The following is a 121760-nucleotide window of genomic DNA, read 5'->3' as shown; positions in this document are numbered from 1 at the left end:
TTTGTTCTCATCCTCAATATTTGGAATTCGGGACAGTTTCTTGGTGACCCTGACATGATTTAAACACGCAACCTTCTGATCTGGAGTAAATACTTCTATCTCACACATGTGCTAAATTCTCCAGGAGAACCCATTAAGGCACAAATCATTTTAAGCAGAAGTCTTCCCAAAATGTTAATAAATATATTTTTAAATGTCTCCTTTCCCATTGATGTGGAAACCGACCAATTAACAAGCAAATATCAAAATATTGAGATGTTCATAAGTGTGTCGATGACAGTGGTTAACACAGATCTTGTCTTTTATGAGCCTGACACTATTTCCTGTCCATGTATGTGACATCTCCAGTAATCCCGTATTTATTTCCTCGCTCTCACTCTGATCTCGTCTCTTCCGATGTTGATGTAGGCTTGTCCTCAATCCTCTGGACCTAATAGTGCTTCCCATTGTTTACTACATTCCCAATATAGAAATGTGCCTTGCAAAACAGTCTACAGAATGAGTGTAAGAAGTCTCTTAAAGTTTGGGCTCTGAGACCAAAATGTGAAGATGCAGACATAGATCTAGAGGGAAGGACTCTCTTAGAACTGTACAGTTCCTAAAATAGGTGTGGCAGGAATGGTTTCAGGGAAAGAAAACAACATCAGTAACCAAACAGAGATTAATAAAATGATCCCACAAGAGAATCCAAAAGGAATTCAAAGAAAAACAGAGAAGGGATCAACAGAAAAAGACCCAACATGTAGACACGAAAAATGCTGATTAAAAAAAAAAGATTGCTTTCTTTCTTATCCAGCAACAAATCTATCTGTCCGTCCGTCTATCTGTCCATCTATCTTATTTTAAAAAGGTTAAGATGGTTATCAGATTAATGCCAAAGCTGCTAGACATCTCTGTAAACAACATGTTTCACTAACCGGGTGTACAAAAAAGCAAATTACTAGCTTTGTTGGGGCAGGATTTAGAGATTGCAATTAAGTCAGTTTTCCCATAAGAGAAGCCAAAAAGATGACAAAGCGGGGTGGGAAAGTATAAAAGGAGAAAAATGCTACTGGTGTGGTTTAGAAGCAATTAAGATGAGGCACAGTTACTGTAAGAATCTAGGAAGAACACTCTACTCCCATGTCCTTCAAAGCCAAACTACTATCAAAATCATTCATTCTACATAATTACAGTAATTTATCATTTAAACCATTATGTGGTTTAAATTATAAACCACATAATGGTTTATAATTCAAACCAGAGAAGACAGTTTTAGAAACAGCTGGAAAATGTTCATTGAGGCTGAATTCCATTTATCTGTTTCAATATTTGGTATTGTACTGGGTTTCTGAAATGGAACTAGGACGAAACATTTGCAAAACACACGTTAACAATGATGAACACAATGGGAGAGAACATACACTGACATAAGTAAAATAACGTTATGTTAGTTGTGTGGCACATGCTGCCTTTGGCTGAAAGTTTTTAGTACTATTAAAATAACTGCAATCATAACCACAGTAACCTTCTGGTCACTACTATTGTAATCACACCGAAAGACCAAATGTGTAATTTTTCACCTGATGATTGGTTCATGCAGAAGACTTTGTTTTAGAGCAAACTTTGAGAAAGGAGAGAGCACATTCTTCCTCTTCAAAGAAAAGACCTATGCAACAACCTCTAAACAAGCTTGTGGCACATAGATTAAATAGATTAAATGTAATAGTTTATAAAAAAATATCTGTGACCATGCCGCTGTTAGACATGATACCAAAACATGTGGCCCTTTTGCTCACATTAATCAAATTAGAATTGGGCTTCACACATGTAGAAACAGCAAAACAAAAATAAGTTTCATGTTGCTACCTGTCCGCACATTTTTTAGTTGAGGTTGTGGTTTACCGTGTAGCCTAACTCCTCTTGTCTCTGTCCCTGGGAGAATTAGAAAATGATAACTTTTGAGTCACATGCACGCCTAAATTCACACTGTTAGCATCATTGTGGCATCTCATATGTTAGGTTCCGTTGAGGCATAGATTTAGGGACTGTAACATATTTGGGGCTTCATCCAGGATTTGAACCTGGGCCCTCTTGCACCCCATCCTTCCTGCATCTTTTGCACTATTAAAAGGAGGCACACACAGTAATTTTAGACATGAAGCACTTTAAAGTTTCTCTCAGCTCCTCCCACAGTCCAGTTATAGTTTACACGGATCATAACCCACTGGTTTCTGTTAATCAGATCAGTAACTCAAACCAGTGGCTGATGCATTGGGTTTATTAACCTTCTAAGGCCCGAACTCTTCCACGGCATGCATTTTTAATTTCTCTTTGATATTTGGGCTGATTGGGACCTGATGAATGTAAAAACAAAGAATTAGCAGATTTTTTTTTTTTTTTTTTTTTTTTTTTGTTTCTAAGAAAAATGAAAGTCACATATGAGGATATTCATTTAAAATTTCAATAGAACAGTAGCAGTATAATGTCCTCGTAAGTGGATATCAGGCCCTTGTAGAGCAAAATTGAGTATTTTGGTCTAAATAACCCAAAATGTGATGTCCACATATGTGGACGCCAGCTCCTAGGAGGTTAATTAACAGGCTGACTGGGAGTTACCGGCAGTACTATTTTTTGGTTATTTTTGATTTTCCTGGGCTCTGACAGTTCCTCATTTGTTAATTTTAGCTAAAGCTTACCTCTCTTTTTTTCTGTCTGTTCTTTTGTGAGTAACTACATTCCTGTTAGTAAACGCTTGATGACAGGCAACAGCATTGTGGCATCTCATATGTTGGGTTCCTTTGAGCTATAGATTTAGGCACTGTAAAATACATATAGAGGATGCTCATTTTGATCCATCTGTGTCAACCACAGCTATATTGTTAACTAAGTAATACACAGTGTGTAGTGTATACAAACAGTATACACACAATACACAACACAGTGACTTTTGTTCCTGTGTACAGTTCCTCTTATACAGTGAACAGCTAGTCATATACCAGACTCAGCTATCATTGTTGTAGTTCAATATTTCTCAGTCCAAGATTGTTCAAATATCTACAAATAGAAATTCCTGAGCACCGAGGAACAAAGAAATACGAACTTTGTGACTTTGATGAGTACTTTCTGCATATCTCTGAATGCGCTGCAAATTATTGTTATGTAATTCCTTCATTATGTTTTTGTTTAGTGGCATTTACTGTTTCACTGCTGAATTCTCGTGCTAAACATGGTCAAAGTTTGCAATAATGAGTTTGGCATAAATATGAGTTATCCCTGTAAGCCATTAGCTCAGTTTCCAGGCCACTCTAAATGACTACTTTTGCTGACTTCCTTTGGTTTGACTCATGAACAACCATTGTGCAACGTTTTCCTTTTCCTTTTCTGGTCACCCATGAATTCCTGGGTTATCTGCCAAAATTGACAGGAAGGACAGGGAGTTTTTAAAATGTTTGAGGTCAGGTTTTCATAATATGATTAGTCACATAATTCACTCGACATAGTGAATAAAAGTGTTATTTCTTCGTATGGGAGGATCTCCTACCTGTTGACATCTTTTCTTAAGAATCCATTTATTTCAAGAAACAGTGTTAAGCAAGCCACAACAAAAGTACTGCCAGAGGCACAACTGAAATGAGGCATGATGCTAATCTGTTTTCTCAGTTGTGAAACTTTCATCTTCATTGCTAGAGATTCCCAGTTACATTTTTTCAATCTAGTTTTAATCATTTTCTTAGTTTTGGCCAAATTGACCTGCACTGTTAATCTGCTGCACTAATCCACTGTTGTAACAGGAAAGGGACAGTTAAAAAGATGCTTGACCTGCTGAACTCTTTAAAGGCCCTTCACTTCTGCCTTCGCTGCTCAGCCATGCGTCGCAGAAGATTAAAGGGATTGCTGCTAAAACAGTTCGATTTAGAGAAAGAATGAAGCGAGAAGCTGTATAAACTGTGAATCATGCACATTGACTCCAGCAGAATACAAGAAAAACAAAAAGAATGGAGCAGGAATGCACCAGCTTTAAAGCTGAAAGAGCCTTTCTGGGAGTTAACATTAAACATTAACATTAAAAAAGTGATACTACTAGTGCTACAGTGCACTAGATTTTAAAGTTGGAGGTAATAATAAGGTTGGTAAGTACATATTGTATTTACTCGACCTTGGAAATCCAAAAGTTGCAGAGCAGTATTTGGAAATACTTTTATTAGTCCTACAGTGACATGATTGTGTTAATGATCCAGTTCAGCAGTAATAAACCAGTTATCAACTTTTAAGACTTTGACCCATGTTTGACCTTAATTCTGGATAATGACAAAGAAACACAGAAAGAAGATTACAAAAAATTCTTCCTTTAAAATGAAATTCATAAAAGTAAATGAAATTCAGTTGCAATTATATGTAGTGTAATACAGGAAATGGCGTCTTTCCAGCATTGACAAACACACACACGCCTGATCTTGCACTTAGATATATTCTGCAGAGGCAAAACAAAAAGAGAAGGAGGAGCGCGAACTTTTAGAAGTATCCTCGACCACAGTTGAAGTCTGACACAAACAAAAAGCCTTTGTGTCAGGAGTTTCTCTGTAACCCTAAAAAACCCCAGATGACTCATTCTTCTATGCAGGGGTAAGTAAAATACTTCCACTTCTCCAGCTTTAAGTGATCTTTTATTGGAATGTATAATACAATACATGCATGTATGTTTGCATGTATAAATCAGTAAGCATGTATAAATCATAATGCACCTGTTCTTTCGCATTGTGTCAACGTGTTTGTAAATATTGACATTCTGGGGATTTGGGAGTATTTACTTAGTTTGTATCTTATACCAAATTTACATTTTTTCCGTCAACATTTGCACTAACCAAGCACATTATTTAAGTACCAACAGCAGCGTTTCAAAAATACTCTGCTACATTTAACCATTTAAAACCAAGTGCATCATGTTTGAATCATGAGTTTCTATGAGCTTTTGAGACTGCTACATCTTTAGTGTTACTTTTTCTCCCTGAAAACCAAAATAAGCTGCATTTAAAAAAAACAAAACAATCCATTTTCAAAGTATTTGAATTTCATGACAGTTATTTCATGGTTCAGGCTTTAAGGACTTGATTGGTTGATTGATGATTAGTACTGCAAAACAATGAACTGTGAAACAATTATTAAAGTAAAATTATCAGAAGGCCCACATGACTGATAGATTTCTAACTTGTGGCATTGTTAGATGTGATTCTTCAGTTTGTAGGGAGCATGTTATTGATACAGCTGGTTGATGTGGAGGTACACAACAACAATTTTTACATATCTTCAATACTGGGTAAATTAGAATATATTTCTTACTTTTGTCTTCAAACAGTTATTGAAACTTGAAACATTTATGTAACTACGTAACATTTAAAGGAAAAATGCTCTTAACAATTTGATTTGAAGTTCTTGGTAGCATTTAAAATATGACAGCTAGACACTCCTCACATTGTAAAGGGCCAAAAAAGGCATATAAGTTGGAAATTGCTAGTTTAACGCTTAGGAATACTTTGATGAACACTTTGTTATACATCCAATCATCTGCTTTCAATTACTGAGGGGCAATGCTTTATCTCCCCAACCTGTCTGGGCTGCAGAGGACCACTAGCTCCCCTCTGAGCCCTTCCCAAATGATTGAGCTCTTCACCTTATCCCCAAGGCTGAGGCAGGGTTGTATAGACATATGTATAGACAGTTTGTACCTTTATCACTAATGTGCACATAGGCATACACTTAAGTACATGATAGTCATGGGAAATTCACTGTGATAAACCTCAGCTTTGCTTAATTCTCTACGCAGCATCTGTCAGCTCTAGCAGTGCATTAAATACTTTAAAGCAATACTTAACCTCACCATACTCTTTTTCATCCTTTTCTTTTTTCAGATTTTTATATAATCTCTCTGACGATATCATTTGCAGCATATTATGCTGTGAGTGTTCTCACTGTTGGCCTGCTGGTTCATTGTCTCTAGTTGAGTGTCAGTACCCTTTAATCTTTATTACTTCTATATCTTTCATCTTTAGATTCACATCTCTTCATTTTGAGAATTACTGAGAATTATTGAGAATTTAAAGAGATACTCAGACCATAAAGATTACCCCCTCCATCCACTGAACACTCGATCACTTAGATGGAATATGAAATTTAATTTGTTAGCACAGTAGTGGATTAAATGCTAGGATATACAGTTTTTGTGAAAATATCACTAACTCAGGGTTATTGATGCTTTCTTCAGATTTTTATCTTGACAATTACCAAAAAAAACAAAAGCAAACCCAAAACACACTTTTTGGCTAACAATAAAATAAAATTTTATGTAAAATAATCAAATATACAAATTATTATCAAATAAGAAGAATGTAAAAATTGGGCTGGCAATAAATAAAGAAATAAATGATAATAAAAAAATTACTTAATAGACAGAATACAGAAGAAACTACTTCCCCTCATGCTATACAATTTTTACAACACTATGTTATGCAACCCTGTGTATTGTAAAACTATTAAATGAAATGCCAGGCTGAGGCAACCCTTTTCCTTCCCTTTGTGAGTCTTCCCTTTTTTTGAATTTCTTTTCTTTTTTCTATGTCTTTGGTTAACTGTGATCTTTTTATTTTACTATATCGTTTACAAAGCAAAATAAATCATTGCTGGAAATCAATGCAAACATACAATCAGAAACAGATGATTACTGAAGGGGGAAAAGGGAGTGAGTTATAAGCAGAGGTGGAGAAAGAATGATAATCTGTTCACAGTGAAAAGCTGAGGGGAAAGAGGAATTTTTTTATGCTTGCCTGACCTGTTTAATCCTGCTCTGTCTTTATATTCTGGCTCTGCACTGTCTAATATTCTCTTCAAATTACAACTACCTCTATGGTAATCCCACCCTGCTGTGGCCTACATTGTACGTTAGTCTGTGTTCAACTCAGTGTGATGAAAGCAGACAATTGCTATTGCAGTGATGAGATAGTCAATCAAAATGGGTATCAGATATGATCAAATCCAATCACTTAGATAGGTGGTTGGGCGATCAGCAGTTTAGATTTAAAGGGTTCCTGGATGACAGGACCTGAAAAGCATAATCCTGCATTATGGATTCATGGCTCCTGTTTAAAATCAGTGCTATCCTGCCCTCTGGTGTCTAAAAGCAGTACAGTATGAATTGACAGTAGGGACCTTTTTTATTTTCACTGTTTTTTGCAATAGTAATTCATTCTCTCTCTATCTCTATCTATCTCTCTATCTCTCTATCTCTCTATCTCTCTATCTCTCTATCTCTCTATCTCTCTCTCTCTCTCTCTCTCTCTCTCTCTCTCTCTCTCTCTCTCTCTCTCTCTCTCTCTCTCTCTCTCTCTCTCTCTATCTCTCTATCTATCTCAAAAAGGTTGATTGAAAAGACAGACAAGCTAAATTCCACTCTAAATTCAACCAGTCATTTAAATGGTCATGAGTTTAATACCAAAGTTCTATCAAAGTGATACAAACAATTATAGCTTTTTATTTAAACATTAGCTGCTATACATCGTTATAAAAAGATAAGTATAAAAATACTTGAAATTCTACTACTGACACATGAATGCTAAGGTTTAGAACTTTCACATTACATAGAGTAGGCAACTGTATTTTCTACTGTACAAACTGGATTTGACCTCAAGATAGTGCTCGGGAAAGTTAACTACAGATCAACACGGTCTTGCACTAAATCAGAAGGATATACATTTCCCAGTTTTCAGTCACATGCACAAGGTGATGTATTGATCTTTTCAGGTTCACCATTCAGGGGTAGTAGTGACAATGTAGTACAATTTTAAAAGGCTATATAAAAACATTTGAAATGTAACTTCAGTGATTACTGACAAAACTATATAGTTGTTGATGATATATCGTTTCCCATATCCAAATGTTAATTTAGAATCCGCAAATATTGTGATAATAGTTTGTTTTTGTTTTTTTTTTATAAAATATGTTCTTGAACTACTCTTCTTACAATCCTACATCAAAACACTGATTGGTGGAACAATCAATGATGTCACTGTTAACATGGAAATGTTTGGTTTCAGGTCTCGAAACTTCAGCAACAGTGCGAGCAGTGATTTCAGTCAGGAACAAAGCACCGTACCATATGGATAACTATAGTTTCCTGCACAAACACAACACAAACCATACATTTACACATTGTTATTTAATTCTATGAAAAGGGAGTTTTTCTTTCTCACAGTCACCAAAGCACTTACTCATAGGGGTCATATGATTGTTGGGCTTTTCTTTGTATTATTGGAAGGGCCTTAACACAACTGTTGTTGGGATTTGGTGCTACATAAATTAAATTGAATTGATTTGAGTTGAACTATATTGCCAAAAGTATTGATTGCCTGCCTTCAGACCCACATGAACTTAAGTTAATGTGGGTTTAATATGATGTTGGTCCACCCTTTGCAACTATAACAGCTTCAACTCTTCCACAAGGTTTAGCAGTGTGTCAATAACTTGGATAGTAGAATGAATACTTTTAATAATATAGTGTATGTCTTACAGTACCTATATGGCACGTGTGCTTGATTAAATGTAATTCATGCACTTCCCTAGGCACAAAGCCAAAAATCAATTGATGTCTCAGCTATGCTCCACTTTATTGTCCTGCAAAGCTGATGAGAAGGTGGGCTGGGTGCCTTGTGACTGACAGGGTGACGCTGGGATTCCTAGGCCAACATCTCGACTGCTCCTCCTCCTAATGTGATTTATTAAGCTCTTTCCTGGGGTCATCAGTAACACCCCTCTTTCTTCTACCAGTCCATCAAACACTGCTCCCAGACTCTGCCGTATTCTTACACAGAAACGTGGGCAACTGAAGACATAGAGAATAGGGTTCAGTACTGGATTTAAGAATGCCAGTGTTGTAGCTAGAGGTAGACCTACCTCCACTAGTTTGAGACGTTCTATATTATATTGGGCTGCCACTTCGATCATACAAAAGATGTGATAAGGAGCCCAGCACAGTGCAAATGCTGTAATCACAGATGTCACCATTTTGGTGAAACTCTGGGATAGCTGGCTCTGACTCGTCAGATTAGGGGTAGTAGGGGTCAAGGGGCCTTCTTTAGTGGATAATGATGGACCAGGGATTAGAAATTTGAGAGATAATTTATTTGTGGCTGCAGTTCTTCCATGTGTAGTTCTTGAGTCTTGATTTCTGTTTAACGTAATCAGATCATCAGTTAGTCTAGTGGCACTCTGCTTCCTCCTCCTGTTCCTGCTCCTCAGACTGAGACCAATTTTGATGTAGCTTCCTGCAATCACTGCCAGTGGCAATATGAATGCCAGCAGCAGCTTGGAGATAGCTGTGGCCCACTGCCTCATGCTACAGTCTCTCTCAAGTGTGGCATATGAGGAATACATGGCAAAATTGTGATAGCACAACTTTCTTTTATGCTCCGTTTCAGTCACTGAGCGGAAAACATAATATGGCAATGCATTAGCTGCTGCCCATAGCCAACCCAATATGCACACTTTCCACGCTCCCGCTACTGATCGATGATTTTGGCTCCACACTGGCTTGGTGACCAGAAGTAAGCGGTCCAGTGAAATGGCTGCCAAAAGGAAGGCTGATACGAACATGTTGAAGAAAAAGATGAATGTCTGCACTTTGCAAAGTGGGTTGCCGAGCTCCCAGCTGTGACGAGAGTTTAGGTATAAAGTGAACAGGGGAAGCGTCAGGGTAGCCAGGAAGTCAGACAGGGCCAGGTTGAGCACCCAGATGGAGGCCACCGTGCGTTGTCTCAGGCGGAAGCCCACCACCCAGATGATCAAGGCATTCTCCAAAATCCCCAGGCCAGAAACCAGTCCATGGATGCAAACCACAGTCAGATTGACCTGTGTGTTGTTATTAAGTTCATGGCTCCTCATCATCTCAAGCTGGGAACAGAAAACCTGGTCCCCTGAGTCATTTGTCTTGTTGGACATGTTTGAGATGATTTTTTCTGAAAAGTGAAACAAGACACAGACACGAAGCTTATGAATAACCAGTTAAAGTCAGATTTAGGAATATAGTGCGCAGGTACCATTTGTTACGAGGTATTTTACTTTCCTGATCTCATATCCATCTTTGTGAGAATGTAATAAGTAATCTATGTGTTTAAATGCCCCCGTGGGCAAGCTTACACTTAACAAGCAAAGAGATACTCAAACAACAGATTTCAAAGCACAAAACAGCAATTTGGACTGGGAACATGGAGTTTTTCATAGCTAAACACCCGGCTGCCACATACTCCACATATGTTATAGCCAAACATACATGGAGTATCTATCAAAGTTGCTGTCTCTGAGAGAGAAGTATTGGATCTCAGCACTTGCTATAGTGACACCTGCTGGACTGAATTATGGTTTCACTTTTAAATGTTTGTTTTGAACAAGTAAAGGTAAATTAAAAACAACATATATTCACAAGAGGTTGAATAAATATATATATATATATAAAAGTTCTGGTGAAGGCAAAAAAAATTAGCATGTTTGTTGGAATGGAGAAAAATAAGCTGAGATTTGTCAGCTGCCCCTGTGGTTTGGCGTTAGTGATTCCTATTTCCCTTTTGATACTCATGATTTTGATTTGGCACAACAGATAAATGTGCTGGGGAGGTTCATCCTCTTGATATAATGTTATGAAACATTTATGTGATTGTGCTTACCACTGACACTCCTCCCACACCCTAAGGTGCATTGATTCCAATTTTCTTGCCTGTTTGTCTTTTTGTTTTTATTGAGCAATTACATACTTTGCTTTCAGCATTATGACTAATATGAATATTGGTGAATAGTAAATCACCTGGCAGTAATATTTTTGGAAATAAAAGCATAATTTTCTGACTAGAGTTACCTTTCACCACAACTGTCAAGGAAGTTCGTTGTGAGAAAAAAATAAGAAAAACACCAACACAGTCTCTTTGAAACATGTCAAAGCTTGTTTTTGTGGACTAGCTACATACCATCTATTGGGCAACTACACATGCTTAGTTAAAGACAATCCTTAGGAGAGAACAGAGATACCAACAATCTGTGAGGATGCCTGTCGTTATCAGCCCATAATATCGCCAGTGAAATATACACTTTGCACTAAAGACATAAGGGTAGCCAAAACTTAAATGTACGTGCACTTTTCAGTTTTAAAACATTATCATACTGTGTACACAATGCAAAACACCTATTTTTAAGGTTTCACGTGATTGTTGTTAATGTTATTATAAATCATTATAAAAGTCATTTTAAAATTGTAAAAGACAAAGGAAGACATCAAATAATCACATTTTCATTTTTTCCTGATATTACTACTATCAACATAATTAAGGGTCATTTCTTAAAATGGACATGATTATGAAGTTGCTAGATCATGACTGATGTGGCAGACTGCATAATTTACAGTGCGTAATTTACAGGGCGATCGTGGCTCAAGAGTTGGGAGTTCGCCTTGTAATCGGAAGGTTGCCGGTTCGAGCCCCAGCTTGGACAGTCTCGGTCGTTGTGTCCTTGGGCAAGGCACTTCACCCGCTGCCTACTGGTGGTGGTCAGAGGGCCCGGTGGCGCCAGTGTCCGGCAGCCTCGCCTCTGTCAGTGCGCCCCAGGGTGGCTGTGGCTACTATGTAGCTTGCCATCACCAGTGTGTGAATGGGTGGATGTCTGGATATGTAAAGCGCTTTGGGGTCCTTAGGGACTAGTAAAGCGCTATATAAATACAGGCCATTTACCATTTATGATGTTCATATTAGAGAAATAGACACTCGTTATCACTTCACTCCTCACAAAGATTATTTGTGGCTTATATGCTGGTCTCATCAGAGATTTGACTTTAACGTTGTAAGCCTCTCCTGTAAGTGTGAACGGTTAGGAACTATTTAAAGTCATGACTGAAGACACGACCTGCACCTTGGGCACAAAACCTACTAATGACAGTTACCTGGCACGTTAACACCAGGACCACTGTACTTACGCAAGTAGGAAGTAAATGAGGTAGTGAATGGAATCAAGATAACTGCGTCTTAAACGAAGAGTCATTTCCCCCCCTGATTACCACATGCCAGATTGATTCAAGAACTATGGATTTCCAATTCCAAGACACCTAGCTCCAAAGAAAAAAAAAATCCTAGGGCCGATACATTTGAATAATTTGTGGCTCCGCTTTAACACAATTATTTATTGTTAGATTACGGGGTGTAACACAAAGCAGTAAGGCCCTAGCAACAGAGACAGTGTAGGTAATAAAAAATTATCTGATTACTACAGTAGCTTTTTAGTAGTGCTAGTATTGAACATTAAGGGAGGTAAAATAGAGAAATACACTATTAATATGAACTTTAAGTTTCTGCCTGGTCTAAGTGTTCTCCACTGTTACTATTTCTCACTTATTTTCCAAAAGATTCCAGACATTTTACTGGCATTGAAATATGGGTTGAGATTTTTATAATAAAAACATTTGACTATTCACTTATAAAATTCAAAGCAACATTGTTCTCCTTCAGCTATGGTTACATTCTTAGTCACATCCCTGCACACATGATGTAGATGAGGTAAACAAAGCACCAAGTCTGCACATGAATACAGAAGGATGAGTTGATAAAAACGAGACACAATGCTGACGTGAATGCATGAGTGATTCTTTCTTTCTCGGATTACTAATGCAGGGGTTGTTTTAGCTTCGGGAGAACTTTTTAAATATCTCGGGTGAACTTAGTCTTTGAATACCTACATTACGAGAGGCTCATCCAGTACAGGACAGAACAACTTCACCGGGCAACTCTGCATGCTTTCGCACCAGCTGTAGTGATTTTGAAGATAGAGATTTGTGCTTTTATGAACACTTTCTTTTTTGAGGGTTATACTTTCATGAACATTGAGTCTATTTGTGTCAAAGCATATTGTCAGTGTGGTATTATTTCTATCTTAACTACCTTGACAGCTGCTACACATTATGCTTTTATGTGAATTCTATTGATTCTTATGCGTTATCTTTGCTCTATGTAGTCAGGTCCCATTTTATTAAGTAACAGGGCAATTCAATTCAACAGCAACATAATATACAGCCTCTATATTGGCCATAAAACTGTGTTACACCTTTGTCTCAGTGAATTAAATTACATTGAAGTGTAGCCTTTAAAAGAAAAACAACCAAAAAACCTGCTAACTAAATGTACAATAATCCATATATCTGATTTACTGTCCATTGCTAAAATTAAATGTATAAAGAGACAGGTGACAAGTGCAGATATGAGCTCTGATCTTGGAACAGTTGTTTCTCATTTGATGATCTCCATTCATAGAAAAAATAACCCTGCTAGCTACTTACTGCATATGATTAGATGTTATATAATCAGGTATAAGTTATATAATTCATAACTAAACAAACAGCTACTGTTGGATTGTTAGAAATGACAAAGAAATGCTTTTTAAGAAATGAAAACTTAATTATGCTCAAAACCAAACATAACTATTGCTTAACAACAGCAAGAAGTAGAGCAAAACCATGATGACTGCATATATAGCTTGTACTCAACTAAACTTTAGTATTGTAGAAAACACTCACCTGTATAGTTGGTCAGATTCACAGAAGAAATAGAAAGTTGAAACTTTTCAAAAATTTCTGTTGTGCATTTCTTGTGAGCCTATTTTTCTTACTCAGCACTTCAGTTCTCTCAGTTTATAGTACTTTCCAGTCCTGGAGACACCTACCGAATCCCAGACACACAGAGATGAATGCTGACATACCTCCCTTTGCTCCACCCTAGACACTGAAAACATTTCTAATGACACAGTGGGTGTAACAGCAGGAACTCATGTTTTGCTAAAATTGAAAATAGGTACACAAAAGCATAGAAAAATATTCAAATGAAAAACAAGAAGATAAGAGGATGTTACAGAAACAGAAAAGTGATACCTGTGGCATGGTTTCGGCTGTGGTACGTGATGATAACCCTTGATAGGGCTGGACTTGCGGAAACTAGTTCCTGCAACACTTAAACGGTGAGACAGTTTGCATGGTGAAACACTGCACTACGTGCGTTTCACCACCACTGGTATATTTTCATGTATGAGTTAAATTTAGCTGTGTAAAAAGATATTATTCAGTAGTAAAATCATTTATGGAATAGCTGACATTTCATTACCTGGAATTCAACCAAAAACTGCACTAATAAAAAATAACTAAATAAACTGATTAGCGTTTTGATAAAGTTTAAAATGAATTCACTATCACTCACTATCCCACACTGAGCACTTCACCAGTGGTGTACAACAGTGGTCCTCAACCCCTGGGCCACGGACCGGTACCAGTCCGTGGCCCGAGAGTTGAGGCTCAGGTGTGAAATTCAAGGTTTCTTTATTGTTAGTTTTTTTAATCATTTTTATCATTAACTCATTTTTTCCTGTGTGTTATTCTTTTGGTACTGGTTTTATTTGTTGTATTTATCCATGACACCTTGAAGGCCGGTCCGTGAAAATATTGTCAGACATTAACTCGTCCATGGCGCAAAAAGGTTGGGGACCGCTGGTGTAAAACAACTGTATATTCCTTCATTAGTACCAAATGGCAGACTGCCATCTATTACAGCATTTTTTTTAGTGCCAGTCATTTTCACTGAAAATGTATGGAATCTGAATTAGATTGGGCATCGCCCTCAGTACTAATATTGTGTTTGCTAGAAAGCTGTCCAGGCAACCTGAGCCATTTTCACTCTAACAGAACTCTACTGGTCTTGTGCTGCAATCCAAAAAAGTAACCATCTCAGCAGCACTGTACATCTTTCTATTGTAGTAACATGTAGACATTTATGTTATACATTTAATCATTAGTTATTATTATCTCTGACTATATTCTACAGTGTGTCTTTTGTTCTGTCTTCTTCTTTCTTTCTTTCTTTCTTTCTTTCTTTCTTTCTTTCTTTCTTTCTTTCTTTCTTCTTTCAACAGGTTTCTTCCTGTTAAAAGGGAGTTTTTCCTCCCCACAGTTGCCAAAATGCTTGCTCATGAAGGGTTATCTGATTGTTGGGGTTTTCTCTGTATCTTTATAGGGTCATTACCTTACAACAGGGCTGCTCGATTATGGCAAAAATGATAATCACGATTATTTTCACTGAAATTGAGATCTCGATTATTTGACGATATTTATTTAACAATAACAATGTATTGAATAATGGCTTTAAAGATTGTCAAAAATAATATAAAATAGTGTGCAAATACTGATTACAGTGCAAATGTTTGCAATATAAAAATAAATGAAAAATGTAAACATCTATGGTTAGTGAACTTCAAAATACTGCACAATATTTGATCCACGTCTGACTCCATGAACCCATAATGTTTCCACCAATGTTCCTCTAATTTTTCATGTGTCTGAGCGAACACACAAACTCCCTGAGCGATCCCTTGGACCACTGTGAGCGACATCAGGTGTGCACTGTGGTCACACCAGCATCTAATCCATCCAAGTTACATGGTTTATTAAAATAATCAAATTACAGCATTTACATTTATGTTAGACTACTTTTAATTAACTGCTTTAGCCCACTTACAATGAAAATTAAAAAATCCTGTTCATGACCTGTGTAGTATGTTAACACTATTGGAAGTAAAAATAACTTGAACTCCAATTTTGAAAACACAACTTTCTTTCTTTTTTTTTTTTTTTTTTCATAAAGCTCTGACTTGTATTATGAGTATGAGTAGGGATGCACCGATACCGATACTGGTATCGGGTATCGGGCCGATACTGTAAAATGTGTGCGTCTCGTACTGTAAAAGTTAACCGATACCATGAACCGATACTAATGTAGCCCGGATGGGAATACTCATAATTCCCATGGACTTAAACGCCACGGTAACATAAGGTGTTTACAGTTGATGTTATGTGATGTAACTCTACCCTAAATGTAATTTGCCCTGTAATATGTCACAAGGTAAATACAGGTAATTAGAGCAATCAAACTGTTATGTTAATCATAAAAGTATTATTTTATGGTATGTAACTCTGAAGGAGTTAAAATATTTTCAGAGTTCTAATTTTCTGGAGGCCCGTGAAGGTAGCATAAAACGGGACCTGTGTATCTGTTGCAATGGAGGAGGAGAAGAGAAGGGCATGGAGAGATGCACGAGGTTAGCTGAACCAAAGTGAGAGACTCAAGTTTTACTGAGGTTAACCAGCACAAAAGAGTGTGTGACTAGAAAGCTGACCGTGTGAGAGCTTCACAACAGAGTGTGGGTGAAGTGACTTTTTGTTTCAATGGTCGCACCACCGTGCTGTGTTTCCAGCTACGACCGCCGAGGCTAAAGGCTAGCTCGGACTGCTTGGCTTTCGCCAAGGAGGCAGCCGCTATGGACTGTCGGAGAGCTGGACAGTGACTCGCTAACGTGCTGTAGCAGAGACAGCATCGGGTCCGCAGGGAGTGGATTTAGTGTGGGACTGGTGAACGGCGATCTACCGGGCAACGGAACTGTAAGTCAGACTTTTGTGCTCTTACTGGGAGAAGAGGATTTTTCTCCATCGTCCGCCGTGAGCAGCAAACAGGCCTGCAACAAGTGTGAATGTGAGTGTGGGGGGCCCATGTGTGAATATTGTGTGTTAAGTGGATTTATATAACGTGTTTTGGAGTGTATATTAGTGAGTCACTTACCAAAAGGTGATAACATAAGTTGGGTTGTTTAATATAATTTGAAAGGGAATTATGTCATTTATACAGTGTATTTCATTTGGTTAAGGAATTGGAATATCATTTGAGTTTAAAAAGGGATGTGTTGTACAGTATTTGTCTCTGCCCTTACGTTCAGTGAACGCTTCGCTTGGGTTAAAGAGTTGTCTGGGGTCGTTTCTTTACTACTGGTTAAGTTTAACTTGTGTGTGGTAGAAGTATCGGTTTTTGTACTCGGTATCGGCAAGTACTCAGATCCAAGTATCGGTATCGGATCGGTTTGAAAAAATTGGTATCGTTGCATCCCTAAGTATGAGTCTGTGGTCTGGGAGAGAGTCCTGTAACTCTCTGTCTGCCAAATACAGTATATAATGACCAATGTTGGGCAATTAATTATTTAGGTACTACTTCAAAAAAGTAACTCAGTTTGGCAAACAAAGTTTTTTGCAGCTATTTATTTTTTTTAATGCAGCCAAGGCGTTTTTTTAAATAAACATTTCAAACTATTTACAAAACAATCAGCTGTTCTGCATCAAATCTGATGCCACACAAATTATTTGTGCCACTCCAAAAAATAATTTCTGTCCACTATGAGATAAAGGAGAACAACAGCCTGATGCCTGCAGGCCTGACAACAGGAGATGTATCACTAGACGCCACGTTGCCATATCATTTTTTGATTGGTCGACACGGTACTTTTTTCGACCAATAGGAAAGGGTTGGGATTTTTGGTGTCGTTTTTGCTCACAGGCGGAGAGTGCTTTCAAGCGTTTTCCTTATAAAACGCCGTTTTTACCGTTTCTTCCCACAGTAAATATAAACAACGATAGTATTCAGGAAGAAAACCAAACATTGCAGATATTTTTATCATAACTCTGGTTTTACGTGGCCTATCAACACAATTTAAAAACTGGTATAAAGTCCACACTTTTTCCATCTGTCCTGCTCACATCTCCAATGGTTGTACATGTTGTCATTAATGTGGCTTCACTGCACATCAGCCACGCCGCTTTGCTAGCTAAAACACCGGTGTCGGCACATAAGGACGCTGTCATAGCCTGTCAACAACGTTGATTGGCTGCGTATATACGAATGGGAATCGCATTATTGTCTGGACTATAGGATAAGGTGGCATCGTTCTAATCCCATACAGGAGCAGCCAGTCACTTACTGACTAACACTGCAAAACAGAATTGTTAAAGTTTTAATTTTAATTTCAATTCAGGTTAGATTTTTTTTGTGCGCAACGCAGATTTTCTGTGCGCAGAGACCGTGCCAGCAGTGCGCAATTGCGCACGTGCGCAGCTTAGAGGGAACATTGGTTTCCACACCACTGAAGTCGTTTGACCTCTCTTTTCAACCAACGGCATTCTTTCTTCAGCAGCCATTATCCCCTCCTCTCCAAATAACTTCTGCTTAGCTTTCCGAGCTTCCCTCGGGTCCTCTTAATTGTTGTGAAGCGTGTTCGAAACGCAGAGAGGTGCGCTCGATTTGCCACACGGAGCAGCGCGAGAGTAAAGCACGAGGGAGGTGCTAATAATCGGCTCAGTCATTTTTAATGATCGTTGAAAACCCAGATCGTAATCGAGATTAAAATTCGATTAATTGAGCAGCCCTACCTTACAATATAAAGCACTTTGAGGCAACTCTAGTATTGATTTGATGCTATATAAATAAAACTGAATTGAATTGAACTGAACTGAATTAAAACCACTGTACTCTCCCCTCACTGGTGAACAAGACTCTGAGATACTTAAACTCCTCCATATGGGGTTACTTTTCCCTCACTTTAAGTGCATTAAATCATTTTTACATTTTCAGACAGAAAATTTTCATTTTTTTTTTACACTTTGCAAATTTCCCAAGTGTGACCTCAAGGTCAACAAAAAGCAACATGGTTTGCAAAAAGTGTAGACATAAACCTCAGGCCACCAAATCACCACTGGGCTGTGCCTAGAAATTCTTCTCCATATAAGTTATGAACAACATGAGGAAGGGATGACTGCTTTCAAATAAAAAGAGGTAAAACCTGCAGTAGTGTGCCTGCAACTTCAGGCTTGCAAAATGGCTCAAATTACAGTTCAGCATTGACCCAAAGCGGTCAGACGAGAGAGAGCGTAATTTTTCTGTATGTTATGTCCTCTTTTTTCTGTGGCTGGCTCACAGCCCAACAATAGCACAAGGAAGCACACTACCTCTGCTTAAGCATGAAAGACCATGGGGTGGGCTGGGTTTGAAGATGGTAGTTTAGAAACACCTCGGATTCACTCCGAAGCATTTCAAAATGATCTGCCAAAAAGTGTTCAGACTAACTGTTTCTAACTAAGAGTAATTCAGACTAATCCTGTTTGCCCCTGTCTCCACTTTTTGTGCCTTTGCATTGAGCACACAGAAATGAATTCAGTAAACACTTTTTTTTGCTTTTTAATACAGTAAGAAAAGGAGAATATGGCAGTTTTCTGCATGACTAAGACTGCCATTTCTACTTCCACTCCCTTTTTCGACTTATAAAGTCAGGTTGGTCAGAACATGACTTTCATGTTTTTCTTGTTTTTGTTTTCTTGGCCTCTTTAGGTTTTCCCAATGGCTTAGAACAGGAGGATAAAGTAAGTAGGATTTAGTTGGTTGATATGTGTAACCACACCTCTTGTTGCCACTTATCCAATGCACTTTTAGTATTTTTTTTAACAGAATGTCCAATTGTAAAAATAATCTAAAACCCCAAAGATAATAGGTACAACGTAAGAATCAGACAGTGATCTATCAGTAAGAATGTGCCAACTGAAGGGAGACATGTTAATCATTAGTTATTATTGGTGTCTGCCCCCCCCAGTCATGGTATATGGCCGCCCATCCATGGGTCATGTTCTGCTGGAGGTTTTTGCCTGTTCAAAGGGATTTTTCTTCCCACTGTCACAATATGGGGTGTTGTGATTTCGTGCTATATAAATAAAATTGAGTTGAAATGAATTGAACTGAGTGGAAATAAATTTAATATTGCTTTATCACACAAAACCCTATCACACAAAATTTTGCTTGTCCAGGGGCTGGTCTTAAGGGCGGTCTAAGAGTCTAAGCAGAGACCTCTTCCTCCTCACTGCCTCTTGTTCTTCTTGGGAGACATTAAGGCTTCGCCAAATTATCCATTATTTGAGCATTTGCACAACTAACAAACGTTTGATGATATTTATGAATACGTTGTAATGACAGTACTTTAAAAATAAAATATGCATAAACCTTTTGGCAACATAGCGAAATGGCCCATTGAGTAACCCTGACCATTTTCAGTAAAATAAAAGATGAGTACATGCTGCGCATAATGGTAATATAATATTTATTTCTTATTTTATAAACTAAAATTGTCACTTATGTTGCCATGAATTTCAGTTGATGGAATATGCGTGACAGAGGTTCTAGAAAGGAGAAAAAGCTTTGGGAACATTTTATCAGGGTGCCATGAATTGAATGGGAAATGGATATAAAGGGGAAGAAGAAAATTTAAAACCAAAAACAATGTTGTGTTTGTACTTAAAACTGACCTCATAAAGTAAATGCAGGTCAAAAATAATCTCCATTGGAGTTATTATACTTGTCCATAAAGACATACTGAGATAATTGAACTATTTGCCGTATTGCTCAATTGCCCAACCTTTATTTGAACCTTTGCAGGCAAACTTTTTTGTTATAATGTGGTAATTGCTTGCTAATCAACCAGTACGTATTTTATAGCGTCAAGCTTTATATTTCATTTTAGTATGGCAAGTATTACAGTAAAAAAAACGTGTTCCTCAAGGTGTGGCCGAATGGATTTATTGTGGTGATGCACGCTTTGAAATATATTGCCTTCCAGTTAACTTAGATTACAGCTTTTTATGTCATGTTCAAGTTTCCACCCTTAAAGTTCAGTATATATTCAGTGACAGGGCAGCAGACTTTAAAGCCCACTGGAGTCGTCATAGGTTGGAAACATCAAGGTATGATTGTATTTTATAGTTTAAGTTTATTTATGTAACTGAAATTACATTTTCTCCCAGTATTGCATGTACGGTAGCTTTTAAATTATGTTTTCTTTAACTTAATTTGAAAATGTTTATTATTTTTCATTGGCTTTTTATTCATTACTACATAATAACTTTTACTCTGAAATCTGTGTAAATATAAATCATAGGATGAAATAGCAAAAGTAAAGTAGAGTTTTATTGTCAACCCAACAATATACACTCAAGTATGTGGGATGAAATATCGTCCTCTGGATTAAAGGTGAAAACTGTAAAAATAAAAATTCAAATATACATATATACAACTATAAAGAAATAAGATAAAATAAGAACAGTATTGTACTTGAATGTAACGCATTGGAAACATCTGCATATTTTTTGTAAAGTAGAGTTTTTGTTAAAGATTCCAATGAATATTTCAATTATTAACATATTTTATATCCATCCATCCATCCATTCGCTTCCGCTTATCCTTTTCAGGGTTGCGGGGGGCGCTGGAGCCTATCCCAGCTGTCATAGGGCGAGAGGCGGGGTACACCCTGGACAGGTCGCCAGTCTGTCGCAGGGCCAACACACAGGGACAGACAACCATTCACACTCACATTCACTCGCACATTCACACCTAGTGACAATTTCGATTATCCAATTAACCTATCCCCTTTTATATATATATAAAAAAACCTTTTAAAATCCTTATAAATGATTGAACCTGTTCTGAAAAAAAAAACTACTTAATTACTTACTTTGTAATTTTCTCAAACCACACAGTTTTAGCGTGTTTGTAGTATTCTAATCAAAATTAACTGAACCAGCTAAATTAACAAATGCTGTTCCTTTTTTTCTTTTTTTCTTAGATTTGTCATGAATTCATTGCTGGTCATAGCGCTGCTGCCTTTGGCTCTTTTAGGGCCAGGTATGGCCTTTGTCTCTATTGGGGGTGGAGCATCCACTCATGTCAGCATTACAGGAACGGCTCTATTGCAGAAAGTGCAAGAGACGTGTCGGGCGGTGGCTGAGAAAAATGGTTATGAGTTCAACCCCACGGTAGGTATACAAAATGTACAAAATAGCATAAACTTAGTCGCCTGCCACAGTTAAAAGCATTGACACTTAAATAAATAGAAAGTCAGATCCATTTTAATGTGGATGTTTGTCTGGATAAGCTTTAAAAGTAAAAAAGAAACCCACAGAATAAATGTACCCATTTATTGTCCTTTTTATGACTGTATTAAACTTAATACCAAGGCTTGTGTGTGTGTGTGTGTGTGTGTGTGTGTGTGTTTAATAGAACTTATAGGCTTTTTAACAATTTGAGCTTGCTTTTTCTGACAAATGCAGTTCCCCTCATAAAGTAAAATGTATTTTGAACTCACCTGTTCATTTTTAACAGGAATATTTTTTTGAACTTCTTAACTTTACCCTTTAGGGTTCCTCTCCTGAAGAGCTCGTGCAAGCCTGTCTAGGTCCCACAGCAAAAGGAGAGGTGTCTGGTGCCAAATTTCATTCTGCTCTTCAAGAGATCTACACCCAGAACGGGTTGGTAGACCGCGACTTTGTCAACAGGTAAAGCAATAATTAAATACATAATTAAATTAAATAATTAAATTACATTTTTACAAATGGTAAGGTAAGGTAAGGATCTCACTTATATGTTAAAAAATCCTTTAGTGCTCCACATCACTTCAACTCTGAGGCTTTCTTGGAGGGGCGGAGCCTAATCACACAGGGCATGGTGACCATTAAAATTAACATTCACAATGAGAACTTTCAGGCTGCAAGGACAACACTGGGCAGAGTCCTTCACACACTACAGGTAAGAGGGGTGCAACAAAACACCAGGGCATAAATGAATTCACTTAAAAAGGTATTGGAACAGCCATACAATCAAAAATATAAGCATGGAGGTTATAGGAGGTTTGCATAACATGTTTCTCTGCACTCTCAGGACTTTTACAGTCACAGTAACTGGGTTGAGCTGGGGTACACAAAGCCATATAGCAACCTCATAAACCCAGGCCTCCCTCTGGATAACTTGGCAGGTAAGTGCGTATTATCACCATCCATCATGAACCCAACCCATTCCCTTGGGCTGGGTAAAGTGCCATAAAAAGATAACATCCATGCTTTTTTCTTTCCTTGAGAGAATATGTATAGACCAAATATCAGAGACTGAAGTCTTGTTAAGGACATGACCACTGGTCATTATGTTTCATTTTCAGACCACTGCATCTATAAAACAACTCCAAATAATAAATAATAAATTAAAGAGATGAGTTGCTTAGAGTCTCACTAGTTGTTAAAAGATAACTGAATATTTATCAAGCAATCGTCTCCTACAGTAATCCTGTTTTGTGTGTGTGTGTGTGTGTGTGTGTGTGTGTGTGTGTGTGTGTGTGTGTGTGTGTGTGTGTGTGTGTGTGTGTGTGTGTGTGTGTGTGTGTGTGTGTGTGTGTGTGTGTAGATGTGAACACCCCCACCTGCAGTGACTGTGCCAGTGGAACATGCCCCAATCAGCTGCTCCCCAACATCCTAAAAGACAAAAAACTCACATCTGGCTATATGGGAGTCTTTTCTTCTTTCAAGCCTAAAGGTATCATTTCACACACACATACATAAATTAGATTCAAGGTGTGAAGGCAGTCCTTACTGGCAGCAGTTAACACTACATTCTGAGCATTTAGCAGATGCCCAAACAATGTCTACAATGTCTGTAAAGTTTCTCAGTCATCAAGGCCATGGTAGTCTAAGAAGCTTGGAAAGAAAATGATTGGACCTCACTTCACATCCAAGGGCTTCAGTTTTCAAGTTTTCAGATTTCACTTACCGTAGCTTAAAATGTTAAATGAGCTTCTTATATAGTTCTAGCACTCGCGCTTTAAACAACATGCCTCATTCACCAATTCATATCCATTCATACAAACAGTTTGCTATGCTTAAGTGCTTTTTATCTAACATTCACACACATGCACACTCTGATGGACGTTTAAATCGCATTATACTAATATTATTTATATTTTTTGTTTAACCTGTGCTTTTACATAATACTTTAGTTCTCTATAAAAATAATAAACAGAATATGTCAGTGAGCTTTAGATGTACTAACAGGATAGACTATTTTGTTTTTTTACCTCTGAGTAGTGCCATGTTTATGCTGAGCCAAGCTAACTTGTTTTTGGCTGTGACTTTGTATTAATCAGACATGTATGAGAATTTTCTGATATGAATCAGCCGGGAACCAAAATTTCCCAAAATGTTAAACCAATCCTTTGATTACCTTTAAATGACCTGTGCCACTGATAAAGCCTGAACTGAACCAAACTAACACACACATCAGTTTGATTGCACTATTTTTTTATTTTATTTTTTTTACTATTATTACATGCTTTTAGGGTTTTTTTTAGGAGTACTTAAACACACATGCAAGATAAGAAACATAATTAAACTGTTCCTGGAATTTAAACTGGGACATCTCCTATCTACCGGTATATCTAATCAAGATATGGATAAAACGATCTCTTCCTTCTGTAAGGTAAATGCAGCCATGGAGGTGCAGCTGATCTTACGAGCAAAATCAATCCTCGAGGAGGTATCAGCAAAGATGAGCGTCGTCAAGACAACTTGGCTTTTTACAACGCTGCTGTTAAAGCAGCAACAGATGCCAGCCTTGAGTTATTGCAGGACCTTCGCTTAGCTGTAGGAGACGAAGACTTTTTGAGGTACTATAGTGACATGTGAACAAAGTATTCCAGAGTATACTATGAAGTATTTTACTTCATTATTTCAGTACTCTGGTATTGAAATGAAAACGGAATTTTCTTTTCTCACAGAATGATGGGGATTGCTCGCTCATCTGTATTGTGCTTCGTAATTGACACGACTGGGAGTATGTCAGATGACATTGAAGAAGCAAGATCAGTTGTTTATCAAATCATTGACAAATACAAAGGAACACAAGACGAGCCCTCCGAGTACATCCTGGTGCCCTTCAATGACCCTGGTATGAACTCCTCTATCCCGTTAATAATATTAGCATTTACTGGTATTTAAACTACCTGTACTAGTTGTATTTATTTTCTGTTTCATAAACATAAAGTGCATTTGTGGTGCAAATCTGCATATTGTCCCAACCAGCTATAATTAGTCCACAGGTCAGTCTACATGCTTAGCTCTTTCTTTTTCTTGTCTGTAGAGTTTGGACCTATGATCAGGACAACACACGCGGATAAGATGAAAGAAGAAATCTCGAAGCTTAAAGCAAGTGGTGGAGATGATGCCCCTGAGATGTGCCTGTCAGGGCTTCAGGTACTACAATCAGTTGTGACATTTTCACATGTAACTGGAATTTTGATTGGATCGGACAAGATTTTTTCAGAAAGATGAAGTTGTGGATGTATTAAAGATTTTATTTATTCTTTATTTCTCCAGCTTGCTCTGACAGGTGCTCCTTCCTCTTCTGACATCTATGTTTTCACTGACGCTACAGCAAAGACATTGAGCTCAAAGACACTATCGAAGCTCTCATTAGTAGCACCAAGTCAAAGGTAAATGCAAAACGACACTTAATGATAATCAGTATTCATTCAGCCTACTTAGGCATGGCAGCTGCGGGTATAACTGTGACATTAACTGATCTCCACAGGTGTCGTTCTTCATTACTGCACCATTTGGCAGACGCCGTCGTTCCCTCAGAGCTGCTTCCTTTGACGACTACAAAGACATAGCTCTGCTCTCTGGAGGCCAGGCCATCCAGGTTTCCAAATCAGAGCTTTCTCAAGCCACAGATATTATCCTTGACACCTCAACTTCAGCTTTGGTATGATTCTACAATTCAGTGAATATAATGAGTCTTGTATAAGGTCTTAAATGACTGGACTATTGTTTAAAGAATAGAGATCGCTGAGTAAGTCGCTCGTGTTTTCCCCCCTTTCCCTCAATTCTGTCAGGTGACAGTTCTTCAGCGAGCAAGAAATCCTGGAACGCAAGAGACCTTCCCCGTCACACTGGATGAGTCATTGAAAAACATCACTATCTACATTACAGGAACATCCATTACTTTCACGCTGACAAACCCTGCTGGTACCTCTCATTTCCAAACATTTCACACAATCAATCCAAAACAATTCAAATTTCAACAATAAAAATAAAAATGTAAATAAAAGAATACAAAGTTTTCATTGTTGTTGCAAATGTAATTGCAAAATATCCATGAGTGATAATGGAAGTTAAACATTTTCAGGTGTAACCCAGAGTCAAAGTGAGGCCAGTGGTAAACTGGGCACCATTCAGACTGTGGGCAACTTGCACAGGATTCGCCTCAACTCTGACAAGCAGGCAGGAACCTGGCAGATCAACATCAACTCCAACCAACCCTACACACTCAAAATCACAGGTAGAATAGAGTATGTTTATTTACTACAAGTCTTTATTATACAAGTGTCAGAAGTGATTCAGGTTCAATGAGTTTTTGCTGTGTATGTGCATTTCCTGTAAGTCTGTATTTACTGTAAGCACTTCCTTTTCCAGGCCAGAATACAATTACCTTTATCTATGACTTTGTGGAAAGCTTTGCTGGACCTCACCCAGGTTACGCAGTGCTCAGTGGGCGTCCACAAGCAGGTACAGCACCTACAATAAAGCAGTTTTATTGTTTTACAGTTGAAGGTAGCTACATTAACCTGACCTTATTTTGCTTTAAGAGATTTATTTTCAGTAAAAAATCGTGCTCCACACCCACACCCACACCCCACCAATAGAGTAATTTTTGACATTTTAACAGCATTGCACATAAAGTATTTATATTACAACGCAAGTAAAAAGTTTCTGTATTACAAGAGCATCATCTAGTGGTGAAATGTGTGAATACGTCACCAGTGGTACCTTGCTTAGCTCAGCTAGACAGAGGATTTTTAAAGCTCTTGTAATAATATTTTTCTTTTTAATATAATTTTGTTTTCCATTTGCCTTTCCTCACACTTTGATTCTTTTCTTCTTAAATCTGAAAATCCAGGCCAGTCAGCCACATTAATGCTGACAGTTATGGGTAGAAGAGGTCCGTCTTCGATGACTGCTGAACAAGTTGGCCTGGCAAAAGTCTCAGGTCCTGAGAGTGTTAGCAACGGTGTACTAACTCAGATGGACAATGGAGAAATCCTGGTGACTGTTGATGCTGTCCCCGAAGGGGAGTTTGTGGTCATTGTGAAAGGAACTGACAAAGTGTCCAACAGTCAATTTCAGAGGCAGTCAAACACCCAAATGTCTCTCTCCAAAGTGAAGATCCAGGTTTGTCTTTTCAGTTTCCCCTTCAATGTAAATGGGTTTTGTTTGACTATAATATCAGATACAATGAGTCTAATTCAAATCAAATTCCCATAAATAGATACACAATAATTAAACATTCACAGAGTACAAGAACGATACCAGTCCTTTTAACTTGTTGCTTCTCCTTGTCCACTCTAGGCTGTGGTGGACAGCAGTGTGGAGCCAGGACAGGCCTTTAAGCTTCCTTTCAGTGTGATGACTCAGAGCTCTGATGGAAAGTATTCCATCAGTGCCAGAAATGACAGAAACTTCCCCATGTCTTTCCCAAATGAGTAAGAGGTTCACTGCTAAAATAATACCTTAAATGCTGAATGTTGTAAAGACTGGCACTGATAGTCTGCTAATATCTATAGCATGTTTATATCTTTGAAGCTTAGTTAGCTTAACTTAGACCAAAACACAAAATTGGGTTCACAGCTAGCTTGTGACCTGTTTGAGTCTAATTTGTTAGGTCCTCTAAAATTACAAAAGGGTGGAGCAACCTGTGTCACCCCAATAATCAGTTGGTATAGAAGGTAAGGGTAAGCAATAGCTGTTATTGCTCCACCCAAATGTGCTATCCAGCATTAGGTTTCTGTCACATCTTTAATGCATATTACAAATGTAGCCCTGTGGTATTAGTATATTTTACTCTTGTCTTGACAGACTTACCCTGGTAACTGGGCAATATGCCAATGCTACATTGACCATAACACCACCTGCCAGCACGGAGTCGGGCACTGATGTCACACTGACTATTGACGCAAAGTCATCCAATGGCGTTGACTCAAATTATGCTGTTTTGAGATTGTCTGTTGTTACCAAGGTAAGTCAGTGAAATAAGCAAAAGAGCTTCTGAACATATTTACACAAATTGCTGGTACAGACATGTCCTACTGATCAAAAGCTGAATGTTGACAGTCCTTTAACACATGTTAAACACATCTTTCCTCTTTTCTATGTCCAGATTACAGATTTTATTCAGCCATTATGTAAAGTGGTTAGCGTGCAGGCTAACAAATGCCCTCATGATCTGTCCCAGTGTGGACCTTTCCGGTGGGAGCTCTCAGCTAACATTACAGATGGAAACGGCACCGGGATAGAGAGCATTTCCCTCCATCAGGGTAATGGAACCCTCACATACACCTCACTGAGCGCTCCTATCATCGTGGCAAACTACAATGCCTCCTGCTGCTCACAGATTGTTGAAATAATAGCTGTAGATAAAGTTGGCAATGTGGGAAAATGCTACCAATCAATTGCTCAGTCTGGTGTCCCTCCTGCTCTAACTCTGTCGCTGCCACTGTGGATATGCCTGTTGGTATCTGCCTTCTTAGTAAGGCCTTGAAAGACTCAGGTTACATTATGCTAATCTTGTGTCTTTAATCTGCGCCAAATTTAAATAATTTAAAATAATGCACTTCTGCTATAATGTCTATTGTGCTTAGTGGTGTTCAGCTTAAATAAAGCTTCTCTCAGCTTTTCCCTTATTTAAAACGGGCCAACATAACAGATAGCCACTTGGTGGATTTAGCACAGATTTATGTCAGATAACCTTCTTGACACAACGTTTCCAGGTATTTGTGTCTCCTTACAGTATTAAATGTTAACGACTGAACTCTGGTGAATACAGAAACTCAGTTTAAATAAAACACTGAAATAAAATTATGAATCTATACTTAACTTATGTGAAAATAAAAAGTCAGTTGTTTCTGAGTGTTTTGAGTAATATTGAATACCTTGAAATCTGTGGGTGGAGACTGTTCTTTTTTTAGTGCTTTTAAAATGCAGCATTAAAATGTTCAGTGATTTTTGTGTCCCAATGCTTTCAGAATAAGCAGGCATAATATTGGTTAAAAAACAGGTATTATTTTTAGTTAAATTTAAAACATCAGTGAAATATGCTTCACAATGCCTTACAGAAGTCATGCATCAGGTTATAATTGCTTGGGCTAAAAGCTAAAGACTGTACATTGTCCAAATAAATACAATAAACACGTGTTTCCGAAAATTAGATTGGCGGTGTTACTTTTTCATCTAAATGTTCCTACTTTCTAGGTTTCTGAAGTATTAGCGGTGGCCTAGTGCAGTGTGGCTCTTTGAAAAGTTGTGGTCATAATGTGAAGAACAAACAGTGCAAGTGCAAGATCTTCTGTGTATTACTCCCACTGGAGAATATTGGTTTGCATTAGTCGATTTGAAACTGTACAGCATAATAAAGTCAAAGTCATCATTAAACTCTAGGACTGCAAAGCTATTACTTGTGCTACACGTTTTTAAATGATCACAAAATAATTTTATAAACAAAATGTTTATTCACATTTCTTTCATTTTTACAGCCAGTACGAACAAACTATGCAACTTGACAAAATTCAAATCGATGTACAGGGTGGGCCATTTATATGGATACACCGTAATAACATGGGAATGGTTGGTGATATTAAAGTCCTGTTTGTGGCACACAGAGGTGGGTAGTAACGAGCTACATTTACTCCGTTACATTTACTTGAGTAAGTTTTGAAAAAAATGTACTTTTTAAGTACCTTTTTGCACGATACTTTTACTTTTACTTGAGTACATTTATGAAGAAGAACGGTACTTTTACTCCGCTACATTTGCAAAATTCGACTAGTTACTTTTAAAAAAAAAATAGTTTAACACATTAGATAACATGCCGTCAGTGGAGTTTCCGGTAACTTTTTACCAATGAGACGTGGCCATACAGTCACATGACCAGTTTGAAACCGTGGCGGGCAGAGCGCCCAAGCGTTTCAAAGTAGCGACACGGAAAGAAGAAATATGATGGCAGAGTCTACGCTAGAGCTGAAGAGGATGAACACCTTTGGCCTCACATACAAAGAATGTTTCGCATAAAAGCAGCACAAAAGAACAGCTATGTCTGCAGTGTCGGTGTCTTCAATGAGAGCCAAAACAAACCAACTTTTCAGTGTGAAACAACTCAACTCGTGTGACCTGAGGAAACGGTAAGTTTTCTCTAAATATCTTTTTAGCTGTGGTTAGCTGGATGTCGGTCTTATGTTACAGCAGTTGTGTCGAGCTCGAGCTGCGAGTCATATTTCCGGCGCTACGTTGTAGTGAGATAAGTTTGTGGGTATTTTGTGCAGCTTCAGCTGTCTTTTTAACTGCTCGCTGGTTAGCTAGCGTGAGCTATAAGCTAACAGCTAGCCTGGTTAATGACGCTGGAGTTCAACGCACATGTAAACAGCTCGTCTCTACTGCTTTAACTCTTAAAACAGAAGGCAATACTGCGGCTGACAGGGTTTATTATGTGAAACAGCAGCTTGTTTAGTTTAAACAGTCTGCATTAAGCTGGGCAAACACTGTGCGATTTTTTCAGTCGCGTTATTCCGCTCCTGCTCAAACTTTACAATTACATCGCAGGGGTTAGAAGTTCATAGGTCACGATGCAGGGTCTCACACTATACGGCCTGATGCTCTGATGCGACCTGAGTGCTCAAACTGTGCGTCCATAACATGAAGCTTAACATACAAAATCTGTCCCTCGCTCTCCTCTCTGTCTTTCACTCACACAGACACACACCATCAACTTTGCTAAATTACTAATGAAAACATTGACCAGACAGCTTTGATTGAGCAGCAATGTCCATCCAACTCTTCATGGTTGTTGTAGTCGTGATAATTTTGTGAGGCCACATTGAAAAGCCTCAGATACGGAAGCGTAGAGCTGCCACCCAGGCAAAAGAAAAATAGAGCTATGTCACGTTATAACATGAAAGGTTTATTGTTCTAACAATATACTTTTAATGTTTGTACAATATAATATCACGTTATTACAATATACATAATTATCACGTTAGGTACAATGTAAATATTATATTGTTCAAACGTGAAAGGTATATTGTTAGAACAATAAACTTTTACGTTATAACGTGATAAAGCTCTATTTTCATTTGCCTGGGTGGCAGCTCTCCACGCCACGTACTGGATGAGCTTGCCTCTTCCTACAAGTTGTGCCTCCATCTCTTGTGTCCAGATCACACGCTGCACTGCCGCTTGCTCCACCTTTCTCTTTCATTTCTGTGTTTGTGCGTGCGCAGTGTGAGAGGCGACAGGATTTCAAACTGGTTTGATTATCATGCGACCATACGATTGATTGATGATTGGGAGCTGGTCGTGAGGTGTTAACTGCTTTTCGTTACCCCATGTATACTACACGATGCACACACGATTAAGGCAAAAACACGACCGATCCCCAAAACTGTTGCGAGATTGAGAAATCGTCTCAAAATGGGCCAAAAATCGCACAGTGTATGGGCAGCTTTTGGAGGCTAGCTCCAAACAAACATCTGCAGCTTGGCAGTGTATACAGCACTATAATGACCAGACCGAATTCTTTTGAAAACCTTACATCTTTCAACAGGTCTCCACTTCATCAGACATCACCTAGACACAGAGCTGGATGAGACCAGCACAAACAGCAGCCTAACCGACGAAGATGATGGATCCATGGGGTCAGGAAAGCCAGAAGCAGGGGAACGAGAGGTACCTTTCATGTCCATTCACTGGAGGTGTGGATCTATTGCATGGCTTTCCTCAGATCAAGAAGCTGTCGATCAAAGTCAATACAGCTCTTCCTGCATCTGCAGCCTGTGAGAGACTTTATAGTCATGCAGGACTCCTGTTCACTGCCAAACGGTCACAGCTTCACAGTAAGAACCTTGAGAGCCAACTGCTGTCTGATTTGATGTTACAATTAAAAATGTTTGTGTTTTTATCTGAAGAGTTTATGAATATCTGGTTTCCACTGTATATTTGATGAATGTCAGCACAAAGAGGGAGAGAGAGGAACAAGAGCAGGTGAGACACACATGTTAGTCAAATGGTTGTTTACCAAAAGTATCACCGTATCATAGGTACTCATGTATCTCGTACCTAGTGTTTCTTTTAGGTTTGTTATTTTTCAAATTCTATATTTATTAAGTTATGCAGGCTTGTTTGCACAACAAGGCTAAATAATTATATAAACTTTTCTGAATCTAAATAGTGGACTTTGGTAGAATTAAAAATAAGTGTAGTGCAGGTCTATGATGGTTTTAGTGCTACTATCATCTAGTCCTGGTTCTAGTTCTGTCTTGGTTAAATCCTAAGTAGTCCTGATTTTGAACTGTTGTAGTCCTGTTTTAATTCCAGATCAGTTCTGGGTCTGGTTGAATTGGGGTTTAGTCCTGTGTCTTGATACAGCCCCGACTTTGTTCTTCCTTGCTGCTTAATTTAAAAACTAGTTTAAGGTGTCCTGCATATGTGATATATATTTTTCCCTATATGAAGTAATTCTTTTTTTGAACAAAACTGAAAACAGAGGCAATTAATCTTTCAGCTGAAGCTGAACCACCATTTCACTGAAGAAACAATTTATGGTAAAGTGAGCCATACACATACGAACATCCACATAGTGGAAATTTGTATTTGTCTTTTATAATTAGTTTTACTCTGATTTCAGTGTTTATTTGTGAGTGTAGTTTTACATTTTACATATTACATTGTGTTAATCCACTGTCTATACTTCAGGGTATTTTAGTATACAGAATAAGTTTTGTTAGAATGTCTATTCTTATGGAATTTTAGCACAGATGTGTTTTTTTTGTTTGTTTGTTTTTTTTTTATTCCTGCTGCCTGCCTTGGGAATAAACTTTTCCTGATTATACCATTGCATCTCTTTGTCATTTGTTTCTGATTTACTTAATCCTCCTTGTATTTAAAAAGAACCACCCCTAGTATGACATTCTGGCGCATCAGCTGCAGTCTGTTATGTTGAAGTTGCCTCGTTCTAATGTTTTCTCTGAGGCTGCTGTAAATGCGAATATATTCACTGTGGGTTTTGCTTGAAAAAGCTTTACGTTGTGAAAAACTGAAATCTTGAAATTAGAATTGTTGTGCCTTATTTTGTGGATCTTTTACATATATTCCTTTTGAAAATACTAAAATTTGTATATTTATTTATTTTTGATTGTCTGATAGCATTTATTTATAAAATCGGACATTTCAAACAGTTACTCGCTAGATACTCTTACTTGAGTAGCCTTTTCACCAAGTACTTTTTTACTCTTACTCGAGTAACTTTTTTGACAACTACTTTTTACTTTTACTTGAGTAATAATATTTTAAAGTAATGATACTCTTACTTGAGTACAATTTTTGGATACTCGACCCACCTCTGGTGGCACATTAGTATATGTGAGGGTGCAAACTCCTCAAGATGGGTGCTGACCATGGTGGCCATTTAGAAGTCGGCCATCTTGGATACAACTTTTGTTTTTTCAATAGGAAGAGGGCCATGTGACACATCAAACTTATTGGTAATGTCACAAGAAAAACAATGGTGTGCTTGGTTTCAACGTAACTTTATTCTTTCATGAGTTATTTACAAGTTTCTGACCACTTATAAAATGTGTTCAATGTGCTGCCCATTGTGTTGGATTGTCAATGCAACCCTCTTCTCCCACTCTTCACACAGTGATAGCAACACCACAGGAGAAATGCCAGCACAGGCATCCAGTATCCGTAGTTTCAGGTGCTGCACATCTCGTATCTTCACACCATAGACAATTGCCTTCAGATGACCCCAAAGATAAAAGTCTAAGGGGGTCAGATCGGGAGACCTTGGGGGCCATTCAACTGGCCCACGATGACCAATCCACTTTCCAGGAAACTGTTCATCTAGGAATGCTCGGACCTGGCACCCATAATGTGGTGGTGCACCATCTTGCTGGAAAAACTCAGGGAACGTGCCAGCTTCAGTGCATAAAGAGGGAAACACATCATCATGTAGCAATTTCAAGTATCCAGTGGCCTTGAGGTTTCCATTGATGAAGAATGGACCCACTATCATTGTACCCCATACACCACACCAAACCATCACTTTTGTTGTTCCAACAGTCTTGGAGGGATCCATCCAATGTGGGTTAGTGTCAGACCAATAGCGGTGGTTTTGTTTGCTAACTTCACCATTCACATAAAAGTTTGCCTCATCACTGAACAAAATCTTCTGCGTGAACTGAGGGTCCTGTTCCAATTTTTGTTTTGCCCATTCTGCAAATTCTGTGCGCCGATCTGGGTCATCCTCGTTGAGATCCTGCAGTAGCTGGAGTTTGTAAGGGTGCCATATGTGAGTAGCTAATATCCGCCGAAGGGATGTTCGACTAATGCCACGCTCCAGTGACATGCGGCGAGTGCTACGCTGTGGGCTCTTGCTGAATGAAGCTAGGACAGCCACTGATGTTTCTTCATTAGTGACAGTTTTCTTGCGTCCACATTTTGGCAAATCCAACACTGGACCAGTTTCACGAAACTTAGCAAGCAGTTTGCTAACTGTAGCATTGGAGATGGGTGGTCTCGTAGGGTGTCTTGCATTGAAATCTGCTGCAATGACCCGGTTACTGCGTTCACCAGATATCAACACAATTTCGATCCTCTCCTCACGTGTTAACCTCTTCGACATGTCAATGGCTGTGAACAAAGAGAAACTTGTAAATAACTCATGAAAGAATAAAGTTACGTTGAAACCAAGCACACCATTGTTTTTCTTGTGACATTACCAATAACTTTGATGTGTCACATGGCCCTCTTCCTATTGAAAAAACAAAAGTTGTATCCAAGATGGCCGACTTCTAAATGGCAACCATGGTCACCACCCATCTTGAGGAGTTTGCCCCCTCACATATACTAATGTGCCACAAACAGGACTTTAATATCACCAACCATTCCCATGTTATTACGGTGTATCCATATAAATGGCCCACCCTGTATATTCACAGTACAATGTACAATGAGGTTTAGGGCTGTAAAAGAATGTGTTAACTTTCCCAAAAATATCAAAAATAATATTTTGATATTTTTGGGAAAGTTAGCTTTTCAAACATATCTGAGAAAAATAAGACATTTATACCAAAGCAAAGACATTTTAAAAAAAAATACAGCACAACGTTAAACAGAATGAAAATATGTTTTAAAAAAAAAGATTCACTTTTAGTCCTCCCTGAATGAGGTGGTTAATTACTGTGCAAGTAATACAATTAGATGCCATTGCCATTTAGACAGCAGCAATGACATGTGACATACTGACAGAAATTGATAGAAATTGACTGAAAATATGATCAAATTTCCATTACCGTACTGACACATTAGTTTTGGAAGTAGTTTCATCTTCTGCCAAGCTGTTTTTTAATTCTTCACAAATAACTTCTTTGTTGACCAATATGGACCCTGCTAACTGTTCATCTGCACAGTGCATATGTGCAGATGTACAGTAGCAGCTGTACAGTAATAGCAGTTTGTTCATTTTCTACTGTTTCACCATCTCTTTGACATTGCTGAGGAACCTGTGTCTCTACTTCTGATGTCTCCTGATCAACTTCAGACTCTTCTTTGATATTGTCCGTCATTGCAGCAAGTGAAATAACTATTGAATGTTCTGGATCAGTGGTCTGGCTCTGTGCTCCCTCTGAATGGCTACTCTCTCCTATACAGGATACCTCCCGGACCATTCTGGTCTCTTCATCTTTTTGAGCTGGTGTAGTTTCTTCTGTTGAATCTTCCTGGTTAATAAGCGTCCCTTCATTTTCAGTTCCATTTAAAGAGACGTGTAAAGAACCTAGGCACCGCAGTGATAAAGATGTCAGAAGAAACGTAAGAGGAAAAAGTTACTAAGGCAGGTAAAACTCTTGAACAATGAAACTTTAGTTGGACATTTTCTCTTTTCCCCTTAACATTACATGGCCCGTACAATTCTTTTAAAGGGAACCGTTTTCTTTTTTTTTGGGGGGGGGGGGGCGGTTAAAGATGTGCTAAATACTGTTTTGATTCGGCACTCATCATATAATACCACTGGGAAATGCTGCACACACAACCTGTTTACTGGTGAATAATCTTCCACTGTTATTTTTGATGTTTAAACTCTGCCAACCATTTAGCCTCAACCCTTTCTACCTTATGCTTTTCCTACTGACTGCTATTGTGTTGTTGTCAAGCTGCTTCCCAAATAAGGTTTCATCTCCTGGCTAGACATACACAAAAATTAAACTGTAGCTAGTGATGGCAGTTGTTGTTCTGCTCTAACACAAACTGCAGCAGGTGGGGAAGACCTGGGGTCCGTTCTTCGTACCTCGCTTACTACATCCAAGATCAAATGACACATCCAAGATCAAATCATCGCGCTAACCTTGAGCTCGCTAATCCGGTTCTCCGAACACACCTGTTGTTGACGATTAGTATAGCTGGATGAAGTAATGCAAGATCACTGGGTGGCTTAAAAGAGGCTACGCATTGATAGTAGAAACATTGATCGGCAACCCTTTGATTGGTCGGCGAAGATGTCGGCGCCAGTAGTATTTTACGGCAGCAGAGCAAGAACTCTTGATTGAGGGATATCAGGAGTTTCAGAGTTTAATTAAAACGCAGGGGAACACTGCAAAGGCTGCGAAAGCAAGGAGAGAGGGCTGGCAGAAAGTTGCTGACAAATTGAACTCGTAAATAATTTACTATATCATATTCCATTATATCCTCTTTCACATTAGAGCCACAACAGGACCCACTAGAACATGGGGACAAGTAAAAGTGAAATATAAGAATATTCTACAGAATGGTAATAGTTATCACTTATATTGCTTTTAGTCTCTTGAAAAGAGACCCTGAAATAATCTGTTTGTTTGTTTATAACAGCAACCAAGAAAAGGGCAGAGCAAATAAAGACAGGTGGTGGTCCTGCACCCCCTCGTGTGTGTGTGTGTGTGTGTGTGTGTATATATATATATATATATATATATATATATATATATATATATATATATATATATATATATATACATATATATATATATGAGGAGGAGGAAGGACAGGAAGGATCCTGTCTATCCCGCAATATACGCTGAATTCTGGAAACTCTCCTTATCAATCTTGCACCTTCCGCAATGGGTTGCTCGCGATATCTGAACAGACAGGACATGGCTGCGACAGACTTCCCAAATCCACCTTCGCTTTTATAGCCGTGGTCTCTCATCTTGATTACACGTAAGTAATTTACTATTACTACTCTAAAATATGAATTACATCTGAAATAATCAAATACATGTAATAGAATGATTAATAGTACATTTCCTTTTTTTAGGAAATGACCTGTATGTATCTGTATGCAATCAATAAAAGAATCAAATACTGCATTATCTTTAGTTACATTGATAATATTTATTTATGGAGAAACAGTGGAGAAATATCGCTGTTGCTTTCAGTAAAATGAAGCGGACATACCTGAGTGGCCGCGATCTAATCCTGTTTACATAAAGTAAGCCTGCTCCCGAGCAGGTTTACGCTTACGGATCTGTTGCTATGACAGTAAGTCCCGGATGAGCTTCGGAGAACCGAATGATCCAAGATCACGCGAAATCGTCAACATTCAAATCCAGCTAACTTACTTAGCGAGGTACGAAGAACGGGCCCCTGCACTACTGTTTCCAACAGCTCTCTCAGACAATGGAGCTAGGGTTCATACACAGAGGCAGAATCTCACTGAAGTAGCAGTTGATTATGACATTCAGTTAACTAAACACATTTGACCGTCACAAGATATTTGGGAAATAATAAATTTGCTGATGAGCAAATTCAAAATGCCATTACTTAATTCTTACAACTCTTTCTTTATTCCAAAACCGTCAGTTTAAAGTCATTAGTACCAAATATCGCCACTTTTCTATCCCGTCTGGTTAAGAAAAAACGCTGTTTAATTATTAAAACGCCGTAAAAAAAAAAATGGCGTTTGTTCCAACAGAACGCCGTTTTTTCCGCCACTCAGATGGCGCCTTGAACGCCCCGTCTGAGTGGCAGAAAAAACGCTGTTTTTATCTGTCTTTGAACGCCGCTTTTTACATCACTCGGCAGAAAATGCCGTTCAGAGTGTCCCAAAACGTCGGCTGCATCCTTCGGAGGACCCGGCCTTCACGGTCTACGTGGGCCGGGTCCTTCGAAGACCAAGAAGGCCGGGAGTGCGAGGCTGTGAAATGGGACGGTCTAGCCTTCAGATTTGCGTCTCGGTGGAGTTTAATAAACTCGGCTGTTTGCTCCTTGCTATCTAAAATATAACAGGACACTGGTGTAAATTCTCGACCGTCTCACACTTCTGTTTAATCAGTTTTCTGTTTGACGTTTATTCAGCTGTGTGAAAATCCCGGAGGAACCCACCCGATGGATTAATAAAGTTTTATTTAATCTAATAATCTAATAACTTTGATCTCAGCCAACCCGATTTACTCCGGAACAAATAAAACACCAAAAAAAGCCAAACAATTACATTTTTAAGTTATCCGTGTGACTTGTATATCATGTTTAACCTGAGTAGCGAAAGAGTGGGGTCTGAAAACGATGAAACCAGGAGTCCGCTGCTCTCGCCGGCTGGAGTGACCATTGAACCCCCCGGCTTCCTATCGAGCAGGTGGGTAACAGACGTCTCCGAAAACGTCAGCGCAGTTTTGCAAATATGCGATGTCTTGATAAACCAAGCAGATATTTGTAATTTACACAGCTACTTTCTCGCCTGAAAATATGTTAAAAGTTTATTTTGTTCCCCAGAAAGATTAATAAGACTAATTTTAAAACTTAGTAGCGGCCGTATGGAAGAATTATAGTATCATAAGAGAGAGGGGATAGAATGAGAGAAGAAGAGGCAGCTGTGCAGCAAAGACACAGAAGAATAAATCCAGCTTTGTCTTTTTCATTGTAGCTGAATTACGGGACAAACTGTGTTCCTTTTCACCTCAATTCGAAATGCGTAATATTTTCTCTGAATACGAGACAATTCTGTTTTTTACAGGACGGTTGGCAACTCTAATAATTAACCTTATGAATAAAATAAAGTTCAACATCAGTAACATAGCACCCACCCAGCTGTATAGAAACTCCGTCATGCTAGCTAGCACGCAGTACGAAAAAGTCAGCATACCGAAAATAAACTCCACCTAAACTTGGTTTATATCTGACCCAGATAGACTGCAGGTCATAACTTCTTACCTGAAGTTCAGTTCATCTGACACTCGGACCGGCGGCCGCTTCCGGTCTCTCCTCTTGCCTCCACTTTCTCTCATCCACCTGCTGGCCTCCACCACTTGCTAATGTTACTGAATCTGTGGAAGCTCCGCGATAGCCACCACACGAAGTAACGAATAACGACCCTATCTAAATCACAGTAATGAGTAACACGTTCCTGGTTTTGGCATAATAACTAGTTACCGTGCTCGTTACCACAATAATAACGTAGTTACTGCAATGCGTTACTTAATAACGCGTTAGTCCCAACACTGTGAAACACATACAGACTTCATGATGTTCGGCTAATATTTTAATCGTGAAGATTAATCATGAGGGTAAACGGCCCTGTACACCACGTTGTGAAGTCAGCATATCCATGATATCTTCAGCTCTCTGAGTTAACACAGAGTTTCCCACCTTGGGCACATGAAAGTGTCGGCAGCATCAAACTAATCTAACGGTCATCTACGAATAATTCATGGGTCATATCAATATGATTTAACAGAAAATCATCCCTATTACTGCCAACTGTTCCAGAGACGTGAAAATCTACAGCATAAAGAACACAAAAATATAGCAGTCTAACGCAAAACTGTTGTAACAGAGATGAACGCTTCAGTTTGTCACAGATCAAAGTGGAATGAATGTGATTGGTTGAACAGGTGTTCGTGGTCTGTGTTATCTGCATTTTCATCAGTGTAAGACACTCAGCAGCAGATTAGAATAACATTTGTACATTTAATAAATCACCAAATTAATACACGCAAGAAACGATCAAACCTGTTCCGACAATTTGAGTTTGTATTCTCTCAGCTGCAGACTCGCTGCTGTTTAAATGTTTGAGACCGAAGATTAGATATAAAACAAACGTCAAACATAGACTCAGTCTATGTACACATTTTATATGAGGCCAGGACGTATAGTGGCTGTGTCCTGTTTTAAGATCATATATGTAAAATTGCCGTTTAACCTGCGTCGATCCAGCCGCTCAGAGTCCGTGGTTACCATGGTTACTGCATAAGCAGCTGTAATTTAAACAGCTGGCACTGCGGAAACTTACCGGAGTCATGAGTGTTTATGTTTTTCATTGCAAAAGAACTGTCTAAATGGTTAACTGAAGTTAACTTGGATAAATTATAGTTAAGGAGTATCACAGATAATGCCCACGTGAGCTGTGTGACTGTTCACCACTACACTGAAATAAGTAGGCTATTACTGAAATACACCTGCCATATCATAAACTATGATATAAACAGGGAGGTCCCATTAAAATGTTTAGTTTTAAAGGACACCTTCCTGCCTTTAGTCTCATTCATAAGCAGTATTAGTTTTCTTCTAAGATCCAGATGTCTGCACGATGTGTTTCATATTTTGTAACAAGCCTTTGACAGTTAAACATAACATGACCAAAACAGCAAAAAAAAAAAACCCAAAAAACACACAAATTATATGTTAACCTTATTTATTTTTAGTTAAGTAAACTCTAAAAATTCTAACAGATAGCTGGTGCTTAGAATACAGTTGAATAACTATTAAAAAACAGATGATGTAATATTTCTGTCCACGTTGCAGTCTTCATGATGAACATGCTGTTGCAAACTCTGCTCCTCTCGGTGGAAATGCGCCTTCTCTTTCCTTTTTGTATAAAAACATTTTAAAAGTCAGTTTAATCTCAAAATTCACTGTTAAATCCAAAACAAACCAGATAAAGAAAAGCGAATGGTTCAGTCTAACACATGTGCCAGTGAACCATTAAACTTCAGTAAAACTATGCAGTTATGAAACGTGTTGTGGGAGTTTTTTCCATTTAAATAAAGCCTGCAGACGAGCGGTGAGTGGTAGCTAACATTCTTTAATCAAAGCACACAAAGAACTGACAACCAAGCTTGGTGGAGAGCCTGCATGTCCGCGGGACAGATGGTCAGCAGAGTCTCTCTGAGTCTAACATGGCTCTCAGTTAAATACCTTCTCCAGGAACAAAAGGCAGTACACAGCTGTTTCACACCTTAAGGTTCACACTCCCTTGCTACCTCCCAGAGTCCTCGAAGAGACAAAAGACTGGAGTTGTCTGCTTCCCCCCAACTTCCTTACTAGACCCCCACCATTTGTCTTACTGTATTGGTGTGAAACATGTTTAAATCCAGTGGCACCAAGGCATTATACAATAAAATAATGTGATTAATACATAAATAAAAGAAATTCCTATACAATCGTAACTTTAGCCTTAGCCAAACCGAGTTGCTCAGTTGTAAATAAAACAGCGAAGTAAACGTGACCCGACAGACAGAACCTGAGTGAATAAAGTCCAGTGTTTAACCACTGAGAGCTAAAACTCAGGTGAGGTTTCAAAGCTGTGTGCCGGTGATTGGACATCAGCTGCTGATAAAGTGGGTTCGCCTTTAGAGTGCTCTGTAGGGAAACAAGCTCCAGCAGCTCTGCCCTCAGGGAAAAAAAACTAAATTTACTTATCTTGTGCAGAAAAATGCGCCGACATTGCCTTATATCGAGCACCGGCTGCCCAGTTAAACTGTGACTATCACCGGTTAACGTGGGTGTGTTTCTTGAATTAGCAGCAGGCATTAAACAGTTGACAGGTGAGGAGAAGGATGCATGCAGTTAAACTGAGGGCCTGTTGAGCTGATCGCTGGCGTCGTGAGAAAAATGTCAGCTCGTTCTTTATGTTACAGAAGCACAGAGACACAAAATGATCGTTTGGTGAACATGACAATCTGCGAATGCAACATGTGGAACACGGAGAGTGGGATATTTTTTGCACTTGTTTGCACTTTTGCAAACATGTTCTATGTTTACAACCTGACCAGACATGTGAAGGTTAGGCCACTACATTCGCGGTTAAAACTCTATTAAAAGTGAAATAGTTGTTGTTGAAATAGTTTTGTGAGCTTTAACCTGAGATTCTGGCATTTCTGGCAAAATATATTTATATTTAAAAGTCGATTCACGATTTAATGAATCGATGTGGCTTTATTCAAGCTACTCACCTCTCTCTATCCGCCTGAACTTTCAAACGTACACAGGCGTAGGACTACAGGAATATCTGGACCACGGCCAATCATAGAGGTCCTGCCCCTATCTCTGATTGGTTTAGACCACGATAGGGGCATAATGTGTGTGTTGTTGACCAAATGGAGACTTTCAGAGTTGCGGAGACTATTTGTTTTTTGTACTCGAACGGCTGGTCGCACCGGTGCGAACTAGGATTTTTTTGTGGCACCACTGAGAAATTAAGTAGCATAAGCGATTGGTCGCATTCTAGAGCCCTGAACAGAGCTCTACTGGTCTTGTGTTGGCATCCAAAAAAGTAACCATTTCAGCAGCTATGCACATCTTTATAGTGTAGAAACATGATAACATGTATATTATACATGTTAGTTATTATTATCTCTGACTATCTTCTACAGCCTGTCTTTTGTTCTGTCTTCTCCCCGCCCCTCCCTGAGTCTGGTTCTGCCCGAGGTTTCTTCCTGTTAAAAGGGAGTTTTTCCTCCACACCATCACCAAAATGTTTGCTCATTAAAGGTCACCTGACTGTTGGGGTTTTCTCTGTATCTTTGTAGGGTCATTGCCTTACAATATAAAGCACTTTGAGGCGACTACTGTTGTGATTTGATGCTATATAAATAAAACTGAATTGAACTGAACTAAACTGAATTGAAAGCACTGTACTCTCCCCTCACTGGTGAACAAAACTCTGAGATACTTAAACTCCTCCATATGGGGCTACTTCTTCACCTGAGGTGCATTAAATCCTTTTTACATTTTCAGACTTGGAGGAGAAAATTTTCATTTTCTTTTTACACTATGCAAATTTCCCAAGTGTGAACTCAAGGTCAACAAAAAGCAACATGGCTATAGAGGTGAACCTCAGGCAATCAAATCACCACTGGGCTGTGCCTAGAAATTCTTCTCCATATAAGTTATGAACAACATGAGGAAGGGATGACTGCTTTCAAATAAAAAGAGGTAAAACCTGCAGTAGTGTGCCTGCAACTTCAGGCTTGCAAAATGGCTCAAATTACAGTTCAGCATTGACCCAAAGCGGTCAGACGAGAGAGAGCGTAATTTTTCTGTATGTTATGTCCTCTTTTTTCTGTGGCTGGCTCACAGCCCAACAATAGCACAAGGAAGCACACTACCTCTGCTTAAGCATGAAAGACCATGGGGTGGGCTGGATTTGAAGATGGTAGTTTAGAAACACCTCCCATTCATTCTGATCTGCCAAAAAGTGTTCAGACTAACTCTTTCTAACTAACTAAGAGTAATTCAGACTAATCCTGTTTGCCCCTGCCTCCACTTTTTGTGCCTTTGCATTCAGCACAGTAAACATTGTTTTTCCCTTTTGACACAGTAAGAAAAGGACAATGTGGCATTTTCTTGCCACTTTGTTAAACTTTTCTGCATGACTAAGACTGCCATTTCTACTTCCACTCCCTTTTTCGACTTATAAAGTCAGGTTGGTCAGAACATGACTTTCATGTTTTTCTTGTTTTTGTTTTCTTGGCCTCTTTAGGTTTTCCCACTGGCTTAGAACAGGAGGATAAAGTAAGTAGGATTTAGTTGGTTGATATGTGTAACCACACCTCTTGTTGCCACTTATCCAATGCACTTTTAGTATTTTTTTTAACAGAATGTCCAATTGTAAAAATAATCTAAAACCCCAAAGATAATAGGTACAACATAAGAATCAGACAGTGATCTATCAGTAAGAGTGTGCCAACTGAAGGGAGACATGTTAATCATTAGTTATTATTGGTGTTTGGCTTTCTTTCACACAGTACCTTTGTTCTATCTTTCCCCCCTTACTGGGAAGGAAGAAAATTATAAATCCAAAAACAATGTTGTGTTTCTATTAGTACTTAAAACTGACCTCATAAAGTAAATGCAGGTCAAAAATAATCTCCACTGGAGTTATTATGCTGAGATAACTGAACTATTTGCTGTATCTCTCAATTGCTCAACCTTTTTTTGAACCTTTGCAGGCAAACTTTTTAGTTATAATGTGGCAATCACTTGCTAATCAACCAGTATGTATTTTATAGCTTCAAGGTTTACATTTCATTTATGGCAAGTATTACAGTAAAGAGTTCCTCAAGGTGTGGCCGAATGGATTTATTGTAGTGATGTACGCTTTGAAATATATTGCCTACAGCTTTTTATGTCATGTTCAAGTCCCCTCCCTTAAAGTTCAGTATATATTCAGTGAAAGGGCAGCACACTTTAAAGCCCACTGGAGTCATCATAGGTTGGAAACATCAAGGTATGATTGTATTTTATAGTTTAAGTTTATTTATGTAACTGAAATTACATTTTCTTCCAGTATTGCATGTAGCTTTTAAATGAACTTTAACTTAATTCGGAAGCATTCATTATTTTTCATAGGCTTTTTATTCATTACTACATAATAACTTTTACTCTGAAATCTGTGTAAATATAAATTATAGGATGAAATAGCAAAAGTAGAGTTTTATTGTCAACCCAACAATATACACTCAAGTATGTGGGATGAAATATCGTCCTCTGAATCAAAGGTGCAAACTCTAAAAATAAAAATTCAAATATACATATATACAACTCTAAAGAAATAAGATAAAATAAGAACAGTATTGTACTTGAATGTAACGCATTGGAAACATCTGCATATTTTTTGTAAAGTAGAGTTTTTGTTAAAGATTCCAATGAATATTTCAATTATTAACATATTTTATTTAAAAAAAAAACAACTTTTAAATCCTTATAAATGATTGAACCTGTTCTGAAAAAAACAACTTGCTTACTTACTTTGTAATTTTCTCAAACCACACAGTTTTAGCGTGTTTGTAGTATTCTAATCAAAATTAACTGAATCAGCTAAATTAACAAATGCTGTTCCTTTTTTTCTTTTTTTCTTAGATTTGTCATGAATTCATTGCTGGTCATAGCGCTGCTGCCTTTGGCTCTTTTAGGGCCAGGTATGGCCTTTGTCTCTATTGGGGGTGGAGCATCCACTCATGTCAGCATTACAGGAACGGCTCTATTGCAGAAAGTGCAAGAGACGTGTCGGGCGGTGGCTGAGAAAAATGGTTATGAGTTCAACCCCACGGTAGGTATACAAAATGTACAAAATAGCATAAACTTAGTCGCCTGCCACAGTTAAAAGCATTGACACGTAAATAAATAGAAAGTCAGATCCATTTTAATGTGGATGTTTGTCTGGATAAGCTTTAAAAGTAAAAAAGAAACCCACAGAATAAATGTACCCATTTATTGTCCTTTTTATGACTGTATTAAACTTACTACCAAGGCTTGTGTGTGTGTGTGTGTGTGTGTGTGTGTGTGTGTGTGTGTGTGTGTGTGTGTGTGTGTGTGTGTGTGTGTGTGTGTGTTTAATAGAACTTATAGGCTTTTTAACAATTTGAGCTTGCTTTTTCTGACAAATGCAGTTCCCCTCATAAAGTAAAATGTATTTTGAACTCACCTGTTCATTTTTAACAGGAATATTTTTTTGAACTTCTTAACTTTACCCTTTAGGGTTCCTCTCCTGAAGAGCTGGTGCAAGCCTGTCTAGGTCCCACAGCAACAGGAGAGGTGTCTGGTGCCAAATTTCATTCTGCTCTTCAAGAGATCTACACCCAGAACGGGTTGGTAGACCGCGACTTTGTCAACAGGTAAAGCAAAATTGTGGAATAACAACCTGTGGAATAATTAAATTACATTTTTACAAATGGTAAGGTAAGGTAAGGATCTCACTTATATGTTAAAAAATCTTTTAGTGCTCCACATCACTTCAACTCTGAGGCCTTCTTGGAGGGGCGGAGCCTAATCACACAGGGCATGGTGACCATTAAAGCTAGCATTAACAATGAGAACTTTCAGGCTGCAAGGACAACACTGGGCAGAGTCCTTCACACACTACAGGTAAGAGGGGTGCAACAAAACACCAGGGCATAAATTAAGTCAATTAAAAAAAAAGGTATTGGAACAGCCATACAATCAAAAATTTAAGTATGGAGGTTATAGGGGGTTTGCATAACATGTTTCTCTGCACGTTCAGGACTTTTACAGTCACAGTAACTGGGTTGAGCTGGGGTACACAAAACCATATATCAACCTCATAAACCCAGGCCTCCCTCTGGATAACCTGGCAGGTAAGTGCGTATTATCACAATCTATCATGCACCCAACCCATTCCCTTGGGCTGGGTAAAGTGCCATAAAAAGATAACATCCATGCTTTTTTCTTTCTTTGAGAGAATATGTATAGACCAAATATCAGAGACTGAAGTCTTGTTAAGGGCGTGACAGTGGCTGATTATCATTGGCTGGTCATTATGTTTCATTTTTAGACCACTGCATCTATAAAACAACTCCAAATAATAAATAATGAATTAAAGAGATGAGTTGCATAGAGAATTAGTAACAGTAATCCTGTTTTGTTTGTGTGTGTGTGTAGATGTGAACACTCCTACCTGCAGTGACTGTGCCAGTGGAACATGCCCCAATCAGCTGCTCCCCAACATCCTAAAAGACAAGAAACTCACATCTGGCTATATGGGAGTCTTTTCTTCTTTCAAGCCTAAAGGTATCATTTCACACACACATACATAAATTAGATTCAAGGTGTGAAGGCAGTCCTTACTGGCAGCAGTTAACACTACATTCTGAGCATTTAGCAGATGCCCAAACAATGTCTACAATGTCTGTAAAGTTTCTCAGTCATCAAGGCCATGGTAGTCTAAGAAGCTTGGAAAGAAAATGATTGGACCTCACTTCACATCCAAGGGCTTCAGTTTTCAAGTTTTCAGATTTCACTTACCGTAGCTTAAAATGTTAAATGAGCTTCTTATATGGTTCTAGCACTCGCGCTTTAAACAACATGCCTCATTCACCAATTCACATCCATTCATACAAACAGTTTGCTATGCTTAAGTGCTTTTTATCTAACATTCACACACATGCACACTCTGATGGACGTTTAAATCGCATTATACTAATATTATTTATATTTTTTGTTTAACCTGTGCTTTTACATAATACTTTAGTTCTTTATAAAAATAAATAAATAAATAGATAAATAAACAGAATATGTCAGTGAGGTTTAGATGTACTAACAGGATAGACTTTTTCTTCTTTTCTTTTTTTTTTTTTACCTCTGAGTAGTGCCATGTTTATGGTGAGCCAAGCTAACTTGTTTTTGGCTGTGACTTTGTATTAATCAGACATGTATGAGAATTTTCTGATATGAATCAGCCGGGAACCAAGATTTCCCAAAATGTTAAACAAATCTTTGATTAGCTTTTAATGACCTGTTCCACTGATAAAGCCTGAACTGAACCAAACTAACACACACATCCTTTTTATTGCACTATTTTTTTATTTTATTTTTTTACTATTATTACATGCGTTTGGGGGGGTAAGAAACATAATTAAACTGTTCCTGGAATTTAAACTGGGACATCTCCTATCTACCGTTATATATCTAATCAAGACATGGGTACAACGATCTCTTCCTTGTGTAAGGTAAATGCAGCCATGGAGGTGCAGCTGATCTTACGAGCAAAATCAATCCTCGAGGAGGTATCAACAAAGATGAGCGTCGTCAAGACAACTTGGCTTTTTACAACGCTGCTGTTAAAGCAGCAACAGACGCCAGCCTTGAGTTATTGCAGGACCTTCGCTTAGCTGTAGGAGACGATGACTTTTTGAGGTACTATAGTGACATGTGAACAAAGTATTCCAGAGTATACTATGAAGTATTTTACTTCATTATTTCAGTACTCTGGTATTGAAATGAAAACGGAATTTTCTTTTCTCACAGAATGATGGGGATTGCTCGCTCATCTGTATTGTGCTTCGTAATTGACACGACTGGGAGTATGTCAGATGACATTGAAGAAGCAAGATCAGTTGTTTATCAAATCATTGACAAATACAAAGGAACACAAGACGAGCCCTCCGAGTACATCCTGGTGCCTTTCAATGACCCTGGTATGAACTCCTCTATCCCATTGGTGATATAAGTATTTACTGGTATTTAAACTACCTGTACTAGTTGTATTTATTTTCTGTTTCATAAACATAAAGTGCATTTGTGGTGCAAATCTGCATATTGTCCCAACCAGCTATAATTAGTCCACAGGTCAGTCTACATGCTTAGCTCTTTCTTTTTCTTGTCTGTAGAGTTTGGACCTATGATCAGGACAACACACGCGGATAAGATGAAAGAAGAAATCTCGAAGCTTAAAGCAAGTGGTGGAGATGATGCCCCTGAGATGTGCCTGTCAGGGCTTCAGGTACTACAATCAGTTGTGACATTTTCACATGTAACTGGAATTTTGATTGGATCGGACAAGATTTTTTCAGAAAGATGAAGTTGTGGATGTATTAAAGATTTTATTTATTCTTTATTTCTCCAGCTTGCTCTGACAGGTGCTCCTTCCTCTTCTGACATCTATGTTTTCACTGACGCTACAGCAAAAGACATTGAGCTCAAAGACACTATCGAAGCTCTCATTAGTAGCACCAAGTCAAAGGTAAATGCAAAACGACACTTAATGATAATCAGTATTCATTCAGCCTACTTAGGCATGGCAGCTGCGGGTATAACTGTGACATTAACTGATCTCCACAGGTGTCGTTCTTCATTACTGCACCATTTGGCAGACGCCGTCGTTCCCTCAGAGCTGCTTCCTTTGACGACTACAAAGACATAGCTCTGCTCTCTGGAGGCCAGGCCATCCAGGTTTCCAAATCAGAGCTTTCTCAAGCCACAGATATTATCCTTGACACCTCAACTTCAGCTCTGGTATGTTTCTACAGTTCAGTGAATATAATGAATCTTGTATAAGGTCTTAAATGACTGGACTATTGTTTGAAGAATAGAGAACGGTGAGTAAGTCGCTCATGTTTTCCCCCCTTTCCCTCAATTCTGTCAGGTGACAGTTCTTCAGCGAGCAAGAAATCCTGGAACGCAAGAGACCTTCCCCGTCACACTGGATGAGTCATTGAAAAACATCACTATCTACATTACAGGAACATCCATTACTTTCACGCTGACAAACCCTGCTGGTACCTCTCATTTCCAAACATTTCACACAATCAATCCAAAACAATTCAAATTTCAACAATAAAAATAAAAATGTAACTAGAAGAATACAAAGTTTTCATTGTTGTTGCAAATGTAATTGCAAAATACCCATGAGTGATAATGGAAGTTAAACGTTTTCAGGTGTAACCCAGAGTCAAAGTGAGTCCAGTGGTAAACTGGGCACCATTCAGACTGTGGGCAACTTGCACAGGATTCGCCTCAACTCTGACAAGCAGGCAGGAACCTGGCAGATCAACATCAACTCCAACCAACCCTACACACTCAAAATCACAGGTAGAATAGAGTATGTTTATTTACTACAAGTCTTTATTATACAAGTGTCAGAAGTGATTCAGGTTCAATGAGTTTTTGCTGTGTATGTGCATTTCCTGTAAGTCTGTATTTACTGTAAGCACTTCCTTTTCCAGGCCAGAGTACAATTACCTTTATCTATGACTTTGTGGAAAGCTTTGCTGGACCTCACCCAGGTTACGCAGTGCTCAGTGGGCGTCCACAAGCAGGTACAGCACCTACAATAAAGCAGTTTTATTGTTGAAGGTAGCTTCATTAACCTGACCTTATTTTGCTTTAAGAGATTTATTTTCAGTAAAAAATCATGATCCACACCCACACCCACACCCCACCAATAGAGTAATTTTTGACATTTTAACAGCATTGCACATAAAGTATTTATATTACAACACAAGTAAAAAGTTTCTGTATTACAAGAGCATCATCTAGTGGTGAAATGTGTGAATACGTCACCAGTGGTACCTTGCTTAGCTCAGCTAGACAGAGGATTTTTAAAGCTCTTGTAATAATATTTTCTTTTAATATAATTTTGTTTTCCATTTGCCTTTCCTCACACTTTGATTCTTTTCTTCTTAAATCTGAAAATCCAGGCCAGTCAGCCACATTAATGCTGACAGTTATGGGTAGAAGAGGTCCGTCTTCGATGACTGCTGAACAAGTTGGCCTGGCAAAAGTCTCAGGTCCTGAGAGTGTTAGTAACGGTGTACTAACTCAGATGGACAATGGAGAAATCCTGGTGACTGTTGATGCTGTCCCGAAGAAGAGTTTGTGGTCATTGTGAAAGGAACTGACAAAGTGTCCAACAGCCAATTTCAGAGGCAGTCAAACACCCAAATGTCTCTCTCCAAAGTGAAGATCCAGGTTTGTCTTTTCAGTTTCCCCTTCAATGTAAATGTGTTTTTTTTTTTACTATAATATCAGATACAATGAGTCTTCAAATCAAATTCCCATAAATAGATACACAATAATTAAGCATTCATGGAGTACAAGAACGATACCAGTCCTTTTAACTTGTTGCTTCTCCTTGTCCACTCTAGGCTGTGGTGGACAGCAGTGTGGAGCCAGGACAGGCCTTTAAGCTTCCTTTCAGTGTGATGACTCAGAGCTCTGATGGAAAGTATTCCATCAGTGCCAGAAATGACAGAAACTTCCCCATGTCTTTCCCAAATGAGTAAGAGGTTCACTGCTAAAATAATACCTTAAATGCTGAATGTTGTAAAGACTGGCACTGATAGTCTGCTAATATCTATAGCATGTTTATATCTTTGAAGCTTAGTTAGCTTAACTTAGACCAAAACACACAAATTGGGTTCACAGCTAGCTTGTGACCTGTTTGAGTCTAATTTGTTAGGTCCTCTAAAATTACAAAAGGGTGGAGCAACCTGTGTCACCCCAATAATCAGTTGGTATAGAAGGTAAGGGTAAGCAATAGCTGTTATTGCTCCACCCAAATGTGCTATCCAGCATTAGGTTTCTGTCACATCTTTAATGCATATTACAAATGTAGCCCCTGTGGTATTAGTATATTTTACTCTTGTCTTGACAGACTTACCCTGGTAACTGGGCAATATGCCAATGCTACATTGACCATAACACCACCTGCCAGCACGGAGTCGGGCACTGATGTCACACTGACTATTGACGCAAAGTCATCCAATGGCGTTGACTCAAATTATGCTGTTTTGAGATTGTCTGTTGTTACCAAGGTAAGTCAGTGAAATAAGCAAAAGAGCTTCTGAACATATTTACACAAATTGCTGGTACAGACATGTCCTACTGATCAAAAGCTGAATGTTGACAGTCCTTTAACACATGTTAAACACATCTTTCCTCTTTTCTATGTCCAGATTACAGATTTTATTCAGCCATTATGTAAAGTGGTTAGCGTGCAGGCTAACAAATGCCCTCATGATCTGTCCCAGTGTGGACCTTTCCGGTGGGAGCTCTCAGCTAACATTACAGATGGAAACGGCACCGGGATAGAGAGCATTTCCCTCCATCAGGGTAATGGAACCCTCACATACACCTCACTGAGCGCTCCTATCATCGTGGCAAACTACAATGCCTCCTGCTGCTCACAGATTGTTGAAATAATAGCTGTAGATAAAGTTGGCAATGTGGGAAAATGCTACCAATCAATTGCTCAGTCTGGTGTCCCTCCTGCTCTAACTCTGTCGCTGCCACTGTGGATATGCCTGTTGGTATCTGCCTTCTTAGTAAGGCCTTGAAAGACTCAGGTTACATTATGCTAATCTTGTGTCTTTAATCTGCGCCAAATTTAAATAATTTAAAATAATGCACTTCTGCTATAATGTCTATTTTGCTTAGTGGTGTTCAGCTTAAATAAAGCTTCTCTCAGCTTTTCCCTTATTTAAAACGGGCCAACATAACAGATAGCCACTTGGTGGATTTAGCACAGATTTATGTCAGATAACCTTCTTGACACAACGTTTCCAGGTATTTGTGTCTCCTTACAGTATTAAATGTTAACGACTGAACTTTGGTGAATACAGAAACTCAGTTTAAATAAAACACTGAAATAAAATTATGAATCTATACTTAACTTATGTGAAAATAAAAGTCAGTTGTTTCTGAGTGTTTTGAGTAATATTGAATACCTTGAAATCTGTGGGTGGAGACTGTTCTTTTTTTAGTGCTTTTAAAATGCAGCATTAAAATGTTCAGAGATTTTTGTGTCCCAATGCTTTCAGAATAAGCAGGCATAATATTGGTTAAAAAACAGGTATTATTTTTAGTTAAATTTAAAACATCAGTGAAATATGCTTCACAATGCCTTACAGAAGTCATGCATCAGGTTATAATTGCTTGGGCTAAAAGCTAAAGACTGTACATTGTCCAAATAAATACAATAAACATGTGTTTCCGAAAATTAGATTGGCGGTGTTACTTTTTCATCTAAATGTTCCTACTTTCTTGGTTTCTGAAGTATTAGCGGTGGCCTAGTGCAGTGTGGCTCTTTGAAAAGTTGTGGTCATAATGTGAAGAACAAACAGTGCAAGTGCAAGATCTTCTGTGTATTACTCCCACTGGAGAATATTGGTTTGCATTAGTCGATCTGAAACTGTACAGCATAATAAAGTCAAAGTCATCATTAAACTCTAGGACTGCAAAGCTATTACTTGTGCTACACGTTTTTAAATGATCACAAAATAATTTTATAAACAAAATGTTTATTCATATTTCTTTCATTTTTACAGCCAGTACGAACAAACTATGCAACTTGACTTGACAAAAATCAAATCAATGTAAATTCACAGTATGTACAATGAGGTTTAGGGCTGTAAAAGAATGTGTTAATATGGTTTTTAATATTTTTGGGAAAGTTAGCTTTTCAAACATATCTGAGAAAAATAAGACATTTATACCAAAGCAAAGACATTTTTTTTTTAATACAGCACAATGTTAAACAGAATGAAAATATGTTTTTTTTTAAAAAACGATTCACTTTTAGTCCTCCCTGAATGAGGTGGTTAATTACTGTGCAAGTAATACAATTAGATGCCATTGCCATTTAGACAGCAGCAATGACATGTGACATACTGACAGAAATTGATAGATGGGTAATGGAAATTAGATCATATTTTCAGTCTCAATTCAATTAAGACACGTTTTAACCTTAGTGCATATTTGAAAATCCAACATCCAAATTCCAACACTGGTCACAAGATGTGCTTTCCAGAGTTATTGTGGAAAGTTTATCAAATACTTCTGTTTATTAATAATAGGCAAGTGCTTCAATTTTTGGAACTGTAAATATGAAAACAACATCAATAAATAACTAATTAAAAAATTAATAAATCATCCGTTTTTAAATGTGTTCAGCTGATAATATTTAAAAACGAATGCAAGTGTATTATGGCAATCTGAGAAATGAGAAAAAAATGAGAGAAAAAGATGACAGCTCTAAAAGCCCATGTCCAAAACAAAAGCATTATGTATGCCACAAAGGCTTACTTGAGTTGAAGCCAAATTTACCTTAACAATTTTCCCTAAACTAACCCAGGTACAACATTCAGGAAGAAATACCATGCCAAACTGGGGTTATGCTCTCACACATCTTGTGACATCACCTATTGAACCAAAAAGTATGAGAAAAAGATACCTGCATATCCAGACAAACCAACTTCAATTTAAAGATGTATATTACTGAAAAACCTCAATCTATATTACACTCTACTTTGCAAAGAGCACACAGTGCCATACAAAACATTGTTTTAAAAAAAATAAAATAAAAATAACAGTTCAACACTCTGGAAAGTTTCCTCATCTGCTTGCTAGTGAGGAGGAACTAAAGTGTAGCTAGTATAAAGAACAACTGTCACTAATCATTATGTTGCATCATTTTTTTTAGTACAATTTGTGATTTTGGGGAGATTTACTTGTCGAGCCTGTCCACATTGCATTGTTTTTATTTTCAACAGTACCAAGTGGCACGCATGTTCATCTGTTGGCTTTAGTTAAGTTGCTTCCGTTCTTTAAGACAGATGGATGGATTTCCAACAAAGCAACAAATGAGTACAAATTCCCAAACTCTCGAACCATTCTACAAAGATACAAAATAATTATCTCAAAAAGGCAAAATAAGTAAATTCTCCATCTGCATATAAATTCCATTATAAAAAACAAAAAACAAACAAAAAAAACCCGCTCCACAGCATGCATTTTCTGAATTACAAGAACTTATATTTCCTATGTCAAAGCACACCATTGTTCCAAGTTGAACATGGTTTCTTAAATGTCCACCTCTCACCGACCACCATGCACATTTTTAACATGTTTTTTCAGGTGACCCGTCTGTGTGAATTTCTTTGGACAGTGTGGACAGGCATGTGGTTTCTCCCCTGTATGGGTGTATTTGTGCCTTTTAAGGTTATTGTAGTCTAAAAATCCTTTTCCGCAGAATGGACACCAGTGTCTTTTCTCTCCATTATGCCATCGCAAATGCACATTCAGTTCTACTCTTCTTATGAATTTCCTTTCGCAGAGGGTGCATTGAAATGGTTTCTCTCCAGTGTGGATCCTAATATGTACTTCTACATCTCGTTTTGTGAAGAATCCTTTGTTGCAAACCTGGCAAATGAAAGGTCTTATCTTGCCGTGCACCATTTGGATGTGTTTTGTAAGGCCAAAGCGGTAGACAAATCCTTTCCCGCAATGCTGGCAGATATGTATCCGACCATTCCGGTGCACCCGGCCGTGGCGTTTAAAGCTCTTGGAGTCTGGGAAATTCTTCCCACAGAATGTGCATGAGAAGGGCCTGTGTCCAGTATGAAGACTAACGTGGCTCTCCAATGCAGCACTGCTGCTGAGAATTCGACCACATTCCCCACACTGGTTCCTTAGCAGATGCCTACCTATGACTGACAAAGGCTGTAGAGGTGATACAATTGGTGATGTAACAAATTTGGGTTGGGGCGAATCAGGGGAGCCACTGGGGTTTTGATTATCAGATCCTGTCTCCGTCTTTACGTTTAACAAAGATGACTCCTTTTCCCCCGATGGAGGCATTTCACTTTCTGTCATGACAGGAGGTATCCACACTTTAGCTCTACATTTTTTCCCAACCCCACAGTTGGTCCGACTCTCTGATAACCGACTTTTTGCCAATTTAGATTTGTTAGACTTTTTCATTGAAGCAATTTTTTTAGCTTTTGCTGCTTTAGCTAACTTCATAGCATTAACAACTTTAAAACCCCTTTTAGGACCAGTAACATCTTGGATTAGTCTGGGCTTCTTAGCAGGTATAGATTCCTCATTCTTTGTAGGACTGATGCCATTTTTAGCTATTGTAGGGGACTTGACACTTGGGGAACAAGTTTCACCTTTATTTCTTCTAGTAATAGCGCCATCTGTGGTTATACCAAAAGATCTTAATTCCCTTTTAATCCTTTTTGTCCTTGAGTCGTCCTTGCTGAAAAGTGAACTCCTACGGATGCCAGACTGCCTCAAACTAGGTGTTCTTGGGCTAACAGAAGGCAAGTCAGTCTTTTTAGGACTAGTGCTTCCTCTGGTTGACATTAGAAGGCTTACAGAACTTGATTTTTCATTTCTAGGGGTTGTATCATTTTTACTCATTTTGGGGCTACCACTTTCTTTAGTTGAGCTAGGACTTCTAGAACTCAAAGAACTGGAGTTACAGTTTAAACCTTTTCTACCTGAAGGCGACCTCCTTGGACTTAAAGAACTGGATTTTTTATATCTAGGACAGGCACTATCCCTACCCAAAGACCTCCTAGGAGTCACTGAAGTCTTTTCAGGACTAGCAATTTCTTCATTTAAATTTCCTTCTCTAGGACTCACAGATGTGGATTTTTTATTATCTGTGCCTAAACCATCTCTATGTGTACTGTCCGCCTTAGGACTCATGGTGGTGGAATCACTGTTAGCCCTGCTCGTCATAGAAGTTGGCTCATTATCAGTCGTCTTGGGTAAATCACCACCATTACACAGTACAGATCTTACAGGACTGATGGAAGATAGGGCATTATTAATTAGAGCGGTATTATCTTTAACCACATCTCTCCTTTCAAGGCAAACGGGACTGGTTTCCTTAGTTGAGTTTTCACCATTAAGATTGCCATTCTCTATTCCAAGTTTCTTAGAGATTACAGTGGTACTCTCACTTTCTGAATTCCCTTCCAGACTTGTTTCAGCTCTTTTAACTTGCAAGTGAGTTTTCAGATGACTTCGCAGTCGAATGACCAAGGAGTTTTTCTGTAAGCTTCTCTCCGTCAAAGAAGCTTTACCGTTTGCAAAGTCAGAGTTGGCCTGTATCAAAATGGAAAGAAGAAACAAAAATAAATAAATAAATAAATAAATGAATAAATAACTGAATGAATAGGTACCACATTCTGGGGTACCTAATTTAAAAAAAACAAAAAAACCCAAACATAACATGATGACTATGAATTTCAATGTGTGACCACAGAAATTATGACCCCCGTGTACTGAATTGCATTTACCTGTTTTTCTGGATCTTGAACGATCGGTGAAACTGCCAGTTGTGCCAAGAACTGTGCTTTAGTCATCTGTAAGTGAGGGTCAGATGCCTCTCTGGACATGGAGGTAAGCTGTATGATGGCAGATTCATTCTCCTGCACGTCACTGCTGTCCAAATTAGGAATGGGTTCAACAGATGTGGCTGATGTAGATGGCTGCACATCTTCATCGACAGTTGCCTCTCTCATGACAGTGAATGTTTCAGATGACAGTTGAGCCGGCTCATGATTATTTGACTCTTCTGACTTCTGAGGTGTATTTAGAGTCACAGGACTAGGCATTTCGGTTACATCTAAGCTACTGCTTGAAGATGACTCTAGCTTCTCTGAGATTGCTGGTTTTGAAGACTTCTCTTGCATAGTACCTTCAGAAAATCCCTTTAAACGCAGTTTCGATACCAAAACAGTTTCGTTGGGGGATATTGAAAATGGAAGTTTGGTTAATGTGACCACTGGAGTGAGCTTCCTACCAACAGTCGGCTGTGATGCTGGTATTATCTTAACTGACTGTTCTAAACTGGTTTCTGTAGGAGTGCTTATCACTTCAGAAACAGAGGCAGTTTGTTCAGGAGATTCAGGGCTGTCGGTTGTGTTTTCACTTTGAGAGAATGCTGTGTCATCGCAAGCTGAAACACTTAACTCCTGTGAAGCTGTAGTCGACTGTGCAGATGTCACTATGACAGGAACATCACGAGGAGTTGCTGCCTCTTGCGTTGCTTTCACAACTATTGTCTGTGGCTGATGTTTACTTGGTGCCACTGCTGCCAACCGTATTGGAACTATGATTGTTATTTTTTTGTGTGGTGGGCCACCTGTATGCTGATTTGCTGATGGTTTAGTCAACTGTGAAACTGGGACTAATGTCATGGAGGTAGTATTCGTTTGTTGAGGAACACAGAAAAGTGGAGGCGTTTCCAGAGGTAACCCTGCAACTCCAGAAGTTGCAAATAAACTATTGTGTGTAGTCCTCGACTCTATAGAAGAAAGCTTTGTTGTAGACGATGCTATATTGTGAGATGGTCCTACTCTTGGCACAACAGTTATAATTTTAGGCCTAATTTTAGTCAGTTTTCTGGGTGCTACAGGGTGGGAAGATGGCAAGACAAAAGTTTGAGTAGCAGCATTTGATAAAACTTGCTGTTGTTGTGGTATAACAAATGCTTTGAGGGTTTCATTGGCCTCTACACTAGACTGAGATTTTACAGGAAGATTCTGTGTCTGTGGTTTAACTGGGATTTTGTCCACCGTTTGTATGATATCCACAGAGGGAGCACAATGCGTCAGAGGTGATGAAATTTTTTCGGAAGACGGGATAACATTTCCCATTGTTGACTGATTCATTGCTTCAACTAGCAGCATTGCATCCTGAAGTGTTACAGAAGTGCGACGCTCCTTGTGCTGACCGGGTGTCAGTTGTGGTGAGTCCAATGGAGGAGAGTTCCATGTTTTATTTGCAGATAAAGCTTCAATGGATGGAGCCTCAACTGCCTTTTTTTCTACACCTGTGGGAAGCTGCTGAGTTTGAGGGTCAACTGGCTTTTCAGAAGAACTGCTACTCAAAGACAAAACTGAAGCAGGCAGAGAACCAACCTTTCTATTGTCCATGTTTTCCAAATCAGTGCTTGCCATCTCTTGTACAGATGGATTGGCAGTAGATGAAGTATCTTTCGACTGAATCCCAGATGATCTTGGAGATGCAGAAGCAGAAATCTTCACTGCATCTACTGCAGTGGATTTGTCAACTATTTCTGAAGGTGTGTTCAACTGTTCCTGGCCTTCTAAGGCATCAAAAGTTGATGACACAAGTGCTTCTTTTTGTTTAATTTTCTTTGGTGGCCGTCCTCTTCTACGCCGTACTGACACATTAGTTTTGGAAGTAGCTTCATCTTCTGCCAAGCTGTTTTTTAATTCTTCGCAAATAACTTCTTTGTTGAACAATATGGACCCTGCCAACTGTTCATCTGCACAGTGCACATGTGCAGATGGCTGTACAGTAATAGCAGTTTGTTCATTTTCTACTGTTTCACCATCTCTTTGACATTGCTGAGGAACCTGTGTCTCTACTTCTGATGTCTCCTGATCAACTTCAGACTCTTTTTTGATATTGTCCGTCATTGCAGCAAGTGAAATAACTATTGAATGTTCTGGATCAGTGGTCTGGCTCTGCGCTCCCTCTGAATGGCTACTCTCTCCCATACAGGATACCTCCGGGACCATTCTGGTCTCTTCATCTTTTTGAGTTGATGTAGTTTCTTCTGTTGAATCTTCCTGGTTAATAAGCATCCCTTCATTTTCAGTTCCATTTAAAGAGACGTGTAAAGAACCTAGGCACCGCAGTGATAAAGATATCAGAAGAAACATAAGAGGAAAAAGTTACTAAGGCAGGTAAAAGTCTTGAACAATGAAACTTTAGTTGGACATTTTTTCTTTTCCCCTTAACATTACATGGCCCGTACAATTCTTTTAAAGGGAACTAGGGCTGTGCGATATGACCAAAATCTCATATCCCGATATAAGAATTCTATCGTCCCGATAACGATATAAATCACAAAAATGTAACATTTTCTGTAAATTCTGTGAATCTCGGGCAGCTCGACTTGTGGGAAGTGTTTCTAGCTGCGCGTCACGTACCTGGAGTCGAGTATTTTAACAGATGCATGAAACGATACATTTGTAGACATAAGTTGTAACGGCCGCCGTTTTCTTTGTGAGTATTTATTACATGGCGTGCTGCGGGGAAAAGCCTGTTCTAACGGTTGAGTCTAAGGTTTATTTTTTAGCACCTGGCGGCTCTTTTTTGCTTCTCATCAGTAAATACTCTGCTCTTTCACGTGATTCAGTTTATTTTGAAAAGTCCCAACAGGATCTTGAGCTTTATTGTGAAAGGTTTATGTGGAACATAAACAAACGGACACGCGATGGTTTTACCGTTGTTGTTGTTAACAACAATGCATAAAAACAGGCGCTTGTCCGTCCGTAGTGTGGTTATATTAAATATAAGAGAAAGAGAGAACTTTAAGAAATTAATATAGCCACTACAGTGACCATCAAAACGATGAAAAAATATTGCCGTAAACAGTTTATTTTGCGACACCACGAAACAAACGATAGCGTAAAATGAAACGATAGACGTTTTTATATCGTCATCCGATATATATCGTTATATCGAACAGCCCTAAAGGGAACCGTTTTTTTTTTTTAAAGATGTGCTAAATACTGTTTTGATTCGGCACTCATCATATAATACCACTGGGAAATGCTGCACACACAACCTGTTTACTGGTGAATAATCTCCCACTGTTATTTTTGATGTTTAAACTCTGCCAAACATTTAGCCTCAACCCTTTCTACCTTATGCTTTCCCTACTGACTGCTATTGTGTTGTCGTCAAGCTGCTTCCCAAATAAGGTTTCATCTCCTGGCTAGACATACACAAAAATTAAACTGTAGCTAGTGATGGCAGTTGTTGTTCTGCTCTAACACAATCTGCAGCAGGTGGTGAAGACCTGCACTACTGTTTCCAACAGCTCTCTTAGACAATGGAGCTAGGGTTCATACACAGAGGCAGAATCTCACTGAAGTAGCAGCTGATTATGACATTCAGTTAACTAAACACATCTGACCATCAGAAGATATTTGGGAAATAATAAATTTGCTGATGAGCAAATTCAAAATGGCATTATTTAATTCTTACAATTCTTTCTTTATTCCAAAACCGTCAGTTTAAATTCCTCACCTGAAACATTACTAAGGGCTTGTTCAGAGGCCACTGCAGACTCAACTTCCTCTTCTTTCAACTCGGACTGTAGAGAAGTATCACTGTATGGTTCCTGTAGGAGGAGGACAGAAATGTAGGTTTTGAGAAGGTGCAAAAAAAAAAAAAAAATCAGAACATTTTATTTTTTGATTTTTTTTTAATGCTGCTATGATATACACAAACCTCCTGTTTGACAAGTATAAATGTCATCGGAGAATTTCCTCCCTGCTCCTGCAAACCATATCCAATCCTCTCACCAGCATGTAACATTTGTTGGTTTTTTAATGATGACTGCCCCAGTGGCTGACATTGCTCGACCAACACTGTGCGGAAGGAGACAATATCTGTAAAGAGAAACATACAAACACACAAAGAAAAAACAGAATAACTAATTGTTCAAGAATACAGAGTTGAGAATAGAGCTGAGTACAGCGACAATTTCCAGCGGAGTAATGAACTAGTTTTATTGCACCAGCAGAAAAAAGTGAAGACCGCAATGCCACCGCTTTGAACTGGAGCTGGCAGTGGCAGATCTTGCAATTCTCTGGAGATCAACTGCAAGCTGGAAGGCCACTCTAACCAGAACTGGCAACAGGTATAGAGCTAGTGTTGCTATACTATGCTTACAAAGGCTGGAGAACAGAGAATACAGCAGCCACCTGGAGTCCAAGACAGTGGAGTTGAAGTCTTGAACTCACTCTGGAGAAAACTGTGTGCACATATATGCACACCCACTGTCACCAGGTCAGGTCCATGGAAAAGACCGCTTTACTCTGTGTTTTGAAGTTCTGGCAAGTGGTGGGTGTATGCATAACTTACCCATGACTTACCCTATCAAGCTTTGTTTTTACTCCTAAGTAAGGATAAAAAAATAATTTTGGTTTAAGTATTATTTTCTACTAAGAAAAACACATTAAAGTTATAAATTGACTTGCATATCATTGAGTACAATTAGGATTTGATCTGCAAGTAAAACAGACTCACTACTTGGTATAGAAGCATTGTTGGTAAGCACAACAGCAAGACATTTATTGTAATTGGTAATCAGGTTTGGACACATCTCAGGAGGGATTCTGGCTCACTCCTTGTTAAAGAAACGAAATCCTTTAGGTTTCTTGGCAACTCAAAGGTTCTGCTTCCCTCCACAGACTTTGTATTAGAAGATCTAGAGAGTGGCTAGACCATCTCTTCTTGGCCCCTCCTTTTTTGCATTAGTGGAATGTTTTGTGAAATTTGTTGTTTTTTTCCTAGATCATTGGTTGATATTCTGTCTCTGTCTATTAACATAAAACCATTATAAAAATCAGAGACAATTTATTTTTTAGTAAGTCTTTAGGAAAATACTACAACTATACTGTATGGAACAATTCCACAAATACAGAGATTAAAAAAAAAAATCTTCTTATCTATCTCTCTCTCTCTCTCTCTCTCTCTCTCTCTCTCTCTCTCTCTCTCTCTCCCAGTACAAGTTGAAGAAATGCTTAAATGTAAACAAAGGAGAACATTAATTAACTGACATTTAACTCAATGGCAAGGCAAAAAATATTAATTTGGAGGGGGGTGGGGGGTTAAAATACACAATAAGTGCAGTACTATCTCAATGAAGGCTCATATATGGATCTGATATGCGGCTTTACCACAAACCCAATGTGGTAGCCAAGTATGACACAGCTGCTCAACAGTCGCTCTACATTCTGTGCATAGCTGGGAAAGTGCCATCTGAGAGAAACAATTACCGCCAGTGAGTTGGTAATGAGAGTCAATTACTTTAATCTGCTGCTTAAATCTGTATTTTTTTCTTTAAATTGTGTCATTTTTTTTTTTTTTTTAGTTACAATAAAGAAGGCTGCTTCATTCATAATATCACTGTGTCTTTCTCTTCTGTAGGTAGACAAAGGTACAGTATGGGAAAAAGTGAGGATATAGTCATGATGGGACTATAAGACAAATAGTATGAACAACCACCAATAAATATGAAGTCTTACATTGTGCTTGTTCTAAAGGATGGCAGTGACACTTCTTTCAGTGTTTTGGATGCATATAAACAGATCTGACCAATCAAACCACCGCATTTATGTTGCACTCGTGGGTAAAAACAGGCACCGGTACTGCATATACAATAATATGGTAATAGCAGAAAAATACAATTTAAATTCAGACACACAACTAGATGCTGGTATACCAAATGGGTCAATGTTAATCTGCGAAATTATTTCTCTACCTCCTCAATGTGGTCCTAAGTTTACCAACACGAGCTCAAACTGCCCCACTGACCTCCTGAGCCAGTATGAAAGGGATCGTGATACGGCTTCAGCGCCGGGATCAAACCATGAAATTATCCCTGCTGTGGCCTTTACTTTGAGATTTGGATGAAACCAGAATCTCCATTTCTTTCTTTTCTTGTTTAGAAGCATCAGGACCAGCTCATCATAACTTGATCTTGACTTCGTTTTCTTTCTTTTTTTTACCGGTGCATTATTTGAGGATTATTGTTTTGCAAAAATGCAACGCTTTATATTTATTTAAATCTGGCTGTCTAATATACAAAGTTATACGTGGTCTGGCGCCTCCACCAATGAGTGATTTTATTAAACAGAAGTCTAGCAGTGTTGCCGGGTCTCGACTGACTTGAGCCACTGTTAGAGGCGATTGTGAAATGGCATTTAGATGGACCACCTTTTCACAGAATGCTCTGTCATATCAGGGAGTGAGCTTCTGGAATAGTCTTCCACTGTCAGTGAGGGAAAGTACAAGTATCCCCATCTTTAAGAGTCACTTAAAAGGGTGGCTGAGGGACACACAAACATGTGATCATGTTTAATAATCATGCTTTATATTGGACGTGAAAAAGAGCTAGTGTATCAAAAAAAGGGAAACAACTATTAGTGTAATGGGTGAGTGCAATATCAGGACAGTCAGGGCATGTGTAATACTGGGGTTTGTGCAATATAATTGATGTGTTTCCGTTATTGTCATCTATATTGTCCTCTGTTGTCCACTCTTCTTGTCATTGTTTGTTCTAGTATAATGTGATCACTTTTTTTGTCCTTGTCACAGAGACACTATTTACAGATCATGTATGTTTTTACTAACTTGTGTTTAACACCAACCTGCCAGAGGGTCTGCAGATGGAAATTAGCCCAAGGCTATAATCTGGCATATTTATATTTCTTAAAATGTTCATTAATATTGTTAGCAGAGCTGCTCTGTGCAGCGTTATGGCATAATAATTTTGAGGAGAATAAAAAGTCGACACACATATCTTATTCCTGACGGAGGACTCTGCCACTACACTTCTCCAGTCCATTCACAAAAGTCGTTGCATGGTGAGACATGGATAGTAAGTGGGCGGAGCCTTTACCGTCATTTTATTGTGACGCAAAGTACAAACACCTGTGGACACACAATCCAACACCCCACTTGTACACAGGTTGGGAAAAACAGTCCTCGGAAAAAAAACATCTTACATTCCAAACACAAATGCAGAGAATTTGTCTAACTTAGACTTTGAAACTGGTTTCGTCATCATATCTGCTACCATTGACTCAGTTGGACAGTAATCAATGAGCACTTTCCTTTCATGTACAGCTGACCTTATAAAATGATATTTCACATCAATATGTTTACATCTTTGTCTGTTCACTGGATTTTTGACAAAGCGATTGTTCCCTGATTGTCCTCCAATATCATAGGTATTTCATACTCAAACTCATCAAGATCTTGAATCAAATAAGTCAAATACATACATTCCTGAATTGTTGCTGCTAATGCCATGTATTCGGCTTCACAAGTTGATAGTGCTGTAGTTGTCTGCTTTTGGTTTTCCATGATATCAAAGGACCATTTTCATTTAGGCTTACACAATAACCTGTCATACTGCGCCTATCAGAAACATCGGATGCCCAATCTGCATCACTGTATGCTCAGAGACCTAGTTTTCCACTTGAACATTTCCTAAAACACAGTTCTTTTCCTTGACTACCTTTTAGATACCTCAGAACATGTTTCACTGCTGTCCAATCATCAACAGTTGGCGCATTGAAGTGTTGTGACAGCTTGCTGACAACATAGCTTAAATCAGGTCGCGTTAATAGCTCAGATAAATAAGACATCCTACCGCTTCACGATATCTCCTCACATCTGGTAATGTCTCGAATTTATCAGAATGAGTCCATTTCTGTTCAACCTTGGCTTACAGTTTTGCATGTTAAATCTCTTTAAATGTTCTCAATATATATTTTCTGTGACATTTTGACACATCTTTTTCTTGAAGAAAATCTATTCCTAGAAAATGGTTAAGTTTCCCCAGATCTTTCATTTGGAATTTAGAAGAGAGCATTTCTTTCACACCTGAAAGCACATTTTCATTGTTAGCTGCAATGAGTAAATCATCCACCACACTATGATGATTACTTTTTCACTTTCAGTTTCTTTTGAATACACACAGTGATCAGCAATATTTTGTCTAAATCCACAACTGCTTAAATAGTCATGTAAGGTTTGGTTCCAGTTACGACCCGATTGCTTCAGCCCATAAAGTGATTTCTTTAGTCTGTACACCAGTTTATTAGTCTCACTTGATTCTGTCTCAAAACCTTCTGGTTGTTGTATATATATTTCTTCATTTATTGGTGCGTGTAGATAGGCGGTTTTACATCCATCTGGTGAACCAACATATCATCCTGAACCACTTTCTGCATCAAAACTCTCACACTCGATAAATTAGCAGTCGGTGAAAAGTCTCCTCATAATCAACTCCTTTTGTTTGACTAAAACCTTTAGCCACAAATCGAGCTTTATATCTGTCTGATCCGTCTGAGTTCTTTTAGCGGCGCAAAACCCATTTACCCCCACTGCTGTCTTACCCTCTGGTAAAGTGGTTAAAGTAAATGTTCATTCTCCTTAAGGGATTGAATTTCTTCATTCATCGCTTTTTCCCATTCTTTTGACTCACTTGACACAATAGCTTCGCTAAATGATGTGGGTATTTCACACAACAATCTGTAGCAATAATCAACACTGATTTGCATCTGTTCATTTTCACACTCTTTCACATCCGTGATATAATCACTCAAATAATCAGGTCTCTTTCTGATTCTGGATGGATAACGTGTAGCTCCAGCATCTACTTTATCCTCAGTTTTAACCTCGGACTCAGTTTGACTGCTTTCACTACCATCTGGAATGTCCTCATCCTTCGTCTGTTTGGGTTCACCATCTTTTCTGGATTCATAAACCTCATCTTCATACATCTGATCACTCTGTGTTTGTTGATCCATTGTCGCGATTTTAGTATTTTTATCAATCTGTGCTTTTCAACCTTCCCGGTTTTTGGGAAATAGATCAAATATGCTGGACTATTTTGTCATATCCCAAGAAAACACCTTTGTCACATCTTGGATCCAGCTTTCCCTATTTTGTTTATAAGCATAGCACAATGATCCGAATTTTTTCATTCTAGAAAGATCAGGTCTTTTTCCAGTTAACATCTTATCGCTGTCTGACCTGTGCGTTTGTTAAAACATCGGTTCCTAATCACTCCCGCGGTTTGTACTGCATATGGCCATAAAGACTTTGGCAATTCGCTCTCAACTAACATGCATCTCGCCATGTCAAAAAGTGTCGCCAGTTCCTCTCTGCTGTTCCGTTTGATGAGGCGAATATGGCGCCAGTTTCCTGCCTAATGCCGTGTCTACTTAATAAATCTCTGAACTGACTGCTTGTAAATTCAGTTCCATTATCAGAACGAATGCACTTGATTTTCCCATATGACGCCACATCTGCAATAAATCTTTCAGTTGCTTGAGTTGTATCACTTTTGTGTTTCAGATTATATACAAATGTTGCACCTGAATAATCATCAACAAACGACAAAACAAACTTAAACCCTTCTTTAGAGTTTGGCGTGTCGGACCAGCTAAATCCATTATGCACCAACTCTAATGCTGCCCTAACCTTTTCATCCGGTTCTCGGTTCCTAGTTTGAGTAAACTTCCCTTGTATACAGGCTTCACATTGCATATTTTTGTTGATTTTACCCTTAATTTCCATTCCATCAACGACATTTTGCAGATTTTGAACATCCTCATAATTACAGTGTCCTAGGATTTCATGCCACGTTTGCATATCAAAACATCCATTACATTTATCTTCAAACTCTTGCACAGTGTTTATAAAGAACAGTCTCTCGTGTTCATATATAGGGAATTTTGTTCCATCAACATGTTTAAGAAAACTGTCCCGTGTTTGAAAACCACAGTGGCTCAAGCACTAGTAGCTGCTTTTACTGACAAAATGTCCTGTGGGAACGATGGAATGTAGAGTGCTTGTTTCAATGTTACCTTGTGGCTGCGTCCTTTACTGTCAATCATACTTATCTCAGCATCTCCTCGCCGCTTTGCAGCTCCTCTGCTCCGCCTTCCGTCAGCCAACTCTACACAATGAGCCTCGGGTCGAAAAGTGTCATCAAAAGTCTTAAAACTCTCGATCTTCGTGAAGATATGTGACGTCGCTCCCGTATCCACCAGTAGCTGGTTATTCAGCATCTCTTGACCGCCGTCCGGGACCCTCTGGGGTTTGGAGCCGTCTTGAACGCGTAGTCCTTCTCCACGACCCTCTCGCTTCATCCCGTCTTAGCTTCCTTCTACAGGTCGCATCTTTGTGTGTACTACTCCGGCAAAAACTGCACCATACTCTGGATCGGCACGTTCTTGCAGTGTGTCCCTTTAGTCCACATTTAAAACACACAATCTCATTATTCTTTGATCTTCGGTCATCTGCTCGCCATGAAGTAGAATCCTGGTCTGATTGCACTTTTGTCCTCATTACGTTGTCATCAGTTACAGCCGCACGCATTCTCTCGGTTTCTTCATAACTTCTGAGTTTTACTTTAAACTCTGAAAATGTGATTTTGCTTCGCTCTGTGTAACGTGCACAATCAGGGGTTTAAACGCCTCTGGTAGACCTTTCATTATCATTGCGATCAGAAGTCCATCAGTTAGTGACTCACCCGCATTTTTTTAACGCTGTGATAATTGCTTCTGCTCGGATAATATAGTCCGTCACACTTTCATTCTTTTCATTTGTGAGAGAAGTGAGTTCGGTGTACAGACTTATGATCCTTGGCTTGCCCACTCCTGCATAATGACCTCTCAAAATTTTTAGGGCTTTCCGTCCGTCATCAACTGCATCTCTCATAACTAACGATAAACTTTTGTCATCCAGAAATTGTATCAACTCTGCATATGCTTCTGCATTTTTGTCATCATCTTCACCATCGGCTTCTTCATCACCCTCAGCCTTTAAGATGACATCTTTCAAACCTTGTAGTCTGAGATGACCAAGGAACTTCGTTTCCCATATCTCATATTTCCTTTCATCTCCATCAAATTGCAAACGGAATATCGACTGCCCGACTCTGCCGTGCGTCTGCTCATGATGCACAAAAACGCTTACTCACTCAATCGTGCCAAACTTTTAACACCTGCCGGTAACTTGCGGTTTCAGGAAACGCTGCCCTTCCTTTGGCAGTTACAGGATCTCTTTACTGCTACTCTGGGCCCATAACCTGTTAGCAGAGCTGCTCTGTGCAGCGTTATGGCATAATAATTTTGAGGAGAATAAAAAGTCGACACATATATTTATTCCTGACGGAGGACTCTGCCACTACACTTCTCCAGTCCATTCACAAAGTCGTTGCATGGTGAGACATGGATAGTAAGTGGGCGGAGCCTTTTACCGTCATTTTATTGTGACGCAAAGTACAAACACCTGTGGACACACAATCCAACAAATATGTATTGACCCTCTTTCTAAATAAAATAAAAATAAATAAAACAAGTTTCCATTCATAATTTCATATCTTTTTTTTCGCAACACAGTCGTTATGTATAGACCTTAATACTGTTGTTGTAAATTCAAATCAGGGACTTCCGGACGCACTGCTATAATGACCCCACGCACACTAGGTGGTACTCAATTGCGACAGAAAATGGCAGAAACCGAGTAGAGTCGAGACACGTTGAGTAGCTACTAGTGGGAAAGGGTTCTAATTTCTGCAAAACATTCTAACAACAACAGAGATGCAGCAATTCGCTTAAACAATTGACTGGTTCATACTTTGTCTTAATCATCTCCTCTAAAGAAAAAAAAAAACATTCTGATGTTTTGAAGGTACAGAATGCTCTTTAAACACTACATTAGGGTAGACACAAAAACATCTGTGACACAAGTTTATGTACATTTGTATTCTAGTTTCTGTTTTAGAATTATTACACAACTTATCGATATCTAAATAAAAATGTGGACTAAAGCTATACATTGATAAGATTTCAGTTCAGTTGATTTTTTTTAAATACACGTCTTAGTGGTTTTGCCTGGCACTGTGCCAGTGCCATTTAGAAGACTGTGCAGTTCGTTATCAGCCCCCTCATTCGCACCTCACCAGCTTCCTGTGTGGGAAAACCTTAGTACCTCTGAGTGTGAACATAGTGTACAAACAGAATAAGAAACATGTTTTCATGTGACATGTGTGTGCAAAAGCTCCACGACCAGGAGGCTGACTAACACATTTGTAATGTGTAACGGTCTGTAAACTTACAGCAGAACGGACAAAAATATATACTCCGGGGGCATAAAGAACTGATTGGCCAATTTATAACTGGTTCTGGCTTCCTTTAGCTAATCCGAATGGTTTTTTATAGATAATAACCAATATACAGGTAGAAGTGGTCATTCTGAGGTGTAAAAGAGCATTCCATTTAGCTCAAATCAGTTATACCAATGCTCGATTTCACTTGAATAATTAAGAAGCATCTGTTCCGTTCCTTATAAATATATATATATGTAAAACGTTTTAGAGCTCTATGTAGCCATACAGTGACGATTTTTTGAAGTTTGGACTAACGTTCACTGTCCTCTAAAAATGGAGAAACTAGTATGGTTTCCCTCCCATTTTGGATCCCACGCTCTAGATGACTATGCTGAGAAGCAAGCATTAACAGCTATGATGTTCTGTGTGTTCCAGATAACAAGAATACACGTAACATTTTAGCTAAACACAACACATACCATCATAAGCCAGTTATAACTGTTAATATAAGTTAGCTAGGGGTGGCTAACATGCTGTGCAACTCACCACACTGCACGGCTGTGTCGCATTTCTCGGAGTCGTTGCTTTGTCCAGGAAGAGGCTGTTTTTCTCTTTGATAACTGCCCGATTGGCTTTTCGCGTTCTCAAACTGGCTGCATTTTGTTCTGAGGTCCTCATTCTCCTTCTTGATTCTGCATATTTCTGCTTTCAGCTCGTCAACCATAGTTTCGTAAAGTTTCGTGGTTTCTGCAACAGCGCTCTTCAGCATGCTCTCCATGAAAGAGGCATACTTCGTCTGAAAATCGTCCGAGGACATCTTGGTATGTCGTACTATACTTCCTGGATACTGATACGAGCCCACCTGGAAGAGCGTCTTTACTCTGGCGTTTCTTTAAAGGCACGCCGTCAGAAGCTCCGCCAACATGGCTTCTTCACATGGACGGACGGACGGACGCGGTCTATGCTTTGTGTGACGCACATTGGCTGACTGACTTACGCAAGCATCCGGTGTTTCACTTCATACAAGCCAAACTTTGCTTTTTGAAGAAGTTCAGTCAGTAAACAAAAAATAAGCTAGGAAATCTGTCGGCGCCGAATTATTATTAATACTGTCGTATAATCCCACGCAACACCAAGAGACTTAAATCTTTTCGTTGCAGCTGAGATTATGCTTTCTTGTTCGTCGATTTTGCTTTAACCGCAGTTGGTAAACAGCTTTTAAGAGCTTTACTGCCACCGTCTGGATTGGAGGATTAATCGGAACTGTTTACGATATCCGGGGTGTCAAACTTATTTTAGTTCATGCATAACTTTAATTTATTCCATGTGCTTTTTTTTTTATTTACTCTTATTTATTGATTTACTTACTTTTACTTACTCATCTTCCTCCAAAAGTAAATGAACTGAACTTTAAAATCGTAAAGAATATTTTCCAAATAATTCATTACTTAGACTTCATATCATCTTATCTGTAGCATCCTCTTCTGTCACACACACCCTCCGCATGTCCTCTTTGACTACTTTAAGGAACCATCTCTATAGTTACTATCCCTCGTTTGTATATTAATAAAATTATTTATTAATGACTGCACTGCAATTTTCAAATTTTGCAAAGCCTTTCATCAAGCCAAACCGAACCCTTTCATAGGCTGGTTGTGCAACCCATAACATGTGTTCATATGCTAAAACGGTTCTCTATCTACTTGTTGTCTAAAAAATCACACAAAAAGCACACAAGCTACACGGAGAAAACACGTTTCACTTCCTGTCTCATAAGTGAAAGAGGTGAACTTTAAAATGCTAAATGAGATTTAACTGAAGCAACAAAAAGGTTTAATTTGGATGTGAAACAGTTTATTTATGGAACATTATCCTAATATGACAATACTTCATCCACTACTGTCATTTAAGCACATTTCCCACTGGAACCAGTTCTCTTTTCTTTCTTCCGTAGCATGAAAATTGTTCCAGTCGACGACCCGTATTTAAATACCGGAAGTGTCGTTGTTTACGGAATGGGGAGAAATGTCATAACGCAGGAGTAAAGCTAAGCTACTGAATTACTTTTTCTACTAAGTCTGAGTTCTAAATATACGATATATAAAGAATGCGATCATTTATGTTAAAATTTTTCAAGCGAGCTTATGTTTTTTAAAAATAAATAGTGTCCAGAATCCGTTAAACATAATCAGAACTAATGGAGCGAGCTAGTTGCAGCTAACTTTAGCATGACACTGTTTAAACAGCAGGGTTCATGAAAGCAACCAAACTGTAAACTCGGACAACCGATACAACCCATAAATCATTAACTACACAAAAAGCACGCGTAAGAAACGGACACAACTACCTTAGGGACACCGACTTTAGCTGTAGCCAGTCAACAACAACAGCCAGTGATTTTTCCTCCTCCTTTTTGGTTCATTAAAAAGACTTTAAGCCAGAGCGCGGTTATAATGGCGGAGACTATACTAACGTTTCAGTCACAGCTTTCTGGCGTCATGGAGACGGTGTTCAAGGCTGCTATGTATGAGATCACCCGGTTGGTGGAGGACAGTTTTTTGGAAGAGGTAACGCGGTGCCGGGAGCAGGTTGAGTCCCTAAAGAGACGACTGAAGTGGTCGGAGACTCGTCGCAAAGAACGAGAGGGAGACTGGAGGGGGAGATGCATTGACTGTGGAAAAGTCGGGATATCCAGTGAGAACCAACCCAGAGCCTCAGGTGGGTGTTTCTAGGGTTAGTCGTCAATTTCTTTACCTGTATTTATTTTCTTAAGGCTAATGAAAAGTTAACCTTTCATTAGAATTAACATTACATTAACAATTTCCATTAGGAACAAAACTAGGTGTATAAATATTGCAAACATTTTAAGAAATATGATTATTTAAGTATTTGGGGTTGGACTACTCTACCTCAGGCCACAGCTGTATAAATGCAGCATATGCAGAATACATTTTAAAAACCACGTGGTTGTTTAAAAATTTTGCCCGGAAATAAATGTACTTCCAGTACATAAACTTGCATTACATATTCTTTAATCTGCATTATTCACACTGTGGTGCCTGACTTCTGCATATCTTACTTGTGTAACTAGTACTTATGAAGCCAGGTTGGAGAATTTGATCACAAATGAATACACACTTTCTGTCTGCGTCATTAATTACTCCAGTTCAGCTGTTCATTAACACAAATAATATTGAGCCAATCACATAGCAGCAACTCTGTCCATTTCGGCATGCAGAAATGGTCAAGACAACGTGCTGAAGTTCAAATCAAGCACCAGAATGCGGAATAAAGTTAATTTAAAATACTTTGAACTTGTTATGGTTGTTGATGCCACACAGGCTGCTCTGTATTTTAGAAACTGTTCTTTTTCATTGCAGCTGAGATTAGACAACAGTGAATCAAATAGTCTCTCAGTGTAAAAGCATGGCTCCATCCTGCCCTGTATCAGTGGATCAGGCTGCTGCTGGTGGTGTAATGGGGTGGAGCATATTTTTAGTTAGTTTAGTTTAGTTTACAGTTTCTTTGTCCTGTTGCTCAGGACAAAGCAATAACACAAGAAAAATGTGTTGCAAACTCTCAGACTTATGGTGTGAGAAATATGTGTTGAATCTGTGACCCTGACTTCCATGCTACCTAAAGTAAAAACATGCCGAAAACCAGGATGTCTCGAAAATTCTTCTTATGAAACTATTATATATATTTCAGTCCAATCAGGGGCCCTTTGCTGTGTGTCTTCCCCCACTCTCGCTCTCCCCACCTTCTTCTCTATCAAAATAAAAGCAAAACACTCACCAGAAAAATTTAGTTTATTTGCGAGAAACAGGTAAATAACATTCCAAAATCAAAAAACACTGTTACCTTATCTACTTTGCTTTATAATTTAACATCTATTACAAATTTGAGGTGTTCAAAAAATGCACTGAGGAATGGATCATCTGTCCGGATTGGCTTTAGGAGATTCATAATAATATGGTCAGAAGGTGCACTGTCAGTTTCATAGCTGGGCCCTCTCCTGCTGGACATAACCTCTTCCACTCACTTTAATAGGGTAGAAGACTCACATCCATTTAGACCAGCACAACAAGATGCTAACAACTACAATACATCTTTTCACAAGTCTATACAACTTTGTAATATACTGCTACATGTCTTCCCCCAAAGAAGAAGTCTATAATTCTATTTCTTGTGGGTTTCAAGAGAAACATAATCATATGTTTCTTTTGACTATGTTCATAGCCACATATTCACATATTTCTCTAAATTTTCACTAAACACCAAAAATTGTTTCCTGTTTTTTTTGCTGCTTAAAGAAGATTGCCTTTGAGCTCTAGCAATCTTCTTGACATTATATGACTCAACTGACCTTTGCTTTATTTTGTTTTCTAAACCTTTGAAATTCAAGAAAAGCCGTATTCTCTAATGGAAAGAAAATCTATTATTTTCAGAGAAAAGCCTGAAACAGGAGACTGTGCTTCATGAAGAAATAAATAGTTCCCAGGGAGCTGATGGATGTACACCGAGCCACGAGAAGGAAGGAGAGGAAAAAATAGAGCCCCAAAGTGCCACAAAAGCAACACAGGTATGATATTTTTATTACATTATACAGCTTCATAAACTTACAGAACAAAAGTTTTGTATAAAATGTGTGTTTAAGCCACTGCAGGGAGTGTGATAAACCGAGGAAACATTTGTGGTATAGGTAAACTGATGAAATGTGATTTTTTTTTTTTTTTTTTTTTTTTTTTTGGTGGGGCGGGGTTCACTAATGCTCTCTTGGTGACGCATGCACCATGAAAATTGAATCATTTGTATTGTTCTACTTAAGGCAACTAAGGTAAAATCTGATGGATTAATGTTGCCTTTCCACTTTTTTTTTCCCCAGTCGTCAGGTATTCAAGGCACTGGACTGTTCAAGGAAGAAGCTCTTCAGATCCCACCACAAAATGATGAGTCACAAGGGTGGCACATCAGCTTAGATGGTAAGTCTCTGTGCAAGTACATACAGAAAATTTAACTAATTAATTTCTCATTAATTTTTCAAGTGCTGTTCAAATAGAGACAACACAATGTATGCTGTACATTGAATGCAGTGCTGCTATTTTAACTTTTTCTCACTACTTGTGTTTCAGAAACAGATGCGTCAGCTCTTCCAGGACCCAGTAAACGTTTTAATGACCAAAAGATCCCAAAGTGCCAAGTAAATTGGGAAACTGGATTTGAGCAGAGAGCAGAATCAAACCATGATGGACACTCGGATGAACCGTCTGAACCCCTGTTCCCAAACAGGTACAGCATGGAAGACTTAGATGGCATTGACAAGTCTGGATATGGAGACACCGGAATGATAGACATGGGTAATTTTGATGGGATACATTCACCATCGCACCTGGGCAAAGATCTGAGTTATGTGGGCCATTATGATGAGGATGTGGAAGCACCAGAAGGAGCTGATCATCAAGCTTACCAAACAGGCACTCAGCGGAATAGAAAGGATCAGGAAGGTTCACCCTCAGATTCCCCCTCTAGGACTAACATTGATGTAAGTGGAGAGTTCAGCTGTTTACTAATTAATGAGGAGGGGTATCTGCAGGACACAAATGTCTTGTACCCTGAACAAGTGTCCAGTGATTCAGGTAGTAGATTCAGCTTCCGCGGCCAGGGTATTCGCATTGGCCCTTCTCTAGACAGCACTGAGGATATGTATGAGCCCTCAGATACGTACAGCGATACCTTAAACTTGGGACAACAGATGCAACATCAGGCAACAGTGAGAGGAGCAAGGAGACACACTTGTAACCAGTGCTCCATGTCCTTCCCCGATTCTGCTTCCCTGAAGGCTCACAAACACACACACAAAGCCACTGGACAAGGGCCCCCATACTCCTGCAACCAGTGTGGAAAGACCTTCACTCAAGCTTGTCACCTTAAAGTCCATCAAAGGACTCATTTAGGGCAGGGGGTTCACCTCTGCAGCCACTGTGGTAAAGGTTTTCCTTCATTTTCTGACCTAAAGGCACACAAATGTGGTCAAGTAGGGGACAAACCATATTGCTGCACAGTATGTGGGAATAAGTTCAGTCGTCTATGGAATCTCAAGTTGCACCAGAGAATTCACACACAGGAAAAACCTCATCGGTGCACCATGTGTGACAAGAGCTTCACAAGAGCAGACATATTGAAGGTTCACCAGCGTACCCACACAGGGGAAAGACCATACTGCTGCACTGTTTGCGGTCTCAGCTTCAAACGCCTAGATCATCTGAAATCCCATCAACGCAAGCACATGACAGATCTATAATTCCTTGGGAGAAGAAGTATCAAATCATTTAATATTATTTCTGAAGATTTAAGTGAATATTTATATTAATGAGCCTGTGATGGATAGATAAGGTCTATAACGTTCAGTTAAATAAGTCTTATTTGTAATTAGTTACTGCTGCATATTTTATACTCATTAAAAATATACTGCCTTGGAGTATAACTGAAAAACTTGACCAACAATATCTTTGTGATTACACAGCTGATTAAAAATAAAACTGGCTTTAGATGCCATCGTTTGTTTATATTCTTGTTTCCTGAAGTTAGTTCTTGGCACATACTTCCTAATGACATCACCCAGGTAGTAATGGAGCTTTTAATGTTTTGGGTACCAATGTGGGGCGGCATGGTGGTTATCACTGCAAGAAGGTCCTCAGTTCAATTCCACCATCAGCAGGGGTATTTCTGTGTGGAGTTTGCATGGGTTTGCGTCAGAGGGCCCGGTGGCGCCAGTGTCCGGCAGCCTCGCCTCTGTCAGTGCGCCCCAGGGTGGCTGTGGCTACAACGTAGCTTGCCATCACCAGTGTGTGAATGTGTGCGTGAATGGGTGAATGACTGGATATGTAAAGCGCTTTGGGGTCCTTAGGGACTAGTAAAGCGCTATATAAATACAGGCCATTTACCATTTACCATTTTGCGTGGGTTCCTCTCCAGCTTCCTCCCACAGTCCAAAGGCATGCAGATAGTGGAGATAGGTAAATTGGAAACTCTAATTTGCCCATGGCATGAATGTGAGTCAGAATGGTTGTTTATGTCATTGGTTCTCAAACATTTTACATCATTCCCCATATAGCAGGAAGATATATTTTCACGCCCCACCTAAACACAACAAAGAAAGAAAAGCCTAGCTGCAACTTTATTTAGATAATAAACTCATTCACAATGACTCCTTCAGTAATTTTTGCTTTAAACAAACAACTTTCATTTCAAACAACTATTTGTAATTTTTGTCACTATACTGCTTCATTAGTCTGCAACACTTCTTCAAAAAAGCAACCAGTTAAACAGAATGTGAACATTGCCAAACATGGAAAAATACAGTTCAGTCTTAGTCTTAAAAGACTTTTTATTTAAAAAAAAAGAAAAGAAATCCAGAAACTTGTTAACAGAAATGAAAAATATATAATTTAGTGTGAGTTTAGTACTATTCACTTAGTGGCTGCAATGAGCCTGTTTTTGACTGCAGAGCTGTGGCGGGGGATGGTCTGTGGGGGAGGCGGATGCACCTGAGTGGCATCCCCAATCACGTCTCGCCGGTTTAAAACAGAATGAACTAGGTCCTATTGTTGTTGATGTGTGTAGGCTGTAGCCGAAAAGCTGCAGCTGCGTTTGTAAGTTGACAGCCACAATAAAGAAGTGTACTGAAAACTGCAAACGTGGTTGGGTCTCTCGTGCCCCAATCCTGGGTTTCGGCACCACTTTAAACGATGCACGACAGACCCAACCACATGTTCGCAGTTTTCAGTACACTTTTTTTATTGCGACTATCAACTTACACAGACGGCTGCAGCTTTGTACCGCCGTAAAAGGGATTCCGATGTTAATCATTAGTTCCGCATGACTTTTCTGCCAGGTAACTTGCACCCCACCTGCCACACACTTTGAGAACCACTGGTCTATGTGCTAGCCCTGCAACAGACTGGTGACCTGTCCAGGGTGTACCCTGCCTCTTGCCTTAAGACAGCTGGGATAGGCTCCAGCCCCCCCGCGCGACCCTGAAAAGGATAAGTCGAAGAGATGGATGGATATCAATGTGTACTTTGTTCTGTTTCTTGGTCAATTCACCATCTGTGTGGAGTAAGAAATTATATAAACATCTGTAGTTTGTAGACTGAGCCTAGCATAAGTCTGACCTCAGCTTCTCCAAATGCTTTATTTGATGCTGTAAGATCTGGTATTGATTGGAAAAGTCAATAAGAGCTTCTAGATTCACAAAGAGTAAAGAGAAAAGGTTTACTCACGAAAAACATAAGATGCAAAATGTGTGTGTGTGTTTTTTACTTTTATTGTCTAAAGTTAGCTACTAAAGAGAATCCAGTATGACAAAATAAGATTTTTTTTTGTAAATGTTTGTATATAATAAAGAGCTGTACATATAAAACAATTGGCAGCTGATAGATACAGACTCAAAGAAGATGTTCTGCCCAATATTTAAAATACACACATTTGTTGCCTTCACGAAGTGCATAAAAGAAGCAGAAATGTCAGAATAATACTTTTTAAACAGGGGCTTTTTTCCTTCAACTGTCACTTTTGATTGCTCCTGAAATATAAATTCATACAACTGATGAATCTTTTATGGTAAATATAACCATCCCTACCACACACACCAAACAGCACTGTGATTCAGACAGCAGCTAAATAGTCTTGGTCCCATGTGTATTAGCAGTCTGTGTTCTCAAAACAAATTCAGAGGTACTGTTTTTATAGTTGAAAAGTCATGTTGCCTGTTTACTGCCTAATGAAATCTAGGGCCTGGTACATGTAAATATTTCTTTTTAAAAGGAATACAAAGAGTGCAATCAAATTACTTTGATTCGTTTTATAGTTATGATTTCATTTGTTTACCTTATGATTTTATTTTGCTGTTAAAAAAAAGTAATATTATTATTAGTATTATATACACTGGCATTTTCCTTAAAGACATTTCCACCACAAGGTGGTACAAATTGGTGCATATTATCCTCACAAGAATGCTGGAAATTAATTTTCTAATGCTCAAAGGTTTGTTGTGGGGATATCAGACAGAGCTGTAAACTCAGTGAAGTAGATTTAATTCAAGGTCTGGACTCAGGGAAAGGCCTAAAGCAGGCAAGTGGGAAAAACCACTGCCTCTTCTGTTTGTGTAAAGAAGTTTAGCTACATATTTAATTCTCAAGATACAAAAAAACTGGAATTTCAACAACATGTCTTAGATTTTCTACATGATAAAGTAATAGTTTTTTTAGTAAATGAAAGAAGCGTGACTCTTTGGCCTAAAATTTAAGAAATAATGTGCAAAAGAAGAAGTTCTGTTAGTTCTCACTGCCCATAAATTCTATAGTAGATAGTAAAAAACTGGCGATTTTCTGTCATTTAATTCAAAGTTCAAAATTTTCACTCTCCTTCACATTTTCAAACGCTGTCCAGTCTGCCGGAAAGAAAATATGAAAAAAACAAACAAAAAAAAAAAACCGCAAAACGGTTACAAGTTAAAACTGACTGCCAGGTGCAGCCTGATGGTTTCACTTTAGTAAAACGCGTTTCGTTTTGTTCTCGTCTCCAGTCGAGGCCACCGTACTGCGTTGTGTGTGACGCCACGAGCAAAAACAAGGACCACAGGCGAGTGATGAGTAGCTAGCTCCGTTCAACGCAATATATCTTACCTAAAAAGCTGTTACAATTGAAAGCAAAAACCCACGCGTGAAACATCTCGACAATTAAGATTTCATCCCCGATTACAGTGTCTGTAGCACTAGTACCGGAAACGATAGCACACGAATGCTACCGCTAAATATTAGCTGGCTAGCTGACAGTTCAAATCGACGTCTCATATCAGTAAACATCGCGTTAGGCTGCTTTTTACCATTAATAATGTTATTAATAAAAGCTTATCCCTGCTCACGAGGAATACCGACAGCGGAAAATTGGTGTATTGTTGAATAGAAATTGCTCAACGGTTATGGCCTTCAGCTTACACTATGTAGCAGGATTTTCACAATACAATTTAAAAAAACATCAAACGTCATTTTCCTGCATTCATTCACTAAAGCAAATAAGCCCTGTGAGTAACAGCTAATAGACAAGGGAGGCTGATAGAGTGCATCATGTCGGACCTGGACACCCTCATAGTCACCTTTCAGACCCAGCTTTCAGATGTGATGGAGACTGTAGTGAAGACAGCAATGTTTGAGGTGACCAGGTTGGTGGAAGATGTGTTTTTGGTGGAGGTGAAGCGCAGGAGCCAGGAGATAGAGTCCCTGAGGATGCAGCTGCAGTGGACTGAGAGCAAATTCAAGGATCAAGCAGGGAAAGGAGGAGGAAAGACTGGAAGGAGTGTGCACTGTGCAAGGCATGGTGTGGAACTGTCCACTGACACTGCAGAAGAAAGGCCTAAAGACCATCAGGACGGTAAGAAGAAACAGACGTAAAATGAATTTTATATAGGTCATGGGATGCCCTAAACATTGTAAACACTGCTGTGTTTCTGTTTTTTTTGTTTTTTTTTTCAAGAACAAGTGAGGGGCCTTAGTGTGAAGACAGAGAGTGACTCTTTTGAAAGATGGACAGCAAGCTGCAGACTAGAAGTCACATCAGAGTCGCTACCAGAGGCAGACAGTGCTACAGCTGCACAGAGCCCTGAAAGGGAGTCAGAGGTGAGCCAGATTAAATGACTACCAGAGCAAAGTTATGATGTTGTACTGACATGAAATGATCATCATCTTCTTTATGATGTATCTGTATCTTATTGGATGCTTCTGGACACATTTCAAGTGTTATAAGAGCTGTAATGTTGTATAAAAAAAACAACAATATCCATAATGGCTCTATAAATTGGTGAAATGTAACCAGTAGATATTCACAGTATTTCATGCACTGTATGTCTTCAGGCAGCAGAAGAAAAGGATGTGAGATCAGCTGTTGCTACGAAGGAGGAAGAAGTTAGTCAGCCATCTTGCTCTTCTGTGCATATGGGAGGGTGGAACTGTAGTGGTATGTATTGTTAGTATCTTATCTTTCTTTCAGTCTGTCCATAGTAAAGGAACATTAAGCATTATTTATTGCACAAACACATACCCTCTCGACCCTACCGTGTGCCGTGATATAGCTCTCTACCCCCTCAAGCAGGTGTTATGGTTGACACATTGCTTTACAATTTATTCTTTGCTTTAGGAGAGCTTGACTTGTTAACCTGAACTCAGTTCTGCTCAATATTCATTTTCTTTTTTTCTTTTTTTATCTCTGTGGCTCCTGGGGAAAATTAATTGCCAGACAAACATTGACCACTAGGCAATTTTCAACATCCTTTGTTGTTGTTCAAACCCCCCCACCCCAGTACATAACAGGTTTGTGTTGCAAGTAGGCCACTTTAACATTCAGACTCTTTTACATGAAGAATGTTGAATTAAGCAAGACATTTTCTCAGAAAGGTGTCACTTGGATCGCAGTTGGTGTTTTTCAGCATTAATGGTACCTACAATGATGTGCATGCTAACATACGCTCAAATAGACTTTAAACATCTGAAAAGTTGGGAAATTCCTTCATCACAGCATGCAAAACATTAAACATAACCTAGACCAGAAAAGATTAGGTTTTTTTCTTCAATAAGCCTAATATGATAAAACAAAGTAGCTAATATAGGGTAAAAATCTTAATGAAGTACAATAGAATATAATGCAAGTAGTAGGATATAATACAACACGTTAGTACAATAAATTCAATAAAGTAAATTAGAATGAAATGGCTTTTCAAATTTAGCAGATGACATTAAAGTGACTGGTCCCTATCTCCAAAATGAATATAGAATTTTTGTTGTCCACTTTACCTCAGTGCACCTAAAATGAATTCAGGCCTGAAAGAAACAATAACATTGTTGCATTTTTTATTTATTTATTTATTTTATTCCCTTAATTAAAAAGAAAAATCCTTATTTTCTAGATGAAGAGGGACCTGGATCAGACAACGAGAGTGGGACAGTTGAGGTACAACCCAAACAGACTGAAGAAAACAGTGAGGAATTATTGAGAAATGTTATGAAGAAAGACCCACAGATAGCTGCTGGTTATGGCTTTCCTGAAGACGGGCAGGAAAAACACCTGTCTACAGATCGACCGCGTGTTTCATCTTTGGAAATAGATACCAGTTGGGCTGGCTTGACTGTCACAGGCGCTGAGTTGTTGCAGAATCCCAGACTTGGAGCTGAAAAGGAACGTGATCCAGTCAGAACTAAAGCAGAACATGAGCTGTCTGATTCTGTCAGAGCGGACATTCAGGTTACCCCAGGCAGAGATAAAATTTCATCCTCAGGGTCCCCTAAGGCAAGACTAAAACACAGTGATGTTTTAGGCCTGACTATCAAGAAGGAAGTCATTCTTGATTCTGATGGATGTGAGGAAGGCGAGCATATAGAAAAGAAAATAACAAACTCAGGTATGTCCTCTTTCTCATGTTCAGTAAAGCAGCACAAGGTGAGTTCAGAAGCACACAGACTAAACCACATTTCTCAAAAAGCCGCTGTGCAAGAGGTTATGAAGCTACATTCCAAAGCTGGTTCAGGTTTCAGATTGCAAGCTGCTTTACAGCATCTCCACCGACCAATGAAAAAGCCCTCTCACACTCCCTCAAACAGTAATGCTGCGGCACTGTCTATAGCTCCCTCTCAAGTTGTAAACTTAAATAACCTTCAAAGAATTCCCTCCACATCCAAAGCATCTCCTGCTGTATCCTCAATCCAGCGAGTTCACCTGGGTGACAAACAGACGTCGACCCTTAACCGAAGTGGAGACTCCTGGGTCAGCAACAGATCCCAGCTACATCCTGCAAACTCTCATCACGTCAGTCCCGGTACCCATCCAGACTCTCAGTCTCACACCGCTCCTAGGCACCTCCTGCGCTGTGGGCAGTGTGGGAAGTGCTTCCCCCACCCCAGTAACCTGAAGGCCCACCTCCAGACTCACACAGGTGAGCGGCCTTTCTGCTGTTCGCTCTGTGGCCGGAGTTTCACCAAGCTGAGCAACCTTAAAGCGCACCGTCGCGTCCACACTGGAGAGAGACCATACTGCTGCTTGGCCTGTGGCAAACGCTTTACCCAGAAATGTAATCTCAAACGCCACCAGAGGATCCACCTTGATGTATGTTGATAGACATCCAACATATATGAGGAAAGGACAACTTAAATATGTGTATTTCTTTAAGATGCTACAGAGCTATGTTGTGTTGCAGTACAGTCTGTGTGAGGTTTTGCCGGCCTTCTTTTTGTATATTTATCTTTTAAAGTGATTGTCCTGAATAATTCTGTGCATTCCAGAAAGGTTAATCTAATAACATATAAAAATGTTTTAATGTTACTAAAGGATGAAAAACAAGAATGTGTCGTGTCGTTTACCGTGTGCGAAGATAGGTCGGTTGATACATTTGGTCAGTAAAAGACTGTGAATATGCATATTATCGTGTTGTGCCAACTGCAGTGTGCCTGTGGGCACACAAGCACTTGTCAGCCATGGATCAGAGCCTACATTTATCAGCTGTCACATTTATTCAAACTGGTAAGCCTAGCTCTAAAAAAACTTAAAGTATTTTCCTTTGCAAAATACTACAAATTTAAACAGATATCCACATAACACTGAAATTGGTTAAGGTGCAGTAGTTAATGTCTGCAACAGCAACTTATCTTGCTATACCTCTCGTTATGCCAACTTTGTATTAAAAAGAAATTACTGGTCGCTGATTGATGTTTATTGATCGGTGATTAAGTTTTGTTTTTAATAAGGAAAATTACATCATAAAGAAAAAGCTTATGACTGCTCCCTTATTTGTAAGGAGCTGCTGCAGCAGATGGAGCCACATATTTGATTTGGCACTGAGTTTTAAGCTGGATGCTCTTCCTGACGCAACCCTCCCAGGGATTTGTGTCTGCTCTCGGGGATTTGTGCCTCCTCCCAGTCTTGTACCGGGGATGTTTCATGTTGAGGGAATATGTTAACAACGCTGCCCTATTGATTGCATCATAAAGTAAGAAAAGTTGCGATTGCCATAATCTAGAAGAACATCCATTTAATTAATTTTTAGCATATAATTTTTTAATACAACAGCTTATTGCCTGCAGAGTAAGCTGATAAATGGTTCCAAGTTGTTCTTTACAACTTGTTTCTTTGGTGTTTTACTATGAATTTTAATAAATATAGGCCCAAATCATTTGACCTAAGAATCCTCCCTCCGGTAACGAAACAGTTTTAATGTAGATGCATCCTTTTTTTTTTTATCATAAAATTGTACAATGATCGATGATCTGATTGGATTTATTTCAAGATGCAAAGATTTCTTTACCCATGTCAAGTGCTTCTTTTGAAAAATTATGTATCATAAGTGATGACTACATTCATATTTAAATATTCATTAATCGTATCTGTTTAAGTAAAAAAAAAAAAGCCTTAAAATAACCCTGATATTAAGGTTTTAAACAATATTGCAGTATCTTAATTGAACACTTGGTGTCATCCTTTCACCAAACTTATTGTGGCAACGAGGACCTTGGCAGAGATTTTTTTTTTGAGGATTTCGTATCCTCTTGTCTTGCTTCTAATGTAATGATGGAATATAGAGGTGCTCTCAAAGAAAACCCCTCCATTAGAGTAACAATCCGTAGTAACAAGTGTCTGTAAGCACTGTTTTAGCTGATCTGTGTGCCCAGACCTGTGTGTGTTACATATCTTACACTCAGGATTAGGCTTGATGTGTTGTATCTGTAAAGTCAGAGCAGCACTGTGCAGGTGGTACAACCGATAACATTTTAATCTTATTTTCAAGGTGAGGAAAAAGCTAGCAGAGGCTGATCTCTTTCTCTGTGTGTACATGTATGCGTGTGTGTGGAGAGAGAAAATGTGGATTAAAGCAGTGCTTCTGTCTACAGATGGTATCTTTCCTTTTTGATGTTTGAACCCAATAACAAGAGAAGTTATCTGTGAGGTGTAATTAAGAAATACCTACTTAGCTGAATCTGCAGTGAGCATAGTAGATAGTGCTTGCTGTTTGTGGGGGTTTGTGAAACTAGTCTGTTTAATGTGTGCGGTGCTCAGTATACATAAATATTACTGTATGCATCGTGCAAACATTTACCTCCTGCCTGTGCATTTCAAACACTCTTGTATGAGTCATCGTTTTGTTTTAATTCCATCGCTGAAGCGGTTTTTCTGAAGATGTTTATTTGGTAAAAATAAAAAAAGCAAACACAAAAAAGACCAAACCACAATTATACTTTCATTTTCCCTTTCCTGCTCTCTTTTGCACTTTGATTTGAACACGTTTCCCTTTCTTCTGAGACTCTTTCTGGCCTGTCAGGGAATCATAAGCCTCACTAAGTCGGGAGCCTTATGAAGAATAGGAAGCTGTTTTTTTGTGTGCTGGTTGGTCTTTCTGACTTTTTCTTTGGCGACATCAGAAAGCCACTTCAAGCTGGGATGCTGTTAAGCTTGATTTGGCTTAAAAAAGAAAACATACTGTAAGAAAGGAGGAAATTTTTGGCACCCCTCCACAGAGATTTTGTTCTGAGCCAAGACAAGAATTATAATACAGGCATTTTTAAACCAATTTTGTTAAGTGGAGTTTCATTTATTCAAGCATGAAATACATTTTTGTTTGTCCAGTAGTCAGAAATAGAACATTTGTAATCACCCCCACCAAGGCCTGTAATTGTGGTAATACAAGGAAAAATGTGGGCTCTCCTGCCACTGACTTTAAATGCTTAAAACACTATAAAGAAATCATACCGCAAGACCTGCAGTAAGTTGATCTACTGGAAATAAAGTCATCACTGCTACTGTGCTGCTATTTCTTTTAATGTTGTCACCTTCCTATTCCTAAAAGGAGAGCGATAATAATTTCTCTATATTTTTACTAATCAATAGCTCAGTCACACTAGAGCAAAAATAGGACAGAGACCGATGGCAACTAGAAAAAATCATTTTATTTATGCGGATTTTATTGAAATTCTTCGCACTTTGCAAACAATTGCAAGTTGTGTGACAACCAGCTGGTTCTTTAAAGGCTGAGCGTGCAACACTCTCCACCTGTGGGCAACCACTTTCAATCTCAATGTGACTGCGCAGGTCACCTGGTGATAGACAGCTGACTGTGAGTGGTCACAGACCAGGGCCCTGTGGCAAATATTTTCATTGGGCTGTGGTCTCCAGTCACTGTTTTTCCTAGTGTGACTGTAGCATAATAGAAAAATCCAAACACCTGTATGCACAATATTATGGTGTTTGGTGGGCTTGGTGTCTGGTATCTTGGTCTAAATAATAAGCTACCTAAAACCTTTTGTAATAGATTGTTTTCTCTTGCCCTGGCCTGCAAATGTTTTTTTTTCTTGTTTTTCTTGCTGTATGAATTAACCTGTAGTATAAAACACCTCTGTAAAATTTATTTTATTGGTGTAAGCTGTAAGTCCTTGCATTTGTCATTACCACATCACCATGTCTCTTTTCGTCTGTGACTCTTTGGCTGATCTGATCCTTTCGTGGCTTTCAAGAACCCCAAAAAATGATCGCCCAGTGAATCTTAAGAAATGTTTGGACAAATGATAACTGGAGGGCATAAACAAACTGTGTATTGCCATGTTTAAGTTGGAGGACTTGTCAAAAAATGTAGTCACCTGCTATTGTTGAGTTGTTCAAGAAAAGGGCATAATAGTCAAGTAAGTGAACCAGGTGTAGTTTATAGCAAAATACTACATCACACAAAATCAATAGGGCAAGAAGCCTTTCACGCTCTTCCAGAAAAGCTATTCTTCCTCCACAATACATGACACTTTATTGTGACAGCCCTTTATTTAAGCTTAAATACACAGAAGCCTGTAGTATATTCCTTCACAATCAAGACTCATATTGGCCTTGCCTTTCCATCTCCCACTGTTTTTAATATGTTCCTAATTGTAACATGCAATTTAGCATTGTCGAGTGTTTTTTTGCTACTGCCTTTCATTACCTTGAGTCTGTTAACACCTCCCAAAGCTGGGAGAGAGACAGAGGAATCTGTAAGAAGCTGACAAGAAAGGAAGCTGAAAGAATGCACCATAAAGAAGACGTAAAATTCCTAATATTCAAAGAACCGTCACCCCCTCGTACCCAGTTACAATAACAGAAGTGCTTGACTGGACCTAATAATTTGTCTTCATAGCTGAAGTGATGGCTATACAATAAAAGGGAAAAAAAAAGCACTTTTCTCTGCTGTGTCAAACCATTTCAATATTATATTCAGTACTTTCCAGGCCAAGGAGCGCACTGTGGAAGATTTATGTCATGTTGCAAGGCTAGTGTGCCGTATTCATCACACCTTCATATTTCATAAAAGCAGTATGATGTGTTTTTCATTCCAACCTTTATTCTCTGTTTATTCTTTCCTGTATGCTCACTAAAACTATTAAGAAGTAAGTTTAAGACCTTGAGACCTTCTTCTTTATTGTGTATTAAAGAATAAGTGCAACTATGATCATGGCACTAGATAAGCTTATTTCTACTAAGGTGGCGTGAGCAGGCTCTGTATTCAGAAACATTTAGAGAATACTTTCAGGATGCTCCACACTCAGTCCGTCTTCATTATGAAAATATTCAGAAAGGAGTTTAATCTTTTAGTTATTACGATGGGATACTGGAGAACATTTTGAGGACCATTTATTAAATCTGTCACACTAAAACGAGTAAAATCCATTATTAATTTCTTCTCTCTTTACTCTCTTTGCTTTTTTTCACCTGCTTCTCTAAAATGTCTCAACCTACTTCACCCACCCTTGAAATGTCTTAACATTCATTGTTGTAAGGCCACTGAAGCTATTAGGATGGGAGTTGAAGACCTTGAGCTTCACCTTTTTTTATTTTATTTCGTATGAATGAATAAGTACAGCTATGGTGTTGGGACTACTTTTTTTTCTCCTAATATAATATGAACATGGATTGTATTCACAGACATTTAGAAAATACTCAAGGGAAGATCTTGAAAGTTTTCATAGAGACTCAAATCTGATAAAAAACCGGACTTGAATCTTTTAGATATGGTGTTCAGTCAATGGAGAAATGCTTGCACAACCCATCACTCTCTTTTATTTCTTTCCTATTTCAACACCTACCTTACAACCATTGCCTTACCAACATTTATATAGATTTTTTTCTCTAAAGATCAATCCCCCTGTCTTTCATGAACTCCTGACCTTTCCTTTTCAAGGCCTCCATTTGTGGGCTTAAATGAATTGCTTTGCCAACTGCTTTATTGAGCAGGGGGTTACGTTGACGCTTGGTACAATCATAGACTGCATATGAAAGATGGATGTAGCCACTGTGATGTTAACCATTGGTTTCCTATCTCTATTTTTGATTTGGATAGGCCAATAAAGCTGCCGTGGGAGGTGAATGACGCAAAACTCTTCACTGTCCAATCAATGGTGAGTGCTAATTAGCAAATATTAGCTAGTTCTGGAGCTGTAGTGAAAAGGCAGTAATATTTTCAATAATATTTTATGGCATAAATCTAATCGAAGTCAGTTTAAAGGATCACCACTGACAACCTGGCTTGCTGTGGAAGAGGAGGATTGATGTGAGATGGCATTTTATAACAGGACTAGGGGAGCTGTGTGCACTATTTTCTGTACTCTGTGCTTGTGAGCAAACTAAGTGGCTTGTTAGTGCATCCAATTTAACAGCTATCCAGCATTTTGGCTAAACAAATCTGAAATAAGTGTCAGGCTGCAGAGGAAAGCCTTGTTTTGCACTGCAGGTGGGCTTTTCTATAACGATGCAAAATCATGTGAATTGTCAGGTCAAAATTTCATTCTCTTCAGTTTTGTTTTTTTGTTTTGTTTTCAGAAGTATCTTTCCCATCAGCCTAGTCTGCGCTTTGTGTTTAGGGGCTGTTAATGTTTACATGCTAGCCTGCTGAACAGTGACAAAGACTGGTGTAAAAATCATCAGCATACTGATATTGTTACTGCAAGTATTTTAGAATGCTAACATGAGTGTTTAGCTTTAATCAGTGATTAAAAAAGCCCTCTCACTTTTTAAATTTATTTTATGTAACTACCTGCCTAATATTGTGTAAGTCTTCCTTATGCCAACAACATAGCTCTGACTGACTGATGTACTGTGGAGTTTGGCACTGGAACATTGGCAACAGATCCTATGGACACAGTGGGTTGCGGGGTAGGTCCTTTGCGGATTGTGTTTTTCACCAAGCATCCAATGCATGTGCAGTCAGATTGAGATCTTGGCAGTTTGGATCAGTTGTAGCACTTTCATGAAGCGCCTCGCCCTGCTGGGGAGGCCACTGCCTTTGGGAAGTGCCATTGCCACACTGCTTATCTGCAACAGTGTGGGCGGTACTGGACAGAATAACATCCAAATGAATGACGAGCATTTTATTGTAAGAAATTGATCAATGTTGTTATTCACTTCTGCTTTCAGTGGTTTCTATGTTGTGGTTGATTGGCATACATAAAAGCATCCTTGAAAGAAGATCCTTTTTCAAGAACTTGTTTTCATGTTCTCGAATAAGAAGCATTAACTGCATTTTAGATGAAGTATTCTCTTCATTGATAAATAACCGTTGCTCTGAGGAGCTTAGACAAAAATATTTAGTGACATTGAGGAGAACTCCTGGTGGTAAGATAAAACACATTGTGATTACTGTTCCCGGACACAAATAAGCATTTCTCTTTGATACTCGGTGAATGGCAATGAGAGCAGCCACTTGACATTGGGAGTTATTTATGAAAAAGGAATTTATTTCTATTTGTCTGTTTCTCTCTACACCTGTGTGTAGAGAGAGAGAAAGCGAGAGAAAGGGATGGAGAATCGTGCATACTGGTGGGGTTCACACTGTCATTGCCAATGGACAGGCATGCACATCTTTCATCGCTCTTTGTGTGTGTAATAATAGCTGTGCTTGACTCTTTCCCCTGCCATCCTCACAGTTTGATGCTTGTTTGTCCTTCAAGTTTGGCAAAAGCTTCTGAAATCACATAACCTGTCTTGCTGTGTGTGTAAGTGCACCTACAGTGGACAGACATAATAATAGAAAAATCTGTTTCTATGCAAGAATAAATCCAAAAGCCTAAATAGTCCTTTTATATAAAGACTAACTATGTACTACATTTGTAATATTAAGCACCTTACATGTCCATTCATTATGCAGTTGTCAGGAGAGAACCTTTGGCATGGACAAGAGTAGCACAGGGTCAACAAGATCCTTGTTAACAAGGTCTCTGAAATGAATCAGAGAGCCTGGAGTGTTTTCTCTTAGTAATAATTTCATATCCTTTTGTCCCTGAATATATTAGAAGCAACCTAATAAACTGTTATAGATATGGGTACAAACCAGTTTAGCTGTTGCATAACTCTCTGTGTTTGGCCAACATTATTGTCATGTTCCACATACACTATTGTGCCGCTATACATTGTGGGAAATAATTATGTGACACCCTACTGAAATTGTAACTTTGTTCACTTATAAATACATTTTACAGCTGTTTCATTTTAATGTAGAGAGACAGAATATCAACCAAAAATCCAGAAAAATACATTATTTAAAAGTTACAAATTGATTTGTTCATCTCATTGAGTGTAAGAAGTATTTGATCCCCTGACAACCCAGGTAAAATTCTGGCTCCTACATATTTGCTCTGTGCCCATGTGACACACAGATCACTGACTGTTGCTACAAGACAGTCAGCAAGAAGCTTCGTGATGAAGTGACAGCTGTTGATATGATTATTCGAAAATGGAAGAAATGACTGTGAATCACATCAAGAGCTCCACGCAAGATCTAGCTTCATAGCGTGAGGATGATCACGAGAAAGGTGGTGGATCAGCCCAAAACTAAAGTGAAGCTTCAACGTGAGCAGCAGCCAAGAAATGTAGGATTTAGAGCGTTTCTGTGCACCAGAATACTTCCTGAGATATCTGCAAACCAAACTTACAAATTCAACAGGATATGAAACAATTGTTTACTTCACTGTACAGAAATGCCAAACGATCAACAAACAGACCTGGGAAATCGAAAATTCCTGAAACAAAATGGAAAACGTTTTGTAACAGTGTTGGGATTTGTTGTAGTGGTTAACCTCCAAATAATTATTACAAACTAGGAATTTGGCAAACTGTCCTAATAAATGTTGGCTAACATTTGTTTGCAGGAATTAGTAGAAGTTAAAACAGGATAAAATGGACATTTATTTGTAACAAAGACAGAAATATGACTCTAAATCAGTGCAAGCTATCAAGTCTGTAAGGGTCTATTAGGTCACCGTTGTGACTCTGCAAAACTAACAGCTTCAGCTTCTTAAAAGATTATATGGTAAGATCATGACAGCATTTGTTATAAAAATCCAAGACCTGCTCATATTAGCAAAGCTAATCAAATCATGTTCAACCAGCTGAGGCCTGCTACTTTGCGAGGTTTGATTTGGTGGTGTTGAAGAGGTGATATTTGTGACCAGTGTGATAATTTAGGAGGAAGCACTTCAACTATTTTCCTACTACTAAATAATAATAGAGCATCTGTAATCTCCCGTTGATTGTTGATTCTCACATATTTAGACATACTCTCGATCCAGCGCCAGGCTTCCATTGGAACATCATTTTAGTTTTGAATCTGAATGCACTGAGCTCGGATACAAAATATTTTCCACTCTGTTGTCAATCAAATGATCATTAAGCACAGTACAGTTTGTGCAAATGCTGCGAGAGATGATGTGGATCAATTTTGCAGCCATTATGTAGTTTTTTCCCTGACCTTTGTTCCTTTTTGCTAATGCATTTTGTCATGTTGTCATGGTCACAGTATTTGCACATTTGAGAAGTCCAGAGAGTTCCTTCTTCACATTGGATTGTTCTGCAGTTTCATTAATCCATACCTGGTAATTTGGACACTGACGATTTCTTTTTCTTCTCTGGAGCTCTGTTAATTGTCTAATGTTGATTTTGAAAGCATTCTCTGTTCAAACAGTGTTTGCCGATGTTTGTCAATACTCATCGGCATCCAGCCTGGTACGATTGGCCGTGTCTATTCCTTTAAAGTCCATTTTCATTTGTTTTTCTCATCATGTTATCCGCATGCTATATTCTATGTCTTGATCTTTCTTGTTTTCTCTTTGTCCTCATTTGTACAGCTCCCTCTTCCCCACCTCCTGTGTTTTCTCGCTCTCACCTCTTTGACCCTCATCCTTCCTCCTCGGCTCCCCCTGCATACGTTTCTCCACCCACAGCCAATCATAATATAACTCTGGTAGCATCTGAAACATCTGCCTATAGCAAGATCCAGGACTTTAAAAAGTGCCATTTTGACTTGTCATTTCCCCTTGTTTAGCTGTAGGCACATATCCTCCCACACACTCAAAGCAAAGTGGCTTCGTTTGCAACTGTCATCATTGCAGCAGTTTTTTAAACTATGTTTAACTACTTTCTCTGTGTCCTTGTCAAGAAGATGAAACTGGTACTTTTGTGATGTAGGGAATTTCAGCATATTTACAGTAAAAAAGGCAGGATTCCCTTTTTGCCTTTTGTTTCTTCCAATGCTAAACATGCAACTTTACAAGATTTAAAATATTTCCACTGACGGTAAAAATGATCAATTATTAATGCTAAAAATGAAAGATGTATAGTTTAAAATCTGTCTTCAATGAAAATAAATTGTTCAGCATCGTAGTAGGCATGTTACTATGCTTATGCTTTCTATTCAACTCTAAACACAAAGCCTGGCCAAAGTTCACTGGAATTTCATTAGTTTTGCTGGTATTTAATAATGAATGGAACTATTCAGAGGACCATAAATGTGATAATAATGTATTCTTAGAGGGGCTTCAATGTGTTTGACAGATTGAATGCCAAGCTAGACTGCAATTATTGAAACATTTCTCTCAAAACCTCAAAAGAAAAAAAAAATCATCATTCATCATCTTATAACCAAGAATGACTTTGTGCCATTCTGTCCAGTAGATACTGAGATATTTCAAGGAATAAGTAAAAATGTATACCATAATACTCACCTTTGAAATAATTCTACAAAAAACATACTTCTTGTACAAGAATTTCTGAAGGTTCAGTCAGTTTGAATATACAACGTACTGCTCAATGAGATGTTAGAGCTCTGTGCAAAGGCATAATTTCAGCTAGGTAAGTTTCAGGTCATTTTTCTAACAGAAAACCTTTTAAATATATTCTGACATGGCAGAAGAGAGAAGAGATGAGCTGATGAATTCATCCATCTGAATCACGTTCAGTTATTACCTTGTGCACAGTGCAATAAAGTTAACTAGCAGCAGCCATGTGATTGTCAAGCATTTTTCTTCCTTGGGTTTGACTCTCAGGTGGCTTTCTACCCCATCTTTTTACTGGAGGTTATTGGAGTCCTGAGAGGATGACTCCAGGCGTTACTCAGGGCTGAAAAGAAGCACCTGCTTCCCTGTTTTGTTACAGGCAAAATGCTTGCTTGTAGTGTTAATTATTACAATTATTATTTTCCCAACACAACACAAGAAGGGAGCATCGGTGGAATTGGTAAAGTGCAGTGGTGAAGATGAAAACCTTTCTTAAGACTTGAAATAAAGTCAGCTCCATCAATTCACACTCAGTTCAGTTCAGGTTTATTTACAAAGGGTCGAGGGACTTTATACTACAATGTAAAGACCCTACAGTATCCAGGAGAAAACCCCTGACAAACCAGTGAAAGAAAACTCTGTTTTACTGCTATTTTAGCAAACCTGTCTTCCTGTCTGACTCAATAACTCGGACACGCACACTTGCCAACAGAAATCAAAAGCTCTCTGACATTATAGGCTCAATCAGCCAACAGATTGCTGCTGAATCCCCAAACTGCCATTTGAAAATGTCGTGAGAAATATATCAGCTTGCGCTCCAGAACAATTATTACGTTTGAAGAAAACTGAGAAATGATTAAAAGTTATACCCATAACACCAAGCATAATAAATGTGGGCTTTAACTGTTTAGAGAGAAAATACAGGAAATTAAGTCTTTTCCTACCAATTCTCTACATTTGCTCTCAAAGTCAATCTAATTGATAGAGTCAAAATGAATAATTTCAAAGAATAAGACAAACCTCTCAACCCAGTTATCCTTGATTGTACAGATAGAACAGCAGAAAACTCCCTTCAAAGGACTCATTTCTGTACTGGACATCTCACATCTGCTTTTCTCAATTAGGCCTGTATGTTACATTACCTTACATCACTATTGCTAGCCACAATCATTACTTTGTTCTTGAAAGCCTTCTTAGTCCTTGAGTCTAGGTATTCACAGGCTTGGTACGAAATGCTGTGATTAGGAGCGTCATACCAATAGTGATGCGGTGTATTTAAAAAATCTGCTGCATTCAGCAGGGGTCAGTGTTGCTCCATGGAAAACTGTGACACTGCGAGTCTTTTCTGGGGTGTGCTGATTGAGCTGTGTGTCTGCATGTACAAATGTGCCATAAAAAGTAAATCTTAACAACGCAAATTGACACGGTACCACGCAAACAAAAGCACACTCTTTAATCTAGTTTCCAGCTCTGATTCCCACAACTATCAAGCAGATGACACTTCCTCTTCTTCTTCTTTGGATGCTTCTTCATGCTTCTTTTTCTCCAACTTTTTGGTCTTTTTTCTGCTTTCTGAAGTGTTCTACCCTCTGGTCACACAACCACAAACACACACACACTGAGTAAGACACACACGATAGCAAAGCAAAGCAAGGGAGGAGAAGCAAGACAGGCTGAGAGTGTGGGTGAGAGTGGAGAGGGATGATAGCTATGGTTTTGTGTTTTTCCCCCTCTTTCTCTCTTGGTAAAGGGATCCACCTAGAGCAAACTGGCGCACACACACAGACAGATATATACCATTTTTTTTCTCGTGAGGACACTTAGCAGATGCAATACGGGGGGAACAGGCAGGAAGAGTGGCTTAAGAAGCATACTAGAATGAACGTGTCCATTTCTCTGTAAATATTATCTCATAGTTTTACAATGGAGGTGTCTGTGTATTTACAAGTGGGATGGACCATTGTATCTGTGTGGACATGTATCTGAATGTGTGTTATACATGTCAGCCAGAATAATTTTGACTCCGTAATGTTGTACTGTGTGGTTAAAGTTACTCTCCTGCTCCCTTTCCCATTTACCAAAGTCTATTAGATGGCTTATAGTGGAAGCCGAGAAGGAAAAAAAAAATCCAAGGCTACATTACCTCTTCCTGGCTAAGCCTGGAGCGAGTATCTGGACAAACTATTGAGCAGACAGGGGTCTGTCTCTCAGTGTACTGAGCAAGTGTGATAGAGAGAGAGAGGAAGACAGGGACTGGAGATGGAGAAGGAGAGACAGATCGGATTAGCTGAGTTGCAGTTATTCCATTACCTCTCAGCCATACATACACATGTGTGTCTACAAACACACACACGCGGTGTCTGGATAGAGACTGTAAGTTTTTCTTGCTGAACAAAAATGAAAAAATAAAGAAAGAGAGAGATGGAAAAGTGAAATGGTATGAAAACTGACAGAGCAGCCCCAATTTTAATTGCATTCTGAATGCTGGTTTTAGAAGCTCTAAATTCTCTGAGCGCTGGAATTAAAAGTATCCCGGGATGTCCTCTGACGATTCTGTCTTTTGAGTAGCTTAGCAGCATAATATTTAATAACCCCTTAGTAAACACTGCGAGGAATTGCTTAATAAATAATTGAAGGGAAATTTATAAATAATTTCCCCCCTTAATCTACTCCTGTGCTCTGCTGCCAGGTCCCCGAAGTGATGCTCATCCCTCTGGACAGTCAGCAGTTCCAGTTTCTTGCCACTTGGGGGTGCTCTGGTTATATCGAATAAATCAGCTCCTCGGGAAACGAAATGAATAAAGAAATAAATATATAAATGGGTTATTCGCAAGAAATAGCGCATGCTTGTAAGAAACAGGACCTAACCCTCTATTAAAATCCTGTTTTTGAGAAGACTACTTTTGTTATCGGTGGTGTCTCAGATTTCTGGGCATTTTCAGGAAATGATTTTGTGCTCCCAGAGCAGCTGCATAGTTCTACAATCTGCTCCAGGGTCTGTACAAAATGTCAGGAAGTATACTGAGGCAGGCCTGTTTGACTTTGGATTAAAGTGTCCGTAGTGTGTGCTAATCCAAAAATCACAACTAAGTAGTATTATTACAACCCCTGTGCCGAGCGCGTTCCACTCCTTCCCTTATTTCTCAAGTTTTTCACCCTCTTTTCTAATTATGCTTCCTCTTTCCTTCATTCCCGCTCTGCTACAGCTCACAGTGGCCTTGTATACAGTTATCAACTGGTTGCTAATGAGAATGAGTGGGGGCTCATTATTCATTATATCATTAACATTTAATCACTTTGTGCTAATCCTAATAACCATCTCACACAGTTTAATCGGTTGTCACTTTCTGGAGCAACTGCAGCATCAGTGTGGTTTGACATAAAGTCTCCCATGTTGCTAAGGTTAGATTTACGCTCATGATGAAAGTTTTTAAGTTAAAATTGAAATAAATTGCAGCTTTAGAGATCATTAACTTGGAGATTCTTGGGTATAAATTGTATGGACATTTGGCAAATTTCCTTCTCATTGCTCAGTGACATTTCAGCCCACTGTGGCAACCTCCTCTTGCCCCACTACTTTCTTCCCCTTCTTCTGTCTGTTCCCTCATCTATCTTAGATTTTTCTATCCCTTTCTCCTTCTTTGTCCATTGCAGCACATGTCTGGTTTCCTCATCCTCTTGTCCAACAATGGTCTTATAAATCGTACAGGAACCAAACAGTGGAGATGTAGGAGATGCTGACAACTTTAGTGTCAGGAAGGAAGCACGGAGCCAGAACAGATCCTCAATCCATCACTCATCAGCAGGGAAAAAGAAAGACTTGGACGTAGGTGTGAAGGGAGGAAAGGACAGAGTGAGAGAGGATATAGCAAGAAGTAAGGAGGGACAAAGTGAGGGATACTTTATGGGGAGGGCTGGCAGAGAAAAAAGAAAGGGAGCGAGCAGCCACCCAACACAGTCATCTACTCCCATCCATCCATCATCTGTCTCAGCCCAAAGGCTGCCACTGCTTCATCAGCATCCGCTCCTTGTACATTCAGTGCATGTGCGTGTGTGCGTGTGTGTGTGTGTGTGTTGGTTGGCAGGGGGACAGAGACAAGGTCTATGAATATATGCACAGGACTGAGTGTGTAAATGTTTAATATGTGTATGTGTGCTCGATTGGGCTTGTCTTTTTTGTGAGTGCCGTAAACCTCTATATTAATTTATGCAAGCAGAGCAAGAGTGCTGTCCATCGTTTAGATTTGTCGAGCTGCAATTTGTTGAAAATGTTTTGAAATGTTATGTTCCAACACATGCATTTACCAAATACGGCCCAATTTAGGAAAATAGCACCAAAATTATTGCTATTATACAATTACTGTACAGAAACACCACTTCATCTTTGAACACAAAGACAAAACTCTGCTGCTTGTTAGGAGGTGTGGCCTATCTCATAATGCAAAGTCCTACATCATGCTTTTCAGATCGTCAAGTACTGCTATTTGTCAAAGCCATCTCAGTTCTACAGACAAGGTATCCTTTGACGTTGGCGATCGTGGCTCAAGAGTTGGGAGTTCGCCTTGTAATCGGAAGGTTACCGGTTCGAGCCCTGGCTCCGACAGTCTCGGTCGTTGTGTCCTTGGGCAAGACACTTCACCCGTTGCCTACTGGTGGTGGTCAGAGGGCCTGGTGGCGCCAGTGTCCGGCAGCCTCGCCTCTGTCAGTGCGCCCCAGGGTGGCTGTGGCTACAACGTAGCTTGCCATCACCAGTGTGTGAATGTGTGTGTGAATGGGTGAATGACTGGATATGTAAAGCGCTTTGGGGTCCTTAGGGACTAGAAAGCGCTATATAAATACAGGCCATTTACCATTTACCATCATGGCCCAGGCAGCACTAAAGTTTAACATTTTGCAGGCTTGTCCGCAATATGTCCAAAACCACATAGTGCCCAAACCTAATCCAAAAAGCAAGTGAAAGCTAAAGTAATCAGCAAGTGAAAACAAAGCTCCCAGACAGAACAAGAGTCTTGTGGCTGAGAAATCATTGCACCTCTCCTTCTTTCTAATGGACTGTCACTCTTTAAAAAGCACTGTGAGCTCTTATCTCACGATACACAAAAACAAATGACGCCAACAAGAAACACAATCCTTTTTTTTGATTTGTGTTGTACTGAATGACTCGTAGTGTATCAAATAAATAAATGAAACTATATTCATTTCTAATAAGTCTTAGAAATGGCAGTAAAAGTAGTTATTTTACCATGGTTTAATGCCTGCCTCTATCCTTTGCTAATCTAAGCTTACTGCCTGCTGTCTGCTTTTATATTTAGCTCTCTGATAAGACAGTGGTATCCGATTCAAATGTAACCAGGTGCTAGATTTAAAACTCTCAATGTGATAATCTAGTGCCAAGGTTGGAGCAAGAAGGAGGAACCAAATGCAGACATGACTGGTAGGCAGGTGTCATTTACTTTAATTGCTTTAATTAAAGATCAAAATATATTCTACTCGCAAGCAGGCAACGTAAAACAGGAAAAACACGAAATCAGACAAGACCAGCTCAACAAGTGGTAAGAAAATTCAGTGCTAGTCAAACTATCACTTACTGCATACTGGAAGATGTTGAACTCTGTCAAAAATACTCCAAAGAGAGTGAGTTGGGTTAATGAAAGCTGCTTTGAAAACTTCTTTGTAAAAAGTTATCAGTGTGTCAGTGATATAAAATTAACTATGATACAAAAAAAAAAAGTCACATGCTGTCAGGGAATTCAACTTGGTTGAATTTATTGTAAAAGAAGTGCCCATTTGTGCAACGAATGTCAGATTTGTTGTTGTATATCGTGCCCATCAGTTACCATAGTAACCATAGTCCATGGATGTCTAGTGAGTTGGAAGCATCGCTAAGGGGCAGGAGTGAAACAATTAAAACAAACTAGACTTCAGATAGAACCCAAGAACGAGTAATTTATTTAACAGTTAGCAGCGTTTTATGTTTAATGGCACTGTGTCAACTTTAAAGTCATTATAATTTGGAATTCCCCAGAGGAGCTGTTAAGAACTCTACCTTATTCCATCTTTACACAACACGCTTTGCTATGTGCTTTGATGGCACTGCAATGTAAATATATGCTGAAAATGCAAAGGAACTTCAGAAAACGCTTCAAGAAGACTTGATGGTAGTTGATCAAAGGGTTTTGGAGAGCAGGTTAAAGTTTAACATCTCAAAGACTCTTGCACTCAGCTTGAGGCATGCTCTCAGGACAGATCACAGGCGGTGCATTTTTTGGAACAGGAGGCTGTTGAGCAGATTAAAGAAGCCAAATTGCTAAGTGTCACGTTTCATGGTCAGCTCATGTTCATAACATAGGTGCTAAAATGAGCGTTTCCACAATTAGAAAATGTTTCTTTATGTATATAAAAAACAATAGCAGTTTAACAAGTATTGCAATCCATGGTCTTGTGCCACCCTAATTACCGTCCAGCAATATGGTCTGACACTTCAAAACAAGACCTTATTAAGAACTATTTCACTCAAAGCTCGTCTTCACTCTCTGCCTCTAAATGAGGGACACCACAGAAGGGATGCACTGTTTTGGATGAGGGTAAAAGACATGCTGGCTTCTTGTCTGGTCTTTTAAATGACACACATTTGTGTATTTGTATTCAGAGCTATTATACAATAATGAGGGGCAGTGTCATAACGCCAGATGTTTCTTCATGGCATCTTGTGGTTTAAAGAAAACCGTAAACTACTAAAGAGGGCCATGTCAGACTGGAACAGCTTTTTACAGTTGGATTAATAAAAATTGTAGAAATAAATAAACGACAAATGAGTTTAATTATGTATGTATCTGTGACATCAGTGTTTTGCTTTTGACTCTTGAAGGAACTTCACGCTGTTCTTTTCAAATTACTTGGTTACTTAATATAATGTAATGTTTGAATATCTTGTACTGTACCGAATAGTTGTTGCTGTGGTAACAAATAGTGGAGATCCAAATAAAGAATAAAATGAATCACTAGCATCTCTTTAATATAAAGAAGAAGAAGAATTTTAATTTAGTGGACATATCATTCTTGTGAGTTAAGAAGTTCCATACTATAATTCCGAGGTTTATTTTGCATTAAACATGTATTGAATATTTTACCACAGCCATAGTTAAGCTGTTCTATCCAGTTAATTTTGGAGGCTGTTTTGGAATGAATTAGGATAAAGCGCCTTCAGTTTAGAAAGCATCTAGCACCCAGGCACAATAAATGCTTTAAAAACATTGTGACATTTCCATAAAAACTGTGCGCCACTCAACTTAACCTTTCTGCTTCTCTTTATTGCTTTCCCCGAGCTCTGCCACACCTCTCCTTCTTCTCCCTAGTTGGCTTTGGCACCATATTGCTAATTGTGCTTTAAAAGGAAGATCTAATTGTGCAGAAACAAATCCGGGTTGAAAGAATTATCCCGAGCTTTTAGTACTTGTTTATTATTCAGCCAAATGTCAAAACCAGTGGCTAATGCTTTCATTCACACCCCAGTGTAGATGGCAGTCATTTTAAGGCTTGATAAATACAAGACTTTATACATGTTGGCTTGCTTTTATTTATTTATATCCTTCAAGGCTAGATGCAACCTTGGATGATTTTCGATTGACTTAATAGGGTCTCTCTTTTTCTCTGTTTTTCACTTAGATTTTACAGTGAGAAATCTTTATTTCCTCTGCAGGCCTGGTGGCTAATATTTAGTGTGAATACAGTTTTGCAAGTCTTCTCTGCTTCATTATATTTGCTGTCACTCCTCTACCCTTTTCAGAAGTCAACAAAACTAAGTGTCCCAGTGCACGCTTGCTGCTCCATCTCCTCTCTCCTGCTCCTCCTCCTTTTCTGAAGAAAGGGCAAATGAATGATGCTCACTGTATTGACAAAAAACTTTCCCCTCACTCTCCTCGCTACCCCTCTCCTCCCTCTTTGCTAATGAGCAATGCTAGTTCTATTGACCTACTTGTGGACTTAAAGGAAATCCAATCACAAATGCCTCAGGTCGCTTTCTTCCCACTTTGGGAGATTAAAAGATTCAATTCTCCCTGCCTATCCACACTCATCATCATCATTTCTCCTTCCTCTCCTTTCGTCTGTCTGCCCCTCCCCTGAACCCCCACCCTCCCCGCTCCATGCCACTCCACCTGACTGTCGCTCTGCCTTTCTTTCCCCCTGCTTACTCCCTAACTAAGTTTTCAGGCTCTTTTACAAACTTGCTCTTTCTCTTTCCGTTTTAAACTAGAGCAGAGTAGAGGAGTGCAGTGTTGCAGATAATTATCAGCAGGAGACAAGGGTGTTAATAGGACAGAATGGAGTTTGATCTCATCGGCTGCAGAAGGACAATGAATCTCTGGCCACAGGACAACTGCCGCGTCTACAAATATGCACAGAAACACACGACGACATAACAATGCTCATAAATTTTCATATTTGCAAAGCGCAATTTTCTTTTATATTCCCACATCTGTGACACACACACACACACTTAACTTCATCAAGTTACTGGAAAAATTCTCGAGCTAACCAACTACCATTATCCCAAATACACAACACGCGCACAGCACAGACCTCATACTGTGCCTTAAATGGCAGCAGGATGCTGAGAAACTGTTTGCCTTGCCTATTGGCCATGGTGTTTGTTTGGTTTCACGCATACTGTGCAGTAATAGAACAGAGTGACCGAAGCACCAAAGGGGGTCTGCTGACAAACTGGCTACACTGCGAAGACACTGTCTGTGGGGTGCAGTACATGCGATACTCAAATGATATACATGCTGCTTATAGGCTAGAGGTAGAGCGTGCACACAGACACAGATGAAAGCCTGCCCTTTGTTGTCTAGTTACCCATTAAACATTTTGGTCTGTTACAGTATATCAGTTTTCAAACTGTAAAGAAATACCCATTTCTTGCAAGAGATATAATGGGAGTTTTGTGTTACGGCACCTACAGTGAATACTTGTTTCTGATTGGAAAGCAGGTGTCCATTAAAACTACATGAAAGCACACTGGTTACACAGTTTGAACACTTTAGCCTGTTTCTGAAAGTGTCTCCCACACTCCCCAAACCCCTCATATTTGCAGCAGATTAAACACTTAAAAAACTTGTTTTTATTAGTTTTCTTCTAAAGACAGCATATGTGCTGTCCTCTGTTTTTATGAATGTAATTCAATTCAGTCACTTATGGTTAAAAATGTAATGTTTTATTTTAATTTAAAGAGCTAGTAATCCTTAAAAAGAGAAACATAAAGTCAGCTGGGCTGGAAGTAAGCCCAACAGCTGAAATAGAGTTATATTGGCTATTTAATCCTCTGTGGCGGAACAGACCTAACCATAGGTCAACCTGACTCATTTCAAAGATGGCAAATTGGATCTGTTTTTCCTCTTCCATTAGAGTAGTTACAGAAACTTTCAGGAGACGTCTCTGCGTGTTTATTCCAGGGAAGAAGATTGCTGTCAAATGTTTTTTGGTAATCTGTGGGAAGCTTATGTTTTGCTTCCCAGTTTATGTTTCCCCAGCCAGATTGTCTACAACAACAACAACATTTTAATCAAAAATAATTGAGAGACAAAGTCGGGCAAAACTATTAGAATTCTTTCTCCAAATCTGCTTGAAAATATACATTTATGCATGTTAAAAGATTTTAAATCCGAACATGTTTCAATGTTTGCATGTGAGGGAAAATGCCGTCACATATTTTTTCTTCTACATTGTTACTGAAAAAGAAGTCTGAGCTGGGAATGAAAGAAAGAGGAAAAAAAACATGTTTTGTTTTTCCATGTTTGACCATGGAAGATAGCTGCAACAGCGGGGAAAAGTAAAAACAGGAGACAAATCAAAATAAACCTTTAGCAACACTAAAAAAATTGAGGCCAAATTCTACTTGATATTAAAAGTTTTTTAGACAACTACAAGTCATCTGCATAAAAAACATCTATCAGAATGGCTCAGAAGGTGAAATACTTACATGGCCAGAAGGGCACAAACACAGAGTTATTTTCCTTCACCCTACCCTCGCAGTTTACAATGACTTGCAATGGGCCCACTTATTTTTGTGGCTGGACTCCGTCAATTGCCTGTGTCAGAGCAAGCACTTCATACCTCACCCTTTTGACAAGAATTCCTCTTTTGGCATATTAGTGGCAAGAGGCAGCAAAAATAAATTAGCTTTATGTGGAACTTGTCTTTGCTCTCTGTTGGTCTTATTGAATGAAAAAAAGAAAAAGAACAATACTCTTTCACTGTGCTCTCTTCTTAATCATCTTCTATTTTTCCTTGCAGTGGACTGACAGATTGTAGGCTACAGCTTAAGTGCATTTGTACCCCGCAGCCGAAATGCCTGTTCTCAGCTATTGTGTCCTCATATTTTTCCTTCCCCACACATGCTTTTGTCTTCTCTTTTGTTATCTGATTGGTTCCTGGACCTCGCCACCCCTCATCTACGGTAAGTGCAAGACTGCTCTTAGACTGAGTATCTGTACATTTGTGTTCCTTTTGGTACTGTTTCGTGAAAGCAGAAATAGTGTGACTATTGATCTACATTTGAAAGTTGTTCTATTTTTACTAGTAAACAAAAATCAATACCACAAAATGCCTCAAATGCATTTCTGTCCTAATGGCCTGTGTGTTCTCATGTGAGTGTGAAGGGGTACGACTTGAATGTCAAGTTCAGCACTGACTCACGTGCACTGAGTGTACATGTCTGTTAATACACCTTTCTTTCGCCAAATAAAGATTCCGTATTCCTTCAAGAGCAATCTAAAATCAAGATTTTAGATTTGATTCAGCAACATGCTGGTAAAAGTCAAGAGTCACAAAATGCACAAAAACTCTATGAATATTGTTTAAATATGTTTAAATATTTTTGCTCTTTGCTGATGATACACTCCTTTTGGTGCCATCAACCAGAGGTTTCCATGGTGACTTTAGTTTTACCTGAGATCACAGTCTTTTCATACTTAAACCCCAATGATATTTTATTAAGAATTATCTTCCACCACCTAACTATGAAAACAATACTGTTAAGTAACTGAGATGAAATAAATCATCTATAACATATGTTACATCTAACGTGACACGAATCCAGTGGATTGTTTTTTTTGACTAATAAATTGTGGACTTATACTTTATAGTTCAATCTTCCAATTTTTACAAGACGTTTTCCCTTTTTTCCACAACTTCTAATAGAGCTGCAGCTTTTTATTGGTTTTGTTTCACTTTATCTTCACTTCAAGTTCAATAAAATATTATGCCAAAATGAAGACCTTGGATAGCTGTAATCGACTTCCCTTCCATTTTAGTTCAGGCTATATTATGTAATAATTTCTCCAGATTGAAATATTTTCATTTCACTTGGGTGTGTGTGTGTGTGTGTGTGTGTGTGTGTGTGTGTGTGTGTGTGTGTGTGTGTGTGTGCGCTCCCGCACGACTGTGTGGTCCAGCGAGGGGCAGGGCAGGGGGTTTGGGTACAGCAAATTGCAAGGTTGTCTTTAGCTGTGTCTCGGTTTTTTAGTTGAGCTGAATATTTATCCAGCTGTGCTCTCATCAACTGCCACAGTTTCTGATAGTTAGTAGAGTCAAAGAGACCACATCCAGTCATAAGTTGATAGTGTACATGCATGCACGTCTGCCCATCTAAAGTACGCTGCTTGGCATTATTTTAATTGCCTCCCATGTGACAAAATTCGAAAGTATTGGTTAGCTGGGTATTCTTTACTCTCAGTTTGAGATACTGGATTGATTCTACAAAATATCTGCAACATAGTATTAAAACAGAACAGAACATGAAACTCAGAAAGTTATCAATACACTAATTAAATTCAAGTGAACTAGCAAACTTCCCCTGACAGTCATTTGTGATTATAATTCATATTTATGATGAATCGGAGAAAACGGAAGGATTCTGAAGCCTCGGTGTCGCATGAACACTTATGGAATTAGATCATTAAGCTTTAATTTGTGTGGCTCTGTTAATGAGCCGCTGTTTTCCTCTTTAGAATTTGAATAACAATTATAGGATGGATGGCCATGAATGCTTGTAGAAGAATGAATGTTTTTCAGACGACCACATCGATTTACTGTAGTCATCACACGACTTCCCTTCTAGGACAATCATAAGATTTTATTTTGATTTTCTTGTTCATTATTTCAGTAACAATTTGTTTTCTGCAAATTTGGTGCCGATGATCTGAACATTTTCATCTTATTGCAAATTTTCTCTAACATGCGAGAACAAGAAGAAGTCCTTTTTTTCTTTTGGTGAACTGTTACCTCCAACTCCGTTTTAAAATATGAGAAAAGCTGATTGTCATGGTAAATTAATCTTGCAGTCAATACTCTAGAATTATAACAGATAACAGATACAGGTAATGATTGGTTGACAGGAACAGGTAGACTTAAATGCATTACACCAGAGGCAGTATTAAAATTGAAAAAGAAAAACTCTACTTGAGGCAAAAACCGGTCGGTACATGGGTTATCAGTTGAACCATGCAAACACAACCAGAGGGAGAAGGCAGAAGAAAAAAATCAAAGACAGACAATGTCAGGCTCACAGGAAGCCTTGCACAAGGAGGAAACTGTTGTAATGCTCAACACATGATACAAAGACAATCTGACATAGAGACGGGGGAGACATACACAAGGGGGAAGGATAATTTGGCAGTGGTGGAACATAATAGGGTGGCGCACAGTCACAACATAAGGAAACACACAAGGGCAGAAAGTGGAGGATCTGACACAGAGTTGAGCTAAATACACAAAATAAAACAGGAAGTGATAAAAGAACAAGATATAACTTGGAACAGACCTCACAGTAGCAGGACATGAAATTAATGGGTTTTCTGAAATGCATCACCCAGGAGATCATCTATTTTGTTATGCACCAGTACAGTAGCAATCCTGAGGAAATGTCTGTCCGGATATAGTGGAGTATGTAAATGAGATGCTCAATTAAACATATCTGCAAGCTTCAGGAATGTGAAAGAGAAAGCCCATCATGCTATACGTGTAAAAGCATATTAACCATATTTATAAATACGTCAGTAAACAAGTGTAAAAATCTTTCATTTAGGAGGGACGTGTTCTCGATTAAAATATTTTCCATTTAGAAATGAAACATATGTCTTTCATTTACAACATGGGTGCTATAAGCAGCACTGGATCAGACGCTGCCTAAGACTGATCCAGTGTGTGGGTGCGACAGCTCGTATTGCATTCTACTCTAGAAACATGTCAGTGACATTTATAGTACTTCTTGGTTTGTAATGCAGAGATAACAATCATTTTCACAGGAAACATAGGTGAAATCACACCCTAACCTGGTGGGAAAATGATACATATCATTCTGATGGCAGGTTTTGAATAAAAACAGCAGATAGTGACACTAGACTTTTCCGTCTCCTATAATATCATACATTACTGAATCCTGCTTCCATGCTGGGTAACGTTTAGATTTATGTCGAGAAATATTTCAAATGGTGATGAATCGCTGTGGAGTATAACAGTTCCGGTGCAGATGGAGAGAGACAGTGAAGAAAGCAGAGGAGAGACAGAGGAAAACAGCAAAAAGAACAAGGGGATTCTCAGATGCAGGTGTATTTATAGCTGGAAAAGGAGATTCGCGCACACACACACACACACACACACTGGAGGCTATCCTAGTCCTACTGTTAAATAATGCAGCTGCTTTGTGATCTGAGGGACTCCTATTATATTAAGTGTGTGTGTATGTGTGTGTGCTGGTAAGCTTATACATGTACATGTGTCAGTGGAAGACACAAACTCTCCACAGCGCTGCTCTTTACTTTCTGTTCGTGTGTGTGTGTGTGCACTCTGTTTTCTGACAATGATTATTTTATACAAGTTTGCTGCTCGCATCTCCGTTTCTGTTTTGCATTTACTGCTGTGTGTTTATGTACATGTTTTGCCAATTGTCTGTAATTATCTGCGCCCCTTTATGTGCCTCTCCTGGTTGTATTTGTATTAGAAAAGTGTTTTTGAAGTCTTCTGCCACTAAACTTGTGAGGCCTCTTGTGTCCAATTAGGCAGCTTGTTTAAGCCGTCGTCGTCACATGGTTCCCTCTCTTGGCATCCGTCTTCTCCTTCATCCCTGCATCCCACTGTCCCTTCATCTGTCCATCCTGCAGTCTGAGAATAAGAGAAGGAAATAAATGAATGTCAGTCATATTGTGTCACAATAACTGTATGTTTTGGTCCCTCTGAAGGATGTGCCTCAGGTTATAGCATGCAAACTGTTGGATCCTAGACATGACTATGGCTGGTTGCACCATAATACATTGCTGCAGAGCCAACCACCCACACATGCACACTTTTTGCCCTTTTTTGCTTTGCCCTGACATTTGAGAGAATGACAGAAGGACAAAAAGAGAGGAGGAGAGGCCAGAGTGAGAGAAGGCATCAGATTCTCTGCTTACCTTCTTAACTAGGCAGCGGATCTGTCTCCAGGAGAAGGCGCGACACTGATAGCAGGTTGGGTCCCTGCCAGCTGGCAGGGGTGCACACACCAACACACACACACACAAAATGCCCTGCTCCTTCTCCTAGGGTGTGCTGAGACATTTTTTGACCTTGGTAGGGGCAGCACACTGTACAGCCCTAACAAGGCCACAAACATACACAGCCACCTGTTCTCATGTAGAAAGTGTTCCATGTCAGAGAGCTGCTATGAATTCAGCATGACTGTATGTGTCTTAATGGGCATTAAGGGAAAGGAAAGAGTGTAAAATCATCCACAATTCTCTTCTTCACCGCTGAGATAAACAAGTGAAGGATTTGGTTTCTGCATGTGTACTTAAACGTTTGAGCATGTCTAAAATGCTAATTGATTCTGCTATGCAGCCACATTAACACAACAAAATGCTATGCAGGGATATTTGTGTAATTACAGGTGTTTAAGTTTTTCAGCTGGATTAATTCTTCCAAGCACATGACATTTATGTTCTTCACATAGATTCACATACACACAAAGTCACTTGGATGGCAAACTGCAGGAAGTGTGCATTTCTATCTGGGTTTGAGACCGGCATAGATGGAACGTGTGTTTTCTGAGTTTTCTGCCAAACAGATGTTCATCAGCATTTCAGAGTGTTCCCGTGAAGCCATTAGACTACATTACCAAGAACACACTAATTACGAAGGTGCATGGGGATCTGGGGGAAAGCAGGCAAAACACACACAATAATTCACACATGCAGTAACACGCATTCTGATAAATATGGCACCTTCACACCTGTTGAATCAAAAAAAAAGTGGCATTAAAAACAAACATTGCAATTTTAAAATCCAATAAAATCAGATGATACGTACCTACTAAATGCAAAACAGATGCACATATATAAAACAAACATTTTATAGCTGGTTAATGGGTTTTTCAATACTTCTTCATGTTTTAGATGTATTTTATGGGCATGGTTCTGTTCAATGTTTATGGATTCTCCCATTGTTCATGTCGCTCACTTACTTGCTGTTTTTTATCATTAACATTATATTGTCACAGTCTGGCAGCATCAGTATCCTTCCCCCTTCCCTCTTTCCTTTTTGCACTTGCTATCTTCTTAATCTCTTACCCTTCCATGTAGGTGAATCTTCCAGCACCAGTGAGGCCCGTCAGGAGGTGGGGCTCTCAACAGCGCACCTGTTTCCCATTAGCTCACAAGCCTCCTATCCATTTAACAGCAAGTTCATTCACCCACTCTTCATCAGCTTGCACTGATGCTTATGTGGTAAACGTCAGGCTCTAGTTTAGTGTCTTTCATATGCTTACTTAATCACTATACTTGCCTCGTTCCCTTATCTCCTCTCTAGCTCTCTCTTTCAGTGCCTGTATTCCCCCAGCTGGTTTTGACCCTTGGTGCTTTCAGGGTTTCCCCTCTGAATCCTTCTGATTTGCAATACCCACTCTATATCGTTTTCTCACTCTCCACCCTCACGTCTACTTGGCGCCATAGATATTGGCTTTATATAAGCTGCTCTGACTTTGATGTTGCTACAGAGTTCTTCATAAATTATTTTTTGCTTTAACATTCAGTTGTCATAAATTACTTTGGAACATAATGATATATTATATTATAATATTATAATATAATGTATTTTACTGGGCTTGTTGTGAAATTTTTATGTTTAGTATCCCAAAATGTATTCTACATGTGTGCTGTACAGTACATTTCAGTAGATTTTGCAATAGTAATCATTTTTTCTAGGTTAAGGGGTCCCATGATTGTTTGATTTTTATTGACTTCAACTGATGGGCAGTGTATAGCATTTAAATTTATCTTGTTCCCCTAATACATTAAAAATGAGCATACATGCCATATAATCATATATGCATAACATGTAATAGTGTACATCTGTCATACATACTTGGACTTCCCACACATCTAAATACAGTCATTCTCACCACATCACACAATTAAATACTGTCTAACTCACGTAAATGTCAGTATTAAATCTTGGTCTTATTTTTTTAACCACATATATAGGTTTACTCTCATGTTTTTTGTTCCGTATTTGTTTATTATATATAAATGCCTGTAATTTTGTAAATATTCTAAAACTCTTTTCTTTAAAATAAAAAAAAAAATGCCTACAGGACCTTCTAAGCTTTTTTGTGTTTCTAAGCAGCGAGTTATTCATGTAACAATAAATGAGCAGTACAGTATAAAACATACTGCCTGCTATATTTTTGATACATTTTTAAGAATAATTTAGGATTTTTCATTGTCTTTACAATAAATCCTTATATTAACCTCTGTATTTATGAAACAATTTCCAAACATTAAAAACTTTGCTTGCTTTTATAACCAGCTAGTTTAAATTAATTTTTAAATGTCCTTTTAAAATGTCCTTCAAACACACTTATTTAAATTTTGCCAAATTAAATAAATAAATAAACATGCAAAAGGCATATTTTTAAATTATTTTGACACTGCAGACTTCATTTTAAACTCAAGGTAAAGAATTTTGTACCCAATGGAACTCGACTCTTACTGTGTGAAAAAGTGTTAGCTATTTAAACTAAAATACCTAAAAAAATTAAAGGAACTCATTTTAGTCCAGGTATAGAAACAAGTCATTAAAACTTCTGGGATACTGATTAGGTCTGTTAAATAGTTGAGGGGGTTGTTAATCGGTTTCTGCTGCTTTGGTGTTGTGCTACTGGTAGCATGAGGAACAGAGATTGCACAGGTAGGACCCCTCAAAGATGACACATCAATTTGTTTCATTGCCAGAAGGTTTGCATCGTCTCCCAACACAGTCTCAAGAGCATGGAGGAGATTCCAGAGATTGGCAGTTACTCTATGAGAGCTGGACATGGCTGTAGAAAGTCCATAACCCATCAGCGAGACTGGTATCTGCTCTTTTGTGCAAGGAGGAACAGGATGAGAACTGCCAGACCTACAAAATGACCTCCAGCAGGCTACTGGTGTGAAAGTCTCAAGCCAAGCAATCAAAAACAGACTTGATGAGGGTGGCCTGAGGGCCCAGCGTCCTCTAGTGAGTCCTGTGCTCACTTCCTGATGCAGTGGAGTCATTTAGAATACCAGAATTGGCAGGTCCAGCACAGGCCCTGGAGAGGCTGTGGAGAACATAATACTGCCTATAACATTGTTCAGCATGACCAATTTGTTGGTAGCCAATTTGTTGGTGGTCAGTGATTGTCTGGGGAAGCATATTCATGGAGAGACACACAGAGCTGTACAGACTAGGCAACGGCACTGAATGCCATTAGGTGTCAGAATTTAATCCTTGAACCTGTATTCAGATAAATATTCAGATCAGCGAGAGCATGCATACAGCTCCTGAAGGATGAAGGAACTGATGATAAATAAACTACTGTGTCCCATTTTGAGTTGCTGCAATGGCATTTCAGCTGAACTAACATGCTTTATTGTTTCACTTTGATTTTTGAATTCAGCCTATGCTATTTTGATTTCCATTAAACAATGTGGCATGCCTTAATTCCCCAGTCCATATAAATATAGATATCCAGCATGACTTTTTTTTTCATTTTTGAGAAAGAAAGTGTTCCTTTAATTTTTTTGAGCAGTATATGTTGTGTCATGATCTTTAAACAGGAGCAAAGCCAATAAATAGTTCTATTCCTGGTGCCATAATTATACAGTTTATTAAATGAAAATGACACTTAATCACATGCTTCATCAAAGGTAACTTTTTCAATTTAATTGTTTTTTTTTAATGTATTAATAATTCTTGTTGTATATTATGATTGAATGCTCAATATACTTTATTGTAACCACTCACAATAACAAAAGGTCAGTAGAGTAATCCATAAACATGTAGTGGTTATTGCACACGTCTCCATGGCTGTTGTGGGAGTTATTTCAGCTGAACCTATTTTGATTCCTTTAAAAGACCTTTAGAGCATCAAATGTCTTTTTGAAGTTATAGTTCCTTTTCTCTTTTCTCCAAATTTGTCAAAAGCCACTAAAGTATTATCTTTCCCAAGAGATTAAGATCGTTTGCATTCCATACATAGGCTGTATATGGCACTGGACCTGGAGAACTACTTACACATGCAAGGTAGAGGTTGTTTGGGTGATCACATATATGAGATTCCCTCATCAGTCCTAACATTTTGTGCAGACACTAATTGGAGATATTTTGCCTGCTGTGCCTCGGTATGCCATTTTCATGCTCTCGCTGTGCTTTGAAATGATCTCATTCATGACTGACACGCAAACAAATTCCTCATCATTGGTAGCCTCAGGTACATCTTAATTTGCATACCTTCCAATATGAAAGAAAATGTTGCTTTGAGTGAAAATTGTATCCAGCAGCTTACTTTGCCAATATGCCAAGCAGACACACTTCTGCATCTTTATTTCTGGGTTTAGACATTGACACAGCGAGCAACACTTCTTCACTTCTACAACAGCCCACAATATCATTTTCAAATTGAATTAATTAGAGTGGGTGTATTATAGCTTCATTTGAGGGTCAAGTTGTAAGAAGACTTCCCAAGTGTGGACTACAAAAGAAAAGTTTACAGATGAATCTGGTTTCCCGTTTCTGTGGTGTACCCTCTAAGTGTGAAAATATAATATGCAGCAGCCCCAAAATTTAAACTTGTTATCTGCTGTTCATTTAAAAAGAAAGAAAGAAAAGGAAATAATGATTGTACTAAATGCAGCTGCGACTCTGGAATATGAAATATGACCATTTATTGACAGTGGTGCTGGTGGTTGTGATGGAAGGTGTGAAGAGGTTATCTGACCATTTCTTTAAGTTTCTACAACTAACAATACAGCATTCCCACCTATTTTATGCAGCAACTGGCAAGGTGTTGTTGCAAAAGAGGCAGAGTTTGAATTTCTCCCTTAAGCTCTGGTTTTTGATCATTTACACAAGCATTTTGGTTATTTTTTACATGAACAACCAAGTGAAACACTCTTAATGCCTTCCAGGAGAAACTGTCTAAAAAATATGTGCTCTCATCTCCATATTTAAATGATTGTATCATCTTGTTTTTGTCTGTGACTGCAATGACTGTTCAGAGAAACCATAAACTCCTTTTGCATATAAACTAGATTTTGTAGAGCATAACCTGGCCTTAAGCTTAAGTGCTTAAGTGGCTGAACCTGGTAACAAACGCTTATGTACAAAAGAAACACAGCAACATTACCAGTCAGTGATGTTTCTGTCCACCTGTCTTGGTTTTAGCTTCATGTGTTCCTTTTTAAAAAATTGCTAAACATTCTTGTAAAAGTTATATTCTGCCATGAACTCTTAAAATGAGAAGCTCAAGAATAAAGAAAAACACGATAAATTAATGAGATAAATATGAATAAACAACTTTTTTGTTGTTTTTTTTTCTGCAGATGTGATCGTAGTACCCTCACAGTGATTGATTCATTGTAAGCTTTAAGACAATTTGGGTCATACATACAATGTTACATTTTCTTAAAATTAAGCCTTCCATTTTTAGTAGTGGTGCACTGAGTGGTAGTGGTGTAGTAGTGGTGCATGAGACTCTTAAAATACATAATTAATCTTAACTGTATTTGCTTATTTTTAGAACCTTTAATCTGATGCTAGTGATGGTACAACCAAGGAAAAAAATGGGTTTTCCCTGGATTGTATATCTTTCAGCATTGCTCTACCTCATGAGGATTTGACTAAAGTATGATCAGATTTTGAGACTTCATAAAGATGGAGAGAGTTCAAGAGGTTTTGCAAGCTGATGAGCAAAACCTTGAAAAAAATGGCAGTACTTGCATTTCACTATATGCGCAAACTTGCATTTATTAAAAGACAGCTGTTCAACTTACCACTAGTTAGTATTGTTACTTACAATAGCTATTGCCTTTCTTACAATCTTCACTAAATCTTGCATCATAGAAACTGCAAACAGGAACCATTAACCACTATTTATTACCTTCAGTGCTGGTAATGTATTTTTGTTGTTGCTGTTGTTGTTTTTTGCAAAGCAAAGTATTAAGTTGTAGTTTCATATTCTTGACTATTTTTGTACCTAGAGTATACATCTACAGTAATAACAACTCTAGCCAGCTCCTAACTGCACCCTTGCATTCATCGGAGTGCTATTGGTCTCCTAACTAACTCATTAGGAAACTGAAAGCTCTCCGTGTGCCTTTATGTGTTATCTTCTGAAATCCAAACACATCTATGCTAGCCCGGTGATGGTCTGGCAACCTCTGGCAACCAGCTGGAATAGGCCCCAGGCTCTATGCAACCCTAGACTGATAAATGGTTTAAAAAAATGGATGGATTTTTTTTTTTTACACACAGTCAGTTTAGCAAATATTACAATCTTTTCTGTTAATTTCCATGAGGCCTGACCTTAAGAAACCCCAATTAAGGGAGAGACCATCTATTATTGTGCTGAGTGAAAGTGCACTGAAGTCAAATTTGGAAAATAGATTGTGTCTCTGGTTTGACAAGCTGTCCTTGGTCAACTGGCGTGAAGTTCAGATTTGGTCCCTGGATGTGACAGAAACTCAAAAGCTCCCACATTTGCAAGTAGTAAGCAAGAGTGAAATTAGGAGTGCAGATCTGCTGTCTTCCTCCGTGATCTGTGATCTGATAAGCTGATCTGAGAGAGAGAGGGAGAGAGGGTATCAGATGCCTCCCTCCTCCTCACCCATGCTCATCTACTGCTTGCGTTCCCTGCTTTTCCTCCTCCACCGCCTTTATCTCTATCCCTCCTCTTCTCTGTGCTGTACCCTTTCTTTCTCCATCGCTCACTTACTGGCACACTTTCTGCACTTACCTCCTCCTTTTCCTCTGTTTTCATCTCTCCCTGTTTCACCCAGCATCTGTCTAATTCAGTGGTTGGGCCTGTGGTTAGCAGCCGTATGGTTTTTATGATCACCCTCTGAGTACACAGTGACCTTGGACATTATTCACAGACAATAGATGGAGCTGTCCACACCGGGTAGCACTGCTACTGCTGTGGGCTGTTGTGTGCGTGTGCCTGTGCCAGATGTGTGTGTGTGTGTGTGTGTGTGTGTGTGTGTGTGTGTGTGTGTGTGTGTGTGTGTGTGTGTGTGTGTGTGTGTGTGTGTGTGTGTGCGAGGCAGAGAGTGGGAGGGAGTCAGTAAGAGTGAGTGTACCAATTTTAATGTGAGCAGAGGAGAGAAAATATGAATCAGAGAGACCACTGCTCCATTTCTGAAGGGTTAAGGAATGCAAATGCGTGTGTGCGTGTGTGTGTGTGTGTGTGTGTGTGTGTGTGTGTGTGTGTGTGTGTGTGTGTGTGTGCTCGATAAGCTGATAAAACATCTGGAGTTGTTTCCAAGTGTTGAATTAATGTTTGGTTGCTGTTCGCTTGAACTCCCAATGTGTGGTCCAAAATGATGCGGATGCAAGTGAAGGAGGGCATAATTAGACTGATAAACCAAATAAACCCATCAGAGAGATGCAAACAATTTTAGGAGTGGTTATTGAACAATCTCATGTATTTTTAAAAAGAAAGAATGCACTCTGCCACCTCAGCAACATCAAAAGGCCCGTGAGACCACAGAAGAAAACCCTGTCATATTAGCCAAGTCAAGAACTCTTCAGGGGGTAGTATCAATGTCAAAGTCTGCAATCAAGAAACATCTACATGAATCTAGATTCAGAGTGTTGGCAACAAGGTGCAAGCCATTGGTTGAGAATAAGATGCCCAGATTAAATTTAGAAGGAAAAATCTCTGCACAGTTCTTTGAACAGATGAAGCCAAGATGAACCAAGGAAAGTGAGAGCTCGTAATCCCCAAAATACCACAAGTTCTGTCAAACATTGTGGAGGAAATGCAATGGCAAGGGAATGTATTGAACCAGATCTGTAGAATTTATTGATGATGTGACTGCTGATAGAAATACCAGGATGAAGTGCACAAGGCTATTCTCCAGTCAGATTGAGCTAAATGCTACAAAACTGCACAGTAGTCTGCAGTGCAAATGGAAAATGCAAAAGAAAATCCAAGAATTTCTCAAGGTAAAGTAATGCAATATTCTTGAGTGGACAGGTATCAGCCCAGTAACTGAATACAAACTGAAGGCAAAAAGCTCTACAAACAAGCAACAACTAAAAGCCTTGCAGAGGATCTCATGACAGGAAAAGCAGCATTCGGTGATCCCCATGGGTTCTTCAGACGTCAGGCAGACATTCACTACCAAAGACCTTCTTTTTTTAGTTCTGTAATTATACACTAACTCTGTCTGTAATTATCAACAGACAGACCCCGTGATTGTTATGGTCAAACAAATGTGCATACCAGCAGAAATTTGATTTTGTTTATCCTCCTCACACAGTGAGTTCACGGGCTAGGCTAATCTCACATGGATTTCCCCTGAAATACACAGGAAAGAGTTAAAAAAACAGACCAGGAGGGACTGTCAGCTTGCTTGGGTGCCATAAGTTATCTCAATGTATAAACCTGGTGAATTTAGGGTCTCGGCTGTTTGTATAAAGAATGTAATAAATGAGCAGAGGAACTAAAAAGTATTCTGAGGGATCCACATTACCTTACTGGAATGAACTGAGGCACTGATAAAAAAAAACTCCGGAGTGGATTTCTTTGTTTTCTGTTTTGTGAATGAACTGAAGCAACTGCTATGAAGCCAAATTATGGGCTCTGCACACTGAATTTTCTGGTTGATGGGTGTGTTTGTTTGGCTTTTGTGATTGATGTGTTTGAATACATCATTTGGTGTTTTACAAATTGTATTGGATTGGTTTTCATTCAGTGGTCAGGGTATTGGGTCTTAGCTGTGTTAACACAAACACATCCTTTGTGTGGTTTGCAAATTTGCTAAATTAATCTCATATGTCAGGAGAGAAACCTGACTGGCACTCCAGAAGAAAAACTTACCCGTGGAAGCAAACTGCCAGAATGCTTTCTATCTGACGTTCACACACACTGATGGATGCATCAGGTCAGCTGATGCATCCATCAGTGGTGTCCAGGAGTGCTTTTTGTTAAATTTCAATTAGCTGGGCAGATTTCCATGAGATGACAGCAGAAGTTAAAAACGCAAATTGACTCTACCTCATTCCAGAAACCTACAACTATATCATGTGTTAGCGGTTCCACCTCCCTGTCACATGAATAAGGCTGTGGAGGTGGATGGATCTCTTCATATATGCCACATAAAGCTATGGTAATGAACTGTCAGTGAACTGTTTAACTATTGACTCACCATTTTAACCATTCCTTTACAATTTTCATCCACTAATTCAATAGTGAACAGCTAACAATTAATTCAGTTTGTTCATCCATTGTGATAAATTACAACTTCAGCTGTTTACCCATACTTTAGCAACCACTTTGACTTTTTAAAACCTTTGATTCAAATATACAATTTAGTCACTGCATGGCATTACTCCGTTTTCATCATGCAATGACTCATTTTAGCTGTCTAGATTTACTTTGAAAAAACAGTAAAAGTATCATTTACTTTTCTGCTCTACATTGTTCTGGCCTGCTAATCTTCCCATGTAACACCTGGATACTACAAAAATACCCCTAAGGGTATCTTATCCTCTTCCCTGGTTGGGAATCACAGACAATAGTGCACAGTTTAGAAAAATCTCAGTCTTCTCTTGAACACGACAGCGTTCTCATACACGACACAACAACAGCAATCCCTATGGCTCGATTTTCTTGAGTGGCTAACACTTTGTTGCTGTGGGACTTTAATATGGCCTGCTTAATATTTGTCTGGGACCTTCTTTGTGTCTCTCTTTCCTCCTTCCTCTGCCTCTGCACTGTAAGCTATCGAATAAAAAAAAATTAAAACAAGAAATGGTTTTCTGGGTTTGGAGAGGAAGATCTTAATTAGACTCCACACTACCCTGACCTCAACCCCATATAACATCGTTGGGATAAATTGGAATGCCAACTGTGCAGCAAACCTCAACATCTGACATCACCGTGTGACCTTAATGCCCGACCTGTGCCCAATATCAGTATGCTCTTGTGGCTGGATGGGAGAGAATCATTGCAACTTTGCTTCAAATTCCAAGCAAATACACATTTATTGTGGAGGAGAGAGAGAAAAAAACAAGACTTTGTTTACAGGGAGAGAAACACAGACAATGCAGCTTTTTTAAAGTATATGTTTCAGGTGTATGAAGATTTTGATTTGACTGGGAAAAACACCTCAGAATGAGCAGAAAATAAATTAAGATGGACAATTGAAACATTAATGTCACTGAAAACCACCCGCTATTATATATGGCTCACAAGAGCTGAAATTTGCATTTTACACCAATAATTATGGAGATATTATTAACTGTGGGTGCCATTTTTACTAAGATAATTGCCCTATGAAACATTTGTCTTTCTTTAGATCCACACCTGGCAGTAAGAGGCAGTTTGTCCACCTCAGTGTATGGACACACATATATGCCACCACTTTCACACACATACCTGCCTTGTTATAACACCAATCAGTCAACTGTCAGAGGCAGAGAGGGTTTATGGCAGCTTTATGGGAGGTGAAGCAGCACTTGGTAGTCCATTTGGCTGCCCATATAAATGACTCATGTATGTGTGTGCTTGTGTATGTGAGTGTCATGCCAAGTGACTATGTAGCTTACCACTAGGCAGTTGTGTGCGTGAAACACTTTTCACATAGCCATGCGCAACTCTGTGCTTGTCAGAGGGTGTCTTCATGTGTGTGTGTGGAAGTTACACGTAAGTGCGCTTCCATAACCACGTGTTGTGAGGGCACATAACTGTCTGTTCTGTTGGGAAGCAGAGTAGATGAAGTGAACTGTGAGTCTGTCTCTGCACCATTTGAGGTGTAAGATACCAAGAAAGAGTTAGAGGCACAGAGAGCTTTGCAGAGGGGAAGAAGGGAGGAAGGGAGGGAGGGAGAGGGTGTTAAATATAGATAAGAATGAAAAGAGAAGAAAGGAAAAAAAATCAGACTTTTGAATCTTCCCTATATATTTTTCATCATATTTCCTTTTTTGCCTGAAGGCAGCAGTGTTTTACAAATTGTTATCCTCCACCTCAGTTGGTCAAGGAGGCACCCCTGTAAATTTCCTCATCTTGATGAACTTTCTTCTTTGGATAGCCTGAGCCTGAGATAACCAGCCTGTGCACACTGTGAATGATCAGATCACAAAACCATAACTGAATGTTTCAAACTAAAAGAGCTAATTTCAGTGTTTACATGTGACAGTAAATAGCTCCTGCTGTGTGTCTCTGTTGTTCTTCGAAACATAGTTTTTGTTGTTTAGCTTGACAGCCAATGCCACCATAAATATCATAGAAATCTTTCTGGAAACTGTGTTTTGTCATTTCTGAGTTCATCTGAAGTGTAAAAGTGCAAACAAACCTTTCCTAACAGGCATTCTGCAACAAGAGTATTGTCTCTCTCGTGTATGTCTTCCCTGAAAAACTATTAATCGACAGTGTTCCCAGCTTCTCAGATTGCTCTCCTCAGACTATACTGAACACATGCTGCAGCTGTGGATTCACTGCAACACCCTCAAAGCCTTGAATTGTGGGATTTTAATCAAAAAGAAGAAAAATGCTTTTGACACCAGATTTTACACTCCATTGTGGAAACTTCTGAGGCCACCACAGAGTGCACAAATTTCCATTTTAGAATTCAGAAGCTCAAATTTCAGTAAACGGTAGAAGGTGAAAAGAGCACCAGGCACCAAATGGAAAGTTATCAGACAAAGCTTATGAAAAAGAAAAGCTTGGCTTTAAATCTACCTTACCTTTGATATTTTATGGAGAAACTCAGACGCATAAAAGTTTTCAGGAGATTTCATGAAGCCACTTACAGTTTTGTTCTGACACTGAGCTATAAGGATTTTCTGTTTAAAGAACAAAGTATTTGGGAAACTTTTCACTCTGATAGTAGTTCATCTTCTTTTGTGTTTACAAAAACACATAGCAAACCCAAGGGAACAAACCAGAAGCCATTTATTAGCTTCAGCCATCGGCTATTTTGTCATTGCTCTTTGTTTAGAAGTTTGGATTTCCCAAGCTAGATTCAACTTGACCCATTGTCATTCATGTGGTGTCAGATGCTGCCATTTTTTCAAAGCCACTGGCATCTGACAAGGAAGCAGAAAGTGACCTTTGGTAGATTTATGGCATAGTTTTATTGTCCTGACTGACCAATTTGTATTTCCTTTAGATGGAAAGAAAGTCCAGGATTGTTATGGATTTTTATTGTTGCATCCTGTGTTGTGCATTTTCCATTTAATATCGTTCATTACAGAGCTGAAAAATACTGCATTTGTAATGTATATGACACTGTATCCGCTGAGTAGCTTGTCTGAACAAACTTTGGTCTTAGTCACACAGGCCTAAAGACCTGTAGCAGAACCCTTGGCAACCTCTGGTCCATTGGGAAAAAAATGATAGCCCCTTACCAGGTGTTGACTGGTTGCTGGGGGTTGCTGGCTGTTGCTCTGTGAAATTGGTCGCAAAGAGATTTCTCTGTCCAAAAACCTTTTTGTGATTGCATTGGTTGTTAGCAGATTGATATAGCTGCACATGGAAGACACCGACTTATCTGCAAACGCTTGCTAACTAACCCACAAGCTGCAATGAAACTTGAAAAAGTGCAATGCAAAGTAGAAATGAAAACTGTTCTCTTTCAAAGTAAAAGTTTGCTTTACAGCTGAAACCAACATGTTTCAACAAGTGGAATTTTTCTATGAAGGTCTAATGTCCCTGTTTCTGGTTTTCATTGCACCTTTCACAGATTCACTACCACTTGATAAGTGTTTGCAGACAAGATGGCGTCTTCCATTCAAATGATGTTTAACTTCATCAATCTGTTAGCAACTAACGGAAACACAAGGAAGTTGTTCGGCAGCAAGCAACCTCCTGCAACAACTTACCAACCAGTTGAGGAATACACATTTTTCTCAAGTGACTGGTGGTTGCCAGATGCTTACTTGCGTGCTGAAACAGCAAAAACTATACATACCATCAAATCACTGATAACCAAAGTCTTAAGCATTATATTTTTATGGAAAGGCTAAAATTATTTTAGTGACCTCTGTGTCCACTGAACTGCAACAACCAACCTGTTTCCACCGGAAGTTGTTGACTACTATATTTAATTTTGTTAAAAATATAATTTTAGATGTAAAGCTCATTTATTGACAAATCACATTGTAAGTAAATCCCACAGTTTTTACTTCTCTGCAGTGCAAATACAGACATTCTTGTTCATGTGTCACAATAGGTAATGCAGGCACAAACAGGATAGACTCTGTTTGAAGCCAATCCCCACAGATTTCAAGGTTCAAGGTTCAAGGTTCTTTATTTGTCACATGCATAGTTATACAAGTATAACACACAGTGAAATGTATCCTGACACGATCCTCGACATGTGCAAAAAGGGAGGGGGGTAGAGGAATAACATTATAAATATATATATAGTATATACATTGGGTGAATTCTGTACATTAATATGAATAGACATCTGACTATTTTACAGAATGGACAATATAAACATATTTAAAGTTAAAGGAAGTTAAAGGAATTGAGTGTCTGGAGGAGAGTCTCAGTCAATTATAGACGATGTGAGATGGCGTGTGTGTGTGTGTGTGTTTGGGGGGGGGGGGGTGTTGGTTTAGGATAGAAGCTCTTCTTGAGTCTCTCTGTCCTTGCCCGGATGATGCGGAACCTTCTACCAGATTGTAGAAGTTGGAACAGTTTGTTGCCAGGATGGGACGGGTCCTTCAGTATCTGCGTTGCTCTAGTCCGGCATCTCCTGGTGTAGGTGTCCTGAAGTGGGGGGAGAGCAATCCTTTGCAATTTGCATTTGCATTTACATATGGTGGGAGAACAAGAATAAGCAGATGCAAAATAAACACAAAATCAAGCAGAAATACTTTGTACAGCATCTCTTCCTTGTGCAGCAATAAAACTAAGAAAAGAAAAAAATGACATTTTACTCCAAAGAATCCTTGTAATCATTGCTGACTGCCTGATACTGACTGTTCCTGTCTTAAATTTATGTCCTTGAATTTGAAGGGCAGATATCCTTTGGGCTAGATGAGTGCAATTCATATACTATATCTTTGGCACAAAATCATCTGCAAACTGTTGCCAGTGTTCAAACTTTTAGTTATTTTCTTCAAACTTTATATTCGAAAGCACAAAAAAGTCAATTATCTTATATTTGTACAGTACAAGGGTATTTTTTATGGTTTTAGCCTGAACAGAGAACTCAAACTCTGGGGACTGTGGTTTAACCCTGGCTAGCTATAGCCCACTATAGTGTATGACTCATTAGAAAGAAATGGTGTAAACTTGTGTCAACTGATCAGTGATCTTTCTGCCCAATTAGAAGTGTAGAACAAGAAGCCAGCCAGCCCAAACTAAAGTTGACCCCTGAGGGGGGGAAAAAAACATAGATAGCTCTGCTTTTTTTTTTCTTTTCTTTTTTACCTTTTAAGCTGTAAGAGCAAACAAGATACAAAGTTGTTGATTGGTCAGAAGGAATCTCCAAGACAACCAGGTAGCGCAATGAAATTACAGCCTGTTCTGGTTGCTTTGTGAAGCATTGTTGGAGCTGATGGGCAGAGCAATACAAAGGGAACGGAAAAACAGAGACAGGGCCCCTGTGGAGGCTTTGATGAGGTAGAAGTAAAGGCATTTTCTTTGTCTTTCTTTGCCTTTCCGTCTCCTAAATGGTTCCCTGGGTGGGCTCAGGAGTGTCGGAGTCGGAACTAAAAGTAGAGCAAAGAAATGCTCCACATATCCAGACAAGAGGTAAGGCAATAGGTGGCTTTTTCCAATCAGAAAAGAAAGTTTGCTGAAAGAAGCTGATTTTACACACACATTGAGACCTTTTCACTGCTGAATGCTCACGTGTATTTATTTAACAGTGTGATCATTTGTACTATAAGATATCTGCGTGGCTCTGGCTCACTCATAGTATAGGCCCTGATACACTTTTGAGCTTGATTGCTCACCGTGAACAGCTGGTTTATAACAGTGCCAGCATTATAACAGGGCTCAAAGTGAACTGAATTAGGTTTGATCCACTCCTCTCCCCTGTAGCCATGGAGATTCAAATCCCAAAAAGATGTGGAATGAAGAAAAATGTCAATTGGGAACAATTTGTAGTAGTTCCTACCTGAAGCATTTTACCACCTGTGGTCCAGCGCTCCTTTTTGTGTTTCCTTTTGGCTCCAAAAGAAAAACAAGGTTAGGCTTATTTTCTTTTCTGTTCTGTTTTTGACTTGTGTTCCAGGCTTCGGAGATGAAATACCTCGATATTTTAGTGGATAGATGTTTTTTCACTGTGGTTATAATTCTTAAGATTGTGATAAAATCAAACCCGATTTTTGACAATATTTATGGTCATAATTTCATTGCCCCTTTTTTTGT

General features: G+C 38.9%; 6 protein-coding genes across 7 annotated transcripts; 4 read left to right on the top strand and 2 right to left on the bottom strand.

Moving 5' to 3' along the window:
* The first annotated feature begins 4449 nt into the window (after positions 1 to 4449).
* Positions 4450 to 50195, top strand: LOC116333164 (von Willebrand factor A domain-containing protein 7-like). The gene is made up of 15 exons (XM_039613519.1): positions 4450 to 4605; positions 21523 to 21712; positions 22095 to 22231; positions 22337 to 22481; positions 46071 to 46164; positions 46469 to 46597; positions 47536 to 47722; positions 47834 to 48003; positions 48196 to 48308; positions 48432 to 48548; positions 48647 to 48820; positions 48951 to 49083; positions 49244 to 49396; positions 49531 to 49623; positions 50005 to 50195. The coding sequence occupies exons 1-15, from the start codon at positions 4583 to 4585 to the stop codon at positions 50193 to 50195; spliced, it is 2049 nt and encodes a 682-aa protein (XP_039469453.1). The 5' UTR covers positions 4450 to 4582.
* Positions 7485 to 13979, bottom strand: LOC116333268 (prostaglandin D2 receptor 2). Of its 2 annotated transcripts, XM_031756473.2 has the most exons (3): positions 13574 to 13979; positions 8923 to 9983; positions 8653 to 8851 (listed from the first exon to the last, which is right to left on the bottom strand). In XM_031756473.2, the coding sequence occupies exons 2-3, from the start codon at positions 9964 to 9966 to the stop codon at positions 8801 to 8803; spliced, it is 1095 nt and encodes a 364-aa protein (XP_031612333.1). In that variant the 5' UTR covers positions 9967 to 9983; positions 13574 to 13979; the 3' UTR covers positions 8653 to 8800. The 2 variants fall into 2 exon arrangements, with proteins under 2 accessions (XP_031612325.1, XP_031612333.1); XM_031756465.2 differs by having other exon boundaries at positions 7485 to 9983.
* LOC116333283 lies at positions 50183 to 51988 on the top strand. The gene is made up of 4 exons (XM_039613457.1): positions 50183 to 50275; positions 50452 to 50585; positions 50961 to 51120; positions 51262 to 51988. Exons 1-4 carry the CDS (start codon positions 50249 to 50251, stop codon positions 51640 to 51642), a joined length of 702 nt encoding a protein of 233 aa, XP_039469391.1. The 5' UTR covers positions 50183 to 50248; the 3' UTR covers positions 51643 to 51988.
* An 878-nt stretch (positions 51989 to 52866) lies between these two features.
* Positions 52867 to 70294, bottom strand: LOC116333292. Its single transcript, XM_039613456.1, has 5 exons — positions 69327 to 70294; positions 60374 to 60534; positions 60170 to 60263; positions 56398 to 58757; positions 52867 to 56203 (listed from the first exon to the last, which is right to left on the bottom strand). The coding sequence occupies exons 1-5, from the start codon at positions 69595 to 69597 to the stop codon at positions 54182 to 54184; spliced, it is 4908 nt and encodes a 1635-aa protein (XP_039469390.1). The 5' UTR covers positions 69598 to 70294; the 3' UTR covers positions 52867 to 54181.
* Positions 70295 to 70764: 470 nt separating this feature from the next.
* si:ch73-109d9.2 (uncharacterized protein LOC565042 homolog) lies at positions 70765 to 75346 on the top strand. The gene is made up of 4 exons (XM_031756519.2): positions 70765 to 71498; positions 73229 to 73362; positions 73666 to 73762; positions 73913 to 75346. The coding sequence occupies exons 1-4, from the start codon at positions 71234 to 71236 to the stop codon at positions 75079 to 75081; spliced, it is 1665 nt and encodes a 554-aa protein (XP_031612379.1). The 5' UTR covers positions 70765 to 71233; the 3' UTR covers positions 75082 to 75346.
* Positions 75347 to 78299: 2953 nt separating this feature from the next.
* LOC116333303 (zinc finger protein 37-like) lies at positions 78300 to 85221 on the top strand. The gene is made up of 4 exons (XM_031756508.2): positions 78300 to 79211; positions 79314 to 79456; positions 79691 to 79793; positions 80740 to 85221. The coding sequence occupies exons 1-4, from the start codon at positions 78908 to 78910 to the stop codon at positions 81939 to 81941; spliced, it is 1752 nt and encodes a 583-aa protein (XP_031612368.1). The 5' UTR covers positions 78300 to 78907; the 3' UTR covers positions 81942 to 85221.
* The last annotated feature ends 36539 nt before the right edge of the window (positions 85222 to 121760 follow it).

This window comes from Oreochromis aureus, linkage group 6 (assembly GCF_013358895.1).
Source record: "Oreochromis aureus strain Israel breed Guangdong linkage group 6, ZZ_aureus, whole genome shotgun sequence".
NCBI classification, from domain to species: Eukaryota; Metazoa; Chordata; class Actinopteri; order Cichliformes; family Cichlidae; genus Oreochromis; species Oreochromis aureus.
The sequence above is the reverse complement of the archived record's forward strand: the minus strand, read 5'-3'. Positions and strand labels throughout refer to the sequence as shown.

Excerpts from the sequence above, each read along its gene's own strand:
- LOC116333303 (XM_031756508.2), top strand. The coding sequence starts at position 78,908 with ATGTCGGACCTGGACACCCTCATAGTCACCTTTCAGACCCAGCTTTCA. Across the intron at positions 79,212-79,313 it reads GCCTAAAGACCATCAGGACG|AACAAGTGAGGGGCCTTAGT; the intron begins GTAAGAAGAAAC and ends TTTTTTTTCAAG. Across the intron at positions 79,794-80,739 it reads GGGAGGGTGGAACTGTAGTG|ATGAAGAGGGACCTGGATCA; the intron begins GTATGTATTGTT and ends CTTATTTTCTAG.
- LOC116333283 (XM_039613457.1), top strand. The coding sequence starts at position 50,249 with ATGTCTCTCTCCAAAGTGAAGATCCAG. Across the intron at positions 50,586-50,960 it reads CCCATGTCTTTCCCAAATGA|ACTTACCCTGGTAACTGGGC; the intron begins GTAAGAGGTTCA and ends TTGTCTTGACAG. Across the intron at positions 51,121-51,261 it reads GATTGTCTGTTGTTACCAAG|ATTACAGATTTTATTCAGCC; the intron begins GTAAGTCAGTGA and ends TTCTATGTCCAG.
- LOC116333292 (XM_039613456.1), bottom strand. The coding sequence starts at position 69,597 with ATGTCCTCGGACGATTTTCAGACGAAGTATGCCTCTTTCATGGAGAGC. Across the intron at positions 60,535-69,326 it reads CGACACAGCCGTGCAGTGTG|ATATTGTCTCCTTCCGCACA; the intron begins GTGAGTTGCACA and ends TTCTCTTTACAG. Across the intron at positions 58,758-60,169 it reads AGCCCTTAGTAATGTTTCAG|GTTCTTTACACGTCTCTTTA; the intron begins GTGAGGAATTTA and ends TGCGGTGCCTAG.
- si:ch73-109d9.2 (XM_031756519.2), top strand. The coding sequence starts at position 71,234 with ATGGCGGAGACTATACTAACGTTTCAGTCACAGCTTTCTGGCGTCATG. Across the intron at positions 73,363-73,665 it reads GTGCCACAAAAGCAACACAG|TCGTCAGGTATTCAAGGCAC; the intron begins GTATGATATTTT and ends TTTTTTCCCCAG. Across the intron at positions 73,763-73,912 it reads GTGGCACATCAGCTTAGATG|AAACAGATGCGTCAGCTCTT; the intron begins GTAAGTCTCTGT and ends CTTGTGTTTCAG.
- LOC116333164 (XM_039613519.1), top strand. The coding sequence starts at position 4,583 with ATGACTCATTCTTCTATGCAGGG. Across the intron at positions 22,232-22,336 it reads GACCGCGACTTTGTCAACAG|TGCTCCACATCACTTCAACT; the intron begins GTAAAGCAATAA and ends AAAATCCTTTAG. Across the intron at positions 49,624-50,004 it reads CAGTGGGCGTCCACAAGCAG|GCCAGTCAGCCACATTAATG; the intron begins GTACAGCACCTA and ends CTGAAAATCCAG.
- LOC116333268 (XM_031756465.2), bottom strand. The coding sequence starts at position 9,966 with ATGTCCAACAAGACAAATGACTCAGGGGACCAGGTTTTCTGTTCCCAG.